The 139,784-nt window shown below is 47.7% G+C and overlaps 5 protein-coding genes across 19 annotated transcripts; 2 read left to right on the top strand and 3 right to left on the bottom strand.

Moving 5' to 3' along the window:
• Positions 1-8,973: 8,973 nt before the first annotated feature.
• MXRA7 (matrix remodeling associated 7) lies at positions 8,974-39,168 on the bottom strand. Of its 3 annotated transcripts, XM_053568754.1 has the most exons (5): positions 38,794-39,167; positions 21,490-21,553; positions 17,567-17,657; positions 16,536-16,616; positions 12,452-13,767 (listed from the first exon to the last, which is right to left on the bottom strand). In XM_053568754.1, the coding sequence occupies exons 1-4, from the start codon at positions 39,109-39,111 to the stop codon at positions 16,583-16,585; spliced, it is 507 nt and encodes a 168-aa protein (XP_053424729.1). In that variant the 5' UTR covers positions 39,112-39,167; the 3' UTR covers positions 12,452-13,767; positions 16,536-16,582. The 3 variants fall into 3 exon arrangements, with proteins under 3 accessions (XP_053424728.1, XP_053424729.1, XP_053424730.1); XM_053568753.1 differs by lacking the exons at positions 12,452-13,767; positions 16,536-16,616 and adding an exon at positions 8,974-9,980 and having other exon boundaries at positions 38,794-39,168; XM_053568755.1 differs by lacking the exon at positions 16,536-16,616.
• A 2,108-nt stretch (positions 39,169-41,276) lies between these two features.
• On the bottom strand, positions 41,277-52,853 carry JMJD6 (jumonji domain containing 6, arginine demethylase and lysine hydroxylase). 3 transcript variants are annotated; one of them, XM_053568761.1, is made up of 7 exons: positions 52,417-52,853; positions 51,523-51,911; positions 50,764-51,050; positions 49,422-49,557; positions 48,066-48,204; positions 47,095-47,222; positions 41,277-46,502 (listed from the first exon to the last, which is right to left on the bottom strand). In XM_053568761.1, the coding sequence occupies exons 1-7, from the start codon at positions 52,543-52,545 to the stop codon at positions 46,472-46,474; spliced, it is 1,239 nt and encodes a 412-aa protein (XP_053424736.1). In that variant the 5' UTR covers positions 52,546-52,853; the 3' UTR covers positions 41,277-46,471. The 3 variants fall into 3 exon arrangements, 2 of the variants coding, with proteins under 2 accessions (XP_053424736.1, XP_053424737.1); XR_008375511.1 differs by lacking the exon at positions 41,277-46,502 and adding an exon at positions 48,946-49,039; XM_053568762.1 differs by lacking the exon at positions 41,277-46,502 and having other exon boundaries at positions 46,816-47,222.
• A 60-nt stretch (positions 52,854-52,913) lies between these two features.
• Positions 52,914-59,510, top strand: METTL23 (methyltransferase like 23). Of its 3 annotated transcripts, none has more exons than XM_053568767.1 (5): positions 52,914-53,216; positions 55,166-55,270; positions 57,614-57,851; positions 57,932-58,016; positions 58,170-59,510. In XM_053568767.1, exons 2-5 carry the CDS (start codon positions 55,187-55,189, stop codon positions 58,333-58,335), a joined length of 573 nt encoding a protein of 190 aa, XP_053424742.1. In that variant the 5' UTR covers positions 52,914-53,216; positions 55,166-55,186; the 3' UTR covers positions 58,336-59,510. The 3 variants fall into 3 exon arrangements, with proteins under 3 accessions (XP_053424742.1, XP_053424741.1, XP_053424743.1); XM_053568766.1 differs by lacking the exon at positions 52,914-53,216 and adding an exon at positions 53,380-54,705; XM_053568768.1 differs by lacking the exon at positions 52,914-53,216 and having other exon boundaries at positions 55,182-55,253.
• On the bottom strand, positions 58,758-61,924 carry SRSF2 (serine and arginine rich splicing factor 2). Of its 5 annotated transcripts, XR_008375514.1 has the most exons (4): positions 61,393-61,924; positions 60,452-61,144; positions 59,710-59,809; positions 58,758-59,205 (listed from the first exon to the last, which is right to left on the bottom strand). XR_008375514.1 is itself a non-coding variant. In XM_053568765.1 (3 exons), the coding sequence occupies exons 1-2, from the start codon at positions 61,752-61,754 to the stop codon at positions 60,841-60,843; spliced, it is 666 nt and encodes a 221-aa protein (XP_053424740.1). In that variant the 5' UTR covers positions 61,755-61,924; the 3' UTR covers positions 58,758-59,809; positions 60,834-60,840. The 5 variants fall into 5 exon arrangements, 2 of the variants coding, with proteins under 2 accessions (XP_053424740.1, XP_053424738.1); XR_008375512.1 differs by having other exon boundaries at positions 58,758-59,809; XR_008375513.1 differs by having other exon boundaries at positions 59,710-61,144.
• On the top strand, positions 61,548-90,171 carry MFSD11 (major facilitator superfamily domain containing 11). 5 transcript variants are annotated; one of them, XM_053568756.1, is made up of 14 exons: positions 61,548-61,685; positions 62,861-63,031; positions 63,509-63,564; positions 65,220-65,327; positions 66,191-66,270; positions 66,398-66,494; positions 68,801-68,859; positions 69,404-69,548; positions 76,340-76,380; positions 78,703-78,768; positions 80,531-80,656; positions 86,516-86,690; positions 87,670-87,805; positions 89,640-90,171. In XM_053568756.1, exons 2-14 carry the CDS (start codon positions 62,936-62,938, stop codon positions 89,802-89,804), a joined length of 1,350 nt encoding a protein of 449 aa, XP_053424731.1. In that variant the 5' UTR covers positions 61,548-61,685; positions 62,861-62,935; the 3' UTR covers positions 89,805-90,171. The 5 variants fall into 5 exon arrangements, with proteins under 5 accessions (XP_053424731.1, XP_053424733.1, XP_053424732.1 ...); XM_053568758.1 differs by lacking the exon at positions 61,548-61,685 and adding an exon at positions 62,456-62,589; XM_053568757.1 differs by lacking the exon at positions 61,548-61,685 and adding an exon at positions 62,592-62,755.
• Positions 90,172-139,784: the final 49,613 nt, after the last annotated feature.

Below are 139,784 nucleotides of genomic sequence, written 5' to 3' on the forward strand. Positions count from 1 at the left end.
GCAGATCTGGGCCAGATTCAAACCTGCCAGCTCTGGTGTACTTGGCTGGTGCCTTAGCTGCTTGAGCTACAGGTGCCACCCCACTGCAGCTTTGAACTCCTGGCCTCTAGTGATCTTCTTGTCACAGCCTCCCCAGTAGCTAGGACTACAGGTGCCTGCCACTGTACCTGACTTTATTTATTTATTTATTTTTGTAGCGATGTGGTCTCACTATTTTGCCTCAGCTGGTCTTGAATTCCTGGCCTCAAAGGATATTTCCCCCTTGGCCTCCCAGACTGCTGGGATTATAGGTATGAGCCACCTCATATGAATGAAAAATTATATATATACACACACATACATATATAGCTATATGTATAGGTGTGGTATGTGTGTGTATATATGTATGTACATATATACACACTTACTCATAGGGTCCAACAATTAAGTTCAAGAACTTGTCCTAGGCTTGGCACCTGTAGCTCAGTGTTAAGGTGCTGGCCATATACACCCAGGCTGGCAGGTTCGAACTTGGCCCAGGCCTGCTAAACAACTATTGAGCAAGGTTTTCAGATTCCTCTGGTGCCCTCTCTGGGCTAAGTCTAGATTTGTCTCCAGTAAAGGAGAATTTATTAAAAAAAAAAGGAGAATTTATATCCTGCCTATAGGCAAAAAAGGGGGGACAAGGGGAGGCTAGAGAGCCCACCTCACCTGCCCCGTTTGGTGCTTCTTCTCTGCAGTTCAGAAACATTTTTATAGGCTCAGTACCCGTAGGACAGTGGTTACGGTGCCAGCCACATGCACTGAGGCTGGCGGGTTCGAACCCAGCCCGGGGCCAGCTAAAACAACAATGACAACGGCAACAAAAAAACAGCCAGATGTTGTGGCAGGCACCTGTAGTCCCAACTACTCAGGAGGCTGAGGCAAAAGAATCGCTTAAGCCCAAGAGTTTGAGGTTGCTGCCACAGCACTCTACTGAGGGTGACATACTGAGACTCTGTCTCAAAAAATAAAACCAAAACATTTTTATGCCAAAGCAGCATATTTTGGGATGGCATATTCTGGTCTCTAAACTTATGAGTGTAGTTCCTGAATGCACGTCCCAATAAACCCCTGTACACCAATCTCCATCTCAGGGTCCATGAGCTCACGGAGCTCAGGCTAAGGCTCATGCTAAGGTGCTTGGTACCAGGAGTGGAGCTAAGCAGCAGACGCTAAAGAGGAAATGGAAGCAGGATTGCCTTATTCTAGGTAGGGCACTGATAACCCAAACTTGTCAAAACTTTCACTGGTGTGATTTGAACGGGATGATGGTGGAACAGAATCCACTGGCTCCAGCAGCCTCCAACAGGAGGGTCATTTTCATACCCTACCTGTGGGCCAGTGTAGAGCAGAAAAGGAGAGAGGACACTTGAAATTTGTTTAATGACTTAAGAATTATATTCTCATAGTAAAAAATTCAAACATTAGAGATAAAGCCAAAGTCTTTCTTTTCTTTCTCTCTCTCTTTTTTTTTTTTGAGACAGACTGTCACTCTGTCACCCTCAGTAAAGTTGCATGGTGTCATAAGCTCACAACAAACTCAAACTCTTGGGCTCAGGCAATCCTCTTGCCTCAGCCTCCCAAGTATCTGGGTCTACAGGGCCTGCCACAACAGCCAGATAATTCTCTATTTTTAGTAGAGATGGAATCTCTTGCTCAGGCTGGTCTCTAACTCCTGAACTCAAGCAATCTACCTGCCTAGGCCTTAGAGTGCTAAGATGACAGGCGTGAGCCACCGCGCCCATCCTCTTTAGCTTATTTAAAAATAGAGCTATTGGGCAGCGGCTGTGGCTCAGTGAGTAGGGCGCTGGTCCCATATACCAAGGGTGGTGGGTTCGAACCCAGCCCCAGCCAAACTGCAACAAAAAATAGTCGGGGTAGAGTACTGTGGTGTCACAGCTCACAGCAACCTCAAACTCTTGGGCTTAAGTGATTCTTTTGCCTCAGCCTCCCGAGTAGCTAGCACTACAGACGCCCACCACAACATCGGGCTGTTTTTTTGGTTGGAGTTGTCATTGTTGTTTAGCTGGGCTGGGCCAGGCTCGAACCCGCCAGCCCCGGTGTATGTGGCCGGCGCCCTACTCAAGGTAAAACTTTTAATAGAGGGGAAAAGCAGAATGGAGACTGACCAGGTGTCAGTTCAACCCCGTTACAGTTGCAAAAGGCTTTTATTAGCTCCATCAGCCAAGCTGGAACCGGGAAGTAAGTCCTGAGTATCACTCAGGGCTAGACCTGGCTAGGGCATGGGTAGGGTGTTTCTAGAAACTCTGCCCTTGAGGCCCTCCAGGAATCTGGGGAGGGGACTGCTGGTTTTCTAAAATGGCTGCACTCTTGCTAAGGTTATGAGAATTCCTTTTCCACAAGTACAGTGCTCTGCATTGAAAATGCACTCCAAAAAGTTAGCAATCCTCATGTCACCTTGCCTGAAAGTAGAAAGCAAGTCTATTTCATTCTGATTACATCATCTACCATAGAGTACTTTATATGGAGACAGGCTCAATAGATGTCTGAAGGCATAAATGGGGCCAATTCACCCCATCCAATATTCAAATTTTAAGATTAAGTGCTCTGCCTCCTTTCTCACACTTCTTTCATTGAACCTTTTCTCCCTGGAACAATATTCTTAATTTTATTCCCCTTGCCAGCTGCCTCCTCTCCTGAAATTTAACTCGTGGTATCATTGAAGCTGGCTACAAAAGAACCAAAGAACATCTCAGGTGAATATGTTCAATCACTTGTCAGTAAGACCTGTCCCCTTTTGGAGCACTCCACAAAAAGTAATTAAAGCATTAATACTTAACGTAGATAAAGGAGATTGGCAAAAACCCTCATGGCAGACTATTTAACAAAGTTCAGCAACCCTGGTCGTCTGAGAGTTTCACTAGTGGAGGACCCAGGCCACCATCCGCACCAAAGATTCCAGGTGGGTGGGGCCACCCAGGGGTGTGGAGCCTCCAGGAGGCCAGACCTGGGTGGGGAAATGAAAACAACGGTTTCACACCTACTCAGAGCCACTCGGGCAAACTCCACCCAGCTGGAGTGCCTGGGGCATAACGCGAAAGGACCAGCACAGGTAAGGGAAGGTGTGTTCTTTTTGCACCTTCTCCAAGGTCAGCCCAACTCCAAAGACACCCAGGTGAGAAAATGGGTGTGTGCGATCTACTGGGTTTTACCTGAGGCCTGGGAAAAACAAAAGAGTGTGTTTCGGCTTTCCTGCAGAACGGTGGTTTGAGAGCTCAGGCCACCCTAAATCGGCTCCAGGTCAGTCCTGGGGCCGGGGCCGGGGGAGTTAGGAGAAGGAAGGTGGGGACAGCGGTGTCCTGGAGGGTGAATTCCAGGACTCTAATTCATTTCGCATGCCAGCGCCCAAGTACGGTGACCTGTGGAGTTCATGAAATGCTCTGGAGGAGCAGACCCTCCTTGTGAATGCGGGACCCCCGAGCCCTGTCCGAGGACCGACACCAAGAGCCGGCCTCGTGCAAGGACGGGCATCGCTGCGGTGGCGAATTTCTCGACTTGAGCTGAAGAGTGGCGGCTGCAGCCTATCCACTCGGGCTCGGCTCCACTCAGGCTCCGCGGCAGCCCGGAGAACTACCCAGGCCAGAACCCAGTGAGAACCTAATACAACGTTGGTAGCCTCAGACTCAGCGTGGCCACAGAAGGTCGACGCCAGGCGCGCGTCTGAGCCGACTGCGCTCTATTGGACAACCGCCTTGTCAATCACTGGGGGGGTGGGGAATGGGCAGCACAAGACATCCGGGACTTTCCACCCTCGGGGTGAGACTGCCTCAAGCGGTGATGGAAAGACGTAATACCCAATGGCAATCAAGCTTTTCCTTCCGCGGCAGATTGGCGGGTGCGGCAATCACTGATGCGCTACGGGGGGTGGGATGGGGAAAAAATACGTGTACCATGGCAGTGATTGGTCAAATTCTCTGGTGGGTCAGCCCTAGGCGTGGTTTAGTGTAAGAAATGGGCGGTGAGAGGCCAGGCCTGGGTGGCTCACGCCTGTAATCCCAGCGTTCTAGGAGGCCGAGGCGTCTGGGTTGCCTGAGGTCACAGGTTCTAGACCAGCTTGAGCAAGAGCGGGACTTCGTCTCTTAAAAAAAAAAAGGAAGAAATGATGGGCGGTGGCTTGACTTGTCTGTGTACCTGCGCTGCAGGTGAAGACGTAGGAATTTTTCAAAGTTAGTACTTAGAGCTTTCATTAAAGCTCCTGATTTTAGTAGGCTTTCCTGGAATTACCCAGGTTCTCCGGACTCCTGAGTTAAGGCTTCCCCGCTCCGTGCCGGATCGAGGTTGCAGAATGACGGCGCTGACTCCAGATTACCTCCTGAGTCTCAGAAATGTGCGCTACTCAGTGAACCGAGCTAATGGTAGATGATGGTAGTTCACGGAAAACCGGACATGAACAGACAGTGAACAGGACGGAAACATTTTTTGAGACAGAGTTTCACTTTGTCGTCCTGGATGGCGTCACAGCTCACAGCAACCTCCAAATCCTGGGCTTCAGGCAATTGTCTCAGCCTCCCGAGTAGCTGGGACTACAGGCGCCCACCACAACACCTGGCTATTTTATTATTGCAGTTGGGCCAAGGCCGGCTTTGATCCCGCCACCCTTGGTATATAGGGCCGGCACCCTACCCACTGAGCCACAGGCGCTGCCCTATTTTTTTTGTTGTTGTTTTTGCAGTTGTCATTGTTGTTTAGCAGGCCCGGGCTGAACCTGCCACCCTTTGTGTATGTGTAAGACATCCTGCTGACTGAGCTATGGGCACCCCCAGGCGATGGTCTTCTTATATTGTGAATAAATAACTAAAACCAGTTCAGCACCAGTTGTATAGTGGCTTCAAACCCGGCCTGGGCTGCTAAACAAAGGCAAATGCTACAGGGCGCTGTGAACAAATAAGAGTTTCTTCTTGGTTTCAGGTTACAGAGTAGAAATGTTTATCATACAGTTTTGTGCTAAATTGTTGCCATTGACTCCAAGAACCTTTTAAGAATAGGTTCTGGCTGGGTCCCAACACTTTGGGAGGCTGAGGAGAGTGGATTGCCAGTGCTCACCAGTTCAAGACCAGCCTGAGCAAGAGCAAGACTTGATCTCTAAAAATAGCTGGATGTTGTGGTGGGCACCTGTAGTCCCAGCTACTTAGGAGGCTGAGGCAAGCCTCACTTGAGCCCAAGAGTTTGAGGTTGCTGTGAGCTATGACGCTACAACGCTCTACTGAGGGCAACTAAGTGAGACTCTGTCTCAAAAATAAAAAATAGGTTCTGAATCTGGAGATAGGTTCTTTGGAAGGCGCTTTGATTTTCCTGATCCATAATAATGGTGAGATCTGGGTGCCATAGACATGTCAGTTTTTTTTTTTTTTTTGGAGACAGTCTCGCTAGGTCTCCCTTGGTAGAGTGCTATGGCATCACAGCTCACAGCAACCTCTAACTCTTGGGCTTAATCCATTCTCTTTCCTCAGCCTCCCAAGTAGCTGGGACTATAGGTGCCAGCCACAACGCCCAGCTATTTTTTGGTTGAAGTTGTCATTGTTTGGCAGGCCTGGGCCGGGTTCGAACCCACCAGCCCCAGTGTATGTTTCTGGCGCCCTAACTGCTGAGCTATGGGCACCAAGCCAGACATGTCAATTTGAAATAGGCATTTTTCCATTTTTATTTTTTGTAGGCAGGGTCTCACTCTGTTGTCTAGGCTAGAGTCCAGTGATGTCATCATAGCTGCAACCTCAAACTCCTAGACTCAGGGAACTTCCTGGCTTAGCCTCCCAAGTAGCTAGGGCTACAGGCATGTGCCATCATGCCTGGCTAATTTTTAATTTTTTTGTAGAGACAGAGCCTAGCTATGTAGCTCAGTTTTAAGAGGCGTCTTCCAGGCCAGGTGTGGTGGCTCATTTCTGTAATTCTAGCGCACTGGGAGGCTGAAGTGGGTAGATTGCTTGAGCTCACAGGTTCAAGACCAGTCTGAGCAAGAGCAAAACCTCATCTCCAAAAATAGCTGGGCATTGTGGCGGGCACCTGTAGTCCCAGCTACTTGGGAGGCTGAGGCAAGAGAATCACTTGAGCCTAAGAGTTTGAGGTTGCTGTGAGCTGTGACGCCATGGCACTCTACCAAGGGTGACAAAGTGAGACTGTCTCAAAAACAAAAACCAAGGGTGGTGCTTGTGGCTCAGTGAGTAGGGCGCCAGCCCCATATACCAAGGGTGGCAGGTTCAAACCCGGCCTCGGCCAAACTGCAACCAAAAAATAGCTGGGCATTGTGGCGGGCACCTGTAGTCCCAGCTGCTCGGGAGGCTGAGGCAGGAGAATCCGTAAGCCCAAAAGCTGGAGGTTGCTGTGAGCCGTGTGACATCATGGCACTCTACCGAGGGCGGAAAAGTGAGACTCTGTCTCTACAAAAAACAAAAACAAAACAGGACTCTTCCAGCCCCAAATGGAGTGAGGCATTTGCTTACAGGAGGAAGAATGTCATTCACAGAACCAAAACAAATCTAATATCACAGGTGAGCTGATGCAATCTCAAGCAAGGCAGCAGAAATGGTATAAACAGAAGCCAGCACTTACTGAGAAGAGAAAAGAGCTGCCCAACAGTCACAGCAAGCCAATAGTGTTCCCACAGCGCATCCAGGGCCTGGAGTGCGGCCTGGGCAGCAGGCCTTCACCACAGAGGAGGATGCTGGGTACTCCAGTCCCTGGCTTCTGAGATCCCCCAGACGCCCTCCTGGAGCTCACAGTGCACTCATGGACAATGCAGGTGTCTCCCAACACCCATCCCTGTGCCCTTATCACGGAGCCCTGATGAGCTTCCATCCTTCCAGTGGCTGTGTGTTCAGGGGGATGCTAGACCCAGCATCAGGCCCCAGGGGTCTAAGGCCAATCATGGGAAGCCCATCTCCTTGTCCATGATTGGTTGAAGCATAATACATGACATATTTCAGCCAACTGGGACCTGAAGGGGAGTGGGATGGGGACATCTGGACCAATCCCCTCCCTCATAGACACAAACAAGAGATGGCCCTTTTCCTGCTTCTGTGTGTGGTACCTGAACTCTGCAGCTATCTTGCTATCACAAGGAGACCAGGTCTGCAGCAAAAGCCAGCAACTCAAGGGAGACTGATCTAAAAGAAGGGCAGCTTGAGCCCTGAGCATTCTGGGCCTGGTGCCATTCTGCCTTTGGATTGCTCAGGTGAGACAGCCTCTCCTTGCCTAAGCCAGTGAAGTTGGAGTTTTCTGATCCTTGCAGCAGGAACATCTTAGCTGCTGATACAAGTATGCAAAAGTTCCTCCAGTTTGCTTTCCCCACAGCCATGGGATTTGACTCAAGTACACAAGTCATTCCTGTTTTATATAATCAGAAGGAACGGGAAGCGGAAAGGGAGATAAAGCAAGCGGCAGAGCAATAGGAGTTTTGCTGCACAGCCTTTGGGGGCATAAGAAAACCCAAGCATTAACGTGCATTTAGGGAACAGGGAGATAGGACGAGGTAAGGGGTCCCTGTGACCTGAGCAAGAGAACAAATAATTCTTCAATCATAACGTTTTTAAATGCTTTTGACAAAACAGATAAAAACAATTTTTAAAAAGGAAAAAAAAAATGTTGACAACAAAAATAAAGATAATTGAAAAAAGCAAAAAGCACTGGCATTTGGATAAGGCAACAGACAAGATTGTGAGCAAAGAAGCCAAAGGATTACATAACAAATGAAGGGGTTCCTAGTAAGCCATGTGACAGGAAGTTAACTGCACTCCCCAAAATTACTCATGGGAGGGGGAAGATGCCACTGCCTTTTAAAATTTAATGGGTCGATTAGGTTTTATATCAAGAAATAAGAAATCTCTAAGAACTTTCATAGGTTCTCTCTTTAGCATGCCCTCCCTAACCCAGTTTGCTCAGAACTGTGAATTTTCCTGCCAGTGGGTTCAGCAGAAACAGGCCGTGCAGGCTTGCAGGATAACTTATCCCATCATTGTGTTCAAGTGCTCACAAAAACAGGTGCATCCCTCTGGGGTTCCAAACACTGCCCTCTAAGATCACTGTGGAATTGTACCGAGTGCTTTCTGGTGAGGTGATCCAGCCCTGCACCTGTGGTAGGGACTAGGTCACGAATTTTATTTCTTCTGTCTACAGCAGGCGTCATCAAACTTTTTATTTTTTATTTTATTTTATTTTTTTTTTTTTGTAGAGACAGAGTCTCACCTTACCGCCCTCGGGTAGAGTGCCGTGGCGTCACACGGCTAACAGCAACCTCTAACTCTTGGGCTTACGCGATTCTCTTGCCTCAGCCTCCCGAGCAGCTGGGACTACAGGCGCCCGCCACAAGGCCCGGCTATTTTTTTTTGTTTGTTTGTTTGTTTGGGGTTTTTTTGTTGCAGTTTGGCCGGGGCTGGGTTTGAACCCGCCACCTTCGGCATATGGGGCTGGCGCCCTACTCACTGAGCCACAGGCACCGTCCATCAAACTTTTTAAACAGGGAGCCAGTTCACTGTCCCTCAGACTGTTGGAGGGCCGGACTACAGTTTAAAAAAAACTATGAACAAATTCCTATGCACACTGCACATATCTTATTTCGAAGTAAAAAAACAAAATGGGAACAAATACAATCACACCGCCTTATGTGGCCCATGGGCCACAGTTTGAGGACCCCTGGCAGTGTCTAGCATAGTTCTAGGTACACAGAAGTACTCAAATTAAGTCTCGCTTAGTGATATTTAAGGTAAGTCTTCTGCTTAAATGAGAGAAACTCTTGAAGGATCTTATCTCTGATACCATGATTTTATGCTAGGAGGGGAGGTGAGTCTTTCTTTTTTTGAGACAGGGTCTCACTCCGTTGTCCTGGGTGGTGTGCAGTGGTGTCATAGCTCACTGCAACCTCAGTTCCTGGGCTCAAGCAATCCTTCTGCCTCACTCTCCTGAATAGCTGGGACTACAGGTGCATGCTACCAGGCTTGATTAATTTTTTTTTTTTGAGACAGGGTCTCAGTCACCCTGGGTAGAGTGCTATGGTGTCATCATAGCTCACAGCAACCTCAAACTCTTGGGCTCAAGCAATTCTCTTGCCTCAGTAACTGGGACTATAGGCACCCATGACAACACCCCGTTAATTTTTCTATTTTTAAGAGATGGGGTCTTTTTCTTGCTCAGGCTGATCTTAAACTCCTGAGCTCAGGTGATCCACCCTCCTCGGCCTCTTGAAGTGCTAGGATTACAGGCATGAGCCACCATGCCCAGCCAATTTTTGTATTCTTTTTTGTAGAGGTGGGATCTCATTGTCCAGGCTGGTCTAGAACTCCTGGTCTCAAGTGATCCTCCCGTCTCAGCCTCCCAAAGTGCTGGGATTATAGGCATGAACCACTGGCGCCCAGCCAAGTTAGACTTTTTGCTAAAAGAATGCTCCCTTACTGCTTGCTTCCCTACAGTTACAGAAGCCTCCAGAAATCCTTCTAAGGCAGAATGAGACACTCGGGCAGCAGGCACTGATCCTAGGGTTCCCCACAGCACCCCTGAATCCTTTCCACATCACCAGCTGGGTGCCAAGCCCTCCTGCACCACTGCCTGCCTGGGTCTCTGCAAAAGGCTGACTTTGGATCTGGCTAAAACCTCAGGACCTCCCCTGACAGCAGATCCAACCTCAGCAGTGAGCAGAAGCCAAAGCGGTCAGGGACTTCCCCTGTGAAGAGAATACTCCTAATGCCTGTAAATAGAGAATGTGTGCCTGCATCTATGACAAAATGACGCCTACAGATGTCTGCAAATCAAGTGCGCAGATCAAGGGTCGGGACAGAGTTGAGGCACGGCAGCCGCGGGGTCTTGTGGGGTCTCCAGGGGCCTCGTGGGCGACGGGCTACATGTCGTAGAGCCGGAGCTGCTCCTGCACATCGCCGTCGGACATCTCGCCGAACGTTTCCTTGTTGTCTTTCATGAGCTTGAAGATGGCAGCCAGCTGTTCCTTCTGAACTCTGTCAGGAAGAAAGGACAAAGGAAGAAGGTGCTCCTCGCCCACAGGGGAGAGCGCCTGTGCAGCCAGCCGAGTGGGGACCCTCCTCTCTCATTTGCAACTGCTTCTGCTTTTTTTAGAATAAGAAAATGAAAATAACCCCCACTTACAACATAGGAGCTGTTCGGTCTAACATACTTAAGGGTTCTAAAAACTGGATTCTGAGTTTTAGGTTTACTAGGGAAGGTTGAAGACCCAAGTATCCAAGTATCACATAGGTTCTCGTGCCTTAGTTTCCCCTTGGCCCTCACAAGCCATAGTGAAACAGTGAGGAAGAAGAAAGTTCCATTAAATAGCTTGAGATCCTATGAAAAACTACCTAGGTTAGAAACAGCCTTAGTTTAGAGCCAAAGGTGCAGGAAGAAAACATTGTTATTGGCTGGGAAACGGGGAGCCTGCAGATGTGGGAGGATACCGAAGGGGTCAGCTGAGACCCAGCCTGGTCTCACTGCCCAGAGAAAGGGGATGCCTTTTTCTTTTTCTTCTTTTTTTCCGAGACAGAGTCTTACTTTGTCACCCTTGGCGTCATAGCTCACAGCAACCTCAAACTCTTGGGGTCGAGGGATTCTCTTGCCTCAGCCTCCCAAGTAGCTGGGACTACAGGCACTCGACTATGTTTTAGACATGGGGTCTAGACATGGGGTCTCGCTCTTGCTTAGGCTAGCCATTTTTCTAATTTGCCCAAACACACCCTGTGGCAGTTGGTGGCCCTGACCCTTTGCCGGAACGGGTGTGGATGAAGATTGGCCTTGGTGTCTACTGCACAACTCTTTTGTGGCTGGAAGCAATGTCCTATTATCTTTATGAGGCTCAGCCACACCATCTGGCCAGCACAGGCACAAACACAAAAGGGCAGGGCACAACTTTGCAGCAGAAGGGAACCATATAGGTTTGTTTGTTCCGCTCTGGTGCCCTGTGCTTGTCAGCGTGGCTGGGCACTGCCTCTGGCTCCATCTCGCTATTCCAGTTTCTTGCTTCTGCAGTCCCTGCCCTCTAACGCCACACCACACCACTGTCTTGGTACCCTCCGAGACTGTAAACCAGTCCAGGTCCACCATACACAAGACTTTGTTTAGCAGAGTGTCGGCTGCCAGCACCCCCAGCACTGCCCAGAAGGGTGGTCTCAATGTGGCTCCTATACATTTCCTACCATATTCCGTCTGCTCCAGCCTACCCTCCCCAGCTTCCTATCACCCATTTAGGAAATGGTTTTCTGTCTAGTGCAGCATCTAGAAGCTGAAATACTGAAGTCCCAATTCCAGCCTCCTTTGCCCCCCCAGGAAAGTTACAGCTACAGTTTCCCTCTGGAGATGAAGGAGCCTGTGACTCGTACTTCGTAACCGACTGCAGGAGGTAAGGGACACCATGAACAGAAAGCATGTGTGCTGAGCTCCTTGGATGGAATCACATCCTGATGTATGCATGGGCATCTCCCTGAGTGAACATAAATTATTTCATGTTTTTTATTTTTATTTTTATTTTTATTTTTTGAGACAGAGTCTCACTTTGTTGCCCTTGGTAGAGTGCCGTTGTGTCATAGCTCACAGCAATCTCAAACTCTTGGGCTCCAGAGATTGCCTCAGCTTCCCAAGTAATTGGGACCTCAGGCGCCCTCCATAATAACTGGCTATTTTTTTTTTTTTTTTTTAATTTGGCTGGGGCTGGGTTTGAACCCACCACCTCCGGCATATGGGACCGGCGCCCTACCCGCTGAGCCACAGGCGCCGCCCAATAACTGGCTATTTTTTAGAGACAGGGCCTCGCTCAGGCTGGTCTCGAACTCCTGAGCTCTAGCAATCTACCCACCTCCAGGTCTCCCAGAGTGCTAGGATTACAGGCATAAGCCCCCGTACCAGTCTTAGTTCATGTGGTTTAGAGGGCTGTGATGTTTGTATACATACATATATATAGTGTGTGTGCGTAGTTATTGGCTAGAGCTGGGTTTGAACCCGCTCCCTCCAGTATATGGGGCCAGGCCCCACTCCTTTGAGCCACAGGCGCCACCCATGTTTGTATATATATATATATATATTTTTTTTTTTGTAGAGACAGAGTCTCACTGTACTGCCCTCGGGTAGAGTGCCATGGTGTCACATGGCTCACAGAAACCTCTAACTCTTGGGCTTACGCGATTCTCTTGCCTCAGCCTCCTGAGCAGCTGGGACTACAGGCGCCCGCCATAACGCCCGGCTATTTTTTTGTTGCAGTTTGGCCAGGGCTGGGTTTGAACCCGCCACCCTTGGCATATGGCGCTGGTGTCCTACTCGCTGAGCCACAGGCGCTGCCTGTATATTTTTTTATACAAACCATAGGACCTATGACTTCCTATTCTAATGGAGTGTGAGGCATCAACATGAAAATGGGCTCAAATTTAAATGGATTCAAAAGAGGTTATTTTTTAAAAACAAAGCAAACTGAAAAAACACACAGTAATCGAGATCATCTACTTAAAGTTTATTGGACTGAACAAAGGCTGATTACAGAGCTCTAAACCATCAGGAGTATAGGAAGCCTCAATGATCAGAAAGTTTCCAGATAAACCTAGGTAATTACACTTGGAGGGAGTCACCACTCATTGTAACAATAAGATCCTAGCCTGGATAGGCTATCACGATTGCTGTTTGGGTACACAAGAGTACATTCTCTCTTCATCACGTGGTTCTATGTAGCAGGCATTTACTACGTGGCTGTTCTTTCATTGTCTGTTCTGCTCTAAGCCCTGAACCTAAGGTATCAGACCCAAAAGAGAAGGCCACTGGAAATGCACGCCCTAAGAGTGGACATTGGACATTTCCCAGCCTTCCATTAAATGAAAAAAATGTCTATAAACTTACTGCTTTTAAAAAAGACTTAATAAACAAATTTAAACAAATTAATTTGATATAGTATAAATATTGTCAAATATAAAATTCCAAGAAACCAGTCTGGTACTGCCTGATTACGTAAGTGAAGTTCTTAATAATCTATGAAACCCTCTAGGAAGAGGTATAGTCAGAGCTATTTTAAGCTAACATTATTATTGCTTCTGCCAAAGCAAAGGTGGAGATTTGGCTAAGCTGATAAGCTCAGTGAAGAAAAGACTGGATCCAAACCTCCTCTAGATGGAAAATCAGGACAATGACCAAGTCAGTTCCTAGCACTGCTTCTCTGCTGCCCAGTAATCAATATGGTGTCTTCACACCCCCTACTGAGCCAGCCAGAAAGAGGGATGGCGCCCCCCAGGGGAAGAGGCACAGCCCTGATAGAGCTGGTCAGCTCAGGTAGCTCAGGTCAGCTCAGGTGAGCGCAGGTGAACTCTGCCTCATTTGTCTGTCCGACCTCAAGGTCTTTCATGGTCTGGCTTCAGTGAGGGCCGGAATGAACCCATACTCTGGTTTTAAGTAGAAGCTGCTGGAACTGGTGGGAACTAAGGTTTGAAGGGTGTGTGGGGAGCAAATCTGAATGGTAAGAAAAATCAAAGACCAGGGGCTGAGCTCAAATTCTTAAAACCCTTCAGCTTAACAAAGCAACCCACATACATGGGGACGAATGACTCTGAACAAGGCAGAGTCAAAGGCAGTCCCTGGACCCTGCTAGACAAGGGGAAAGTCCTGACTGGGGGTCTTGCTCAGCAGATCCATGGAGGCGGGAGGCACCCCGGAGCTGCCTGGGCACCTTTCTGGGGCTTTCCATTTAATCTCAAGCTTTTAAGATGCCAAAAGGAAAGGCCTTTAGGAGGAGGCTAAGGATAACTCCGTTATTCTTCAGTTCTGTAGAGAGAAATAGGGAGAAAAAGGTAATTTACTCATCTCATCTTTCATGTACCACGGGAGAGGAAAAGGGGAAACTGGGATGAGGAAGGAGAATGTTTGGAATTGCAGAAGTCAAGGTTTCTCAACCGCCTGGCAGTTTGTTTCTCTTGCAGCAAGATAGTCTGTGCCGCAAAGCGGGCGGGTCCTGCTTGGAGCCCTGCAGCCCCGACCTGCGCTCAGCCTCTTCGAGGTATTTTAGGGACGGGGGCACGTGAGTCGCGGGGTTGTGCTGTGTGGTTGTGCTGGCGACATTCCTGTCACCCTAGGCAATCTCCCGTTCCGGCTGGCTGGGTCTTGTCGCCTCTGGGGTTGCTGGCTCCTTAGCGCGCAGTTTCCCAGGGCTCAGGGCATGCGGTGTCTGCGGAGCGCAGCGGCTGCCGGGCCCGTCCCTGCGGCGCCCTCTCGCGGCCGCGGGGCCGATGCGCGCCTGCGGCTGGCTTTATCACATCAGATTCAGGAACCAGAGACCTGTCCCCCAGCTGTGCTTCCTCGGCCTCCCCTAGCCCATGCGATGCCAAATACTTTCCTCTACAACCGAGTCCATTTCCAGAAGCTCCAGGATGGCCCTGCAGACCTTCCAAGGGAGGGGTGTGGGCCCTGGGGTCTGACCTGCCAGAGCCAAGCCAGGCTACAACCTGGGGCCAGAAGGTGGGAGAAATGGTGGGCAGGAGCCCACAGCCACGCTTCTTCCTGCCAAGCTGCACACAGCCAAGCCCTTGCCAGCTTCACTAGCCTCTTTCTTAGGCAGCTGTCACCAGCCTGCAAGCTGACTGTCCCAGCCACACTCTGAAGCTGGAGGTGACACTCCCAGAAATGCTGCAGAGAGCCCAGGGCCTTCCCCAGAGGCAGAGCCAATGCTGATGAAGAGTGTGAACCTCAGTGAGGAAAGACCGGAGGAAGTGGGCTGACAGCCACAAGCAGGGCCTTAAGCAGCATCTACCTCTGGATTTACAGACCTGACCATTGTTTGCACCCCACCCCCCTCAATCCCCTGCAGAAGGAATCTAATCTGTGAGCAGTGCTGGGGACAAGGATGGTCCCATCAGGCATGTGGGAGAACCAATGTCATGCCCTGAAAGCTATAATCAGAGGCTTCTGGGGAGCCCTGGGACAGGTAACCACTGACAATTTAGGCTCAGGATTTAGATCTGCTGGTGAGCCAATACAATGTGAGGACGTGAGGACGTGCAGCACTTATCTGCTAACTAGCTCACAACTTGACTAGGAACCTTGAATGCCAGGAAAGGGATCAGAAAGTGGCACAGAGCTGGGCCAGAGAGAATATAGTAGGCAGAGAAGAGTGGACCCTGCCTCTGGCCTGGAGTTTTAGTGGTTTGCCAATAACATGCAGGTTATTTTCTGTACTGATCAGTCTAGGGCAGCTCCCTGCACTCAGCTGGGACTAGAAGTGTCTAACAGCCATTAGCCCTCCCAGCCTCTGTGGGACTATCGTGCTGAAGATGAAAGACAAAGCCAAACTCACCAGCCTCTGCAACCCCAAGCACCACCATGTGAGTGACAGAAGTGACGTGGCTCCAAGGGGCCCTACGTGGTGCCACACAGGGTCTGACCACAGCAGGGCAGGGCAGGGGGCAGGGCAGGAGAGCGTGCAGGGGTCACAGCATGCTGGAAAGCCAAGGGGAGCATGCAGGCCAGGGCGGTAATGGAAATGAACATGAACTCTGGCCCCACCCCATGAATTCCACCAGCCCCTCCTTCTCAACTCAGCACAAAGTGACAGCTGCGTGTGCAGAACGAGTCGAGGACTCCCCTCATCCACAGTGAGGGCACAGTCTTCATCCCACAGAATAGCCGAGTGTGAACTGGTGGTCTAGAGACCCCCAAAGATCCAGAGGCAAAAGGCCCCTTTGGGCAATGGAGCACCTGCTCTCTGAAAATAACAGAAAAAGGTCCCAGCTCTGAATACGGGGTGGCGGTGGCAGTCTGATGCCAAGCCTGAGGTCTTTCCTATTTTAATAGTCCCTCCAGACCCATGATTTCCATCAACTTGCATGGGCAGGGACAGGCCAAGTTCCCCAGGGGCCTCTGAGGGCTGGCAGGTATGTCAAGTTCTCTCTGTCCAGGGGCTGCAAACTTTTTCTGTAAAGGGCCAGAGACTAGTTTAGGATTTGTGGGCTGTGTGGTCTCTGTTGCAGTGACTCACCTCCGTCACTGTAGTGCATGCGAGATGGCCCAGACCACAGGTAAATGAATGGGCACAGCTATGTCCCAGTCACACTAGATCAACACAGACAGCAAGCCAGATGTGGCCCCTGCTGTGATCTGCCAGCCCTCGCCCTGATCATAAAACCCTGCCTGTCCCACAACTCAGGGTGTCTGCTGTGCACCATCCAATCAACTGCCTCACCTTTGGGGCCCTAGCAAGGCTACAAGGTGATAACATCTGCTTTCTTGCAGGTCCTGAGGTCCAGGATGGCCCTCAGGGATGACAGTGCCCTCAGCCTCCTAGTGGGTACTGGCCCCCAGCCAGCTAGCCCTTTAGGCTCACCAGGGACTTAACTCAGCCTCCAAGAACCTCTGCCCCAGAAAGGGGCCTTCTCTGTCAGTGATTCCTCGTGCTTGAGAAAGAGAAGGGCTCGGTGGGAAATGCATTAATCGGTTATGAAGGCGATGGGGGGAGGTCCAGACCACGTCAGTTGTTTTGGGGACACATTAGCAGACAGTGTGAGGGAAGCACTACTAGTCTAAAGAATCAGGGTCCTTACCAAAAGGATTTGCAAGAATATTTGTGGCTCAGGACCTAAGGAACTTGCTACAGGGAAGTGAGGTCAGAGGTCAGCTCAATCCTGAAATATAAAGGCAGCAAACCCAGTCATGCCAAGAGGCAGCGTTTTCAGCGCCCGAGGAGTTGGGGGCTCCCACCAGTGTCTTCATCATGGCTGTGCTTACATAGCAACCTCCACTCACCCCAGGGGGAATAGCTGAGCTTTGGAGGGGCTGGAAGAGCTAATGCCAGCACCCGGGAGGGGGGACAGGGCTCTCATGGCCAGAGTGTTGAAGAGGGCTGACTGAAGAGAGCTTGGTGGGCAGCCTGGAAGTGGCCACCAAGTTCTGCATCACCCAATACTAAACCCTAAACTGCTACCTTCCAGTCGGGAGGAGGGCCAAGCCCCACAAGCCCTCTGGGTTGGCAGGTTCAGAAAATGGTGCAGCTGCTGTTTAGACTTTGGTTTAACCAGAGGACCCCTGGCCACGCGGTACCCAGAGCCCAGTGCAACCCTCTGTGCCTCCCCTGTCCTCTGCCCCTCCTTCAACCCTGGAGCTGAGAGAAAATGGGGGGAGGGGACAGGGTGTGTCCAGATGTGTGGGGAAGAAGCTGCAGCTGCAGTGCCTGGGAGCTCCCTGGATAGAAGATAGCCTGGGCGCAGGGTGGGGAGGGAGGAGGCTGTGGAAGGGACGAGCACTGAGAAGCCCAGGAGCCGTTCTGCCACTGTGATAAACTGGTTTTGTCGTGGACTCCACGCATTACTGAACAGCTGGGTCTGCTCCTGGCTTTCCTGGCATCTCATTGTTTTTAGGTTGTGGGAGGGAGAGGGGTGGGCAGAAATGGACTCTGTGCCCATCACCGGTCACATCACGGCAGCCTCCTCCCAGCCTGTGCCTCAGGGGACTATCTCCAGGGGTGCAAAAGGCTGCCTGGCTATTACCAGGGCTTGGAGAAGGCCTGCCCCCTTTCTCCGCCCTTCCATGGAGGGGCAGGGCATTCGGGGCAGCTGGGTGCAAGGGAGCTGCCTACCTCTGTTCCTCCTCCAGCTCTTCTTTGGTCATCATCTTCTTATACTGGTTCCCCCTCAGTTTCCCAGGGCTGTATTTAAAGAAGGTCTCTCCTGCAGAGAGGGGACAAGGTCAGGCTGACCACACACTCCCCCGTCCTCTTCCCTTTGTTAGCTTTTAAAGGAACACCTGGTGAGAGAGGCCGGGCCTTGGAGACCGCACCTCACCTTGTTCCACACCTTCCCATTAAATCCTCGCCAGAGGAAACTACCCCTGGAAATCCCTGGCTCTGTCCTGGATGTCCCCTCCCATCCCTCTCCACAGCCTCATCTGGACACTCTCCTCCCTCACCCCCAGGCCCACCCATTGCTGCTGGACACTTGCTGCACCAGAGAGGGAGGCCCTGAACCCAGGAGTGTTCTGGCTCCCCCCCAGTTATTAGAAATCTGAAGAAGACGTAGCCAGCCCACACTGGGCCATGTGAGTGACACAGGACTCATCCCAGCAGTCCTAGCACAGCATTATTGCTGAATAGGCATGACAGAAGTTGCTGGTTCCTGAGCGCAGACCCCACGCCACCTAGGAACAGCCAAAGGAAAGCTGTCCAGGCCTGCAATGGCCCTCTGGGGCTGGACAGAGGGGAGGCAGGAACCACAGTGCTGGAGCATAGGCCAGGGGAGGCGAGGATTGAAGGGCAAGACAGAAAAGCTGAACATGCTTCTGGGAGAAGCCTCAGAGCCTGGCCAGCCCCGGGGACAGAGGCTGGCCGGCCTGTCCCTTCTAACTGCCATTAACTCCAGGGACCAAGTGAGGGAGACGTGAGACCAGCAAATGTCTCCTTTCTCAGTTGCTATTCTAGGAGCAGCTGTCCCTCCACGGTCAGGCGGCTCAGACACAGCACCCTGTCTGGCAGCAGGAAGAGCCAGGCTCCTGTGCCCCTCCAGCTTGTCACACCATCTCCATGGGACAGGCAGGCATGGGCTCAGGGACAGAAAAAGTCCTTCCATATTAGAGTTCTCTTGGGGTGAGAGGAAGAAGGTTCTGGATGTAAGTTCAGAACCCAAATGGTGTGTTGCGGGTGCTGTGTTTTTCCCTTATCACAACCTTACCTAGAAAGAGAAATCTGGTCCTCCTCCTGGGCTAAAACTTTTCCTTCGGAAGCAGTGACAGCATGTGCATGAGGATTACTTTGCTTGTCATTCAATCCACAAATATTTAGTGAGCGCAATTCTAGGAGGATGTAATGGTGAATAAAACATCCAGCAAGCATTGAAAGTAATTAAAAATGCAGTTTGCAGTTGGTCCTGAGCGCTCCAAACAGACAAGGCCTGCAGAGGTGGGAAGGGTTGTTGGGAAGGTGACGGCAGGTGGCGGGGAAGAGCCTTACTGCTGGTGCTGTCACAGAAGTTGAGTGGGTTCAAGCCCTGCCATGTTTGGGAGGACAGACCCATCAAAGGGCCTAGCCGAGCCTTCCTGGTCTGCGAGGTGCAGGGTGGCAGTGAGCCAGGGGACAGTATGGTGAGAGGGGACCCCAGGGGCCTGGGACAGAGACAAGGATCATCCTTTGTCTCTCCTCAATGGAAACCTCCTCCAGCTCAGCCCGGGCTGAAGTGCAGAGACCCAGAAAGTTCCATTTTTCTGGGCCCTGGGACTCAGGGGCTGTTAATAGCACAGACACCGATGAGGCCAGGGCCTGGGGAGCTATTTTGAACAATCTGGGCTGCTGTCTGGAGCTCATCCTAAAGGCGTAAGGGTTAGGTCCTGGTTGCCAAGGAAGCCCAAGTGTCCATCACAGCCCCTGCTCACACCCAGCACCTGCTTTTGGACCTGAAATAGGAGACTGACAAAGAAAACCCAGGAGGCTGCTTGAGACAGAGGGACACACACACACACACACACACACACAAAAAAAAAAAAAAAAAAAAGAAAAGAAAAAGGAAGGAAGGAAGGAAGAGAAAACCAACTAATCTCAACGTTAGGGTCATTGCATTGCTGTGTTTTAGAAAATTAAAACATAAAATTTTTTTTCCCAGCCTGGTAGTGACTAGGTTTCAATTTATGGGGCAAGTCTGATTAGCTTTATGCTTTCTGAGTCAGATAGGACAAATGCCTTTAACTTAATCACAGGCGGTGAACCAGTGATACACAGATGCATCCAATTTTGCTAGACCAGGAGGGTTCCATGTAAGAGCCCCCTGGGGAAGGGGCGGGATTCCTCTTCCAGTCTCCTGTCACTTAGGGAAGTCATTTTAGCGACACTAATCAATTAGCCTCGGAAGCTGAACTGCTCTCTGCAGAGGGGTTGAGGATATGCATGCCTTCTCCAGACAGCTGGAGCCAGAAGCCTTTCCCCCTTCTGCCTTGGTGGAAAGGGCAGGAGGCGGCTGGGGGTGGGGATGTCCAGGGCAGAGGCTCACATAAGGAGGGAGGGCTCAGTGAAGGTACTGGGTTGGGTGGGACTGTGCCCTTGGGCTGTGCATCTGAGTGACAGGAATGTCCTGGAAAGGGGTCTGCTGAGGCTCTCTTGTCCTTGCTCAGGAGCCTCCAGCCTTGGCTCTGGCCTGCCTTCGGCATCCCCAAGTCGCTAGCACGATCCTGGCGTCTAGACAGCCATCTCAGGCCACCTGGCAGGGGTAGATCCCAGGGCCACAGTTGCTGTGAGTCCCTTCCTTGGAGAAGACCTGGGAGAACCAGCAGCAGGAAACAAGGGTCCTCCCTGGGGGGAGGCTGGCATGCCGAGCCAGCCCCTCCTCCTCCTCAGAGGCCATGTGGATGGATGGGAAGGACAGCCCTGGAGCACCAGCCCACAGGGCACCTCCCTGCATTCCTGAAATCCTCTCTTTCCATAGCTCCTGCCAGCAGCCGACTTAAAGTCACAGCAACAGTCTTGCTTTGTAAAAAGCATGAACTATTTGAAACATACACAAAAATGCAGAAAGCAGTAAGCCCTCCGGGTGCTGGCTGTACAGATGTGACAAATGCTAACATTTTGTTGTATCTGCCTCAGTTTTAAAGCAAGAAACCAGGACAGGTCCAGGGCAAGCGTGCTGCCTTCCCTGCCAGGTGGGACTCCCAGCAGTGTCCTTGTGGCTCTCATTCCCCCCCCCACCCCCCGAAGCTTCTGGCAGCCTGGTGGCCAGCAGAGGTCTGGGAGTTGGCTGGGGCTGCTCAGAAATCAGGTGTTCTCTCCTGGGGCCTTTATTCTGAGGAAGGTGGGGTAGCAGCCTTGTGAGCAGCTTTTGCCTCAATAAACTAGGTCTGTGGCTCCGTGAGGTGGCTCACTCCTGTAATCTTAGCACACCGGGAGGCTGAGGTGGGTAGATTGCTTGAGCTCAGGAGTTTGGAACCAGCCTAAAAAGCACAACCACGTCTCTACCAAAAACAGAAAAACTAGCTGGGTGTTGTGGGCGCCTGTAGTCCCAGCTACTCAGGAGGCTGAGGCAAGAGGATTGCTTCAGCCCAAGAGTTTGAAGTTGCTGTGAGCTATGATGATGCCATGGAACTCTACCAAGGGGGACAGAGAGAGAGACTGTCTCAACCCCCACCCTTCACAAAAAACAAACTACATCAGAGATGTTTGGAGAGAAATGTGAAATGCAGGATGTGGTCCCAAGAGGGTAGTTAAAAGGACAGACGTCAGGGTGCTCAGCATCCTCACGGGATGGCCCACGTCTGGAGAGGACTTCACTTTACAGATGGAAAGGCTAAGACTGAAAGTGGTGGTGGCGGGGTGGGGGGGGGACTGCAGGCAGGATGGGAATCTGACGGGGCAGGGCATTGGCTGGACATCCCCCGACCAGACCAAACCTCTCAGCACCCCCTCAGGCCACTGCCCCACCCAGCCCACTCCCCTTGTCCAGCACTCCAGTTCTGGGGACCCCTGGCAGGTCATGGGCACCCCAGACACAGTCAAACCCCCTCAGTGAGCGTGGAGGTCCCACTCACCATTCTCTTCTTCGGGCTCTGCTTGGGGTGGGCCCTTCTCGGTGTCCGAGTCCTCTTCCTCTTCCTGTAAGACAAGGTCAGGGTTAGCGCCCTCTGCAAAGAGTGGGTTTTGGCTAATTCTTGGGCCTCAGATGTTTGAAGGCTCAGTAGGAACAAACTGACACCTGGGTCCCCTCTTGGGATAGATGTGAGCCTGAGGGTGGGGGCCAGGTGGGAGATAGGGAAGTGGCAGATGGGCAGAAGGTAGAGGACGAGGTGGGGAGGCCTTGAGAGTCCAGCCTGTTCTTCCCTAAAGTAGCACCTGCTCCCCCGTGACAGCCAACCCGCCAGCAGGGGCTGTGATGGCAGCACAAACATCAGTGGGCCAAGGTGGGAGGCTCTGGGTTAAGGAACCCTATTCCTTCATCTGTGCACCTTGCGCTGTGACCTTGACCTTCCCCAGGGAGGGAAGCATTTGGACACCTTCTTGCTAAGGGAGCCTGGGACTGCCCCCCATTGCAGGGAGTAGACAAAGGGCCCAGGAGACATGCGGGCTGGATTATCAGGGACTAGGCCAGTGACTGCAGGCTCCTTCTCTGCTTCCTCCTACGTTGTTTTCCATCCCTAACGATCTCAGTGTCCACTTTCCCAAAACTGCAGCTCCACCTCTGCCGCCTCAGTTCTCTCCCACGCACAGACACGATAAACAGATGGCTGGGGGACGCCCGGACGGTCTTAGTGGAAGGAAGGGGGAGTGACTTCAACTCGCAGGAATGTTAGGGCATGACGGGGATGTGCCAATGGGCTCCAGCTCTGTGGGACAGAAGAACAGGGGGAGGGGACATGGGACCCCAGCGTCTGACACCTGGAAGCCCAGCGGGCAAGTTGCCTGGCCATGAATAAGGAGCCACAGGACAGGCTGAGCCCACGGGGTCCAACAGTGGCTGGGCAGTTAGGGCAGAGGCTCCTGAATGAAGCAGCGAGCTGAGCTGGGAAGCAAAGTTTCCATAAGCCCCAGGGCGGGTCAGAATTGGCAAACCGGAGTAGCCTTGAGCTCCTCAGAGTGCCTTTCCCCAGGCCGGGCACTAGATGCCGGCTGGGACGGCTCTTCCCCAATTAGGAGTTTACACTCACTGCTGTCTACAAGGTAAACAAGACTGCCTGGGCTTGGGTGTCCCAACATCTCCCAAATTTTGTATAGCAATGAAAGTACTTTTGTGGCTGATGGGGGGTAGGCAGGAAACAGAGAACCCACATTCACGCAGCAAACCCGCTTCGAGGGATCTGCTCCAGACGGGAAAAATGTCGACTGGGACTTTTACACAATGACTCTGATTGTGTGCAGCAGAAAACAGGACAGAACTGGAAATAACCAAATGTTTATCTGTAGAGTTAAACATCTGATAGCTACATCTATTTGATTAACACGTGTACCAACATTTTAACCAGTTAAATACATCACAGAGCACATACACCATGCGACGCTGAGTTTAAAAAGGAGGTGTTGACACAAACTGGTGTGAAAAGTGCAAGGCAGGGCCAGCCGCAGTCACTCACATCTGTAATCCTAACAGTCTGGGGGGCAGAGGCGGGTAGATCACCTGAGCTCAGGAGTTCAAGACCAGCCTGAACAAGAGGGAGACCCCATCTCTACTAACAATAGAAAAACTAGCTGGGTGTTGTGGTCCATGCCTGTAGTTCCAGTTAACTTGGGAGGCTAAGGCAGGATGATCGCTTGAGCCCAGGAGTTTGAGGTTGCCGTGAACTAGGCTATGCCATGGCATCCTACCCAGGGTAACAGAGCGAGACTCAGTCTGAAAAAAAAGGTCAGGTGAGTGGTTCATGCTTGTAATCCCAGCATTCTGGGAGGCTGAGGTGGGTGGACTGCTTAAGCTCAGGAGTTGGAGACCAGCCTGAGCAAGAGCAAGACCCTGTCTCTACTAAAAACAGAAAAAGTAGCTAAAGATGCACCATGGCTGAGGCAAGAGGATTGCAAAAGCCCAAGACTTTGAGGTTGCAGTGAGTTATGACACCACGACACTCTACCCAGGGAGCAAAAGAGTGAGACTCTGTCTCAAAAAAAGAAAGAAAATGAAAAGAGGATTACCTTTTGTTTAAAACTAAAACACCACTGTTTTTTGCATTTTGCCCTTATTTTGTAAAAATATATATATAATAGACATCAGAGGGTGCCCTTGAGACAGATGGAAACCCCTTTGCAAGTGGTGGCTCTTAAGCCTCAGTCCAAGGCTCTCTGCCTCAGGGTGGTCAGTGGTGTGTGTGTGATGTACAAAATATAAGCACTGCATTGTCTCAGAAAATGTCCAAAAGAGAGCCAGCACTCTGCAGGTCCCCGCGTACCTTTCCAACTGCACGTCCCATCTTTCTTCCTGCCCTGGCACATGCAGTTTGGCAGCTCAGTGTGCAGTGGGGCCTGGAGGAAAGGGAGTCCCCTGCGTCTGAGGGGGGCAGGGCAGGCCCTAGAGGGGACGGGAGAATGCCACTCAGGTCTGCGGCAGGTTTGCTAGGCTGTGTGGAGGGACGGGCTCTCATGGCAGGGAGCACAGCCCAGGGAGAGGCAGAAGGCACAGGGAATTGAGGCTTTCCCAGATGTGATTGCAGGTTGAGCGGCAGTAAGGGATGGTCGGAACTGGGGAGTGGGCAGAAACCCAGGTCTGCACCACTGAGACCTCGCACAGGGCTCGGAAGAGCTTAGGTTTCATCCTCCAGGAAGTGAGGAGCCAGCAGACACTTTTATTTCTTTAAATTTTTTTTTTAAATCATCTGTAGGCGCGGTGCCTGTGGCTCAAGCGGCTATGGCGCCAGACACATACACCTGAGCTGGTGGGTTCGAATCCAGCTCGGATCCGCCAAACAACAAGGATGGCTGCAACCGAAAAATAGCCAGGCATTGTGGTGGGCGCCTGTAGAACACAGCTACTTTGGAGGTGGAGGCAGGAGACTCGCTTGAGCCCAGGAGTTGGAGGTTGCTGTGAGCTGTGACGCCACAGCACTCTACCCAGGGCGACAGCTTGAAGCTCTGTCTCAAAAAAAAAAAAAAAATCATCTGTAACACATAATTTTTTAAATTTTTAATTGTGGTTTACAACAGAAGCTTTTAAACAGGGAGAAACAGGAGAAGAGCTGCAGGGAGTGGGAATGCACTAGGTGGGCGTGGATGAGAGGCAGGAGGAGCTCTGGGAAGAAGGTCCAAAGCTTGGGGGCAAGACCACAGGGCCTTGAGCTGTGAGGCTCTAAGGTGTCCGGCCATAAGTTCAAGGTCTGCTGAGTCAACAAAGGAGTGGCTGCAGCAGCCGAAGGCAGTCTCGGGGGTCTCAGGGTCTCCGTCCCTCCAACTCTAGGGCCACTGTGAACCATTCCTGGAGGTAATACAGACCCAAGAGAGCACCCGGCTGCCATGAAGGTTCATTGTGGGGTCTTTTTTTTTTTTGAAACAGAGCCTCAAGCTGTCGTCCTGGGTAGAGTGCTGTGGTGTCACAGCTCACAGCAACCTCAAACTCTTGGGCTTAAGCGATTCTCTTGCCTCAGCTTCCCAAGTAGCTGAGGGAACTACAGGCACCTGCCACAACACCCGGCTATTTTTTTGTTGTAGTTGTCACTGTTGTTTAGCAGGCCTGGGCTGGGTTTGAACCGGCCAGGCCTGGTGTATGTGGCTGGTGCCCTAACCACTCCAGCTATGGGCACCGAGCCCATTGTGGTGTCTTAAAGAGAAAACCAGAGCTGCCAGAGTGCTCCCTGCAGAGGTCTTCACTGTGGATATCCTGGGGATGCCCTTGGCTGACAAGTGTTGCATGGTACCATGTGTTAAGGGCTGAATTGTGCACACCCCTCCTTTGTTTATTTTTTGAGACAGAGTCTCACTTTGTTGCCCTTGCTAGAATGCCATGGTGTCACAGCTCACAGCAACCTCAAACTCTTGGGTTCAAGCGATTCTCTTGTCTCAGCCTCCCAAGTAGCTGGGACTTAGGTGCCCACCACAATGCCTGGCTATTTTTGGAGATGAGGCCTGGTTCTGGCTCAGGCTGGTCTCGAACTCCTGAGCTCAGGCAACCCACTCGCCTCAGCCTCCTAGATTGCTAGGATTTCAGGTGTGAGCCACTGTGCCTTTGAGCAATCCACTTGCCTCAGCCTCCCAGGTAGCTGGGACTACAGGCACCTGCCATGGTGTCCCGCTAGTTTTTCTATTTTTAATAGAGATGGGGTATCACTTTTGCTCAGGTTGGTCTCAAACTCCTAAGCTCAAGCGATCCATTGCCTCGGCCTCCCAGAGTGCTAGGATTACAGGCGCAAGCCACCACACCTGGCCATCTGCTAAAGTGTTAACCCAAGTACCTCAACCTGACTATTTGGAAACAGAGCCTTTAAAGAAGTGATTAAGTTAAAATGAAGCTGTTAGGGTAGGACCTACTCCAAGGACTGCTGTCCTTATGAGAAGAAATTTAGACACACAAAGATGTCAGATGCACGAGTGTGCAGAGGACGCAAGGAGAAGGTGGCCACCCACAAGCTGAGGAGAAACCAACACCATGAATTTGGACTTCTGGGAAATGGATGTCTGTTGTTTAAGCCGCCAAGTCTGTGGTGTTTTGTTACAGCAGCTCTGGCAAATTCATACATCGTGCTTCTAATGAAAAGAAATAAATTTCATGGACCTTGTGAATTGGTGACACCCTCAGAGATAGACAGCTGATGTCACCCTAACTGGTTCCCAGGGCAGGCCAGGACTGGGCTCAATCCCAGTCACCTCACTGACCAGAGTCTCAGCAGTTTATGACTGAATAGGGACCAAGTTTGATTTCCCAAATTCTGGGATAATTTTCAAATTCAGCTTTTTCCTCCAGTGGCAGGGGTGGAGATGGGAGGAGTAACATGAAGGGGAAATGCCTCCTGACAGCCTCTCTGGTGTCAGGAGCCCATGACTAAGGTCCCCAAAGGCCAGAGCAGATGGGAGTGGCAGAGGGGACAGACAGGCTGCTATAGCCTCAGAGAGACTCACCCTGCAATTGACACCCTGCAGGTGGCACAGTGCCATCTCTGGCTGCCCTGCTGATTCAAGCGTGATGCAAAGTGCTGAAGTTCAGAGAGACACATAGAGAAAGAGAGAGAGCTACCTAGCTGTCTGCTTGTCTGCTGCCTGAGGAGAGGGTTCTGCCTTGTGTCCTGCAAGCAGGATCTGTGGGGGCCCTGTGGCCACTAGAACTGCCTCCTCCTGTGTCTGCACAAACCCACTGATTAATGCAGATATCAGAGGACAGCAGCTCCACCCGGCAGGTGACAACAGAGATAACAGAAAGGCAACAGGGGTCTGCCTGATTTCACGTCCACTTCTTAGCAGCTTGGGTTTCTGAGATGGACACCTCTGAGCATGGGCCGCCCTGTCTGACAGAGCCGTCAGAGCCTTCCAGAAAGACCCCATTAGCCAATCAGTTCATCTTTTGCAGTGACAAGGGCAACAGGGTGAGCAGCAAAGCCGAGCTGGCGCCAGCTCCTGGGCGCAGTGCCGGTGGGGAGACCAGGCTGGAGCGGAGGTCACTGCCGTTCTTTCCCTTCTCTAAATTCATATTTGCGGGCAGCACCTGTGGCTCAAAGGAGTAGGGCGCCAGCCCCATATGCCAGAGGTGGCAGGTTCAAACCCAGCCCTGGCCAAAAACTGCAAAAAAAAAAAAAAAATCATATTTGCAACGGGACAAGGCATGTCCCACATGACAAGGAGCTTCTGTCCAGAACCTAATAACCTGTCTTGTCTCAAACTGGCCCCTCTCATGCCCCCAGTTTTGCTGGCAGCCACAGCATCTCTGATGTGACGTGAATTCCAGTTTGAGTCTTCCTGCCCATTCTGACTTGTAAACCCTCCCCCTTCTCCAGGTGTCTGGGCATCACTCCTTATTCTCCACTCTCCTGCTACCACAACTTGGTACCTTACTGTGGCACTGTGGCCACCTCCTCCAATTTATCTTGCTTTGAGAATATCTTAAAATGCCAACTTAATGATCTCTTCCTGCTCCAAAGCCCATGCTGCCTGCCTGAATGGCCTACTGTGTTCAATTCCAGCAACCCCTGGCTCTCCAAGTTCTCCCACGCCCAGATCCTCCTGCTCCCCAACTCTGTGACATCTGTCTTCTCAGTGCTGGCTATGAACTGCTCTTGTCTCCCACCTGCTTGGGGCGCCATTGGCCTGGGACAGTGGGCTAGGACTTAGGGTGCTCCTTTGAACCCCAGCCTCAGGCGAGTGGTCTGCCCTTCCCCATTCGCCTCTGGGTACCTCTGACCTCATTCTGGGTAGGGGTCCCTCCAGGTCCTTTAGCTCAGAGTTTTTATTCTGTCCCAGGTTTTCAGGGACTGCTACAAGAGGGAGAAGGTTCCAGGTAAGACTGAATAGGCAAAATGTTATCCGGCACTTTGGAAACAAACAAAAAAAAAAAAACACTGATCTTGGGTGGCTTCCACCCAAGGCAAATGCTTACTGATAAAACTTCTGATGACCTGCTAGTATCTAGTCTCTGGATGCACCTAGCACTGAGAGCCCACTGCCTTACAGAGCAATCTCGCCCTCTGAGGCATAACACGCAGCCCTGGAGGCCTGGGTAAGGGAAAACTAAGATGCCTTCCTGCCACTCAGGGCATATAGACAAGGAGACAGACTTGCCTTTGGGCAGAGCTGACAGTAATTTCTTTTCCTTCTTTTTGTGGTTACTGTGGCTTATTCATTCAACAAGTGCTTATTAGGTGCCTACCAGGTGCCGGGCTCATTGTAGGAGCCGTGGCCATGTCAGTGAACGTGGCGGGCAAGGGCCCTGCTCTCAAGAGCAAATGTTGCACTGCGGCAGACAATGCACACTAAAATAAAGATGACCTCAGACAGGATTAAGTGCCATCAAGAAAGCCAAATAGGTCTGTGCTGGGGGAGGGAGGGAGAGGAAGGAAGGAGTGACTTTATATCTGCTCACGTGGGCAAGGACATGCAGAGAAGAGGTGAGGAGGAGCAGTCCTGTGACTATCCAGGCCAGAGGGGTGCAGCAGGCAGAATGACCAGGCACCCCAGGGCTCAGATGTGGGCACAGGCCCTGGGGTGGGGGTGGTCTGAGCACTGGCAAGGCAGCTGCGGCCGCAGGGCGGGAGGAGGGGGCAGAAGTAGGGAAGGAGGCCACGTGGGCCTTAGGGCCCCATCAGAGTCTGGAATTTGCACACAGCGGGAGGCAGGAGGGCTACAGGCCTGGCTGGGGTGTGCTTTCTGTCTAGGAGGGTCATGCTGGGTGCCGGGGGAGCCTGTGTGTGTTGGGGGTGAGGTGGGGGGGGAGTGGATGGAGCAGGGAAACCAGTGAGAAGGTCAGTGAACAGCCAGGGACTGAAGCAGAAAGAAGTGAGCAGTGTGGCACTGGGGGCTGGGGACTGAGGGTGAGAGGGAGGAAGAGAACTCAGGGACATGCCTGTCTGGCCTGAGCAACTGAAGGAGGGATAGTAGAAGCCGGAATGAGACGAGGAATGCTGGGTGGGAAGGGAGCAGAAATCAGAACTCTTGTACAATGTGTTGGACATGCTCACTAGACAATGTCCAGCAGACAGATGCTGGGTGAGATGGAGCTGGGGGCATATAGAGGTGGGTGCTATCGACTGTTGACTAGGAGGAGGGTGGCAGCTGTGTGTCCTGAAAGACAGCCATGGCGTCCAGGTCCAGAAGTCCTGCGGTTGACACTATTGATGTGAGCTTTTCCAGCAGGGCAAAGAGCAGAGAAAGATCTCCGGGTAAGCCACTGACACAGGAGGTTGGAAGGTGGGGGGAGACTGCCCCACCCAGGCCAGATCCCACCGGGTTCTAATATTCAGACCAAAAGCACCATCCTGGGTTCAGCCTCATGTCCCAGTCAAGGGCACATTCACAAGCCCTAAACAAACTCTCACACACAGACGAATGGAGCATGCCAGATTCAATCCTATCCGATTAACGGTTTTTGGCAACCTTCCTACAAAGAGGATTTAGAAGACAGTGAAAGCTTCATTTAAAAAAAAAAGAAAAAAGAAAGAAATAGAAACAAACAACAACAACAACAAAATACCCTCGAGCACAAATCCCCAACCACTACCAGTGAATAGTAGGTTGAATTCTATTCTTACACTTTTTTTGTTGTTGGGGATTCATTGAAGTCTCTAGATTTTGAGAGAGAAGGTGCGGTCAGGGATGAAAACTAAGACATGGACAAAATCAGACAGAAAAAGGTTGGAGACAACAACAAAATTTTGTTGGAGAAAGTCAGGCTGAACAATCACTGTGAGTAACTTTAAATATAATAGAAGATGTGGGCGGCGTCTGTGGCTCAGTCGGTAGGGCGCAGGCCCCATATGCCCAGGGTGGCGGGTTGGGGCCCGGCCCCGGCCAAACTGCAACCAGAAAATAGCCGGGCATTGTGGTGGGTGCCTGTAGTCCCAGCTACTCGGGAGGCTGAGGCAAGAGAATCGCCTTAAGCCCAGGAGTTGGAGGTTGCTGTGAGCTGTGTGAGGCCACGGCACTCTACCGAGGGCCATAAAGTGAGACTCTGTCTCTACAAAAAAAAAAAATAAATAAATAATAGAAGATGTGTGGCCAGCTTTTAAAATCTCTTGAGGTAGCCTCACCATAGAAAGAGCCTCCAGTTTCAGATGAGGGACTAAAGGCAAGGCTGGCTTGACCCTGGAGTAGGAGTCACAGCTGATTTGCAGTAGAACACCAGTGAGCTGGAAGAACTTTCTTATCTTGGAATTTATCTCAGACCCTGTGTCCTCAGCACATAAAACTCTGGCCAGGAGAAAAATGATTAATACTAAGCCCTTGTTTCGAATATGTCTCAACCGGAGGTCAGGTTGGCCAAAGGGTTATAAATGTGTGCAAGGAGTTCTTACTTGAAAATATCAAACACAGGCTTGGCACCTATCACTCAGTGGTTAGGGCAGTGGCCACATACACTGGGGCTAGGGGGTTAGAACCCGGCCGGGGCCTGCTAAACAATGACAACAACAACAAAATAGCTGGGTGTTGTGGCAGGCACCTGTAGTCCCAGCTATTTGGGAGGCTGAGGAAAGAGAATGGCTTAAGCCCAAGAGTTTGAAGTTGCTGTGAGCTGTGATGCTATAACACTCTACCAAGGGTGACATAGTGAGACTCTGCCTGCAAAAAAAAAAAAAAAAAAAAAAACAGAAAAGAAAATATCAAACACAAAAATAGCAGAAAAAGGTGGCCACCCCCATTTTCTTTCATGGACACAGGCCACAGAGCTAGAGCTGATGCCTGGAAAGTAGTCATCATGGCTTGTTCCAACTCCAAGGGTCAGTGACTTCTTCAAGTCCAAATTCAGAGTCAAAGTTTTTAGAGAAACAAATTCCATGAAATCCTGTAATGAGCCTCCTTGGGGCCATATAATCTCATGTAACTATTCCTTGGCCCCTGTGGTCCAGTGGCTAGAAAATGGCCTAGGCCTCTATCTCTCTGCAGAGGAGAAGGAGTGACTGCGGTGGCCCCTGGAATGACCAGCTACATCAAAAAGCTGAAAAGCAGTCCGGGTACAATGCCTCATACCTGTAATCCTTGTAGTCTGGGAGGCTGAGGTGGGAGGATCAGCTTGGGAGTTTGAGACCAGGCTGAGCAAGAGTGAGACCCTATCTCAAAAAAAAAGAAAAGAAAAGAAAAGAAAGCAAGAAAGAAAAGAGGGGTGAGGGGCGGCGCCTGTGGCTCAGTCGGTAAGGCACCGGTCCCACATACTGAGGGTGGCCGGTTCAAACCCGGCCCCGGCCAAACTGCAACCAAAAAAAAAAAAAAAAAAATAGCTGGGCGTTGTGGTGGGCGCCTGTAGTCCCAGCTATTCGGGAGGCTGAGGCAAGAGAATCGCTTAAGCCCAGGAGTTGGAGGTTGCTGTGAGCTGTGTGAGGCCATGGCACTCTACCGAGGGCCATAAAGTGAGACTCTGTTTCTACAAAAAAAAAAAAAAGAAAGAAAAGAAAAGAGAGGTGGGTGCCCTTTTCAGCTTTTTGGTGCAGCAGCAAGCACTAAGCAAACTGGAAGACAGTTCTCCAGTAGCCCTGCCCAGGAGACAGCTCCTGAACCTGATCCATACAGCCTGTCCCATACATCTGTCCTTGACAGTGGCCACCCCCGTGTGGCCAGACGTAAGCTGTTCCAGAAGCACTCTGGCCACCAGGGGTCTGAGATTTCACGGGAATAATGTCCAGCAAAGGCCTAAGCCCACATTCTGGTTTGGACTGTTTGGGAAAGAGTGGGGCTATAAAAAAGAAACTGTCTAAAACTGAACATGCTCAACATTTTATTTTATTTTACTCCTTTTTAGAGACAGGGTCTTGCTCTGCTGCCCAGGCAAGAGTGTGTGCAGGGCACCATCATGGCCCACAGTAACTTCAAACTCCTGGGCTCAGGTGATCCTTCCACTTGCCAAGTAGGTGGGACAACAGGCACATGCTACCATGCCTGGCCCATATCTAACTCTCCAAAGCTAGGTGGCTTTTTTTTTTTTCAAGATGCGTTCTTTAAAAATTTATTATTTTTCACTCTGTAAAAAATTCTGATAGCTAAATTTTCGGTGTGTGACCAAAATTCTTTCTCTTTGCAATGAAGAACAAAGCTATTGGGAAAGCTCCCAGATTTCTTTCTTATATGAAAAAAGGAGTTAAATTATGAGCTTAAAAACTTTACAGAAATACTCTCTTGAACTGCCAAACATGAGGCCCCACTACAGCACCACAGCTGCTGTGCATCCGTGTAATTGCCGTGAACACACTTTACTATTTTATGTTCTGCATTTCTCCTTATTTCATACCAATTTACTAATTAATCTAATGTCCTAATTAATGAACATCTGGATTATTTCTAGTTTTTCTCCCAGTAAGTCAGTAGATCTGTCGTGATCTACAAGTTTCTGTCCCCTTCAAATTGTATGTTGCAAACCTAACCCCTCACGTGATGGTATTTGGAGATGGGGGCCTTAGGGAGGTGATTAAGTTTATTTTTTAAAGTTTTTAAGAATTTATTATTATTATTTATTTTTTGAGACAGAGTGTCATTGTCGCTCTTGGTAGAGTGCCATCACATCACAGCTCACAGCAATCTCCAACTTTTGGGCTTAAGCGATTCTCTTGCCTCAGCCTTCCAAGTAGCTGGGACCACAGGTGCCCGCCACAACACCTGGCTATTTTTTTGTTGTCGTTAACAGTCCTGGGCCGGGTTTGAACCTGCCAGCCCCTGTGTATGTGACCAATGCCCTAACCACTGAGCTACAGGAGCTGAGCCATATTTATTATTATTTTTTAACTTTTTTTTTTTGAGACAGAATCTCACTCTGTCACCCTGTGTAGAGTGCCCTGGCGTCATAGCTCACAGCAACCTCACACCCTTGGGCAGCAATCTTCTTGCCTCAGCCTCCCAAGTAGCTGGCTATAAGTGTCTGCCACTGAGTCTGGCTAGTTTTTCTATTTTTAGTAGAGACGAGGTCTCACTCTTGCTGGGGCTAGTTTTGAACTTCTGAGCTCAGGCAATCTACTTGCCTCGGCCTCTCAGAGTGCTAAGATTATAGGCATAAGTGGGCGGCGCCTGTGGCTCAGTCAGTAAGGCGCCAGCCCCATATGCCGAGGGTGGCGGGTTCAAACCCAGCCCCGGCCAAACTGCAACCAAAAAAAAATAGCCGGGCGTTGTGGCAGGCGCCTGTAGTCCCAGCTGCTCGGGAGGCTGAGGCAAGAGAATCGCGTAAGCCCAGGAGTTAGAGGTTGCTGTGAGCCGTGTGACGCCACGGCACTCTACCTGAGGGCGGTACAGTGAGACTCTGTCTCTACAAAAAAAAAAAAAAAAAAAAAGATTATAGGCATAAGCCACTGTGCTGTTTTGTTTTTTGAAATAGTCTCACTCTGTCATCCTGAATAGAGTGGTGTAACATTATAGCTCACAGTAACTCCAAACTCTTGGACTCAAGAAATCCTCATGCCTCAGCTTCCCGAGTAGCTGGGACTATAGGCACCTGCTACAATACCCTGGGTAATTTTTCTATTTTTAGTAGAGATGGGGGAGGGTCTCGCTCTTGCTCAGGCTGGTCTTTAACTCCTGAGCTCAAGTGATCCACATACCTCAGCCTCCCAGGTGTGAACCACTGTGCCCAGTCCTCAAGTGATGAGACAAGGATTTGAGGGTGGAGCCCCCATGAGATTAGTGTTCTTATAAGAAGATGAGACACCTCTCTCTCTGCCATGTAAGGATACAGCAAGCAGGTGCCCCTATGCATGCCAGCAAGAGAGCCCTCACCAAAAAATGAATTACCAACACCTTGATTTTGGATTTCTCAGCCTCTAAAACCATAAGTAATAAATCTGTTATTTAAGCCACCCAGTCTATGCTATTTTGTTATAATATCAACTCAATCTGACTAAAGACAAGAGCCCCAATCCAGCCCTCACACTTTTGGTAAAAGACAGGACCACATTGGCATTGGGAAGGCCAGGGCAGGTGATGGGGAAGGGGTTCACCTTACTCCTCGGTCACTCTGGAAAGGCCGAGGTCTCTGTGGCTTCCAGAGGACACACTTGTGGCAATAAGGCTGGTGAGGGCAGGGGACACGAGGTAGACCTAACAGCAGGATAACTAGGAGAACTGGGGCCAAGGACAGACAGATGGAGGCTATGCCACCCACTCAGACCAACACCACCAAAGGGTCTGACAAACCAACCCCTTTCCTCAGAAATTTCCTACTGGGTTTCTTTTTTCCAATATTATATTTTGAAAAATTCTATCATACAGAAAAGTCAACAGAATAATATGACAGATACCCATATACCCTTTACCCAGATTTACCAATTGTTAACACTTTGCCAGCTTGGAGTTCTCTCCCCACACCCACGTGTGTGCGTGCTTGCGCACATGTAACGATTTGAATCATGACCTGTCATCCCTAAATATATCAGCACGCATCTTCCAAAGGACATTTTTACATAAGCTATAATGCTGGTATTGCACACAAGAAATTCAGTGTTGATTCAATAATATAATCTAACACACCATTCATTTAAAAAGAAAAAAAGAAAGCCCCAGGTCAGGGCACAGTGGCTCATGGCTGAAATCCCAGCACTCTGGGAGACAAAGGCCAGTGAGTCACCTGAGACCGGGAGTTCAAGAGCAATCTGAGCAAGAGTGAGACCCCATCTCTACTAAAAATAAAAAAAACTAGGCAGGCATGGTGGTACATGCCTGTAGTTCCAGCTACTGGGGAGGCTGAGTCAAGAGGATCCCTTGAATCCAGGAGTTTGGGATTGCTGTGAAGTATGATGATACCACAGCACTCTTAGCTGGGCAAAAGAGTGAGACTCCACCTCAAAAACAACAAAATAAATAAATAATAGCCCCAGTTGGGTCCAAAAATGCCCTTCATAGTATAGTTCTACCTCCACCCTGATCCAGACTCCAACTCGGGATCAAGATTGCATTTACTTGTCATGTTGCTTTAGTTTCCTAAATCTCAGTTAAACCTAGAAGAGTCTCCCTACTTGGTGTTGTGGTTCATTACACTGAGTAGGGGAGAAGTCTCTCCTCTGCTTCTGAGTGGAGCTAGGACCCCAGCAGTGAGCTGAGTCCTGACACACACAGGGCAAATTAACTCTAGTGCTCTTCAAATGACCCTTGACCTTTTGCCCACAGCCACTGTTTAGAATCCTGTCATGCAGTCACAGCTTTGCTGGAATCCACATCTCCCTTAGGTAAGAGGCTCAACTACAAAGAAGCCTGGAGACAGCCCTGCTTCCCAGTTTTATTTATTTATTTATTTATTTTTTTGAGACAGAGTCTCACTTTGTTGCCCTTAATAGAGTGCTGTGGTGTCACAGCTCACAGTAACCTCAAACTCTTGGGCTCAAGTGGTCCTCTCGCCTCAGCCTCCCAAGTAGCTGGGACTACAGGCTCCCACCACAACACTGGCTATTTTTAGAGACAGGGTCTTGCTCTTGTTCATGATGGTCTCGAACTCGTGAACTCAGGCGATCCATCAACCTCGGCTTCCCTGTAATCCTCGTGAGTGTTAGGATTATAGGTGTGAGCCACCTCGCTCAGCCTCTCTTCTCAGGTTTTATTTTTTATTTTTATTATTTTTTTATTTTTTTGAGACAGAGCCTCAAGCTGTCACCCTAGGTAGAGTGCTGTAGCATCACAGGTCATAGCAACCTCCAATTCCTGGGCTCAAGTGAGTCTCCTGCCTCCGCCTCCCAAGTAGCTGGGACTATAGGTGCCCGCCACAATGTCTGGCTATTTTTTGGTTGCAGCCATCATTGTTGTTTGAAGGGCCCGGGTTGGATTTGAACCTGCCACCTCAGGTGTAGGTAGCCTCAGGTGTATGTGGATGGCACCTTAGCTGTTTGAGCCACAGGCGCCAAGCCAGGTTTTATTTATTTTTTGAGACAGAGTCTCAAGCTGTCACCCTGGGTAGAGTCCTATGGCATCACAGCTCACAGCAACCTCAAACTCAGGCTCAAGTGATCCTCTTGCTTTAGTTTTCTATTTTTTAGTAGAGATGGGGGGGGGGCATCTCACTTTTGCTCAGGCTGGTCTTGAACTTGTGAGCTCAAGCAATCCACCCACTTCGGCTTCCCAGAGTGCTGGGAGGATTACAGGCCTGAGCCACTGCACCCGGCCTGCTTCCTGGTTTTAAAAGGGAGCAGCCCTTGTTCTTGATTGTCTGCTCATCATTCCTTGAGGGAGTGGGGCGTTCCTGAGAGGTTTCCTCTGTGGCCCACCCCTCACCCATCCCTAGGAGAACGGTGAAAAGGTCCTAACTATCTCATTCTGCCACCGACCTCAATCAGTCTCATCCTGGTTTTCTCCATCTGCTCTCAGGGCCTCTGTCCATAAATGGACCCTCCCCACCACTTTGTCCTTGGCCACCAAGAGCGCCCAGCACCTCTGGGATGCTTCCTCAGTGATCCCCAGCAGCAGCTGAGGGCTGCTTCCCCGGAGTCAGATCCTTCTCAATAATCAGCTTTGTGAGTCGGAGGCGGCAGCTGCCCTAGCTGGCCCAGGTCTTGCTGGGAGAGAGGAGGATTGGATTAGGAGGGAAGCAGTTAATGGAAAACAAAGAGGGAGGTGAGAGGTGAGTGAAGCACAGCCCAGCTGGTGCTGGGGCAGTGACTCCCACTTATAGCAGGTGGAATTGTCCTCCCTCCCGGAGTACAATGAAGGAGGCTGGCAGGGGGCTTCACCCCAGCCTCCCAAACCCAACTTGAGCTACATTCCCCAGGGGCCTTCTTGCCAGCTGTCCTCCAGGCTCAGGCAGAGTGACCAGCAGCACTGAAAGCTCTTGGAAACGCCAGAATCGACTTCAAAGCAATTTCTAAGCAGCTTCTTTGGTGAATTCCATCATTGGTGGGGGTGGGGAGAAGACACTATGGCATCTGTGTCCCCCACAGCACCTGACTTAATATTTGCATGCAGGAGTTGAGGAAGGGCTGGCCAGCTCAGGAAGGGCTGAGGACCTGAGCTCCAAAGAAAGAGACTGATTTAAACTGAATTCTCCGGTTGGGTGGATTCTCTCAGGACAGAGCGCTGCTGGAGGGGAGAAGACACAAGTCTCAAGTCATCCTCTCCGGCAGCATCGTCAGGGTTGCCTGGCACGTGAACTCCTCATAATGTGCCTTGTCCTTCAAAACACCCGTTCACTTCAGAGGATGTGAATTTACCCAGACAGGCAAATCAATTTGAGGGCCTCCCCCATTATTTCGGATATCACATGGGGGAGCACACCCAAAAGCCCTATAGAGAGTTCTTTACTGTTGCACCCCAGAGGATCAAGCTAGGACTGGTTACCACAGTCTGAGCTTCAATCTAGAACCTGCTGCTGGGGGATAAAGGGCCAACATGCAAACTGATTAAGAGCAGCAGAGGCCTGAGAGTAGTCCCTGCACCAGTTCCCATGAGCCGCCAGGCAGGCAGGAATCCCAAATATGGGAGCAAACATAACACATCAGCACATGTCCAAACCCCACCTGCCATCAACCCGGGAGGTCAGCAAGCCTCCCCACAAAAGAACAGCAGGCTCAGGGTTCCCCTGTAGCCAAGTTCAGCTTCCTGTTAAAGGGGAGAACCTACTCCAATGACAATTAGTCACCCACTTGTTAAGCAAAGCACCTGCTCACAGGAGGTCTGGCACACTTAGCCAAGAGAAATGTATCTGAGCCCAGCCTGCCTGCGTCCCCTTCCCCACCCAAAGGGCTTCTCCCCAGGGTAACCCATTGTGTCCAGCACAGGACAGAGTGGACATCCACAGACACTGACACCTTGGCCAAAGCAGCATCTCACAGTTCTCACTTCCTGGGTCTCCTCCCTTCCAGGAGGAGCTCAGAAGTAACAACAAGGCGTTATTATCTGACTTGAGACTTGAGGTGCTGGCCTGGATTAGCCAAGGGACATGGGCAAGCAGGTGTCCAATCTAACGGAATGCAGCAGAAAGAGTGTATGGGGTGGAGGGATGGAGGGATGAAGGGACGAAGGACATCCTGAAGCCAGACAGTATGGCCAGGGCAGAGCTGCCAGAGAGCTGAGGGTAGGCCTGGGGCAGGGGCAGGGAGGGCGGGGTTGGGGGGTGTCCAGCTGGCTCCTAGAGGGCTTTGTCCTGCATCCTTTAGGCCTGGTAGGCCCAGGCCTATCTGCAACCCAGGGGTGGGGGTGGGTAGCAGGAGATGTGCCAAAGCCATGTGCAGCTTGAACACTACAGTAACAATGATGGCCACATCTAGTGCCTTTTCTTTCAGTCCCATTCTGTGGCTTCACAAAATTCCACAATATCGACTCTGGAATCTGTCTTTCAAACTGGCTTGGAAATAAAAGGCAGCTTTCCTTCTTCCTTTCTTCCATTCCTCAAAGTACCATTTTCCCAATATCAAGACAACTCTCAATGCAGACCTTGAAATAAGCCACATGCACGTGGATTTGGGGACCGGCGGGCGGGAGGGGTTGCGGAGGGTGTGGAGCAGAATTCCAAGCCCTAGTCTTGAGGCCTGGAAGCCACGACGCTGCGGAGCCGCCCTGGGCGAGGAGCGGAGGGAAAGGGGAACATCGCCAAACAAACTCCAACAGGCCCCTCCCTCGGCTTCACTTTTTAGGGGACGAAGGCGAGTTCGCCGGCTGAGACTTAACAAGCTAGGACCTTCATTTCCTGCCGGCTGCAGGCTCTGTCGGGCAGCTCGTCTTGGAGGCTCGGCCCGTGCTCCCCGGCTCTGCGGAGAAGACGCGGCGGCCGAAGCCACGCAGCGAGCCGGACCCCCGGGGAGGGGAGGGCGCGGGAGGACCCCGGTGCATACCTGCCTCGCCTCCGCCGCCCGCTCCTCCGCCTCGACTGGAGCAGCTGTGGGCTCCCCCGGCCCCTCGGGCTCTCCCGGCTCCGCGGGCTCCTCAGGCTCCCCAGGCCCTGCCGGCGCGGCCGCCGGCTCCGGGGCGCAGGGGCTGGGCGGCGCGGGGGCCCTGCTGGCCTCGGCCGGGGGCGCGGGCTCCGGGGGCGCGCGGGAGGGACCCAGGCTCGCGGTGGTCGCCCCTCGGCGCACCAGCAGCCAGGCGATCAGTAGCGCCAGCACGGTGGCCAGCGCAGGCAGCGCGGCCAGCAGCTCCGCCGGCGCCTCCATCGCGCCTTGGCCGCTCGAGTGCCGGCCTGCGGGGACCCCGAGGGAGCCCTCCGCGCCCCGCCCTGGGGCGGAGCCCCCGCTGCTCTCCGCCCCGGCACGTTCCAGCCCCCGGTGGGGAGGGTGACTCACAGGCCGGCGTGATGGACAAGGTCTCCGACCCCTCCGGAAGCGCAGGAGGCCGACCCCTGCAGGCCTGACGCTTTGGGACACAATTTAAGCTTAGACTTGGTTTGAAAACGAGTTTGGAACATGAATTACTCAGGTGCCCGTAGGTTGCCCTCTCTCAGCACCATTTTAGCTCTATACACAGTTGTTCATCTTAGTGCGTTTTGGAAAAATAAGCTCTAGTTGGGGGATGCTGAGAGACACAGCCGCAGGTCCACTGAAGCCAACAACGACAACCAGGCAGCCCGGTTAGGCTCAGCCACTGCCGTTTTTACAAACAGGTCAAGAGCCTTTATTCCTGACGGTCGCCTGGCTGCTATGCGCAGGGGACACCCCCAGAACCCGGTGAATGCCCGCTTCCGGCCAGAGGCCAGCAGCTTTCAACTAAAGCCTCACCTTTCTCTGGCTGCCTCCACTCCCCCAAAACTGTTTCTGGAGTTCAGCTCAGGGTCCTTTGGGTCAGCACTATTTCCCCGACCGGCTTTCCCTTTCTTTTGCACAATTATGGAATGTATGCAGGGTGGGAGGGTCGGAGGAGGGAAACCGGCTACTGCTGTTTTCTGTTTCTCCAGGGTTCTGCTGCTGAACCCCGTAAGGCTGAGACAAAGGTGTTGTAACCAAAAGCATATTCCCTACCACTCCCCACCCACTTCCTTAGTTATTTTATTATTTTATTTTTTGAGACAGTCTCACTCGGTGCTCTGGGTTGAGTGAGGTGGCCTCGGCTCAAGCGATCCTCTAGCCTCGCCTTCTCAAGTAGCTGGGACTATGGGCATGCGCTACAACAGCCGGCTAATTTTTGTTTTTAGTAGAGATGGGGTCTTACTCTTACTCAGGCTGGTCTCAAACTCCTGAGCTCAAGCAATCCACCTGCCTCAGCCTCCCAGAGTGCTGGCAGGCATGAACCACCGCACCTAGCCTTTAAAGAATTAGTTATTTTAGGCTCAGCGCCCGTGACTCAAGCGGCTAAGGGGCCAGCCACATACACCTGAGCTGGCAGGTTTGAATCCAGCCCCGGCCCACCAAACAACCACGGCTGCAACCAAAAAATGGCAGGCGCTTGTGGTCCCAGCTACTTGGGAGGTGGAGGCAGGAGACTCGCTTGAGCCCAGGAGTTGGAGGTTGCTGTGAGCTGTGATGCCAAAGCACTCTACCCAGGGGGACAGCTTGAGGCTGTCTAAAAAAAAAAAAAAAAAGTTATTTTAAATAGATATGGGGTGGGCAAAGTTTGGTAGGTACCATAGCATAGCCCTATTGTAAAAATAAAAAGAGGTTCCAGTTTTTGCTTAGGATGCACTTATTACATTTTTGGGGGAGAATTAGAGAGCCAGGGCCAATCTCTGATGCAAACCAAGACACCAGCTGGGAGCGCTTATCTTTTTTTTTTGTAGAGACAGAGTTTCACTTTCTCGGTAGAGTGCCGTGGCGTCACACAGCTCACAGCAACCTCCAACTCCTGGGCTTAGGCAATTCTCCTGCCTCAGCCTCCCAAGTAGCTGGGACTACAGGCGCCCGCCACAACGCCCGGCTATTTTTTTCCTTGCAGTTTGGCTGGGGCTGGGTTTGAACCCGCCACCCTCGGCATATGGGGCCGGCGCCCTGCTCACTGAGCCACAGGCGCCACCCTGGGAGCGCTTATCTTTATCTGGCAGTTAGACCCAGGCTCTGGGCTTCCCAATTGCTGCTGCGTCCTACATTCAGGGCTCCCAGCAGCAGGGGGCGCTCAGTACCGCGGCTTCACATAGTCAGGGAGGACCTACCTTTCCTTGTGGTGGCGTTTGATGAAAAGGGGCCTCGAACTAGAACATGTGTATTAAGGTTTATCTATAGGCTGCGGCTGTTAACCAGTGTGGAACTTTCCACCAACGTTTGGGCCTTATTTCTGTCTCCTGGCCCCACTGCTTTAAAGCAAATTTGTAAAAGGTCTTGTTCTGCTAACAAAATATATTCTACCAACTTTCCATTGAGAAACAAGAACAAAATGATGTGAGAAACACAACTCCAAATCCAGTTGCTTTATTTAAAATGAACAAGTTTCATCCAAGTGAAAGTTAAAAATACCAATCCCATGGCAGACCCACCCCATAGCTAGACGGACGCAGAAAAAACGGAGAACTAGAAGACTGCTCAGAGTTCTATTTGACGACCACGGGAGGTGCGAATGCTCAGAGGACGGTCCTGGTTCTTCTGTAGTGTCCAGTCACTGTGGAGACAACAGGCCAGGCAAGTTCTCCCCCAGGGAGATCCAGAAGAGGCTACCCGAGCCCAGTTTTTCAACTAACAAGGAGACAAAGTCGAGAGCCACCACCTTGGGACACTCCTAGTTCACCTAGTGTTGCTGTATACAAGGTAACATCAGTGTTAACATATGGACAAAGGCACGGAGTGGAGGAATACAGAAGAAACCAGACTGTACTGTGAGCCCGCTAGCATTGTCAGCACACAAGTCAGAAACAACTTATTTGCAGAAATACTGCACATAACCTAGTCCTTAAACGCCAACCTCCTAGACAACAATTTTTACAATACTTACTGCACACTGCACAACTCCTGTTTCATCTCGTACTCGTCTAAAGTCCTAAACTAAGGCTGAGACTCTAGTTAAACTAGTTTGTAAAGCATGTGCACCAGCAGCATCCCAGATCTTTACAAAAAAGTCATGAACTAATTATACAGCTATGTTAATTATGTTCTTTCATGAAGCTCTAATAAAACTGCATTTAGTAAGGTCTGTATTTCCTTTTCTGGTGGAAATGCACATCCCTGTTTACAATGGCTGTTCCCTCTTCCCAGTACTACTTACAACTACAGAGGCACCTGTGTGCAGCACTCAATTCTTCAGCTGATGGTGATGCCTCATTCCCAAAGACTCAGGGCTCTCCTGATGTCCTGGGTCCCCCAGTCATGTCTGTCTTTCTCCTATCAGAAGTTTCTGATCGGGCGGCGCCTGTGGCTCAAGGAGTAGGGCGCGGGTCCCATATGCCAGAGGTGGTGGGTTCAAACCTAGCCCCGGCCAAAAACCACAAAAAAAAAAAGAAGTTTCTAAGACCCTCCTCCCAAGACCCAGCGCTTTGGTTTTAAAGATTCGCTGTTATCTTGGAGAATAAACTCCGAAAAGTTTGATGTTGTAACCCTCACTTGACCACTATTGACACCATTCAAAGGAGTAGCTCACGCCAGGCAGGAATAGGAGTTACTGCTGAAGAGGTGGGCCTACCCTATCCAATCACCTGGCCACTATCCACTCCTTTCCTACACAAGGTTTCCCCACCTCCTTTCTGCTCGCTTCCATACAGGAGTGCTTGGCCAGCCCACAGTGTGTGTGGGGTGTTGGAAGCCTGGCCTAACTAGAACAGATAGGGCACTGTTAACTTATGGGGTTGCAGGAGCCAAACAGATACTTTCAAGAGAGAGGACTCTGGGGCCTGTCAGATGGGGTAGGTTTCTTATTTCTGGATACTGTTCAGCAATCAGGAATGTTTAGCATCTGGAGAAAGAAAACTGGGTGGCTAATCTTCAAAATTCAAACTTCTCCTCCACCACCCAGGCCACTGACAATGATCTCATTACGCCCCCTGGTGGCAATCAACCTTTCTTGGGTAGCTTTTTATTCTAAATTCAAGTAGTGGTTGGTATGCAATTGAGAGGACGATAAGGTCAAGGGTGACAGCCCAGTAGCAGTAGTGGGAAAAAGAAAAAAGCTTTTGAAGACTGCAAGAAGTCTTTTAACAGGAGGAACACCACTCAGATAGTACTACCCAGAGATCATACTTTACTCAGATTCAAACACATACTGGGCCCTGTAGGGAGGAGGGAGAGCAGCACCCCCCCTCCTCAGCAGGTGGAGTGAGGGGCACCGCTGGAGAAAGGCTGTGGAAGTTCTCCCACCAGCCCAGCCACGGGTCGGCATTTCAGAATAGAGAAAACTGAACAAAGACAAAACGGACAAGCTGCCATCTAGAGTAAAGCACATGACCCAGTGCCAGGAAATGACAATTTGCCTGCTAGTAAGGTAACGCTGGGCAGAGGCCTGGATTCCCTGGTCTCACCTGTTTTCAGTGGTATTTGAGAGGCATCACTAATCCTGACTCACCCACATGTGCTGCTCTCTTCCTCTGCAACGCTACCATGACAGGTTCCTTCTCCTACCTGGCTTCTAAGCCCTTTATTCACACTCCATCCCAAGATGTTACTTCTGTGTGGGCATGGCTCTTGACAACCTCGCTCTTATTTTTTATTTAAATTTAGTTGAATTTAGGGACAGATTAAGGCAAGCAGGTGAACGAAGAGTACAAGAGATGTAATCTGCTGGTCAATCCCCAAATATTCACACTAGTTATTTAGAAGTTATCATCAGACCCCAAACACTATAAATCCCACCTGTGAATTTATCTCTTGCATGTAACACTTAATGTCTGCAGGTCAGACAAGCAGGAAACGCCCATCTGTTAGAACTTGGCCCTAGAGATCAGAAATAAAGGTCAAAAACTTAAAAAAAAAAAAAAAAAAAAAGAACTTGGCCCTATTCACAATTTAAGTTCTGTGGTAGGAACACATTCTCTGTAGGTAAACAAAAACCCCAAATGTGTCACCCCTCCAGTTCCCCCAGCAAAATAAGCCACACAAAAATAACCCTGCCATTTCACAATCTCTCTGTGGAGAAAGGGGAAGAACCCTGAGACAGGGCTAAGCAGTGGGTGATGGTGGTAGGTCACTGCCCCCAAATGAGTTTTGGGACTGATCGTGACACACCAGAGGGTGGCACTTACAGTACTTCTGACATGTCGTAGGCTCACACAGATCAAAGTCTCCCCTCGCCACTCTCAGAGTCTCTGCTTGCACAAGGACGGCCACCTCTGTGAAAGGTAGGAGCTCCTTCCTTAACTTGGGCAAGTAATGTATACACGGTGCTAAAAGGATCACGCCCTCCAGCCTTGTGGCCCACCAGGGTGGTTTTCAAGGAGACAGCATAGACCTTTCTTACCCGACGTAACTGTTAGCATTAGTGTTTGACTGAGCTGCCAGGCTTTTACACTTCTTGGTATCTATTCTTAGCAGTAAAAATAGCATTTGGCTGAGATAGGAACTTGAACCAGAGAAGGAACATCCAAATGCAAAGGCAGAGGAGAAGGTTGGGCAGCAGAAGACATGAGAACTGAGTTGGGTGGCTGCCACGCCACCCGCTTACACTGAAGCCATCTCAGGCGAGTCTTCTTTATTTGCTCAGCGTGGCCTCCACAAGTGTCCCTTATCCTGCCACGGAAGTCTAACTGCCGTACTCAGCACGTAGACAGCACAGCTGGGTGCAGAGCTGGATGGTAATGTTAAAAACAGGATCCTGGGCGGCGCCTGTGGCTCAGCGGGTAGGGCGCCGGCCCCACATACTGAGGGTGGCGGGTTCAAACCCGGCCCCGGCCAAACTGCAACAAAAAATAGCCGGGCATTGTGGCGGGCGCCTGTAGTCCCAGCTACTCAAGAGGCTGAGGCAAGAGAATCGCTTAAGCCCAAGAGCTGGAGGTTGCTGTGAGCTGTGAGGCCATGGCACCCTACCGAGGGTGACAAAGTGAGACTGTCTCTAAAAAAAAAAAAAAAACAGGATCCCATGTGAAGTAATGGCAGGGCTTTTTCTAAAACATTTTTCTTACACATGACTGACACATCAAGTATAGATCTAGGTCTGTAATAAGAGAAACAACTTAAAGGGCAAGGAGCGAACTCTACGTATGGCTGTGAAGAGGACAACCAGGCCTGAGAAGTGCACCTTCTGGTCTGATCAATTCACTTGAATAAGACATCTAATTTCCCTGCGAAGTTCCAGCTTGACCACAGAGGACAGAAAGGAACGTGGGTCCTGAACTTTCCTAATGCATTTTCTTAAACACTTACTACTCACAGATGGATCAGAACAGGAACATCAGGCAGCAAAGACTGCAGGTAGTCACAGGCCTACCAACTTCAGTCTGTCACTATCCTCCTCCCACCTCTCAACACTTCAGCCAGCACATCCAATAGGGACCTCTGGCACTTAAAGACCCTAGATGCATGTGGACAGTAAACAAACTTCACCATGAGCCTGATAGGTGCCCAGGAAGAGGGCAGGTCCTTGTAAACAGATTATCTTATTGATTTTTGTTTTGATTAACTGGATGGATTGGCTTGCGCAGATTCAGTCAAGGCATCCACGAAATACAACATCTACGCTTGATTGCTGGCTCGATTTCTTGTTGGGTCACTTTACAAATTTGCTTCTTCACTGGCAGCCTTGAGCTTTTTCCTCTTGATGGGAGTTTTTGAAATTCCTATTTCAGTATCTGAATCAGCAATAGTTCTGAGGTTGTCCTTCCCAGACTGACAGTCTCTGAGTGTCTGGTCTCCTTTGCTTTTTCTACTTTCCATAGTTTTGGGAACTTTGCTAGGCCAAGTTTATTATGGGTAACCGGTGAACAATTAAGTGTGAGAAGAGTGCCATGCATGGTGAGTGACTTTTGTTCAGTTTGGAGAGAAGTCTGAATTTCACGGCCAGCTTTTGGAAGCTTTGTAGCACATGGGAGGCTTTGGGCAATGAACCCCTTCATTGTCAAGTAGGGTGTCCTTTCAGAAAAAGTGGTAATCATCTTGAACTGAGAAATGAATGCTGTTCCAGTCTTCCCGATTACGGGGTTACTTTGTAGTTCAGAAAGCGCTGGGATGACAAGGTGGCCAATGCCCTGTGTAGTGTGATCTCTGAGAACAAAGGCTGATCAACGTTAACAGAGGACAGTGGAACTCCAGGCTTCACAGTTGCAACTGAATTTCTTTGTGATGAGGACCATGGGGATGCAGCTGTATATTGGTTTCCTGATGATATAGAAAACAAGTCTCAAAGCAACCTTCAGTGTTCTGCACTTCTGTTCAGGTGTAAATGCCTCAGCATCTGCAGCCCAAGGGACTGCTTGGCCGTGGGAGGACGGACCGGCATCCCAGTCTGGCCAAGTGAACTTCTGGAATTTTGGCACCATCTTGTGTGAGATCGGGAATGCTGCCAGAAGCACTGCAGCAGGCACTGGCTCCGGGGCCTCTTGTGGCACGGTTTTCAGGGCTGCTCCACTAAGCATCAAGGCACGTGTTGCTGCAGCCAGTCCCACAGGTGGCACAGCACTCTCGTCCTTCAGCACTGCCATCTTCAAGACTGGGAGACATTATTGTGCCCGGATTTTTAAGTTTTAACTTCTTTAGATTGACTCTTCCTTCAAAAAATAAAAGCAAAACATGGAGGCTTGATTTGAGATTTTATAAAAGTGTGGAGATCTTTGCTATTGCCTGATTTGGCCTGAGCATTCAAAGCAGCAATGGCAAACAGAGAAAGAGCCAGAGGCCACACCTTGGGTTCTTCAGAAGGCGCTGGGGGATGTTTCTATTAGACCCCCTGTGCTGCTCTAACAACCAGGCCACTGTCGTGGATGTGCACCAGGAGTCACTGCTTTCCCCCAAGGCTACCACACAGAGCAGCGCAACAAGGGAGGTTCTGGTATTCTCAAAGGAAGAACATTTCCAAGATATAAAATGGATTCAATTTTTATTAAATAATGTAAGGGTTTTCTTGGCACCATTCACATACTCTTGCCTTTATGCATAAAACAAACCAGGTCTATCTGCACTGGTAGCAAAGAAAGCTACTGTAGCAAACGCTAAGTGAATAGATTCAGGGTCCCAGGGCGTCCTCATTCTCTGGCTTTTGTCAGCCCTCCTGTTTGCAGGAGCAGACAGGCTGCCCTCAGTGGGCCCTGCCCCTCGCTGGAAGCATGTCCTCCTACACAGACAACAGCCGTGCTTGGTCACCTGGAGGAGCTGCGCTCTTTGCTCACACAGTCGTCCTGGGAGGTGGTGTCCCCGTTGCCCACCATGCTGCACGTCCTCCTCTTCTTCCTGCGGTGCACGGTCCCGTCACCTTCAGACCCTGACTCACACTGGATGTGGGGAGACAAAGCGAGAATTCAGCCATGATGCAACCCATTTCCTCATTAAACAAACCTCTGACCTTACAAGATAGCAGACGCACCGTTCACTTTCTCCCAGAAGCACAGCCATCATTTACGACAGCTCCACATGCAGTCTAACATCCACCTCCTCAGGCGCTTTTGGCTTCCTAAGAATTTTAGCCTTCCCTCAGACGTCAAGCGTCCCTCCATTATTCTCTAATGGAAAGGTTATTTGTTTGAAACCAAGACACCCACTATAAAAATATTTTATAGTTAGCATCCTAAAATTGCATTATGAAATTTCACTCTACCAGCACAGAGCTTGGTATGCAAGTGTAGATAAAACTCCTCTCTCACACGAGAGAACACTTAATGAAGATATTATGAGAAGTTAAGAGAAATTTCATCTGTGAGAGATATAGGACCCTCTTTCCTGATATTAATGCTATACCTTTAAGCAGGTCACTGGATTTGCTGAGTTTCTAGGCTTATAGTTTACCATGCACAGAGAAAATTCCTTGTGAGAACTCTGAGGTCAGAGGACTGAGAGTTTGGATCCTAACCCTGCTGTTTGCTAGGTGTGACCTGGGGCTATTCACTTCACCAAATCCTCAAATGCCCTCTGAAACCGCTTAAGGTTACTGTAACAATTTTCATAATGTGTAAAGCTGTAAAATGGGCAAAATTTGCCATTCAGCAGAAACAGTGGCAGCTGTGGTCTTTGGCAACAAGTTACATCCTCTTTCCTGGATGGAGAGGAAGAGCCATGACTAGCTGTGGGTGAAATGCACTCTGGAGGACCCATGGAGGAGCAGACAAGCAGGGCCCCACCTCTGAGTCGGAGTCTGATGAGCTGGAGCTGGAGGAGCTGGAGGAGTCACTGGAGCTGTCAGAGGCGATCCCTGTGGACTCCTGAAGGTCGACTGAGTCTGCCAGAACTGCCAATTCAGGGTGCTCTTGCTTCAAGATCCTGGGAGGCAAGAAATCTTCTTAGTGAAGTAACAGGCAGCAAGACCCACACAGGAGGACTCACACACCAAAGCTGAGACCTATATCTCTGAGAAACACCTAGAAATACCAGGTGTATCAGTTCAGAATGGGTACTATGTAATGGTGAGGACACATAAAAACTCTGAGCCTGGGAACAAAACCCCCTACTATGCTGCATGTGTTTTCCGCAAAGAAAACAACACAATAGCTACACTTGTGATTACTACCACCTGCATAAATGAGCCAGCCATACCATTACCTTGAGTTAGGCTTAGTCTTTTTCCCTTGGGAGAAATAGTTCCTTTTCCTAGTTTCTTTCTTAGCTGATTAAAAAAGAAAAACAAAAACTTTTCCTTTCCACAGCACATAATTGGAGTTGGGGTTGGCAAGATTCTAACTATAGGAGTAGAAACAATCAGGTTTGTAAGAAATAAGAGGTGTCAAATAATAGACAGCCCCTCTTCACTTGGAAGGTAAAACTGAACTGGACTTCAAGAGCAGCCCTCCCCTTCAGGAACTTAACCTGGCATCTGTCATAACCAGTGACAAAAGACCTGGTATGATGAGGCCTTTGGAGTGACCATATCAGCACGCAGTATCTACGGGGCCAGGTAAGTGGGCCTCAGATGCCCGAGAGTTCAGGGAGAACAGAAGCCACCACCCTTGCTGGCCCTCTCAGCAGGGAGGCTGAGCACTGAACAAGCCAGAATCCCTCTCTTACCCCGAGAGCTGGTCCCTCCAGGTCAGGGTTGGGACACAGTGGCACGGGGTGGCTGAGGGTGGCTTGCACTGCCGCTGCCCGTGCTGTATCTGTTCTGTGGATAAACAGAGGAGCTAAGTCTCCAGGGCAGTCACCTCACTCACAAGAACTGAAGGTAGTAAGTTCAAATGGGAATACTTCTGAGTAAGAAAAATAACCAAATGAAACAAAATAAGAAACAATCCCAATGATGACCATGTTTTGACTGAGTGGCTGTGATCACACATGCAGAGTCTTACCCTTCCACCTTGAGGCTGGCAACATCCTGAGATCTAGCCCTGACCTCAGACCATTTTCCTCTACCCATTAGGTTTGGCAGGTTTTCCCAGATCTCTCTAAAATCAGCACACAGCATTACAGTGGCAGACTCTTTCAATTTTATCTCTGGGGTAGGAATTGGAACAAAGCAAAAATAAGAAAAATCAGAAGCCTCTCACCTATACCATTTCCTTGATAACTTTGGTCTCCCTCTTACCGTCTTGTGCCATACAACAGGGAAGTTGGTGCTGCTGGCAAAATTCTGGGTGATGGCAATAGTAGTGTCAAGATTGAGGACAACATGCCACCAGCCTCCTGAAATCCAACAAGCAAACATTTAAACAGAGTTTGGTCCTTGTATAATCATTCTGTAACACAAACTTCAGAAACTGGGACTTCCTGTCTACATATAAGGGTAAGCCTTGGGGATTTGATACAGAGTTTACGTAAACCTATCTCTTGACCCAAGGATTGCAAATGATTTATTTGTGTAAATAAAGTTTTACTGGAGCACAGCCTTGCCTGTCCACTTACATATAATCTAGGGCTGCTTTCTTGCTACAAGGACAGAGTTAAGTATGTTATGACAGATACAGTCCGGTTCGTAGTGCCTAAAATACTCTCTGGCCCTTCATGGAAAATGTTTGCTGATCCCTGTTAATCCAAAGCGGTGACCAAAACCTTCAAGGCAAATACTTTTTTTAGCTTCTAAGAGGAGGGTACGTTATTATTATTATTTTTCAGTCTCACTTTGTTACCCTTGGTAAAGTGCCATAGTGTCACAGTTCACAGCAATCTTAAACTCTTGGGCTCAAGTGATTCTCTTGCCTTAGCCTGCTGAATAGCTAGGAGCATAAGAGCCTGCCACAATACCCAGCTATTTTTATTTTGTTTTTGTTTTACAGTTTTTGGCCAGGGCTGGGTTTGAACCCACTACCTCCGGTATACGGGGCCAGCGCTCTGCCCCTTGAGCCACGAGTCTTGCTCTTGCTCAAACTGGTCTTGAACCTATGAGCTCAAGGCAATCCACCCACTTTGGCCTGCAGAATGCTAGGATTCCAGGCGTGGACCCACTGCACCCGGCCTGAGTGTACCTACTTTAAATAACCCCACATCCATACGCTTAACCTACCAAGCATGGTTGTCTGGTAGGATACCATCTCCTATCCCTAAATCATTATTTCCCCTCTCACCCCATCAGTGCTACACTGTATCAGAAACCCAATTTATAGACACCCACACACACTATTCTATGCAAAGACACTAAGTAACTAGCAAGGACAAAGATAAGTAGGATCTTCACATAAGCAAAGCTTGTCAATAGTTTTAGTTATATGAAATATTAACAGCTCCCCAGCAGTTGAAGACACAGCTACTATATTGTCAGAGGTGGGTACCAGTTAGTTCATTTGCCAGGCAGCATGCAAAGGAATTTTTTTGACTCACTCTATAAATAATGCTCTGCTCCAAAAGAAAAAATACTGAATCCAAAAAATATACTCTCTTTCTGATCATCTGTACCTGGTACAAAGACAGTCTCTCCTGGTTTCTGCAGGATTTCCAGGGGTTTGAATTCAGGTGGCCAGGTTGGAAGCTGTGTCCGGGGATAAATCACGTTAAACCAGGTAATAGCTTCATCCTGCTGGTTCCCTCCTTCTTCACGTGTCACCTTGATGAGCTCCCTGGGAGTGCTCGTTGGGAACAGGCACCAGCGCTTGTGGCCCTGAACTAAGGCATTCCAGGCACTGGTTCCCAGTGGGTCAATGTGAATCCCAGTTCCAGAGCGTGGTGGCCCCATTACAAACCACCTACAGGACAGAAACACCCAAGATGTAAAGTTTAATTTAATTATGCATACACGTACAACACAAAATAGTAAGTTTTTAGTTTTACGTATCATATCATCTTTATTTCAGTGACTATACAAACTATGGTATACACAAACCCTGAGTGAATTGTGTATGAACTAATCACTAACAGAATAAAAAAATCCGCCGATGTGATTTATTGCTGGACTTTCCTTATAGATCAGTGGTCCAACTTTAGTTGCATAATCCAATCCCCTGCAGAACTTTCAGGGATTCTGACACCCAGACCAGTTAAATCACGGTCTTTCCCATCAAGACCTAGGCAGGCATCAGAAGCCCCCTAGGGGGAATTCAATGTGTATGTAGCCAAGGGAGAACACTCACCGTTTTGAAATAAGGACAGTGTACTGAACTCAGCTAACAAATACCTTCAAGGTAAGATTTTTAACCACTAGGCTGCAGCATACTTTACCTGTAAGGGGGCCTCCGCTTCTCCCCTGCATATTGGAAAAGGTCATCAGTGAAAAACTTGGGCACCTTGTAGTCTTCCAAAAGTTTCCTTCTTTTGGGGTGTTCACCATAGCTGCTATCAAAGATGTAAAGGGGGCTGTCATCTCGCGTACTCTCCATGTACTCAATGTAGTATTTCATCTTCATCTTCACCGAGTAGCCATCATTATCCTCACCACACTTAAACTTCTGGTTCCGGTATTTCCTTTTCAGGCGTTCCAGAGTCCACTTCTCCTGTGCAGACCAGCCCTCTTGGGCATTGAGCAGAACTACGGGCTTGTAAGGCCTTTCATATCGCTCCACAAACTCTTCCACAGACAGCTGTAAAGCATCTGCCCTTTCCACGTTATCCTGAGGGAATCAGAAAAGACCACTCCAGTTTAAAAAAAAAAGAAGTCCAGTGGCAGACAGGTTGTCCCGCTAGGTCAATTACCAGTAGCATACCTAAGGAGCCAGATTCTAGTTCTGGCTCCTCCAGGGGTGGGGGTGGGGTACAGGAAGGCCCTTGCGCGTCTGTGGGCATTTCGCACCCTGAGCCACCCTATCAGGCCAGGGAACTTTGCATCTCCCACTCGTGGGCCTTGACTGCCAGTACTCTACGGTCTGGCCACCTGAAAGGCTCAGGGGCGATCAACCTTCTATCCGAGAACAAGAGACAGGAAGGAGTCACCCAAGCAGGTGGCGGCTGCGGCAAGGGAAGAAGGGGACCCACCCTGGAATCCGCGCCTCGGAGACCCGGAGCTCCGCGGGGTGCAGCTGAGCCTCGCTCGGAGCAGGAAGGCAGCCCCCTGGGCAAGGCGCGCAGGAGCTGGAGGTGCCCGTGCCCGCCCCGCGACCCCAACCCGGCCCCGCTCACCACCACGGCCGCCGGGTTCAGCGAGAAGCTCTCGTAATAGTTGTGCCGCGTCCAGTCCAGAGAATCCTTGAGCTCCGGCCGCGCACTCCGCTTGGCCTCGCGGATCCGCTTCTTACTCTTGTGGTTCATCCTGCCGGTCACCAGCTGGTTCCGCAGCAACCTCGGCGTAGCTCGCTTCCTGCCACTAACGCGCCCCCTCCCAGGCCCAGGCGGCGGCGACACCAAAACGCCCTTCGCTCCGGCCTGGCGCCTTTAAAGTCGCCTTCCAGAAAATTCACTCCTCAGCCACCTCCCGAGCCCCGGGTTGGGCATGCGGCTGTCGTCTTCCCCGCCCCCGCGCCTCTCGCGGTTTGCCATTGGTCTGGGCGCGTCCAGGGCCCGCCCTCACTCACGCCCGGCCGCCGCCATGTTGGGAAGGTCACGCCTGCGGCCGCCCCGCCCCGCCTCACGCGCTTCCGGCTTGCCCCCCACTTCCGGCTGCGCGCTGAGCCTTCGGCCGTGTTGGTGTGCTGCCTGGTTTGTGCTGCTTGCGGCGTTTCTGCAGGGTGCTCTGCTGCCCGAGGCGGCCTTTTCCCTTCTTGGCGCCGGAAGACGGCGGCCCCCAGCCCGCCCGAGAGTTCCGTGCGCGCAGCCTGGCAGCTCGGAATCCTCCGCGGCCGTCTGCCCTGACGGAGCTCACAGACGCCCCTGCAGGCGAACGTGGTCTCCGAGGGCATGCGGCCGCGGCCCAGAGCTTTCGGTTCTCAGAGGAGCCGGGACCTGGAGCCGAGGCTGCCGTGCTGGAGGTCCACGTCCCGCAGGTGCGTGCAGCTGCACCCGCCGGGACGTGCTCTTCCTGTCCCCAAGTGGAGAGGTCCCTTAGTGCAGGAGTCCACCTAGCTGGTGTAGAGATAGGGGTGGAGGGACACAGCTGCGCGGCTTCCCTTTCTGCCACCCTCCGCCCCCCGGTTTCGGAAGGTCCCCGGAGCAAACGGGTTTGGTGTGGAGCCCTTTGCCAGATTAAATGTCTTGCAGTAAGAAATTTGGGGGTCCTTCTGCCAGGAATGTAGGTTTCTTGACACCTAATACGTCGTATTTCCTTTTATCTTGTCGAAGGGCTTCTTAATTCTTTATCTTTCCCTTTTGTGTGAGTTGTAGGACTAGACATTCCATCCTGACAGCCCAAATAAGTTTCTTGGTTCGCCTCTTGCTTCTTCCTTTTGAGCTCACAGTTGCCAGAAAACTCTCGATGATTGTACCTTGCATGCTTTCGGTTTTTCAAAGCACTTTCACGTTGCCGTGTTTCTTTGATTTTAACAGCAGCCTGTGAAGTAGGCATTAGTATTTCCATGCTAAAGATGAAAAAATAGTTTGAAAGAAGTTTAAAGGCTGGAGTGGAACCCATTTCTGATCGCCTCCACATAGTTTCATGTTAAAATACTCTATTGGATTGTTGCCTAAAATTAGGAGGTGAAGATACTTGCTGCGAGAATACAGGCCCCTTTATACCCAGATCTGCGCAGTTGTATCTCCTGTCGGAAATCCTTCATTGGCTCACTTTTGTACTCTTGGGGGGAAGATCCACCAGGTTGGGTGTTTTGAGTGAATTAAGTGATTGAGTTTAGATCCCAAGTTCGTTTATCTTTCGCCTCCTTTTCTACCACCTCTCCAGAGGCATCCTTTGCTCCTCAGGGAAAAAAAACGTGCACTTTTGCAGTTTGTTACTTCGGTGCTGTGTATCTGGCACTACTAAGTTGTTTGCCTTGAATTTTCCTAATCCTATTGAGACAGTATTTTGCAGTTGAGGAAACTGAAGCACTTAGGTTAAATAACTTGTATAAAGCTGCACAGCTAGTAGGCCTAGAAGTTTGAAACCCTGCAAGCTCATTCCAGAAGCATGAGTTAGTCTGCCTAGCTTCCCTAAAATATTATACTGTCATTATTCCAATCTATTCCAAGGGCTTGGTATGCTTCCTGCCTTTCTAACTCAGGATTCAGCTCCACTCACATGTCTAGGATGTCTTCCTAGGACCACACTGCTTCATATTAGTGTAACAAGGCATGCTTGTGCTTGAAATCCTCTAATAATCTTATTGCATTTAGAATAAAATCTACTTTTTGTGGTCGGGTCCCCTGCCTTACCTGACCTCCACTTGAACTGCAAAAGGATGCCTCCAGCTCCCCTGCCTACTTCTTCTTCGCCCCTACCCCATCCCATGCTCTGCTCTGTCATTTGCTTGTCCCTCTGCAGTAGGGCATATGTTCCTTGAGAGCTACATCCCGAGTCTAAGAATGGTTCCTGATGCTCAGGTACTGGACAAATGCTTATTGAATGAGTTCTGTGAAGAGCACTTACCACATAGCATTGCAGTTTTATATTCCCAGAGATTGTGAACTGGAGAGCAGGATTGTCAGTCAGTGCCTGATACTCAGTAATAGTTGTATAAATAAATATTCCCGGCTGGGTGCCTGTATGTAGCTCAGTGGCTAGGGCACCAACCACATACACCAGAGCCGGTGGGTTCAAACCCAGCCTGGGCCTGCCGAACAACAATGACAACTACAACAAAAAAAATAGCCGGGCGTTGTGGCGGTGCCTGTAGTCCAACTTGGGAGGCTGAGGCAAGAGAATTGCTTAAGCCCAAGAGTTTGAGTTTGCTGTGAGCTGTGATGCCATGGCACTCTACCCAGGGTGAAATAGACTGTCTCAAAAACAAATAAATATTCCCACTTCCAAGAGATTTATGGCATAGAAAAAAATTCTTTTCAGGTCCTGCATCTCCAGTATGGAATGTATGTTTGGCCCTGTGCTGTGGTCCTGGCCCAGTACCTGTGGTTCCACAGAAGATCTCTGCTGGGCAAGGCTGTCTTAGAGGTACCAATGTCCTTGAAGTTTCTAAATTTTCACGTGTTAAATCTACATGCTTTTAAGTTCTGTGAGTTCAAAATACTTTTTCGACTCATAAAGTGTTTTTTAAAAAGTGATGCCAGGCTAGGCGCAGTGGTTCACACTTGTAATCCTAGCACTCTGGGAGGCCAAGATGGGTGGATTCCTTGAGTTCAGGAGTTTGAAACCAACCTGAGCAATAATGAGACCCCCATCTCTAAAAATATCCAGGTGTTGTTGTGGGTATCAATAGTCCCAGCTGCTTGGGACACTGAGCAAAGATTGTTTGAGCCCAAGAGTTTGAGTTTGCTATGAGCTATGATGCCATCGCACTCTACCCAGGGCAACAGAGTGAGAGTCTAAAAAAAAAAAAATGTCAGGCACTGTGGCTCACACTTATCTATAATCCTAGCCCTCTGGGTGTGTGTGTGTTGGGGGGGAAGAAGGCAGGATGATTTGTTTGAGACCAAGAGTTTTGAGACCATCCAGGCAATAGTGAGACCCTGTCTCTATGAACTTAAAAAAAAAATTAACCAGGTGTAGTGGCACTCCTGCTTCTAGTCCCAAGTATTAGGGAAGCTGAGGCAAGAGAGTCATTTGAGCCTGGGAGTTTGAGGTTACAGTTAACTATGATGTTATACTTTAGCCCAGGCAACAAAGTGAGACCGTCTCAAAAAAAAAAGCATGAAAAACTGAAGATGGCCACAAAGCCCCAAATATTTACTCTGGTCCTTTATCATTTGCTGATCTCTATTCTAAGACGGTCTTGCTTTTGCTCAGGCCAGAGTGCAGTGCTGCCATCATAGCTCAATGCCATCTCTTAACTCCTGGGCTCAGGAGATGATTTTCCCACCTCAACCTCCAGAGTAGCTGGAACGAACCAACTCTCAGATTTGAGATCTGGTTAGTTTGCTTAGGGTGGTCTTTAACTTCTGGACATGAGTGATCCTCCCACTTCAGCCTCCCTCCCAAACCTTTAGGATCACAGGTCTGAGACACCACACCCAAACTCCAGGACCTCTTTATAAGGGCACTATCTCATTGTGATGCAGCTACCCTGCTAATCCAAAGGCCCTCCCATCACATTTTACATTTGTCTATTTAGGAACTTTGGATGGACGCAAACATTCAGACCATATCATAGCCCTGTTTTTAGAAATTACTTTAAAAATGTATTTCATTTTTAAACTTTCGCGCCACTCCCCCTAGCTTAAGACCGAAGGCTTGCAGAAATGCTCTTGCTATGCTTAAGTCCAAGGGCTGAACAGAAAAATCAGAAGTTTAAGAATATTAACTACCAGTATAGGCATGGTGTTTCATGCCTATAATCCTAGTACTCTGGAAAGCTGAGGATCCCTTGAATTTGGGTGTTTGAGACCAGCCTGAACAAGAGCAAGACCCAGTCTCTACTTAAAATAGAAAAATTTAGTCAGGCATTGTGGTTAGCATCTATAATCCCAGCTACTTGGGAGGCTGAGGCAGAAGGATGCCATGAAGTTTGAACCCAGGAGTTTGAGGTTGCTGTGAGCTATGACACTATAATACTCTAGCCTGGGCAAGAGACTGTCTCCAAAAAAAAAAAAAATTAACTTTTGCAAAGCCATGTAAATGATGTATGATGTAAATTGAAGGTAGAATTTGGCATACACTTTTGGCATAAGATAGTCATAATTGCCTGTTCAGAAAATATCTGTTCCCAGCCCCCAGCTGAATGGGAGAACTATTTTTATCAATATGCACATTAATAGGCATAAAGGTACTTTTTTTTTTACTTATGGAATAAGTTTTATTTTTTTTATTGTTAACTAATAACTGTGTACATTAGTGCAATCAAGGGGTACAATGTGCTGGTTTCATATACTTTGGTTATTATTTCTTGCAGCATGTTTGCATGCTTGCTTTCAAGGCCCAACTGGGAAGAATCTCCCTTAAATAGACACATACTCAGTTTTAGCTATACAAAAAAAAAGCAATTACAGATCATGCTAATAGAGAACTGAAAATTATGGCAGTTAGTGTCCAAAACTTGCTTTTGCATAGCAATGAAACTGCCTTAGGTATAATGCGGCAGTAGGAAGCAGTGTTTTAAGTCATATCCAAGGCATAGAACCCTTTAATATTGAAATGAGCTTACCTGGTACAACTTGTTAAAATCTACCCTTTGTCACAGTAATCAGGTTATCACAAGAATTCACTTGTGATAAGCTTAAGCTTTCTACAGGTGATGTTTGTGTTGTTTTACAAACCCAGAAGTGTTAGTGCAAGGATGAAATGCAATATTCTCTTTACAGTATTAAACATAATTTTGAAATATCTTTTTAAATTTACTAGATTGGAGCTGGAGTCAGTCTCCCAGGAATTTTGGCTGCAAAATGTGGTGCAGAAGTAACACTGTCAGACAGCTCAGAGCTGCCCCACTGTCTGGAAATCTGTCGGCAAAGCTGCCTAATGAATAACCTGCCACAGGTGCATGTGGTAGGACTAACGTGGGGCCACATATCTTGCAATCTTTTGACTTTACCACCACAAGATATTATTCTTGCATCTGATGTGTTCTTTGAACCAGAAGGTAAAACTTTTGGGGTTCAATAGTAAGCTTGGTCAGAGATGCATTGTAGAAAAGTCTATTAAGAAGCTCTTCCCCCCCAGATTTTGAAGATATCTTAACTACAGTGTACTTTCTGATGCAGAAGAACCCCAAGGTCCAACTGTGGTCTACTTACCAGGTTAGAAGGTAAGTGAATAATTGGGCTTTACTCTCAATCTTATTGAAAAGGTAACTTAAGTTTTACATGCAATACCTAATTTAAGAATAAAATTAGTTTATCTGAAGCAAAACAGAAAAGGCATTATTTAAAAAAAAAAAAAAACAATTTATTTTTTTAAGTGCTGACTGGTCACTTGAAGCTTTGCTCTACAAGTGGGATATGAAATGTGTCCATATTCCTCTGGAGTCTTTTGATGCAGATAAGGAAGACATAGCAGAATCTGCCCTTCCAGGAAGACACACTGTTGAAATGCTGGTCATCTCCTTTGCAAAGGACAGTCTCTGAATTATACCTACAAGCTGTTCTGGGATAATGTCAATACTGATTAGCAATCTGGCACACTTCAGATTTCTTGAGAAAATTCTGTGCTTGAAGATAGTCAAATCTGTTGGCCTTAAGATTGTAATGTCACCTAGATAACATTGCAGGTAACATAACTGAAAAAAATTAAAACATCTACAAAGAAAAAGGACTTGGATTGTTCTTTAGTCATTCAAATAGGACATAAATTAGGTTGAGAAGGGAGTACTCAACCTTAAGAAAGTGCTACATCTTAAAGCATTGATTTTTAGGTTCTGAACTGGCATTTCCACTTTTTAACTTAGGAAAAGTTAGGTACTAAACATTTCACTTTCATACTATACAGTAACATTCACAAAATTGCATAGGTCTTTCAAATAATTGAGGGGAAAAAAGACCAAGACATATTCTGAGAAAAGCTAACACCAAGAAAACATTTTAATTAAACTATAGAAACAATGGTTATAGTACAGAATATTCATAATAAGCAAAAAGATACACCATGTTATATGTACTTACAAAGTTACAGACCATTTGCTTCCTTAACATTTTCCGTAAGTTCATACATGTAAATATGATCAGAGTTTACCATTTGGGAGGGAAGGGGGGAAAAAAGGTGTATTTATCATCAGCTAGATGTGCTCACTGTATGCTCCGTTATTTATATGCAAGGCCCGGGTGACTGGAAGTGCAGTTGTCAGGCATTTAATAAACTGGACAGCCATTTGTTTCTGCACGACAAGGCATCTTTACACAGGAGCAATCAGGAGAAAACAGGAAACAGCCAAGCACTCTGCACTGCAACACGCCACCTTAACAGCTAACCAGCATTACTCAACTGCTACACAACTGCGCCTAGTGCACAAAAATACATAAGAGAAGAGATTAGAATTGTGTTTGATAAACAATCCTCAAAAAAAAATCAAGTCTTTTCACCTGAAAAGTCTTTATACAAATTTGGGTTCAGATTTACCATTTAGATCTGAAAGTAAATAACATATACAAACAAATTTACACCAACTTTTGTAGGTTTTTAATTTTAAGGATTGAAGGCAATGTTGAGTCAATCTCTTGACAGCTTTAGGCTGTGTGTAATGGCTGCACGTTTCCTTAAAAGTCAGGAGGCCACAAATAAGGTTACCAATCTGTTTAATTTCAAACAAAAAAAGTCAGCACTATATAACAAAAACGAAATTTTACCTCAAATATCCAAATCCAATAATGAAATCTGAAGTCGTTCACCTCACTAAATTACAAGAAATTTGAATAACAGCAACAAAATGGCACATAAAATGAAGTTTGCCACCTGAGGCAAAGCTTAAAACAAGTTAAAAAGTTAGACAAATGTTACAAAATAACCTTTTCAATAGCCAGTTGCTTGTTCCAAGGACTCTTCTTAGATGGACTGAGTATGTGGTCCTTTTCCCCCAAGTCGCCATTAAGTTGCTTGCCGATACATCTAGGTTTGAAAAAAAACAAGTTCAGTTTACCTTCCAGTACTAGGAAGATACCAAAGTGCACATGGTTTCAGTTTCAGGCATGTACTTACTAAGGCTCTGGTGAAAGGAGAAGGGTACAATAAGGTTCCACCAGCCTTTATCAGGTTTTTTTTTTTAAAGGCCCAATTAGGAAATTTTCACAAATGCTACCACCAACATATACAAGTTTGAATTTATGTATTCTTGGCCAAATAACCAAGGTGAAAAAGGCAAGGTAAAGGGGAGAAAAAAAGAAAAAGGAAAAAAAAAAAGGGCTGTGTCCAAACAAAACAACTTGAAATTGGAATTAGCTTGTTTTTTAAAATTATTTCAAATGAAATATTTGGCAATTGAGAATAACTAATGCTTTAATATCTGTGCTACTTAGGGCTCTTTCCTTTTAAAAAATAGGACCAAACAATTTGAGAGTTAAAGACACACTATCCTTTCCCCACCCAGTGCAATACCTGTTAGCTTTCTTTTGGGGTTCCAAAAGTTCAGTGCTTCTTATTGCAATTCGTTTGCCACATCCATTAGAATATGAAGTCCCAGTCAGTACAACAATAGTTGAACTGATTGTTTTTCTCTAAGAGGATAGTGCATCTTTAACATTAAAGACAAACCTGCTCCAATACACGCCCACAGAAACTGGTCCCTGGAGGATCAGCCAAATCAGTTAAAATCTGCAATACTGGCCAATATTCTTTTATCAAACAGGAGACCGCAGCTTTAAAGGGGGAAAATGCAGACGTTGGATAAAAACAGCAAGAAATAGTCATTTTCAATAATAGGTCTCAAACAGTTCATGAAACAGCCATTATTATCTAGCTTCACACACATCCTCTCTGCAGACCCCTCTCTTCAGTATTACTCCCAAAGCTGAGCAACCTCAGGCAGCGCTCCTAACGTTAGGAGCCACTTCCATATTAGCACGGCTCAAAGAAACCTACTCCAAACCCCATTTACGAGTCAGGGTCCTGTGTCTCGGATCCCCATAGACATTACCATGTTCTTAAGAGGACACGGCTCCTTCCTCTTCGGGTGACTTGGGGGGGCTCTTGGATCGCGACCTGGACTTGGATTCCCTCTTGGACACCGGGGGAGGGCTCCTGGACCGAGACCGGGACCTGGACCGCGAGCGGGATCTGGACACCGACGAAGACTTGGACTTGGACCTCCGCGCGGATCTGGACTTGGAGGTCGAGCGGGACCGAGAGCGAGTGCGGGACCGGGACTTCGAGCGGCTGTAGCGCGACCGGCTCCGGGACCGGGAGCGGCTCCGACTCCGGGATCGGCTGCGGCGACGCCGCCTGGGGCTGCGGGCGGGACGGGCGGCGCGTCAGGGCCGAGTCCCGGAGGCCGGGCCGGCCCCGCCCGCGCCGCCATTATCTCGCCGCCAGACGCCATTTCCCTCGCCGGGCGCAGGGTCCCCGCCCCGCCCGCCCCCGCCGCCGCCGCCGCCGGGGAGCCGAGCGCCGGGGCCGCAGCTCGAGCCCCGCCCCGCCACGTGCTCCGCCCGCCGCCCTTTGTGAGGCCGCCCGGCCCGCGCCCCCGCCCCGCTTACCTGCGGCTCCGGCGTCCGTAGCCGCCGCCCCCGTACCTGCGGGGTGGGGGTCCCCGGCGGCTGTGGTGCGAGTCCGGGGGGCGGCCGTAGCGCGCCATCTGCACCCGGAGCTCGCGGCCGTCCAGCACGGCCCCGTCCATGGCGTCCATGGCGTCCTCGGCGTCGCGCTTGTCGTGGAAGCGCACGAAGGCGAAGCCGCGGGACTCCTTAGTGTAGCGGTCCCGCGGGATGTACACGTCGCCGACGCGCCCGTACTTCTCGAAGACGCGCCTGAGCGTGTCGGGCGAGGTGCGGTAGGTCAGGTTGTCCACCTTGAGGGAGGTCATGCCCTCCACATCGGGCGGGGGGCGGCCGTAACTCATGGCTGGGAGAGGCGGCCCGGAGCCCGCGAAGCGGCGCCGGCTTCCTCAGCTCTGGGCGGTGCGGCGCCGCGCCTCGTCTCTGGCGGTTGCCTTCCGCGTGGGAACGCTAGGGCAGGCCAGGCGAAAAAGAGGGCGCGCAAGCTCCGGAGCCCGGCGCACCTGAGCAACAATTGAGCGGGCGGCTGGCTCACGGCGCCGGTTTATAGTGCTCCTCACAAAATGGCGCCCGCGCCACCCGGAAATGAATCCTCTGATTGGCTCGCCGCGCCCCGCTTCCTAACGTCGCAGCCGCGCGCCCCGCCCTTGCCCCCCGCGCCTGCGCAGAGCCGGGCGGGCGGGCCGAAAAGAGCGGAGTCACCGCTGGCGGGAGGGGGAGCGGAATTTGCGGGCAGTTGGAAAGCCCGCGAAATGTTCTTTCCGCCTGCGAAGCAGGGAGAGAGAGCGCTCTGGCTGGAGGAAGAGGAGGCGCTCTCCGTCTGGGCCCCGCCTTCTTTTCGGGCCCTTGTCCCAGTTTCACGCAGCTTTTCGGCTCGGCCCTCAGCCCGGTCTCTTTCAGAACGGTGTCCCTCCCCCGTTGCCCTTTCGGTGTCCTCGGCCTTGTCAGACCCCGCTTGGTCGTCTCCAGGCCCCCTCCGGTAGTCCCCGACTGCCCTTCTGCAGGCTCCACTCCCCAGCCCCGTTCGCCCGAGCTCGCGGGTCGGGCCCGCTCCCCTTCCCGAGGGGCTGGAGCCCTCGCCACGAGCGGCTCGGCCCGGGGCGCCCGGGACTACAGCTCCCGGCGGGCCGAGCGCCCGGCCCCGCGGCGGCGGTCAGGTGGCCTGTCGCCTGACCCGCGGTGAGTCAGGGCCCGGAGGCGGGGCCGCGCGGGCAGCTGAGCTCGCCCTTGGCTCCTTAATCCCCCTCGCGGGCCCCTCAACCTGGAGCATCTGCGTTGCTGGAGCTTCTCCGAGCGTTGGGCTCTTCTCTTCTCGGACCGCATCGTAGGAATGTCCTAACTGCGGGTGGGGAGAGCTTCGCACTAAGCCCGGATTCTGATCCAAGAACTGGAAGCTCTGCTTCCTCGCTCCTGCATCTGCCTTCTCTCACCATCTCATTTTCTTTCCCAGGATTGTCAGTGGGTTCGCCCCGAGGAGAGCTGACTGCCCTGGGCTGCTGCTGACCTCCGGCAGAGCTGAGCCAAAATGTCCCCGGAATCTAAAAAGCTTTTCAACATCATTATTTTAGGAGTTGCCTTTATGTTTATGTTCACCGCCTTTCAAACTTGTGGAAATGTGGCGGTGAGTTGGAATCTGTTCTCCCTCCTTTGAAGTGCGTATCATGATTCCAAAAATGATAATAAACGTTAATTATATCTAATAGCGCGCTTAAATTGTATCTTTTATTTTCCCACCTAGTCTTCTTCGTTTCTTATGAGAATGTCTTGTGTCAGACATTTCTCCTGTATGAGGTGTTAAACGTTGCCATTGATTTCTACGATTTGATCCTGGGTTTGGGGCATTGACCTAGTTATTTTATTTCTTGTCTGTACTAAGCTATCTTTGGATAGCTAAGGAAATAAAACTTAAGGGATACTTAACAGCTGTCCCTGTTTTCTGTCATTGGTTTGCCTTCTCCAGTTCTGTCCTTTTTCTTTTCTCATAGTAGACTTGCAGTGTTAAGCCTTGTGAATTTTCACTTTAGTCTTCTTCTGGGTACTTGGAATCAAAAGGGAGATTGCAAAACGTTTTCTTTGATTAGTTTTGTCTTCCACACAGCAAACTGTCATCAGGAGTCTAAATAGCACAGATTTTCACGGCAGTGGATATACCAGGTATTGTACTGTTATGATTGATACTACCTAACATTTAACAGTAGTTGGTTAAAACCCATCAGAATCACCAGCAATAAAATATTGTGATTGAATTAGTGGTGATTTCTTTCTTTTCTTCCCTTATCTAGACTATTTGGGAGAACATAATAAAGTTTTGAGTTTAGGTTTTAGACGCCCTACCGTGGCCTTCCTATAGTGGAATTACACTGGCTTTGAAGTCCTGGCTTTACAACTTCATTGCTTTGTTATCTTAGGCAAGTTATTTCCATTAGCCCATTTTCTTTGCTCAGACAATCCATGTAAAGCCCTTGGCACAGTGCATGACATTGAATAAGCACTCAAGTATTGGCACAATCACATCTTCCAATCCTGACCAGATGTTTTATTTGATTCTTGAAACATTTGGTCTTCCTATTTTTATAATTTCATAACAGTTAACTTGCTTTTATCAGAAGCCTTTAGATTTTTGTTAGTCCCAGTTTTACAGATGGGGAAAATGAAAAGCCCTTCCCAAGACACTAGCATCTTGTGATTGGAGCTGGGAATGTATAATAATACATGCATATAAACACAAATAGGTTTCTCTTAAATTTATTTTTTAATTGACAAAAATTGCACGTATTTATTTTGTATAGCATGTTGTTTTGAAGTTATTCTATGTTGTTGAAAGGTTAAATTGAACTAGAAGAGGCTTCTTAATTTCTGTATAGTTAGATACTGGCTCATGGGACCTTTCACCCCACAACTTTTATTTTTTATTACCCGTCTTAAGCCTTGTATGTTTGAGAACAAAGAGACATTAATGTGCAGTTTCCTAAGCGGTTAATAATAATACCACAGCTTTTTGTAGTGCTTTGTTTTCATGTATATCCTGAAGAAGAAAAGAAAAAACATTCGATATTTGAGAGATTTGTTGAAGTCAGAAAAAGGAATTTAGTTTAGATTTATGAATAGAGGCTAATAAATGAATTCAGGACCCATGAAATTATTTTAGTCACACTTCGTACAAGTTGTACATATACACACAGAGGTACTAGGGTAGGGTCAGTAGTAAATGAATAATGTTTAAGTGAAACCATTAGGTTGAGTTAAATAAATTCTGGCTTAAGCAAGTTATAACTGTGCTTGTTATTAATAGCGGAGCAATGTTCTGCAGTTGCCAAGAGTCATAACCTAAGCTTGTGAACAGACTGATAGAGTAGGGCCTCTAAAGTCATGGGGTCCTGGCTTGATATTCACCATCTACAAAGTGGACTTGTGGCAAGTTACTTAAACCCACTCTATTTCAGTTTTCTTTTCTCTACATTGATGATAATAATAGTACCTCTTCCTGGAAGCTGTTAGGATTGAAAGTACTTAGAGTACTTGGCCCAGTGCCTGCTGTATGTTAGCTGTTACTATGATTTACCAGTACATTAAAAATGAATCGTCTGTCATAGGCAAACTGATTCAAAGACACATTTCATGGGACTTCAGTTTTGTACAAATGAAAACTTTAATATAGTATTCAGTTTAACGATATAAATTGTGACAAAAGAATATGAATGTTTAATGCAAAATCTGTAGACTCTAAGTAGATTTTAAACAAGTAAACTTTTGAGACTGCCTAAGGGTTTTGTTCTTTTTTTTTTTTCATTTGTGTGTTACATGTGCAGCATGGCAATTATTTATGGAGTATTCTCTGCTTCAAATTTGATTACGCCGTCAGTGGTTGCCATTGTAGGACCTCAACTGTCTATGTTTGCCAGTGGTTTATTTTACAGGTGAGAAGTGTAATCTTTCACTTATTTAATTAGAACACTTTCAGCATTTTTCAAGCACACGGCAAATTTGCAGTCTAGGACTGAATAAAAGATAGCAGGCTCTCTACTTGTTGCTCTCAGATTGCTCTAATGTGATGGAAGGTGTGTACCCTGTTTCCCCGAAAATAAGACATCCTCCGAAAATAAGACCTACTTACAGGAAAGATAAGACGTCCCCTGAAAACAAGACCTAGCGCATCTTTGGGAGCACACCTTAAAATAAGACACTGTCTTACTTTCGGGGAAACGGTATGTCTACTTATATTTTACTACTAAAAAATAGTATTGATCTCTTTCCACAAGGGTTGAAAAGAACATCCCATGAAATCTTACTTTCTATCACGTTGCCTAATGGAGACTCAAATAAAATAAACGTTTCTCTGGGTTCTAGAACTGCAGTTCCATTGTATGCTAAAATTTGGCAAGGGCTATTGCAAACCTGTCAAATGTCTGGTTTTACAAATTTGAAGTAGTAAATGAAGAAGCAAGTAGGTGGGCGAGGCACTCAGGCCTGTAATCCCAGGACTCTGGGAGGCCAAGGTGGGAGGATCCCTTGAGCTCAGGAGTTCCAGACTAGTCTGAGCAAGAGCAAGATCCTGTTTTTACTAAAAATAGAAAAATTAGCCAGGCATTGTGGTGGGTGCTGGTACTTGGAAGGCTGAGGCAGGACTTCAACCAGGAGTTTGATGTTGTGGTGAGCTAGGCTGAGAAAGATTCTGTCTCAAAAAAAGAAGAGAACCCTCAGAACTGATTCCTAGAAGGCATAATTGGCATTATATATTAGGTATTGTTTGACTGTAATACATTGACCTGTTATATTTTAGCATGTACATTGCCGTTTTTATCCAGCCTTTCCCATGGTCCTTCTACACAGCCTCTGTTTTCATTGGCATTGCAGCTGCTGGTAAGGATTTTTATTTTTATCTTCCCTATTTTCCTTTCCGAATCCTATCTAAGTATATCATTCATATGTTTAGCATGTAAAACTAAGTGACTTCATTTCCTTGACAAACTTATGGTTTGGATTTTAGTGCTTTGGACAGCACAGGGAAACTGCTTGACAATAAATTCAGATGAGCACACGATTGGGAGAAACAGTGGAATTTTCTGGGCACTCCTACAGTCTAGGTAATAATTCCTTTTGAAGCTCTATCTTTCCTTTGTTTTTTTTTTTTTTTTGTTACTCATATTTTAGGTTTGTTTTGTTGAAAATTCAGATCTTCTGGGCAGCGCATGTGGCTCAGTGGGTAGGGCACGCCCCCATATACCGAGGGTGGCGGGTTCGAACCCAGCCCTGGCCAAACTGCAATAAAAAAATAGCCGGGCATTGTGGCGGGTGCCTGTAGTCCCAGCTACTCAGGAGGCTGAGGCAAGAGAATAGCTTACGCCCAGGAGTTGGAGGTTGCTGTGCGCTGTGACCCCATGGCACTCTACTAAGGGTAACTTAGTGAGACTGTCAACAAAAAAAAAAAAAAAAAGGAAAGAAAATTCAGATCTTCCATGTTACATGACTTACGTTCTAGCTGAATGTGAAACAGATTCAAAATTTTTTTCTTTTTTCTTTATTTTTTTTTAGAGACAGAGTATCACTCCATCACCCTCAGGTGGAGTGCTGTGGCGTCACAGCTCACAGCAACCTCCAGCTTAGGCTATTCTCTTGCCTCAGTCTCCCAAGTAGCTGGGAGTATAGGTGCCTGCCCCAATACCCAGCTATTTTTTGTTGCAGTTTAGCAGGGACCAGGTTTGAACCCACCACCCTCAATATATGGGGCCAGCACCCTACTGACTGAGCCACAGGCACCACCCAACAGATTCAGAATTTTATAGAATTACTTGTAATGTATGGACCTACCTCATTGGAACTTTTGAATAATAAATAGAAAAGAACATTAACCTTCATGTATTTAGCATTTGCTATATTTTAGGGACTGTTCTTAATTTTATAATACATAATCCTCATACAACCTCATTGAGATGAAAAGCATTATTTTCATTCTACACATAAGAAAACAGACTCGATATATGACATTGTTATCTGGGCTTCAAAGGCCATATCCTTCCCACTGAACTCTACTACTTCCTAGCTTTTAATAGGTATCCTAATTCAGAAGTGAGACTAGGCTTGGTGTCTGTAGCTCAGCAGTTAGGGCGCCAGCCACATAGAACAGAGCTGGCAGGTTCAAATCCAGTTCAGGCCTACCAAACAACGAGAACTACAACCTGGGTGTTGTGGCGGATGCCTGTAGTCCCAGCTACTTGGGAGGCTGAGGTAAGAGAATTGCTTAAGCCAAAGATTTGGAGGTTGCTGTAAGCCAGAGTTGGAGGGTGTTGTGAGCTGTGACATCTTGGCACTCTACCGATGAGACTATAATTACACTAATACTGAACCATAGAGCAAATTACATACTTCTTAAGAAAGAAGCAAAAGCAGGGCGGCGCCTGTGGCTCAGTGAGTAGGGTGCCGGCCCCATATGCTGAGGGTGGCGGGTTCAAACCCAGCCCCGGCCAAACTGCAACAAAAAAATAGCCGGGTGTTGTGGCGGGTGCCTGTAGTCCCAGCTGCTTGGGAGGCTGAGGCAAGAGAATCGCGTAAGCCCAAGAGTTAGAGGTTGCTGTGAGCCGTGTGACGTCATGGCACTCTACCTGAGGGCGGTACAGTGAGACTCTGTCTCTACAAAAAAAAAAAAAAAAAAAAGAAGCAAAAACAGTCATTCTGCTTATGACTGTTGGATTTCAGAATCTTTCCTGGGGAGTTACCCAAATGAATGCTGCCTAAAATCGTCTTCACAGGGCTAAACAAATGTCTAGCTTTAAAGGTTATGTAATAAGAAACCGTATAAATGAATGATTTCTTCTCTAGGAAAGTATGTTAAAGTATCTGATTAGTTGCAGAGAACTAAGTCATGGATTTTTTCATAGATTTTTTTTTTATTATTTTATTTATTTATTTTTTTTTGAGACAGAGTCTCAAGCTGTCACCCTGGGTAGAGTGCCGCGGCATCACAGCAACCTCAGACTCTTGGGCTTCTGCGATTCTCTTGCTTCCATAGATTTTTCTTTTTAATTTAGAATTTTTCTCCAAAGCATTTGACCTTGTCTCTCAATAATCCTAAATTGAGATTTTTTTTGTTTTTGAAGTAGCATAAATTTGTTCCAGAGTTATGTTTAAATCACATGTTTCAATGTGAGTCAAGTCTTTTCTGAAGTGAATTTCTGAATCAGGTTACTGTCACATGGAAGGTGACTGAATTTCATCTGGGTCAGTTAAGTTTTCAGAGTCAGGGTGGAGTTGATACTTTTTGATGACTTGGGGCAGGTAGATACTTTAAAAATTATGTACGTTTCTTTTAACTAATAATGAGAATAATTATTTTTTAAAAACCATAAATATTAAAATGATATCCCAACATCTTCTTTTCCCTTTTCTCCCCCAGTTTGTTCTTTGGAAATCTGTACATATATTTTGCCTGGCAAGGGAAAACTCAAATATCAGGTTTGTTTTATTCGCTTTGCTTTATTTGGATATGTTGGCAGAGCATATTAGCAGTTCTATAGAAATATCCATTATTGCTTTATTCAAACATGGTTCGAATGAACCTTGGTACCTCACATCCTCTTAGATTTTAGTTTGCAGTAAGCCTTTTCCTTGGATCGTTATTACTACATATTAAACTGCGATTATAGTTTATGCCTATGCTCCAAGTGGTGTCTCAAGGTATACGAGAGGTTATGCTCTGTGTGAGCATGCTGGTCAATCATCAGAAGACTTCTGAATGCTTGGTTATTTTTTCTGTACACTTCTTGGGTTGAGAGAATGTGAATAAGCTCTTATGCTATTTTTCTTTTGGCTTATTAGTATTTCTTTAACTGAAAGACAAAGGTAGAGGTATCCTATTTATCTCCTCATCCTGAATTTTTACTGATACATTAAAGTAAAAATGAGGAAGCAGTTTGATGATTATAAGTAACCCTGGGTATAATACTAATTCTGGAATTATTTGGCCAGTGTTAGCTAGTTTCTTCTTTTTTCTCCTTAGAGAGTGACCGAAGAACAGTGTTTATTGCCCTAACGGTGATTAGCCTTGTGGGGACAGTTCTGTTCTTTCTTATTCGGAAACCAGATTCTGAAAATCTCCTAGGAGAAGATGAATCTTCTGATGACCGGGACCTGGAAGTCAATGAGTAAGATGTTGGGAACATTCCTTTTTATTTTAAAATAGGTTTTGAGTAGATTTAGAGATTACCAATATGTTTGGCCCTGCCTGATATCTGATACTCTTCATAGGTTGCTAGGGGCTGACCTGAAGGGAAAGTTTTAAGCAAATGAGAAAAGGAATATGATACATGGGATGCTGTGAGGGGGGCAAGAAAGAAAAGGCCCACTGAGCAATGGAGGTGGGAAAAAGATGTGCAGGGGATTCCAGCGTATTCCCAGTTTTGCCACTGATGAGTGTAGGCCCTTCATGTCTCTGGCTTCAGTTTTCTTATTCAATTTAGCAGACGTCTTACGTGCACAAGGATATGGGCTTCCACTGTGAAACAGAAAACAGTCTTTGCCTTAGGTACTTTTTGTGATCCAGCTCTAATGTTGTCCAATTCTGTGGTGTGACTGAGTGGCAAGGCCATCAGTTGTCACAGATGAACCTTGGTTGCAACCAAGCTCTGGCTTACAGTACCTGGCTCTTACAGTAACCTGTGCAAGCTGTTGAAACGGGGAAGAGAGTATACAGCCCTACTTTTTTGTAAAAATTGTGTAATAGATTACCTGAGCACATCTCTAAGGCATTTTCTCTGTAGTATCATCTAGATTTGGGGAAGGGGAAATGAGAAATTAATCTTTGCCACCCTCATTTTGCTTTATTTCTGAATCGATAAATTGTGACAGTTGCCTTATAGCATTTTATGTATCACTAAAACTTTTTCCTTGAGCATTCTGTGCTGCCTTTTTTAAATTCAAAAAAGGGTATAAAACTTTGCAGTCATTAGAGCATTACATGTTCAGAGCTTGCCCTAAGTCTGTTGAAGGTCTGTGGTAGTTTGGTTTGGATGCACCAGCACATCTCGTTTCATTGCTTTTCACTCTGTCGTGGGGTGCAGGTATTGTGCTTTTTGCAAATGAAAGGCTGTGGAACCCTTGCCTGCATCAGGCAGGTTTATCAGTGCCATCTTTTCAGTAACGTGTGCTCACTTTGTGTCTCACATTTTGGTAATTCTCACAGTACTTTAAACTTTCTCATTGTTATAGCAGGGTGATCTGTGATGAGCAGTCTTGGATGTAACTGTTGTAATTGTTTTGCATGGTGTCCACAAGATGGTGAACATAATTGATAAATGTTGTGTGTGTTCTGACCACCCCACTAACTGTTCTGTCCCCGTTCTCTGAGACACAACCATATGGAAAATAGGCCAATTAATAACCCCACAGGGATCTCTGAGTGTTCAAGTGAAAGGAAGAGTTACATGTCTCTAATGCTAAATCAAAAGTTAGAAATGAGCTGGGCTTGGTGGCTCACGCCTATAATCCTAGCAGTCTGGAAGGACAAGGCAGGTAGATTGTTTGAACTCAGGAGTTGGAGAACAGCCTGAGCAACAGAGAGACCTTGTCTCTACTAAAAATAGAAACAGACTGGGTGGTGCCTGTGGCTCAAAGAAGTAAGGCATCAGCCCCATATGCTGGAGGTGGTGGGTTCAAACCCAGCCCCAGCCAAAAAAAAAAAATAGAAACAAACTAGCTGAGTGTTGTGATGGGTGTCTGTAGTCCCAGCTACTGGGGAGGCTGAGGCATGAGTATTGCTTGAGTCAAAGAGGTTGAGGTTGCTGTGAGCTATGATGATGCCGTGGCACTGTACCCAGGGCAACAGAGTGAGACTGTCTCAACAAAACAAGACCAAACAAAATTTAGAAATGATTAAGCTTAGTGAGGAAGGCATGTTGAAAGCGGAGACAGGCTGAGAGCGAGGCCTCTTGGGCCACACATCAGCCGCGTTGTGAACGCAAAGGGAACTAAAAGTCCTTCCCCAGGGAGCGTGTGAATGAGAAGTAAGTGAAACAGCTTTATTGCTGATGTGGAGAAAGTTTGACTGATCTGGAGAGATCAAACCAGTCTCAATAGTCCCTTAAGCCAAAGCCTAATCAGAGCAAGGTCCTGACTTTCTTTAATTCTATGAAGGCTGAGAGAGATGAAGAAACTGCAGAAAAGTTTGAAACTGGCAGAGGTTGCGTGAGGTATAAGGAAGGAAGCCGTTTCCATAACTCGAAAGTGGAAGGAGGAGCAGCAAGTGCTGATGTAGAAGCTGCAGCAGGTCCTCCAGAAGGCCTGTGTCCCTCCGTGAAGGCACCATCTGGGACTTCATAGACGGAGAGGAAATGTCAGCGCTTGACTTCAGAGCTTCAAAGGACAGGCTGACTCTCTTAGTAGGGGGCTAATTGTAGCTGGTTTAAGTTGAAGCCATTCTTCATATTCCACTTTGAAAAATCCTAGGGCCCGGCTCAGCGCCTGTAGCACAGTGTTTACGGCGCCAGCCACATACACTGAGGCTGGTGGGTTTGAACCCAGCTCCAGCCTGCTAAACAATGACAACGGCAACAAAAAAAATAGCCGAGTGTTGTGGTGGGCACCTGTAGTCCCAGCTATTTGGGAGGCTGAGGCAAAAGAATCGCTTAAGCCCAAGAGTTTGAAATTGCTGTGAACTGTGACACCACAGCACTCCACTGAGGGCGACATAGTGAGACTCTGTCTCAAAAAAAAAAAAAAGAAAAGAAAATCCTAGGGCCCTTAATAATTATGCTAAATCTACTTTGCCTATGCTCTATAAATGGAATGACCAGTCCTGGATGACAGCACATGTGTTCACAACACAATTTACTCAATAGTTTAAATTCAGTGTTGAGTCCTACTGCTCAGAAAAAGATTCCTTTCAAAATGTTACTACTCATTGACAATGCACCTAGTCACCAAGAGTTCTTTTTTTTTGGTTGCGCTTGGTGGAGGGCCGAAGCATCATATCTCACAGCAACTTTAAACTCTTGGGCTCAAGCAGTTCTCTTGCCTCAGCTCCCAAGTAGCAGGGACTACAGGTACCTGCTTGTTTTTTAGAGACAGGGGCCCACTCTTGCTCAGGCTGGTCTCAAACTCATAAGCTCAGGCAATCCACCTGCCTCGGCCTCCCAGAGTGCTAGGATTATAGGCGTGAGCCACCACTCTCAGCCTAAAGAGGATTTCTTTTTTTTTTTTTGGCCAGGGCTGGGTTTGAACCCGCCACCTCCGGCATATGGGACCGGCGCCCTACTCCTTGAGCCACAGGCGCCGCCCCTAAAGAGGATTTCTTAAAATCTACTCCTGGTGAAGAACCTGTGAACATTGTTGAAATGACAACAAAAGATTTAGAATATTATATATACTTAGTTGATAAAACAACAGTAGAATTTGAGAGGACTGACTCCAGTTTTGAAAGAAGTTCTTAGGGTGGCGCCTGTGGCTCAGTGAGTAGGGTGCTGGCCGCATGTACTGAGGGTGGCGGGTTCAAACCCAGCCCCGGCCAAACTGCAACAGAAAAATAGCCGGGCGTTGTGGTGGGCGCCTGTAGTCCCAGCTACTTGGGAGGCTGAGGCAAGAGAATCGCTTGAGCCCAAGAGTTGGAGGTCACTGTGAGCTGTGATGCCATGGCATTCTACCGAGGGTGATAAAGTGAGACTCTGTCTCTATTTAAAAAAAAAAATAAGTTCTACTGTGTGTGAAATGCTATCAAACAGTGTTGTATGCTATAGAGAAATCTTACATATTAGGTTATTAAGTATGAAATGTCTGATTTCCTTAAGTGCTAAGTTTGACAGTTGATATCTATGACATTTCACTTTGACACTTCTTGTATTATTTTTATTGTGAAGGCACATCTTCATTCTTTCAAACACATTTGTCTTGTGATTATCTTTCACATTTTTTTTTAGAGCAACTTTTGTGAAACCAAGGATAAGTCAAACTTTCATATTATTTTCCAATATGAATTCTGTTATGGAACTAATACAGCACAGACAGCTTGAAATATCGATGAAGTGTTTGGGAGGGATATGGCTAATGAATGTGCATTGATGGCTTAAGAAGTTCTGTTCCGGGGATTTTAATCTTGAAAATGGGCCACGTGGGTGACCTGAGACCAAGGTGTATAATGATGAGCTGAAAGCTGTAGTGGAAGCAAATCCATCTCAACCTATGTGTGAACTAGCAGCAAGGTGTGGTGTTACTACTCCAACAATAGTGGAGCATTTGAAACAAAGCAGCGAGGTAAAGAAGCTGAATAGATGTGTTCCACATGAATTAAATCAGAAGAGAAGTCATCTCAACTTGCCTTTCTCTGCTGTCATGACAATAAGGCGAACTATTTCTTTTTTTTTTTGTGTGTGTGTAGAGACAGGGTCTCACTTTATGACCCTCGGTAGAGTGCCATGGCCTCACACAGCTCACAGCAACCTCCAACTCCTGGGCTTAAGCGATTCTCTTGCCTCAGCCTCCCGAGTAGCTGGGGCTACAGGTGCCCGCCACAACGCCTGGCTATTTTTTGGTTGCAGTTCGGCCGGAGCCGGGTTTGAACCTGTCACCCTCGGTATATGGGGCCGGCGCCTTACCGACTGAGCCACAGGTGCCGCCCTAAGGCAAACTATTTCTATACCATACTGTCAGTGATGAAAAATGGATACCTTTTACATTGTAAGTGTCTGGCGTATGGCTGGATAAAGGTGAAGTGCTAAAAGACAGTCCAAAATCAGATACTCATCAAAAAAAGGCTAGTGGTGACTACTGGTCCAGCACTCATATTATCCACTACAGCCTCATGAAACCTGGTCAGTTGATGACAGCAGATGTCTACTGCAGTCAAGTGGATGACTTTACACAAACAATGCTGCTTGAACTACAGAACTGGACTTGGAAACTCTGTCATCCATGGTATTCACCAGACCTTGCACCAACTGACTGCTGCTGCTTCCAGGCTTTGGGCCACTTCTTGCAACAAACTGTGGAAAACGTCTTTCACAATTTCATCACTATTCACTCTAGGCCTTTTTTTTTTGATATAGAGTCTCAAGCTGTCACCCTGGGTAGAGTGCTGTGGCGTCACAGTTCATAGCAACCTCAAACTCTTGGGCTTAAGCGATTCTCTTACCTCAGCCTCCCAAGCGCCCACCACAATGCCCGGCTATTTTTTGGTTGTAGTTGTCATTGTTGTTTGGCAGGCCGGGGCTGGATTCGAACCTGCCAGCTCTGGTGTATGTGGCTGGTGCCCTATCCACTGAGCTACGGGCACGGACCCCACTCCAGGCCTTTTAGGTGCTGGCATAGACAAGCTACCCATTAAGATAGCAAAACTAGGGGTGGCGCCTATGGCTCAGTGAGTAGGGCGCTGGCCCTATATACTGAGGGTGGCAGGTTCAAACCCAGCCCTGGCCAAGTTGCACCAAAAAATAGCTGGGTATTGTGGTGGGCGCCTGTAGTCCCAGCTATTTGGGAGGCTGAGGCAAGAAAATCACCTAAGCCCAGGAACTGGAGGTTGCTGTGAACTGTGTGATGCCACCGCACTCTACCGAGGGCGATAAAGTAAGACTCTGTCTCTACAAAACAAAACAAAACAAAAAGAAAAAAAGAGCAAAACTATGTTAATAGTTTAAGTGTTTACTTTGATTAATTGTACTTCTGCTTCTTTTTTTGGTGGGGGCAGACAGGATCTCACTCTGTTGCCCAGGCTAGAGTGCCATGGCATAGTCTAGTTCACTGTAGCCTCAAACTCCTGGGGTCAAGCAATCCTCTTGCCTTAGCCTCCACAGTAACTGGGACTACAGGTGCCTACCACAACACCTGGCTACTTTTTCTATTAGTAGAGATGGGGGTATCAGTTTTGCTCAGGCTGGTCTTGCACTCTTGAGCTCAAGGGATCCTCTTGCCTTAGCCTTCCAGAGTGCTAGGGTTACAGGCATGAGCCACCACTCCCAGCCTTTGTATTTTTATTTTGACATTAACAAAAGATATAGGAGAAATTGACTTGGCTAGTAGCATAAGAAAACTTTCTCACTGTAATTTTATTAACAGTTACACTGGGAATAATAGTATCTCATTTAATTCCTGTAGGTAAGTGGTAATGTCCCTATTTTACAAATGAGGAAATGGAATGTAGAGAAATAAAGCCACTTGTCTAAAGGCACATGACTAGTAAGTGGCAAACCCAGGACCATGACTCCAGAGCCTGGGTGTGTAACCAGTAGATGCTTCCTCATCCTAGCCATGTCACAGAGGGTATTAATGGTTTTGAGGAGTTTTAAGAACTTGCCTTTTTTGTATTAGGGCTGGTACAAAATCAAGTACTCACAGGTTATTTTTACAGTTTGAAAATAGCAGAATAGAGGGCATTTCTTGTCTGAAGTGTCATTTATGAAAAAGATGTGTGGCACGGCTCCTGTAGCACAGTGGTTAGGGTACCAGCCTCATACACTGAGGGCGGTGGGTTCGAAACCAGCTTGGGCCAGCTGAAAATAAAATAAAAAAGTAAAAAGATGTGTATGAATGCAAGAATGTGCAGTGAGTTTACTATGAAAGACGTTGAGAATAAAGAGGGACCCAGGTGGTTCTTTAAACATTTTACCTGCAGCAACAGACGTGGGCCATGAAGGGACACCGTGGAGCAGGGAACAGGGAACACTGAGGGGCATTGGAAATATTTGCCAGACCGCCTAGAGCAGTGGTCCACACCTTTTTGGCCCTGGGGCCCAGTTTCATGGAAGACATTTTTCCACAGACTGGGCTGGGGAATTCTGTGCTCCGCTCCTACGAGGCCCCGCAGGCAGGTCTGGGGTCTGGGCGTTGAGAGATTGCCGATGCAGATAAAGAGGGACAGGGTTTTTACAAACTTCAGTGAAAATGTGATAGGATTTTTGTTCTCTTTTTAATTTTCAAGGGAAAAACTTGTTTTTTCATTTTATTTTCTCAGGTCTGCCCAGAACAACATGACAAAGGCAGTAGATGCATTTAGTGAGTATTTTCTATACCTGAAATGTGAGAACTGTTCAGAACAGAGTTAGCATTTGCTTTTCCCCTTTTCCTGAAATTGGGCTTGACGACCTCCAGGTTTGCATTTTTCCAGGAAGACTGCCCTGAAATACATTATCCTCTTCACAGACATCTCCCTAACACGGGGAGCTGTGAGGGATGGATAATAAGAGACTCCCTCTCTGAGCAGGTGTATGAGGGAGGAGGGAGGAGTCTGCAGACTCAGGTTCTCTGTGGAGTTGGGAATCCGCTGGGAATTTTCCCCAGGAAGTGAGAACAGATTGTTGGCCACTCCTCAGAGCAGGACGGCAGCCCAGGGGCTCAGTGGCTGGTCAGAGCAGCTGAGCCTCATCCGTGAAGTGTTCTTCCTGGCCAGGATCTCTCTCCACTCTTGGTTTTACTTCATGGCATTCTCACCACCATCCTATGAGTATTCTATAATCTGCTATTACTGTATTACGTCAAATACACAGAAGAGAAAACTGAGGCTTAGAGAAATAATTTACCCAAGGTCAACCAGCTAGTAGGAGACTGATCTGGGACTCGAGCCAGTGAGTCTCAGTCTGGATATCTGTGGTTCCCTCAGAAACAGGCCACAGTGGTTCGTGGTCCCAGCCAGTCCCCATTGCTTCTGCCTGGACTCTTGTAGTTGCTCTGTTTCCGCAGAGAGGGAATCTGCCTGAAGCAGTTACTCTCCCATAGGGAGCAGCTTTTGGGGGCCACATCCTTCGAGTAAGTCTGGTAGGCCACTGGGCCTTCATGATGTAGTGGCCCTTAAGTACTTACAATTAGCTTTGGGTTGGAGGGTACTTTTTTTTTTTTTTCCCAGACAGAATCTTACTCTGTCACCTCAAGGTAGAGTTCTGTGGTGTTATAGCTCACAGCAACCTCAAACTCTTGGGCTCAAATGATCCTCTTGCCTCAGCCTCCTGAGTAGCTGGGACTACAGGCACCCTCCCTCCACAACACCTCGCTATTTTTAGAGATGGGGTCTTCCTCTTGTTCTGGCTGGTCTTGAACTCCTGAGCTCAGGCAATCTGCCTGCCTCGGCCTCCCAGAGTGCGAGGATTACAGGTGTGAGCCACCATGCCTGGCCCTGGAGTGCAAATTCTTGATCTAATCTGCTGTGACCTGGCCTGGATCTAACCCCATCTCTAAAAATAGCCAGGTGTGTGGCAGGCGCCTGTAGTCCCAGCTACTTACAAGGCTGAGGTAAGAGGATCCGTTGAGCCCAAGAGTTTGATGTTGTTGTGAGCTATATACAAAGCATGCCAATTCTTGGCCTGGAATTCCTATAGCCTCTTTTTTTTAGAAAGGGCCTATGGATGTGGCACTTTGAGTCTTGCATACATAGTGTGTTTTCAGGAATATGTTCATAGGGCGGCGCCTGTGGCTCAGTGGGTAGGGCACCGGCCCCATGTACCAAGGGTGGCGGGTTCAAACCCGGCCCCAGCCAAACTGCAACAAAAAAATAGCCGGGCATTATGGCGGGCGACTGTAGTCCCAGCTATTCGGGAGGCTAAGGAGAATTGCCTAGGCTCAAGAGCTGGAGGCTGCTGTGAGCTGTGACTTCACAGCACTCTACTGAGGGAAATAAAATGAGACTATTAAAAAAAAAAGGAATACATTCATAATTATAAATAGGGCTACAGCCTTGACTCCTCTAGCGAGAGGGGATGTTACTAGTGTCAAAGGTATCTGGCTTTTAACTCTGCAGGTGTAGAAACCTGTCAGAAGACCCATTATTTATCATGGAGGCCGGAGGGGAAAAGGACTCAAGCAAAACTCATAGGAATTGCGATTTAACAGTTTATGATGGTGCTTAATATCTTTAACGAGCCCTTTCAAGGATACGCCCTTTTTGTTATCACAGTCTGGAAAGCCATACTGGCTTAGTTGGTGAGCTTGGTGAGCACAGGAAGAAAGGAAGAATGGAAGAGCTGTAAGGAACTTGTCTAGGACTGATTTAATTCATACCCTGTGCATTTTTTTTTTTTGAGACAGAGTCTCAAGCTGTAGCCCTGGGTAGAGTGCTGTGGCATCACAGCTCACAGCAACCTTCAACTCTTGGGCTTAAGCGATTCTCTTGCCTCAGCCTCCCAAGTAGCTGGGACTACAGGTGCCCTCCACAATGCCTGGCTTTTTTTTTTTTTTTTTGGTTATAGTTGTCATTCCTGTTTGGCAGGCCCAGGCTGGATTTGAACCTGCCAGCTCTGGTGTATGTGGCTGGAGCCTTAGCCACTTGAGCTACAGGCACTGAGTCTACCCTGTGCAGTTTTAATCTGAAACTTTTTTTCTTTACAGAAAAATCTTTTAAGTTGTGCACCACCAAGGAGATGCTCCTTCTTAGTATTACAACTGCTTACACAGGTAATGCCTGATTTAGTTTTCTGTTGCTGCGTAACAGCAGTAAGGGCTGAAAACAATAGTCATGTTATTATTTCTCACAGTTGTGTGCATTGACTGGCCTCAGCTAGATGGGTTTTTTTTAATTTGTAGAAATGTTTGTGGTACAAGTGCAGATTTGCTACGTGTAAGGGCTTCATGGTAGTCCAGTCAGCACTTTGCAAGTATCCATCACCCAAGTAACATAGATTATACCCGTTAGGTAATTTTTCATCGTTTACCCCTTCCCTGGATGGTTTTTCTGATGAAATCACTTGGGGTCTCTTGTGGCTTCTGTCAGAGGGTAGCTGGGGCTGGAACTTCCAAGACAGTTTCATTCACATGTCCACTACCTTGACCACGGTCAGATAAAGGTCTCAGTCTCTGCATGTGGGCTCCGGGCCTCTGTCCATCTACATGACCCCTTCGACGAGATCTCCTTGTGACCCAGCAGTATAACCAGACCTCTGTGTTAACTGCTAAAGGCTCCATGAAGGGTGACTGGAAAAACTACCAGACCGTCTTAAAGCTTGGCCTGGATCTCACCCAGCATCACTTGTACTGCATTTTCTTGGTGACAGCAAGTCATAGGGCCAACCCAAATCCACTGCGGGAAGAAAACCAGGACAGGTGGCTTATCAGGACCCATGAGTTTACAGAAACACACAATCGTGTGTTTGATAAGATAACAGGTGGAGCATCTTAGGTGTTGAGAATCATAAGGAAATTCATTTCCTTTTAAATAATGCTGTAATATGCCAGTTACTACTTCTGCATTTATTTGCCACATAAGTACAAACTCTTCTTTTTAGGAGAAATAGAATAAACATTAAACGTCTTTAAAATTCACAGTTAAAATTTTGTGGCATTAAGGAATCAAGGGCCTCTACGTAGATTTGCCCTAATTTTTTATTCTACTCTTAGTAATTTTCTTTCCCCAGGAAGCAGGGTTTAATTAAAGCGTTCTGTGCCTCTGAGTCACTGTGGGTAGCATATACTGCACAGACTGGTTTGCCAGCACAGCAAGAGCACAGTCCGGCAGGAATAGGAATGTTCCTCACTCCTTGAAAGCTACTTATGAGGATAACGAGTACTTGGAGTGCTCTGCTGGAAAGTGCTGTTCATTTTGTCCTCTGCCCATCTCCTGCTGGTGTGCAGAGTGACCGGTTTCCACATTAAGGATGTCTGTTGATTTGAGTTGTATACTTCAATCTGAAGTTCATGGCAAATGGCATCTTGGGGTGTCTTGGTTCTACCTGCTATAACAAATTGCCATAGACTCGGTGATGGAACAGACATTTAGAGTGTTGTTGTCGGGTTCTGGCGAGGGGTTCTTGGTTTGTAGACAGCTGCCTTCTTGCTGTGTCCTCATGTGGCCAAGGGAACAGCTGAGGGAACCACTCTCTGGTGTCACTTTTATCATCCAGCCTCATGACCTTTTCACCTCCCAAAAGCCTCATGTCCAGGTGCCCTCATGCTTTGGAGATGAAGGTTTCAACATATGGGCTAGGGGGGAGGGAGGAGAGGGCACAGGTATTCAGTCTGTAGCCCGTGGCTAGTTCGATTTCATCTGTTACATAGCATCACTTTGTGCTCGGCTTGGGGATGAATGTCTTGTTCTCTCTGAGTTTCATTTTCTCTGTGCTTTATGTGTATATACCTCAAATGCTACTAGACATGAAGAAAAATGAGGAAAAGGGAACTGTGAATGTATGGTTAAGTTAAATCTGATTTTTTTCTCCCAAAGGTCTGGAATTGACTTTCTTCTCTGGTGTATATGGAACCTGCATTGGTGCTACAAACAAGTTTGGAGCAGAAGAGAAGAGCCTTATCGGGCTTTCTGGCATCTTCATTGGCATTGGTGAAATTTTAGGTTGGTTTAAAAAAAAGGTATTTGCATTAAACATGGCAGTGTTTGTTGTAGTTAAAATAGAAATTTTAAGGTTATTTCACCTCTCTGTCCTTGAATTTCTGTTTTTTTCTACTTATTTTTACCCAAGTGGGTATGTTTCTGTTTTTGTATTGTTCCTACTCTAACTAAATTATAACCCATTTGTCAAATGATTTACAGATAAAAACCTTAAATAAGCAACATACGGTCTCGCCCAGCTTCTCCTCTTAAAATACTTAAGGGGCACACCTTACAATTCCTGTCTTTCTGGTTTTGTGGCACCAGCTAAGTGTCCAGCAGTCGGTCCTCTTCTGTTAGCATCAGGCTCCGTGGGTTGAAGGGTTCAGTCCTACAGGTTGCCCTCACTTCAGACTTTTTTAAAAAAGTAATTTCAAATTTATAAGAAGTTACAAAACCGCAAATTTATAAGAAATTTCAAAAATACAGATACTACAAAGAACATCTGAATATCCTTTAACAAGATTCTTCAACAGTTAACTTTTTTACCTTCTTTACTTTATCATTTGTTCTTTCTCTCATTGTCTTTCTCATATATGATTTTATTTTCTGAACTACATGAGGGTAGGTTTCACACATCATAGCCATTTACCCCCTTATGGTTCAGCGTGTATTTCCTACCCATAAGATGTTCTCTGGCACTGCACAGTACACAGTACATAGCTGAATTTTACGTTGATGTGATCATCTGCTGTCATCTAATAATGTCCTTTATACATCTTGTTCCTCTTCCAGTATGTGTTTTATTCTAGGGTCAGCAATTGCATTTAATTGTTGTGTCTTTCTGCTAATTTGGAATATCTCTATAGTTTTTCTTTTTGATACTCACATTTTTGTGACTACTACCTTTTGCAAAATAGTGTGTTCTACTGGGCTCGGTGGCTCACATCTGTAATCCCAGGTGGGAAGCTGAGGTGGGAGGATGGCTCAAGCCTGGGACTTTGAGGTTACAGTGAGCTGTGATTAGGCCACTGCACTCCTGTCTTCGTGACTGATTGAGGAGACTACGTGTCAAAGTGTGTTCTTCGTTTTGTGCATGTTTGACATGACTGAATGGAAGTTGTACATTCATCAGGAATGTTGCCATAGTGATGGATGGAGGGCCAATTTCAGGACGTCCCATGTGGGGACACACGGACTACATCTGTCTCACCGTGGTAAATTTTTTTTTTTTTGGCAATGTTCATTTTGATCACCTGGTCAAAGTGTTGCCCAGTTTCTCTGCTGTGTAATTCTGTGTTTTTATCTTCTCCCTTGCAACTGATAAGCATTCTGTGGGGAGTCACTTTGAGACAATGCAAATATCCCACTTCTCCTCAAAATGCCTTCCTAGATTTAACCTCCATTGATCTTTTTTATTTTTATTTAAAAAAATGTTTTTGAGACAGAGTATTACTCTGTTGTCCTGGATAGAGTGCTCACAACCACCTCAAACTCCTGGGTTCAAGTGATCCTGCCTCAGCCTCCCGAGTATCTGGGACTACAGGTGCCTGCCACCGTGCCCACTAGTTTTTCTATTTTTAGTAGAGGCAGGGTCTCAGTCTTGCTCAGGCTGATCTCAAACTCCAGAGCTCAAGTGAGCCACCTGCTTTGCCTCCCAGAGTGCTAGGATTAGAGGTGTGAGCCACCACACCTGGCCCATTGATGTTTCTTGCCTAACCAAGTCTTTGCTATGTGTCTTAGTCTGCTTTCTGCAGCTGTAACAGAACACCACAAACTGGGTAATTTATAAAGAGAAGAAGTTTATTTAGCTCATAGTCCTGGAAGCTGGGATGGTGCGGCATCTGGTGAGGGCCTTCTTGCTGTGTCACAGTATGCTCAGGGCAGAGGGCAGTAGAATAGGAGTGAGCACAGGTCTCTCTTCCTCTTCCTAACAAGCCATCAGTCCCATCATAGGGGCCCCACCTCCAATCAGCATATGAATTTGGGGATTATGTTTCCAACACATGAAATTTGGAGGGTACATTCAGACCACAATACATGATAGCTGCAAAAGTGATGACTCACCACCTCTAGTGCTCTGTGTGCAGGTGACCCTGGGCATTCTCCCTTCTCCCCCATTTATTTACTTTATTTACTTATTTTTTATTGATATAGGCCCACAAGTTTATTTTTCCCCCAGTGGTTCATTATTCATTACTGCACTTAATTATTTTGGTGCTCACATTGTCCCATTGTTCCTGCTTTGGCCTTTTCAAGCAGCCTTGTATGCTCTTGTGACATGCTTCCATTATTTTCTGAGCACTGCTTTACTTTCTGGCAAACAGGTTTTTCCTGGCTCACTTAATGCTTACCCTGCCTTGTCCTGGAATCAGCCATATTTTGTTCCTGTGCTCCTTGAAAGTCTTAATAGGGTAACATTCATCTGATCACAGTTAATCTAGAGTGAACTGACATCTTGATGATTCTGAGACATCTTTTTTTTTTTTTTTTTTTTGTAGAGACAGAGTCTCACTTTATCGCTCTCAGTAGAGTGCCGTGGCATCTCACAGCTCACAGCAATCTCCAACTCCTGAGCTTAGGCGATTCTCTTGCCTCAGCCTCCTGAGTAGCTGAGACCACAGGCACCCGCCACAGTGCCTGGCTATTTCTTTTTTGTTGTTGCAGTTTGGCAGGGGCTGGGTTTAAACCCGCCACCCTCCGTACATGGGGCCGACGCCCTACACACTGAGCCACAGGCACCGTCCAACTCTAAGATATCTTGACCGAGAACAAGGGCTGTCTTTCCATTTGTCTGTGTCCCCTTTTATGGTTTTGGGGAGTGTTTTGTGATTTTCTTTATATAGATTTTAAACATTTCATTTCCTTTTCAGCTTATTCTTAAATGATCTATTTTTTTTGGTATCTGTTGTAAATGGGGTTTTCTCCATTATATTTGCTAAGGGGTTATTATTTACATCTATGGAGGCTGTTGATTTTACATGTTGAATTTTATGTTATGGTACCTTATTGCTTTTAATAGATTTGTCTTTTTATCACTGGGTTTGAGGAATTTGATTATGATGTATCTTGGTAGAGTTTGCTTTATGTTTCTTGTGTTGCGTGTTCATTGAGCTGCTTTGCTGTTTGGATTTAGGTTTTTGTCAAATTTGGAAACATTTTGACCATTATTTCTTCTGTATTTTTCCTGTCCTGCCTCTTTTTCCTTCACATTTTCCGATTATAAGTTGAAATGGTCCCACAGCCCGCTGAGCTTTTGTTGATTTTTAAAATTCTCTTTTCTACCTTTGTTTCATTTTGGGTGGTTTGGATTACCGTTGATCCTTGAACAACTTGGATTTGTACTGCAAAGGTCCACTTATATGTGGATTCTTTTTCCACCACATGAGGATGGAAAATACAGTATTCATGGGATCTGAAACCTAAGTATATGGGGGGCTGTTCTGTTGTGTGGACTGTGGGAGGGACTCAAGTGTGTGCAGACTGGAGCGTATGTGGGGGTCCCTCCTGTACTCAGGGACAACTCTAGTTTACTGATCCTTTCTTCTACAATGTGACTCTGCTGTTAATCCTATCCAGGGTATCTGTTTTTCATTCCAGACATTGTGGTTTTCATTTCTACACATTCTTGGGTCCTTTTTGTATTTTTCATGTTTCTACTTTTTGAACATGTGGAATATAGTTATAGTAATCATCTTAATGTCTTGCTCATTCTAACATCTGTGATAGTCCTAGGGTAACTTCTTTCCTTCCTTTCCTTTTCTTTCTTTTTCTCCTTTCTTCCTTTCCTTTCTTTTTCTTTTCTTTTTTCTTTTCCCTTACAACAGGTTTATTGAGATAAAAACTCATACGTCCCTAAATTCACCCTTTTAAAGCGTACAGGTCAGTGCTCTTACTATATTCTCAGGGCTATGTGGCTGTCACCACAATCAATTTTAGAACATTTTCTCCTCTCAAAATAAACTTTGTACCCATTAGCAGTTGCTTCCCATTCCTTCTCTCTCTTGCCTAGGCCCAGGCAACCACTAATCTACTTTCCTTCTCTAAAGGTTTGGTTATTATGAACAAATCATACAATGTGTGGTCTTTTATGACTGTTTTTTTTGACTTAGTGTAATGCTCTCAAGTTCATTCCTCCTCTTGAGGAGGAAGAGGAGGAGGAGGAGTCTGGGGATACCAGGGTGGCCAGGGGAGGAGGGTGCCAAAAAATGTATGTACATTTTAAGAAAGGAAAAAAACTATATAAAATTATAACACTCAATATATACCCGTAACAAAAGATGCACAATAAGTCACATTGGGCACCTCTTGTAATTGCAGATGTCAAATGTTAATTGAGTATTATAATTTTAATACAGTTTTTTAATAAAGTATATAAAGTATATCTTTTTCTTTTTTTTGTTGTTGTTGGTATTTTTTTTTTTGTCGCCCTCAGTAGAGTGCCGTGGTGTCAGACCTAACAGCAACCTCCAGCTCTTGGGCTTAGGCAATTCCCTTGCCTTAGCCTCCCGAGTAGCTGGGACTATAGGCGCCCGCCACAACGCCCAGCTATTTTTTTGTTGTTGTTGTTGCAGTTTGGCCAGGGCTGGGTTTGAACCCACCACCCTTGGTGTATGGAACCGGCGCCCTACTCACTGAGCCACAGGCGCCATATGGAAAGATATACAGAGGGTTCATATGTGTGTGTGTGTGTGTGTGTGTATCTCCATGTCTTTTTTTTTTTTTTTTGAGACAAAGTCTCATTTTGTCATCCTTGGTAGAGTGCCATGGCATCTTAGATCATAACAACTTCAAACTCTTGGGTTCAAGCAATTCTCTTGCCTCAGCCTTCCAAGTAGCTGGGACTACAGGCTCTCGCGACAACGCCCGGCTATTTTTTAGAGATGGGGTCTTGCTCTTGCTCAGGCTGGTCAGGGAGTCCACCCGCTGCAGCCTCCCAAGTGCTGGGATTACAGGCGTGAGCCACCAAGCCCGGCCTTATGTCCCTGTCTTTTGCCCATTTTCTAGGTAGGTTTTTTCTTTTTCTTTTCTTTTTTTTTTTTTTCACTTTTTTGCAGTTTTTGGCTGGAGCTGGGTTTGAACCCGCCACCTCCGGCATATGGGTCCAGTGCCCTACTCCATTGAGCCACAGGTGCCGCCCAGGTAGGTTTTTTCTTAAGTGTTGCCCTTCACTTTTGATTTATAGGTTTGCCAGGATAGATTTCTAGGGTAAAAATCACTTAAGAATTGTAAAGGCAATGCCCCTTCATCTCCTACCTTTAGGTTAGGACTTCCTGTCAAGGAGATGCTCTAAGCTGTTCTGATTGCTGACCTTCCGTAAGCCTTTCTGCCCCTTCTTTGGAGCTCACACATAATTCTGAAATTCATAGTGATTGCCTTTTAGTGCATCACCTTGGTGCGTTCAGCTGTGATTACCACAAAACTTGGTAGTAGCAGGGCGGCGCCTGTGGCTCAAGGAGTAGGGCACCAGTCCCATATGCCAGAGGTGGCAGGTTCAAAACTAGCCCCAGCCCAAAAAATAAAAGCTCCTTTGTTTAAAAAAAAAAGAAACTTCAGTAGTGATAAGTTGTGTCCTTTTTATTATTTCTGATAGAAGCAACAGATCAAAGGGGATAGTTTTATGGATGTAATAATTCATCAAGAAGAAATTCAGAAGACTTACTGGATAGAAATGCAAGTAATTTTGGTACTTATTTTTTTTTGGTATGATAGTTAATGTTTGATCATTGTTGGTATTGTCTACAAGTGCTGAGATGTTGGATTTTTTTGAGATACAGAGCATTTGAGAATGTTCAGTTACAACTTGCCTTCTTTATTATAACTCACGAGTAGCTTGGTGATGTTTGGCAATCCTGGTGACGTTTCTGCCATCTTGATTTATAGGTGGAAGCCTCTTTGGCCTGCTGAGCAAGAATAATCGCTTTGGCAGAAACCCAGTTGTGCTGTTGGGCATCCTCGTGCACTTTATAGCCTTTTACTTAATATTTCTTAACATGCCCCAAGATGCTCCTATTGCTCCTGTGGAGGGAACTGACAACAGTGCTTACATCAAGCCCAGGTATAGTGACTGTCATTCCATAGTAATTTGAGGATGGGGGTGGGTGGGGGTGGTAACGTGTGTCTAGCTATTTAAAGTGGAACAGTTAGTCCTCCTCAAAGCCTGTTACCTTTGTAAGATCATCTGTTAGCCATTAGTAGAGTCAGAATGAATTTCAATAGGAATCTGTAGAGAATCTCAAGTTATTTTTATAATAGTTGGTTTTAACCTTTTGCCCCACTAAATCTTTTCCTTGATCCTTGGAGGAGTGCATAGTGTCTGATTTGAATTTTGTACTTCTGTGTTTTGAGCAGTGAAATACCCAGAAGGTTAGGGCTAAGAGGAAGAACAGGGGAGCAAGTGGGACTCTGGCTGCTGGGGAGTTCGTGCAGTGCTTTCAGAGAAGGTTGTATGAGCGGTGAGGATTACTGGTTTGTTGCACTAGTCTCTGAAGTTCATTGTAATGTAGATATTTCTGTCTAGATCCACAAATCCAAGGGAAGCCCAGTCCCCAAACCAATACAGGCTGAGCATTCCTAATCGGAAAGTCTGAAATCTGAAATGCTCCAAAATCTGGGGCTTTCTGAGTGCCAACAAGATGTTCAAAGGAGATGCTCATTGGAACATTTTGGATTTTAGATTTCTGGATTAGGGCTGCTTAACTGGTAAGTATAAAGCAGATATTCCAAAATCTGAAAAAATCCTAAATTTGGAAGACTTTCCGTCCCAAGCATCATTTTGGATAAGGGATATATGCAGCCTATATTTTCTCCCCAATTTGTTAATAGACCTGAGTTTGTTACAGTGTAAAGGTGTGTGCATTTGAGTATAAATTCTCAATTTATAAATTCTAGTATTCTTGTCTCATAGTATTTAAAACTTCTTAAAATGCTTCTTCTTAAAATGCTTTTGTTGGGTGGGCTGCATTTACATTTTAAATGGCTCTAGAAAATATTGTTAATACATGTACTCATACTACATTAATTTTTATTTTCTTTAGCAAAGAAATTGCCATTCTCTGCAGTTTTCTATTGGGTCTTGGGGACAGCTGCTTCAATACACAACTGCTTAGTATTTTAGGCTTTCTCTATTCTGAAGACAGTGCACCGGCTTTTGCCGTCTTCAAGTTCGTTCAGGTAACCTCTACAGATTGTGTTTAAAATAGGGTCCTTTTCCTTTGTGTGTTTGTTTTCTTTGGTTATTAGTATCGTGGGGTTTTTTGTGTTTTTTTTGTATTTTTTGAGACAGTCTCAAGCTGTCGCCCTGGGTGGAGGGCAATGGCATCACAGTTCACAGCAACCTCAAACTCTTGGGCTTAGGCGATTCTCTTGCCTCAGCCTCCCAAGTAACTGGGACACAGGTACCCGCTACAGTGACCGGCTATTTGTTGGTTTTTTTTGCAGTTGTCATTGTTGTTTAGCTGTCCCAGGCTACGTTTGAACTCACCAGCCTTGGTGTATGTGGCCAACACCCTACCCACTGAGCTATGGGCACTGCGTAGTATTGTGGGTATTTTTTGTTGTTGTTGTTGTTTTTGAGACAGAGCCTCAAGCTGTCACCCTGGGTAGAGGGCTGTGGCATCACAGTTCATAGCAACCTCCAACATCTGGGCTCAAGTGATTCTCCTGCCTCCGCCTCCCAAGTAGCTGGGACTACAGGCGCCCACCACAATGCCTGGCTGTTTTTTGGTTGTAGCCGTCCTTGTTGTTTGGTGGGCCCAGGCTGGATTCGAACCCACCAGCTCAGGTGTACGTGGCTGGTACCTTAGCCACTTGAGCCACAGGTGCCGAACCATTATTATTATTATTTTTTTTTGAGACAGAACCTCAAGTTATCACCCCGGGTAGAGTGCCATGGCATCACAGCTCACAGCAGCCTCCAGCTCCTGGGCTCAAGTGATTCTCCTGCCTCTGCCTCCCAAGTAGCTGGGATTATAGTTACCTGCTACAATGCCTGGCTATTTTTTGGTTGCAGCCATCATTGTTGTTTGGCGGGCCCGGGCTGGATTCGAACCGCCAGCTCAGGTGTATCTGGCTGACACCTTAGCTGCTTGAGCCACAGGCGCTGAGCCAGTATTGTGGTTTTTAAGTGAAAGTTGGCAATATCCTTTAAAAGGAATTATGAGTAGAATTAGGATGTAGTAGCTGGGCACCGTGGCTCACGCCTATAATCCTAGCACCCTAGGAGGCTCAGACAGGTAGATTGCTTGAGCTGAGGAGTTTGAGACCAGTCTGAGCAAGAGGATACTCTGTCTCTACTAAAAATAGAAAAAGTTAGCCAGGTATTGTGGCAGAGACCTATAGTCCTGGTTCCTCAAGAGGCTGAAGCAGGAGGATTGCCCAAGAGTTTGAGGTTGCTGTGAACTGTGATGATGCCACGGCACTCTACTCAGGGTGACAGAGTGATCCCTCCCCCACCCTACTTTTGTTAGAGATTTTATGTTCTGGTCTCTAAGGCTCCAGATAGGAGATTTCCTTTCTTTTTTTTTTTTTTTTTTTTTTGAGACAGTCTCATTTTGTTGCCCTCAGTAGAATGTTGTGCCATCATAGCTCACAGCATCCTCCAACTCTTGGGTTTAAGCAATTCCCTTGCCTCAGCCTCCCTCCCAGAGTGCTAGGATTACAGGCATGAGCATTTCACCTGGCCTGAGATTTCCTTCCTTAGATACCAGAATTCCATTCATTTATAGTACAGACAAGTATATTTCTCACTCTGTACATTATTTTATCACTCTAGTTTTCCATGAAATGCTATTTTAAATAGCAGAGATTGTAGCTTATTACCTGCCGTCCATGGGTATTGAAGGTGTGTGTTTGTGAGTTAGTGACCAAGGAAGTCGTATCTAGATGCAGAAAGGATGGAAAGTGCAGCTGGTCCCAGTGGTCCTCTGGGTTGGAGGGAAGTGGGGCCTGTTGTGGTGTCATTCAGCCCCACCGTGTGCACATTGTGATTTGTTTTGTTTGTTCTTAGTCTATTTGTGCAGCCGTGGCATTTTTCTACAGCAACTACCTTCTCCTCCACTGGCAACTCCTGGTAATGGTGATATTTGGGTTTTTTGGAACTATTTCCTTCTTCACTGTGGAGGGGGAAGCTGCCGCCATTGTTGCCCGGGGCTCGGACTACCGAAGTATCTGATGAGTTGCCAGTGAGGGCCATGCACATCTTCAGAAAACACGGCTGGCTGCAGAGTTTGGTGGAAGAAACCGTCTTTCATTTTCACAATATACCAGATCATGTTCAGTATGGAAAATCAAAGAATTAAGACTGTTAAGTCAGCTAGAGTGGTATCAAGTTTACAGATGTGAGCTATTTAAAACAAGTGAAATAAGGGAAAGCTCTTTGTCTATATGATTGTTCAAAGATACTGTTTTACACTTCATCTATCTCAAGTTCCTTACAATCATGATAGAATGCAGAGATTTTCTTGTCCTCCTGTTCTCATTGAAAAATCCTGCCTTGATTCAAAATACCTGGCAATAAGTTATGTAAAGATTTTTCCTGGGGATGGAGTCTGTTTTACTGTGTAACCGTTGAAGATATGTGCCATTCTCCATGTGTGGGGAGGGGATGACATTGTAATAAATAGCAAGATGCTGAAATGAAATCTTTGAGAAGATTTCTTCCTCTTTAAATGTTTTGTTTGATCAGTTTTCTTACCTTATAGTTCATAGCAAGGAGTTGCCAATTAAGTATTATGAAATGAGGTAAAAATTGTCTTAAGTCTTAAAAACAGGAATCTAACATCTGTAAACAAAAACACTTCTGAAAAGACAAACACCTTTACTAGGGGAGAGGACTTTTGCTATAACTTTCCTGGAAGATATAATACAATAACTCCCCTAAAAAACAAACCAAACTGGGAGTGAGATCTGAGCCATGGTAGCAGGCCATGGTCACGTCATTTATGTGGGAGCATATGCCAGTCCACTGTTACATGCAAAAATTATATACAAATGATTGGAATCATTTGGGAAGATGTTTAAATGGATGAGTTAGCTTGCCTTCATAAGAACTCACTTACATTTTTCTTTCTTTTTTTTTAGAGACAGAGTCTTACTTTGTCACCCTCGGTAGAGTACCATGGCATCACAGCTCACAGCAACCTCCAGCTCTTGGGTTTAGGCCATTCTCCTGCCTCAGCCTCCCGAGTAGTTGGGACTACAGGCACCCGCCACAATGCCCAGCTATTTTTTGTTGTAGTTTGGCTGGGGCCAGGTTTGAACCCTACCACCCTCAGTATATGGGGCTGGTGCTCTACTCACTGAGCCACAGGTGTCAGCCGAGCTCACTTAAATTTTTAATTGAAATAAAATTTAGGGCCAGGTGCAGTGGCTCACGCTTGTAATCCTAGGACTGTGAGAGGTCGAGGTGAGTGGATTGCTTGAGGTCAGGAATTTGAGACCCTGTTTTTACTAAAAGTAGAAAAATGAAGGCAAGAGAATTACTTGAGCCCAAAAGCTTGAGGTTGCTGTGAGCTATGATGCCAAAAAAATAAAAAATAAAATATAAAAATCATGCAATTCACCATTTTAAAATATATATTCAAAAGATTGTATACCATTACCATCATTTAATTCTAAAATACTTTTATCACCCACAAGCAACTGCCTGCCTGTTAGTAGTCACACTCCCTCTGTGCATGGCAACCCTGAATTTTCTTTCTGTCTCTATAGATTTGCCTCTTCTGGACATTTCATAAAACAAGAGAACTTACCTTTAAATGTGATGTTTAACTGTTTTTTGCAAAGTAAATTGAGCCAAGAGGACAGAATTGTTCATTATTTGTTTTAAAACTTTACTAGAGGCTCGGCGCCAGCCACATGTACCTGAGCTGGCAGGTTCAAATCCAGCCTAGGCCTGATAAACAAAAATGACAACTGCAACCGAAAAATAGCTGGGCGTTGTGGCAGGCACCTGTAATCCCAGCTACTTGGGAGGTGGAGGCGGGAGAATCGCTTGAGCCCAGGAGTTGGAGGTTGCTGTGAGCTGTGATGCCATGGCACTCTACCCAGGGTGACAGCTTGAGGCTCTGTCTCAAAAAAAAAAAAAACTTTACTAGAAATTTTATAGTTGACTTGAAAATCTGAAGAAATACAGTATAGCATGATTTCAGATATCAGATAACAAGTGCAAGGAGTCAGAGAACCCTGTCGTTAACTGGAATCTGTAGAGAAAGTTTTCCCGGTTGAAGCACTAAACTCTACTGTCCTAGGTGGGGAATATTTGGCCTTTTTTTTTTTTTTTTTTTGAGACAGTGTCTCACTTTGTCACCCTTGGTAGAGTGCCATGGCATCACAACTCACAGCAACCTCAAACTCTGGGGCTTAAGCAGTTCTCTTGCCTCAGCCCCCCAAGTAGCTGGGACTACAGGTGCCCGCCACAACACCTGACTATTTTTTGTTGCAGTTGCCATTGTTGTTTAGCAGGCCTGGGCTGGGTTCAAACCTGCCAGCCTTGGTGCACGGGGCTGGCCCTGTAACCACTGTGCTATGGGCACTGAGCCCAAGTTTTGGCTTTCTTTCTTTCTTTTTTTTTTTTTTTTTGAGACAGAGTCTCACTCTGTTGCCCTGGGTAGAATGCTGTGACATCACAGCTCACAGCAACCTCCAACTCCTGGGCTTAAGCAATTCTCTTGCCTCAGCCTCCCAAGAAGCTGGGACTACAGGCGCCCACCACAACGCCTGGCTATTTTTTGGTTGCGGTTGTCATTGTTTTGGCAGACCCAAGCTGGATTTGAACCTGCCAGCTCTGAGTTATGTGGCTGGTGCCTTAGTCGCTTGAGCTACAGGCACCAAGCTGACGTTTTGGCTTTCTATCTTGAAGTTGAGATCACCATCCTCAGTTTAGTTGGCCCTATATAAATAATTTGTAAATGCTGTTTCAGGCTTAACACAAATTATTTTTAAATCTCTTTAAGCATTTTATTATCTACTGAGATGTATTAATTTTCTAATATGGCATAAAAAATTACCCAAAACACAGCTGCTTAGAATAACACGTAGCTATTATGTCAGTCTCTGTGGGTGGCTGTGCTAGGTCCTGGAAGCAGGGTCTCACAAGGCTGTGGTCAAGGTGGGCTCTCCTGGGGGAGGACCTGCTTCTCAGCCCACTTATTCTGACTCATTGGCAGGAGTCAGTTCTTCATAGGCTGTTGAGCTAAGGGTCTTAGTTTCTTTCCTTTTTTTTTTTTTTTTTTTTTTTGAGATAGTCTCACTCTGTCACCCTGGCTAGAGTACTATAGCATCACAGCTTATAGCAACCTCAAACTCCTGGGCTCAAGCAATCCCTCCTGCCTCAGCCTCCCAAGTAACTGGGACTATAGGTGTGCACCACCACACCCGGCTAATTTTTCTATTTTTAGTAAAGATGGGGTCTTGCTCTTGCTCAGGCTTGCACTCCCAGCCTCAAGAACTCCTCCCATCTTGGTCTCCCAGAGTGCTGGGATTATAGGCGTGAGCCACCACTCCCCACCAAGGGTCTTAGTTTCTTATGGCTGTTGGCCAAAGACCAACCTTTGTTGTCCCATGGAACTATCTTCAGGGCAGCTCACAACATGGCAGCTCAAAAGCCAAAGAGAGCGAGACCAAGACAGAACTCACCATCTAATGTCATCTCAAAAGGGACATCCCATCACCTTGCCTACATTCTTCTTACTAGACACAAGTCACTAGTTCCAGCCTCCCTTGGGGAAAGGGTTACCCAGGGTGAGAGTACCAGGAGGGGGTCGTTGGGGACCAACTTACAAGGCTGCTGTCACACCTGGGCTTACATGGAAGGCGAGAGCTGGGCCCTGCATCCCCACGTCCTGAGCTCTTGCTCTGTATGCTCACAATAGACCTGCACATCGGGCTGGCAGAAGGGCCCTGAGTGTCCTTTGTTAGCGGCACTGAGTATTTTAACCCTAGGAAGCCGGGGCCTCTCATCACCACTGAAGATTCCTAGCCATCGCTGTCCAGGGGGAGTGAGAGGGAGTGGGGTTCTCTACTGAGAGCATCAGGGCCCAACTTCTGGGCTGCCTCCACTTGCATGCTATGTTGCCATTTTAAATTCTTTATTCACATTTTTTGAGGTGTTTTGCCTTGTTTTTACTCACTTTTTATGCCTACAATTCATCTCAGTGGGCTCCTTAATGACTGGATAACATTAAGGTCATCTTTTAAATTCTCAGCATTGAGTTAAAAATGAAATGTGGCAATGAAATAGAGAGTTTAATTTTGTGCTTATATGCTCTGTCTAAAAATTTTATCTAATACTTTAGCTAAGTAAGTGCCTTAGCTTGGTCTCATACGAGAGAGAGAGTGTGTGTGTGTGTGATGTATGGGTGTGCTGCTCTTTGACTGCAAATGTCATTATTTACACATTGAAATTTGACTTAGACGTTGAGCAAGCTTTATTGAACCACAGATATTTATCTCTACAAGTATGAAGGTGCTTCCCCCCCACCCTGAGTTTCCCCTTACTCAAAGACTGGGCTTTAGCTGTTCATAGAAGAGGATATTTGTTGACTAAAATACAGTAAATACCTTAGGCGTTTTTAAGTTCTCAAAGTACAAATAAATAAGTTCACATTAATAGTTAAAATAGGCTGGGCACAGTGGCTCACACCTATAATCCCAGCATTCCGGGAGGCCGATGTAGGGGGATCCCTTCAACATAGGAGTTCTAGACCAGCCTGAGCAAGACCCCATCTCTACTAAAAATAGAAAATTAGCTGGGCAGGCTGATGTTTGCCTGTAGTCCTAGCTACTCAGGAGGCTGAAGCAGGAGGATTGCTTGAGCCCAGGAGTATGAGGTTGCTGAAAGCTGATATCACTGCACTCTAGGCAGGCAACAGCACAAGACTTTGTCTCAGAAAAAAAAAAAAGAAGAAAAATAGTTAAAATATTTTTAGATCCTCACACCCATTGGGATGTGGAGAAATTGGAACCCTTGGTTCTGTTGATTGAAATGTAAAATTATACAGCCACTATGGAAAACAGTATGGCAGTTCCTCAAAAAACTAAAAATAGAATTCATATGATCCAATAATTCTACTTCTGGGTATATTTTCAAAAGAATTGAAAGGGTCTTGAAGAGATACATTTGTTTACCCACATTCATAGCATTATTCACAATAACCAAAAGGTGGAAACAATCCAAATGTCCATCATTGCTGAATGGATAAACAAATGTGGTGTGTCTATACAATGGAATACTGCTTAGCCTGTAATTTAAGGAAAGGAAATTCTGACGTGTACTGTGTCGTGAATGGACCTTGAGAGCATTATTCTGAGTGAAATAAGCCATTCATTCACAGACAGTTCTGTATGATTCCACTCAGAGGTATCCAGAGCAGTCAGTTTTTAGAGAAAGAAATTAGAAAGGTGGGCTGGGGTGGGGGGGCAAAGGAGAAGAGGAAAGGGGAGTTGGTGTTTAATGAGGATACAGATATGGAGACGGTGGTGAAGGATGGTGGCCTATGAATGTGTAATGCTTAACAAAACTCAACTGTACACTTAAAAATTGGGCCAAGTATGGTGGTTCACAACTGCATTCCTAGGGCTTTGTGAGACCCCATCTCTACAAAAATTTTAAAAACTTAGCTGGGCATGGTGGTGTGCACGGGTAGTCCTGGCTACTGGGGAGGCTGAGGCAGGAGGATTGATTGAGCCCAAGAGTTGGAGGTTGCTGTGAGCTCTGATGCCAGCACTGCACCACACTCTAGCTCAGGAAACAAGGGTGAGACCTGATCTCAAAAATAAGTGAAGAATAAGATTTTAGAAATAGTTAAGATGGTAAATTTTATGAGTATTTTATCATGATTAAAAGCGAAATGTTGTTGGTTTTTTTTTGAGACAGATAGTCTCACTGTGTTGCCCTCGGTAGAGTTCCGGGGCGTCACAGCAATCTCAAACTCTTGGGTTTGTCAGTAGCTTTTATATATGCCAACAATAGTGAAACTGAAAAAAACAATCAAGGACTCTTCCTTTTACAACAGTGCCAAAGAAGATGAAGTATCTGGGAATTTACCTAACAAAGGACGTGAAAGATCTCTATAAGGATGACTATGAAACTGTGAGAAAAGAAATAGCTGAAGATATTAACAAATGGAAAAACATACCATGCTCATGGCTGGGAAGAATCAACATTGTTAAAATGTCCATACTACCCAAAGCAATCTACCGATTTAATACAATCTCTATTAAAGCACCATTGTCATACTTTAAAGAACTTGAAAAAATAGTACTGCGTTTTAATGGAATCAGAGAAAACCTTGAATAGCAAATACATTACTCAAAAATAAGAACAAATCAGGAGGTATCACATTACCAGACTTCAGGCTATACTATAAATCTATAGTGATCAAAACAGCATGGTACTGGCACAAAAACAGAATGGTAGATTTATGGAACAGAGTAGAGAACCAAGAGATGAACCCAGCTACTTATTGCCATTTGCTCTTCAACAAGCCTATCAAAAATATTCAGTGGGGGAAAGACTCCCTATTTAACAAATGGTGCTGGGTGAACTGGCTGGTGACCTGTAGAAGACTGAAACTGGACCCCAACCTTCCACCATTAACAAAAATTGATTCTCGGCTCAGCGCCTGTGGCTCAAGCAGCTAAGGTGCCAGCCACATACACCTGAGCTGGCAGGTTCAAATCCAGCCCGCCAAACAACAATGACAGCTGCAACCAAAGAAAAATAGCCAGGCATTGTAGCAGGTGCCTGTAGTCCCAGCTACTTGGGAGGTGGAGGCAGGAGAATCGCTTGAGCCCAGGAGTTGGAGGTTGCTGTGAGCTATGATGCCACAACACTACCCAAGGGGACAGCTTGAGGCTCTGTCTCAAAAAAAAAAAAAAAATGATTCTTACCGGATAAAAGATTTAAACTTAAGACATGAAACTATAAAAAGAAGAGAGTGCAGGGAAAACACTTGAAGAAATCGGCCTGGGAGAATATTTTATGAGGAGGACCCCCCCCTGGGGCAATTAAAGCAACACCAAAAATATATTACTGGGATCTGATCAAACTAAAAAGCTTTTGCACAGCCAAGAGCACACAGTAAGTAAAGCAAACAGACAACCTTCAAAATGGGAGAAGATTTTTGCAGGTTATGCTTCTGACAAAGGTCTAATAACTAGAATCTACAGAGAACTCAAACTAATGAATAAGAAAAGAATAAATAACCCCATTTCTATGTGGGCAAGAGACTTGAACAGAAACTTCTTTGATGAAGACAGGAGCATGGCCTACAAACACATAAAAAAATGCTCATCATCCTTAATTATCAGAGAAATGCAAATCAAAACCACTTCGAGATATCATCTAACTCCAGTAAGATTATCAGCCCACATCACAAAATCCCAAAACTATAGATGTTGGTGTGGATGCGGAGAGAAGGGAACGCTTCTACACTGCTGGTGGGAATGCAAGCTAATACGACCTTTTTGGAAAGGAGTTTGGAGAACACTCATGGCATCATAGCTCACAGCAACCTCAAGCTCTAGGGCTTGAGCAACCCTCTTGTCTCAGCCTCCAGAGTGGCTGGGACTAATGGGTATATGCCACCACACCTGGCTAGTTTTTCTATTTTTAGTAGAGATGGGGTCTCACTCTTATTCAGGCTGGTCTCCAACTTGTGAGCTCAAGCCATCCACCCGCCTTGGTCTTCCAGAGTGCTAGGATTATAGGCATGAGCACCAGGCCATTAAATCTGGAAGATTTGCTGTTCTAATTGAGAATAGTTCTGCCCTACTTCTGTTTTAACTGAGACAGATAATTTAAAGCAAAAGTTGATTGCAGTTCAAGAGATGTCTAATCTGGAAGTGATTCATTTGAGCCTTTTTTATTTCATTTCAATTCACAGAACCTCTTTTCTTTCCTTAAAATGTCAGGTATTTCCAATTCTTCAGTCTTTATTGTTTATGTAGTCTGTTTGACTTTTTTTAAAAAAGTTGGTTTAGTTCTCTCAGTTTTACACTTTAAAAGGAATCTTGTGGGATAATTGTCAGTGAACTGAAAGCAAAGTCTTGCTGACTCATGTCCTAGTAGACAGTAGACACCATGAGAGAACATGCTGAGGGGAGAACAGATGTTTGTCTCTACCTTCTAGTGGTGCAGCCATTCAAATGACAGAGGAGCACAGCAGGGCGCTCGGTGCGCATGCTGGGGGTTCAGGGTGCTGAACGGGGCAGCTCCCCTCCTGCAGGTGGCTGCACCCAAAGCTACACTGTGCAAGCTCCATTCCACAGGGGATAATTTGTTCTGCAGCCAGAGTTTGCTTTAGACTGAAAGACTTCACCTTGGCACCAGCAAACCCTTTGATTTGGGAACCCTTCCGGCCTGTGCCATTATTCTGCAGGATGCAAGTGTCTTGTGTTGGTATACAGCTTGGTTTCTTTCCTGAAAGATCAGCAACTTCATTTTCTCTTTCTGGATCAGCATAATCATTGAAACTGGTGAGCAGGGGGTAGCCTGATGCAGGGTGTGATTATTACACTTAACTCCTGTTAAGTCCCTAAAATACTCATTGAGCTGGACACATTTCACACGATGCCACTGTGCCCTCCAAGCTCTGACTTTCCAAGGCTCGTTCTCACTGTCTAGACTTCACTGATATATGAGTGCTTAACTATACACCAGGCAGTAATTTAAGCACTTTACCGATAATTATAAGCTAGATACCATTATTATACCCATTTTATAGATGAGAAAACCAAGCACAGAGACCAAGTAACACGCCCAAGATGACCGAGCTGGTAGGTGATGGGCTGCAGGATACTGGGATTGTCTCAAAGGCAGTATGAAGCCGACTTGTTTTCTAGTTACCAGGGGGAGTATGGCAGGCTGAATCAGAATCCCCTAAATGTTTGCACGTTCTAATCAGTGGGGCCTGCGAATATGTTAGTTACATGGCAAGGGGGAATTAAGTCTACAGGTAGAATTAAGGCTGCTAATCAGATGACCTTGAGATGGGGAGATTATCCTGTATAGGCCCAGTGTAATCTCAAGGTCCTGATAAGTGAAAGATGGAGGCAGGAGGATGGGGGTCAGGGCCCAAGTAATGGGCAAGGGGGAAGCCTCAGTCTGCTGCTGCTAACTTTGGAGGTGGAGGGAGCGAAGCCAGGTGGCCCTGAGGAGGTGAGAAAAGCAGCAGACTCTCCCCTGTTCCCCTGGAGCCTCCCGAAGGAAAACAGCCCTGCTGACACCTTCATTTTGGCTCCATGAGATTCCTTTTGGAGTTCTGACCTCCAGAAGTGTAAGATAATAAATTTGTGTTGTTTTAAACTACTGAATGTGATAATTTGCTATAGCAGCCATAGGAAAGTAATATAATATTTTATATTTTCAATATAAAATAATGAAAATTATTTATTTATTTATTTATTTATTGCAGGTTTTTTTGGCTGGGGCTGGGTTTGAACCTGCCACCTCTGGCATATGGGGCTGATGCCCTACTCCTTTGAGCCACAGGCACCGCCTCAAGTTTTTATTTATTTATTTATTTATTTATTTATTTATTTTGAGACAGAGCCTCAAGCTGTCGCCCTGGATAGAGTGCTGTGCCATCACAGCTCACAGCAACCTCCAACTCCTGGGCTCAAGGAGTGACTCTTATCTGTGATTCTCCTGCCTCCACCTCCCAAGTAGCTGGTACTACAGGTGCCTGCCACAACGCCCAGCTATTTTTTTTGGTTGCAGCCGTCGTTGTTGTTTGGCAGGCCCAGGCTGGATTTGAACCCACCAGCTCAGGTGTATGTGGCTGTAGCCTTAGCTGCATGAGCCACAGGCGCCGAGCCCCGAGTTTTTATTTTTTATATTATCTTTGAGACAGACTCTGGCTCTGTTGCCCCAGGCTAGAGTGCCATGGTCTCAGCCTAACTCTCAGCAAGCTCAAACTCCTGGGTTCAAGTGATCGTCCTGCCTTAGCTTCTGAGTAGCAAAGACTACAGGCATAATGCCTGGCTAATTTTTCTATTTTTGCTAATTTTCCTTTTCTTTTTTTTTTTTCTTCTAGGTAGAGTGCTGAGGCATCATAGCTCACAGCAACCTCAAACTCTTGGGCTCAAGCCACCCTCTTGCTTCAGTTTTTCATTTTTATTTATTTATTTTTTTTGTAGAGACAGAGTCTCACTGTACCGCCCTCAGGTAGAGTGCCGTGGCGTCACACGGCTCACAGCAACCTCTAACTCTTGGGCTTATGCGATTCTCTTGCCTCAGCCTCCCGAGCAGCTGGGACTACAAGGCGCCCGCCACAATGCCCAGCCATTTTTTTTTGTTGTTGCAGTTTGGCTGGGGCTGGGTTTGAACCCGCCACCCTCGGCATATGGGGCCGGCGCCCTACTCACTGAACCACAGGCGCCACCCTCATTTTTATTTTTTCTTTCTTTCTTTCTTTTTTTTTTTTTTTTGCAGTTTTTGGCCAGGGCCAGGTTTGAACCCACCACCTCCAGTATATGGGGCCGGCACCCTACTCCTTGAGCCACAGGTACTGCCTGATAGGAGATTTTTTTTTTTTTCTTAGTTTTTGAGACAGAGTCTTAAATTCTTTTTTTTTTTTTTTTTTTTTTGGTTGCAGTTTGGCCGGGGCCAGGTTTGAACCCGCCACCCTTGGTATATGGGGCCGGCGCCTTACCGACTGAGCCACAGGCGCCGCCCTTTTATTTATTTCTTTTTTTTGGAGGCAGAGTCTCACTATGTTAGCCTTGGTAGAGTGCTGTGGTGTCACAACTTACAGCAATCTCAAGCTCTTGGGCTTAAGCGATTCTCTTGCCTCAGCCTCCCAAGTAGCTGGGACTACAGGCACCTGCCACAACGCCCAGCTGTTTTTGGGTTGTCATTGTTGTTTGGCAGGCCCAGGCTGGATTCGAACCTGCCAGGTCCAGTGTATGTGGCTGGCGTCCTGACTGCTGAGCTATAGGTGCTAAGCCTCAGTTTTTCATTTTTAGTAGAGACAGGGTCTCATTTTTGCTCAGGTTGTTCTTGAACTTGTGATATCAAGCAATCCACCTGCATCGGCCTCTCAGAATGCTAGGATTACAGGCATGACCCACTGTGCCCATGCCTGTTTTTGCTAATTTTTCTGTTTTCAGTAGAGATGAGGTCTCACTCTTGCTCAGGCCGATCTTTTTTCTTTTTTTCTTGTTTTTTTCTTTTTTGGGGGTGACAGTCTCACTGTGTCGCCCTCAGTAGCGTGTCGTGGCGTCACGGCTCACAGCAACCTCAAACTCTTGGGCTTAAGCGATTCTCTTGCCTCAGTCTCCCAAGTAGCTGGGACTACAGGCATCCGCCACAGTGCCAACTATTTTTAGAGATGAGGTGTTGTTCTGGCTCAGGCTAGTCTCAAACTCGTGGCTCAGGCAATCCACCGTCCTTGGCCTCCCAAAGTGCTGGGATTACTGGCATGAGCCACCGCATTTGGCCTACTCAGGCTGGTCTTGAACTCCTGAACTGAAGGGATCCTCTTGTGTCAGCCTTCCAGAGTGCTAGGATTATAGACTTGAACCACTGTGCCTAGGCCAAGAAATGAATTTTCAAAAATACTGATCTGGGCTTGGCTCCCGTAGCACAGCAATTATGGCACCAGCCACATACACCAAGGGTAGTGCGTTTGTATCCGGCCTGGGCCAGCTAAACCACAATGACAACTATAACAAAAAAAAATAGCCGGGCATTGTGGTGGGCACCTGTAGTCCCAGCTACTCAGGAGGCTGAGGCAAGAGAATCACTTAAGCCCAAGAGTTTGAGGTTGCTGTGAGCTGTGACACCCATCGCACTCTATTGAGGGCAACATAATGAGACTCTGTCTTAAAACAAAAAAACAAAAATACCGATCTGATGAGGGTGCGCTCTTAGCTACAGTTTGCTCTCCATATCTGTGAATTCCACACCCATGAATTCAAACAACCACGGATCAAAAATAGCCCCTATAGCTCAGTGGTTGGAGTGCTGGCCACATACACTGGGGCTGGTGGGTTTGAAGCCAGCCTGGGCCTGCTAAACAGCAATGACAGCTGCAACCAAAAAATAGCCGGGCATTGTGGTGGGCATCTGTAGTCCCAGATATTTGGGAGGCTGAGGCAAGAGAATCACTTAAGTCCAAGAGTTGGAGGTTACTGTGAGCTGTGACACCACAGTACTCTACCAAGAGTGACATAGTGAGACTCTGTCTCAAAAAAAAATTGCTTTTCAGAAAAAACCTTCATCTGTACTAATTGTGTACAGATTTTGTTCTTTGTCATCAGTCCCTAAACAATAGAGTTTACCAACTATTTACAAAGCATTTACACTGCATTAGGTATTATAAGGACTCAAGAAATGGGGTGGTGCCTGTCGCTCAGTGGGTAGGGTGCTGGCCCCATATACCGAGAATGGCGGGTTCAAACGCGGCCCCGGCCTGTTAAAACAGCAGTGACAACTGCAACCAAAAAATATCCGGGCGTTGTGGCGGGCACCTGTAGTCCCAGCTACTCGGGAGGCTGAGGCAGGAGAATTGCTTAAGCCCAAGAGCTTGAGGTTGCTGTGAGCTGTGACGCCATGGCACTCTACTGAGGGCGACAAAGTGAGACTCTGTCTCAAAAAAAAACAAAAGGACTCCAGAAATGATTGTAAGCGTACAGGAGGATGTGTGTAGCGTATATGAAAATACTGCATCATTTTATATCAGGGACTTGAGAATCCTTGGGTTTTGATATTTGAGGGAATCCTAGAGCCCCCTGCAACAGATACAAGGTTTGACTGTATGTATTCCATGATGGTTGACAATAGATGGAAGATGAAAGATGCTGTGATTTTTATTACATTTTTCTGTTCAGAAAATGTTGGTTGTTCCTAACTTCCTATCGGATCAAGCCCATACTTCTTAGCCTGAACGACTTCTTAGACATTGAACAAGTCCTAAAACTCAGTCCTACTTATTTTAACGCTGCAGAACCATGCCCGCTCTGCACAAAACCAGAATCTCAGGACTGCGAAACTATGCGAGCCTCCAAAACACGCCCTTCATACAGACAAGTTTGTTTTAATTTGGCTTCATGAATACAATCTACTTACTCCGGTGTCTCTGCCTTTGCTTGCACGGTATTTATTTGTGGAATGACTTCTCTTTTCCCTTTTCCCCCTTCCTTTTATCTAGACCCCATCTCTGAAGGCCTGGCACAGGTTCTGCTCCCTCCCCCCCAGCCTTTCCCAACCACAGCAGAGGCCTGACTCTGAGGAAGTTCTTCCAGTTGCATCACATCCGCACACACCCTCTGCACTGACCTCTGATGATCTTTTTGCCTCGAGTCTTCCAACAGTGTGTGGAGTTTCCCGCCCCCACACCAACCAATTGTCAACACTAGCTGGCTTACAACAGTTCAGTTCAGCTCTGGCGCTAACCACTCAAAGTTAGTGGAGACTTGGCAGGAGGTTAAGAAAGAGTTTAGTCCCACAAGGCTGCTCCACCTCAGGCCAGTCCTAAGTCCAGACCATCTATACTTCTGGCTGACCGGCTATCTAGTTGGGGGTGTTCCTCCCACCCCCACCTCACATGGGATAATTTGCTAGATTACTTTCTGTTACCCGTTTATTACAGGGATACAGTGAGAAGGAAAAGGTGCACAGGGCAAGGCTGGCGGGGGTGGGGTGGGGTGGGTTGGGGTGGGGACAGACCCGTCCTGGAGTGCCCTCTCTAGGTGAGCCGCCTTCCCAGCACCTCCATGTGGCCACCAACGTCGAAGCTTATCACATTTCCTTGTGCAAGGGTTTCTACACAGACTCATGTCCAGCCTCCTCCCCTCCCTTTCTAGGAGGTGAAGGTGCCAATCCCCTAAGCATGTGGCCTTTCTGGTGACTCCCCCAATCCAAGGGTATCTAGCTCCCTCCTTCTCCAGGTCGCCTCATTAGCATAAACGCAGGTGTGATCAAAGGTACTCAAAATAATAAAAGTTGCTGCTATCAATAAGGAAATTCCCAGGGTCATAGGAGCTCTAGGCCACCTGGGACAGAAGCCAACGACCAAATGTCTCATTTCTTAGAACATCACAGCTAGGATAGGCCTGAGCTTCCACGTGACTCTCTGTAAGGAGTTAACAACTCACAAGCTATTCTACAACAATTTGGTGGTGGTGGTTGTTTTTTTCTTGAGACAGAGTCTCACTCAGTAAGCCTGGCATCACAGCTCACAGCAACATCAAACTCTTGGGCTCAAGCGATCCTCTTGCCTCATAGCTCCCCCTTCCAAATAGCTGGGACTGCAGGTGTCCACCACAACGCTGGGCTATTTTTAGAGACGGGGTCTCACTCTTGCTCCAGCTGGTCTGCAATGATTTTGAAAATATGGGAATGTAATAGATTCAGATCAGCAGCACTGGTGGGTATGGTGGCTCACACCTATAATGCTAGCATCCTAGGAAGCTGAGGCAGGTGGATCTCTTGAGCTCAGGAGTTCAAGACCAGCCTGAGCAAGATTGAGACCCCATCTCTACTAAAAATAGCAAAACTAGCCAGATGTCTTGGCAGGCGCCTGTAGTCCCAGCTACTCGGGAGGCTCTGACAGAGGATGGCTTGAATCCAAGAGTTTGAGGTTGCTGTGAGTGAGGCTGCTGCCACAGCACTCTAGCCTGGGTGACAGAGTGAGACTCTGTCTCAAAACACACACACACACACACACACACACACACACACACAGCAGAACAACAGCCAGGAATCCCAAGGTGTAGATGTGGAAGGAACCTTGGAGAACATTTAAAACTTAGGTCACTCTTCCATAATGTTAAAGTTCTCATTCCTGGGCTTAAGCGATTCTCTTGCCTCAGCCTCCCGAGTAGCTGGGACTACAGGCGCCCACCACAACGCCCGGCTATTTTTTGGTTCCAATTTGGCCGGGGCCGGGTTTGAACCCGTCACCCTCGGTATATGGGGCTAGCGCCTTACCGACTGAGCCACAGGCGCCGCCCTCATTTTCTTAATTATAGCCAAGAGCCACAGCTCTAGCATTCCATTCTCCCACCTTCTCCCCAACCCCACCCCCACCCAGAGCTGAAAAGTCACCAACCCTTCTGCTGGGAACCAGTAGTCAGCGTGTTTTCCTTTCTGTCTTGACAGATGCCTCATCTCACATCCTTGTTCTTTCTTGCAGTTCCAGCCACTCCTATAGCCTCAAGTTTTATTCTTTTCTCTTTTTATTAAACATCTGCCTTGCAGGAGGTTAGAAAGTCCATCGCTGGCCTAAGAATTCACTTATTCTGCCACAGAGAAGGAAGAATCGCCTTTGTAATGGTCAGCTATGAAATTCTCTCCAATTAAACAGCCTTCTCTGCACGCCGGTCCCTCTGTGTTGGCTGGACCATCATCTGTGGGTAAAAGCCAACTTGAAATAGATTGTTGCTACTATTAATGTCTTGTTAAGAAAGAAAATGACACACATAACAACCTGTTTGACAAAGCCCCCAAGTGGTACATCATTATTTGTTTTCTGAACTGTGAGGGCAGCGTGCAGCTGTCTACATACTTCCTTACCTCTACGAACTGACCGACTGTCGCGAAATAACCCAGGTTTGTGTTTTTGTTTTGGTGTAGAAGGCCCCACTTAGAATTTCCTGTATTCATCTCTCTGTAAATACCATACTTGTTGCAAAGGTCTGATAGGTGGTAGGTATGGTGATGACTCCACAAAGAGCACCAAGTGTCCTCGGTTTGAATGTAGCAGTGAGCAAGAATAAATAAGTAAGCCTGGGTAACTAGATTAATGAAAGTTCGCCTCAAAAGGAGAAGGAAAGTTAAACACTTTAGGTAAAGTGGACAAATTCCTAGAAAGATACTGAAACTGACTCAAGAAGAAATAGGAGCTCTAAATAGACCTATAACAAGTAAAGACATTTAAATAGGAATTAAAAATAGTCCACCAAGAAAACTCCAGGCCCAGATGGTTTCACTGGCAAATTTTACCAAATTCTTGAAGAAAGAATAATAATTCTCCTTCACATCCTCCTTCATAAAACAGAGGAGGAAGGGAGCACTTTGCAGCTCATCACATGAGACCAGTGTGACCCTGACACCAGAGCCAAAGACATCACAAGAAAACTACAAATATACCAAAGTGTATTGAGGGCAAGGTATCAGCACACTGAACCCAGATAAAACAGTCATATAAAAGGGATTATATGCCGTGACTAAGTGAAACTTAACCCAGGAATGCAGATTGGCTAACAATCTAAAAATTAAGAGGGGCTTCTGTAGCTCAGTGGTCAGGGCACCGGCCACATGCACTGGGGTTAGTGGGTTCGAACCTGGCACAGGCCTAACAAAACAAAAAAATAGCCGGGCGGCGCCTGTGGCTCAGTGAGTAGGGCGCCGGCCCCATATGCCGAGGGTGGCGGGTTCAAACCCAGCCCCGGCCAAACTGCAACAAAAAAATAGCCAGGCGTTGTGGTGGGCACCTGTAGTCCCAGCTGCTCGGGAGGCTGAGGCAAGAGAATCTCGTGAGCCCAGGAGTTGGAGGTTGCTGTGAGCCGTGTGACGCCACGGCACTCTGCCGAGGGCGGTACAGTGAGACTCGGTCTCTACAAAAAAAAATAGCCAGGTGTTGTGGCAGGCATCTGCAGTCCCAGCTACTAGGGAGGCTGAAGCAAGAGAATTGCCTGAGCCCAAGAATTTGAGGTTGCTGTGAGCTATGACGGTACAGCACTCTACAGAGGATGACAAAGTGAGATTGTCTCAAAGAAAAAATTAATAAAGTTGCATCATTCTCCAATACCAATATTACCAATAATTCTTTTTTTCTTTTTTTTAAGATAGAGTCTCACTTTGTCACCCTGAGTAGAGTGCTGTGGCATCACAACTCACAGCAACCTCAAACTCTTGGGCTCAAGCAATCCTTTTGCCTCACCCTCCTGAGTAGCTGGGACTATAGGAGCCCGCCACAATGTCCATCCAGGTTTTCTATTTTTAGTAGAGACGGGATCTTGCTCAGGCTGGTCTCAAACTCCTGAGCTCAAGCAGTCCACTATTTCGGCCACTCAGAGTGCTAGGATTACAGGTGTGAGCCACTGTGCCCAGCCAATACCAATAATTCTCCATCACCAATTGGGTGTCCTCCAAATTTAATTCCAACGCTAACTACCCAGTGTAGCACAGACCCTGCAAGTTAAAAACTAAGAGCCACAAGACTGGCTCCCACTTCAGATGCCAGTGATAAGTCTGGCATTTTGGATAATTTGTTAGAACAACTCACAGAACTTGGAAAAGTGCTAGACTTAACTATGATTGAAACCACAAGGAGCGGTGGTGCCTGTGTCTCAGTGAGTAGGGCGCTGACCCATATAGCAAGGGTGGCGAGTACGAACCCGACCCCGGCCAAACTGCAACATAAAAATAGCCAGGCGTTGTGGTGGGCGCCTGTAGTCCAGCTACTAGGGAGGCTGAGGCAAGAAAATCCCCTAAACCCAAGAGCTGGAGGTTGCTGTGAGCTGTGATGCTATAGCACTTTACCGAAGGTGACAAAATGAGACTCTGTCTCTAAAAAAAAGAAAGAAAGCAACCACAAAGGGGTTTCAATGTAGAACCAATTGCTCATATCACAAAGATGCAGTTATTGAGATAATAGGATTGCCAGGGAAGAAAGGAATTTTTTAATGAGAAAGACATCTTGCTGGTGGTTAAGAGAAACTGCCTCAAATATGACAAATGGAGATAAGGGCTTTCAAAGGAGGAGCCTTGTGCCTTGGGGCAGGTGGTGGTGTAGCTCACATGGGGTTATAGGCCTTGGGACAGGTTGTGGGGGGTGGTAAATCATCAGGAAGTCTGTCCAGGGGCTTTTAGAATCTCAGTTCCTTTGTCTTGCAGAAAATCAACCATTTCTGGGAAACAACTCTAAAAGGTCAGGTAGTGAAGGGAGAGAATTTTGTAGGGGTCATTAAAATTTGTCCAGTGGAGGTTTGGTTACACCATAATAGGAATAGCCAAGAGGTAGAGATGCTTGGGTGAGGTCCAAGCGGGAGGGTGCGGAGCTTCCATGCCCTCCTGGGCAAACCACCCTCCTTGGAGTGATCCTCCCACACTACCCTGTCTCCCAAAGAGATTACAAGCAGGAAGCACTATAAATGAGAGCACATGGAGTGAGCGTAAGATAGAGTCAGCCAGGCCAGGGTTGGTCTGGTCAGTTTAGGTCGTAAATGACTTTTACCTCATGTCTCCCATTCTTGTTGTTTTAAAACTCAGCTTTAAACTAAAGCTCAAGTGTATAGCTTGAGTAGTTCAGTGCAATTGATTTAGGATTTTTTTTTTTTTTTGAGACAGTCTCAAGCTATCACCCTGGGTGGAGTGCAATGGTGTCATAACTCATAACAACCTCCAACTTGGGCTCAAGCGATCCTCTTGCCTCAGTTTTTCTATTTTTAGTAGAGATGGGATCTCGCTTTTGCTCAGGCTGATCTCGAACTTGTGAGCTCAGGCAATCCACCCACCTGGGCCTCCCAGAGTGCTAGGGTTACAGGTTTGAGCCACTGTGGCCCAGCCAGGAGATTAATTTTTGAGGGTTTTTTGTTTTGCTTTTGTTTTTGTTTTGTTTTATAGACAATCTCACTCTGTCACCCTCGGTTGAGAACTGTGGTGTCATAGCTCATAGCAACTTCAAACTCCTGGGCTCAAGCGATCCTCTTGCCTCAGCCGCCAGAGTAGCTGGGACTACAGGCACCCACCACAATGTCTGGCTAGTTTTTAGAAACAGGTTCTGGCTTTTTGCTAAGGCTGATCTTGAACTTCTGAGCTCAAGCAATCCACACATCTCGGCCTTCCAGAGTGCTAGGATTATAGGTGTGAGCACTGAGCCTGGCCTAGGAGATTAACTTTTGTTTTTTTTTTTTGAGACGGAGCCTCAAGCTGTCACCCTAGGTAGTTTGGTGTCACAGTTCACAGCACCCTCCAACTCCTGGGCTCAAGCGATTCTCTGGCCTCAGCCTCCCAAGTAGCTGGGACCACAGGCTCTCACCACAACGCTTGGACATTTTTTGGTTGTAGTTGTCATTGTTGTTTGGCAGGCCCAGGCTGGATTCGAACCCACCAGCTCTGGTGCATGTGGCTGGCACCCTACCTGCTTGAGCTACAGGTGCTGAGCCTAACTTTTTTTTTTTGTTCTTGTTTTTTTTTTTCTTTTCTTTTTTTAGAGACAGAGTCTCTCTTTATTGCCTTCCATAGAATGCTGTGGCGTCACAGCTCACAGCAACCTCTAACTCCTGGGCTTAAGCGATTCTCTTGCCTCAGCCTCCCAAGTAGCTGGGACTACAGGCATCCACCACAATGCCTGGCTATTTTTTTATTACAGTTTAGCTGGGGTTGGGTTCGAACCCTCCACCCTTGGTGTATGGGGCTGGCACCCTCCCCACTGAGCCACAGGCTCTGCCCGAGATTAACTTTTGAATTAGAAATGTTGTTTTGGGTCATGCGTTATGGCGATTACTATTGTTTAAGTGTTATTCTTTAAGGTAAAGGTTAGTACGATTCTTGCTTTTAACTTTTATGTATAAAACTGTGATTTTGGAAATGGAAGAACAGAACAGTCTTGGAGAAGCTACTCTCACTGTTCTCCATAATCATGGCCTTCTGACAAAGGTTGGTGGACCTATCCCCATCTCTGCGTATTGACTGACGGTGACAGACAGCAGGACGCTCTTCATCTGATAACAACTACATCCTGCCAAGGAACAGTATTTATAACAGCCAAAAGCTAGCAGCCATCAACATGCCATCAACATGGGAACGGATAAACAAAAGAGAAATGCTAGTCAGCAACGAGAAGAAAGAAACTGACGCGTGCTGCGACCTCAGAAAGTAAGGAAACCAGAAAGAAAAGACCCATCTATATAAAATACCCAGAAAAGGCAAATTTATATGGATAGAAAGCAGATTAATAGTTGCCCGGGAGTGGGAGCAGGGATTAACTCAAAAGGGTACAAGGGAAATTTGGGGGACTGATAAAACCATCTTTGAAATTGATTGTGGCGATGGTTGCACAACTCTTAGAGTCCACTAAGAAGTCACTGAACTATACACTTAAAGAGTAAATGGGACAGGGCAGCACCTGTGGCTCAGTCAGTAAGGCGCCGGCCCCATATACCGAGGGTGGCGGGTTCAAACCCAGCCCCGGCCAAACTGCAACCAAAAAATAGCCGGGCGTTGTGGTGGGCGCCTGTAGTCCCAGCTACTCGGGAGGCTGAGGCAGGAGAATCGCTTAAGCCCAGGAGTTGGAGGTTGCTGTGAGCTGTGTGAGGCCACGGCACTCTACCGAAGGGCCATAAAGTGAGACTCTGTCTCTACAAAAAAAAAAGAGTAAATGGGACATCAATTTCTTTCTTTCTTACTTTCTGTTTTTTTTTTTTTTTGAGACAGAGTCTCTCTACGCCGCCCAGGCTGGAGTGCAGTGGCGTTATTGCCGCCCAGCCAGGTTCATCTGCCCCTGGCCCCATGAGGACGCGGCTATCCAGAGACAGCAGGGTTCACAGTGGAGAACGGGTTTGTTCCACATGGTGCTAAGTGGGGAGACAGGAGGACTTTCTCAACTCCACCACCCCAAGAATTGGAGAGACAGGGTTTTTAAAGGCAGTTTGGTGGGTAGAAGGTTAGGCAATGTAGGTCTGCTAAACGGGTGGCTTTGGGGTGGAACCATCAGGCCTTTGGTACGGACTGCTGTGTGAGAGAGAGAGACCCTGCCTCAAAAAAAAAAGAAAGAAAGAAAGAAAGAAAAATACAGTTCCTCTGATGAGGGGGAGGCCAAGACCAGTTGAGTTAGTTTCTTGGTCTGAGTGGGTCCGTCATTCACTGGAATGCAGGACCTTGAAGGTATCTCAAAAACTAGTCCTAGGTTCTGAACAGATGATGTTATTTATAAGAAAAGTTAAGAATCTTTACAACTACCAGCTGTGCCCTCTGGAGTAGCAATTACAGAGAAGCAAGCAATGGGACAGTGACTAACTGTAACCAAGCAAATGCTGGGCTAATGGCTGATTATTATCATTACCTTAGCTATCCCTGTTTATTCACAGGGTTTGGGGGCCCTTACTCTTGCCCTGCACCCTCTCCATCAATTTGTAAGCGTGGTTTCAGCATCATGGTAGCTCACTGCAACCTGAAATTCCTGGCTCGAGCTATTGTGCCTCAGCTTCCCCAGTGGCTGGGACAACAGGTGTGAGCCACTACATCTGGTTAATTCCCTGTCCCCATTTTTAGTAGAGATGGGAGTCTCTTGCTATGTTGTTTAGGCTGATCTCCAACTCTTAAGATCTAATGATCCTACCCCCTCGGCCTCCCAAGGTGCTAGGTTATAGGTGTGAGCCAGCTGGTATAGCAATTTTTTAAACAGAACAGTAGTTAAATACATTAGATATTTTTATGACAGCCTCTGATAGATTGTTCTACACATCTGTCCCTTTTGTTAGAATGATTATAAGAAATGGAATTCTGGGCACCAAGAGGAGGTCTGTTCACAGAGCACAGTGGGAGTGAAGGAAAGAAGGAACACTGCTTCTGTATTGATGGAACTCTTGCTGGGCCATTAAGTGTTTATCTATGAATGCAAATGTGAGTTGTTTGCAAGATATTGGGCTCCCCTGCCTTTGCTTATATCTCCAGGCTTATTTTCCTTTCTTTGGTCATTTTAAACCCAGGCCTATAAACATGCTCCAATTCCCGTCCCAAAACAAAGTAACCCCTGGGAAAATTTGAGTTTCTTTTTTTTTTGAGACAGAGTCTCACTATGTCACCCTTGGTAGAGTGCTGTAGCATCACAGCTCATGGCAACCTCAAACTCCTGGGCTTAAGCGATTCTCTTGCCTCAGCCTCCCGAGTAGCTGGGATTACAGGCACCCACCACAACGCCCGGCTATTTTTTGGTGGCAATTGTCATTGTTGTTTAGCAGGCCTGAGCTGGGCTTAAACCCACCAGCTTCGGTGTATGTGTAGCTGGTGCCCTACTCACTGAGCTACTGGCGCTGAGCCGGAAAATTTGAGTTTCATCTGTGACTTTTTGTTCTGATATTGGTAATGAAGTGATATTAAGGCAGTACTTACATTTACAGTGTTTTTTTTTTTTCTTATTGTTAAATCATAGCTGTGTATATTAATGCGATCATGGGGCACCATACACTGGTTTTATAGATCGTTTGACACATTTTCATCACACTGGTTAACATAGCCTTCCTGGCATTTTCTTAGTTATTATATTAAGACATTTATATTCTACATTTACTAAGTTTCACATGTACCCTTGTAAGATGCACCTTTTTTTTTCTTGAGACAGAGTCTCACTTTGTTGCCCTGGGTTGAGTGCTATGGCGTCACAGCTCATAGCAACCTCAAACTCTTGGGCTTAAGCAATCCTCTTGCTTCAGCCTCCCAAGTAGCTGTTTTTTCTATTTTTAGTAGATATGTGGTCTCACTCTTGCTCAGGTTGGTGTCAAACTCCTGAGCTCATGCTATCAACCCGCTTTGGCCTCCCAGACTGCTGGGATTACAGACGTGAGCCACTGCACCCAGCCTACATTCACAGTGCTAGCATCACACACTCACAAGGAGAATAAGCAGGCCTTGGGTTTGGACTAGTTAAGATGGACGGGCTTCACTCTTGCTAAAACACCTTACACCAAATGCAAGAAGCAAGTCTTATCCCTTTATCAGGAGAAGAGATACCAAGAGGTTAAGTGATATACCCAAATCAAGAGTGAGTCAGAAAAACTGTAGTAAGGACTCAAGCCAGCTGATCAAGTTCAGGTTTGGGCTATATTCTTTCCTGGAATTCTGTTGGTCAGATGCTAAGGCCATTTTTGGTGCCTGTGCTTTTTGAGTGAAAATAATTCTCCTGTAGCCTTATCCTGTAGATTAAGACTTGATATTTATATAACCTGACTTTTCAGAGGCTTTTCAAGCATATACTTACTTGAGCCTCCTAAGTACTCAGCACAGAAGTTACTAGAAGGATTAATACCCTTATTAGGGCTCAGGAACAGCGCTCAGAGACATTTGACTTGCCTAAGGGGCCAGTAAGTGTTTTGGCTAACTCCAGAACATCTGTCTTTGTACAGCGCTTGGTCCAGCTGCTTCTTCACACAGTCTTTTTGCCTAGTTTCTCCCTAAATTGTCAGACTAGCTAGAATTTTAGAAGTTAGATTCAGGCCAGTTCATGCCTGTAATCCTAGCACTCTGCGAGGCCAAGGCAAAAGAATTGCTTGAACTCTGGAGTTCGAGATGAGACTGAATAAAAGTGAGACCCTGTCTCTACTAAAAATAGAAAAATTAGCCAGATGCAGTGGCACATGCTTGTAGTCCCAGCTACTTGGGAGGCTGAGGCAGGAGGATTGCTTGAACCCAGGAATTTGAGGCTGCTGTGAGCCAGGCCAATGCCTTGGCATTCTAGCCTGGGCAACAGAGTGAGACTCTCAAAAAAAAAACCAAAAAACAAAAACGGAATTCAGCGTATGGTATCCTTTTCTTCTGATCCAGCTCAAGATAATTTTGTCACTGAAGCACATTGATGGCCTGGCAGAGGCTTGTTGAAGCATTGCCCTTTCAGGCTGTGGGGAGGCCTGGTTTTGTTGAAGGTGCTGTATGGTTCGGGGTTCATATTAACCAAATGGAAAGAGTGGGTTAGGATGATTTTGGAAGCACTGAGTGAGGAGGAAGTAAATTGTTTAAATTTCCCAGGTGCACCCAAAATTAAAGCAAGGGTCTGAGACGTTGAGCAGGTACAGGTGGGCCTGCGGGGCCTGGCATTTGCTGACTCAGTCTCGTCAGTCTCTGTGTCCAAAATTATGCCTTTCTGTGCAGATTTTTTTTACCACTTGTCTCTCTGTGCTATTGAAAACTGCAAGGTATCTGCAGAAAAGCCAATTTAAACTCAGTCGCGCCTGCAAGCATTAACACTTACGCATGAAAATGGGAAAAATGACAGAGCCTGCCCAAGAAAGGCCTCAGTGCTCTCTTTACCAGCCATCGTCTGGGAGTGAAGAGGTGAAAAATGACCGTAGGGGCGCTGCAGCGTGAATTTAATTTCATGTAAAGAAAAACGAGATTAAAAATATTTCAAGGCTTTATCTTTAATAAAGCATTAGATATAGATATTTTTAAATTAAAAAAAATATATTTCAAGGCGGGGCAGCACCTGTGGTTCAAGGAGTAGGGTGCTGGCCAAATATACCGGAGGTGGTGGGTTCAAACCCAGCCCTAGCCCCCCAAAAAAAAAATATTTCAAGGCAACAAAGTACCTTCAAGTGGCTATACCGGGTAAATAAACCAGCAGTCACAAGTGCTGGGGGAGGTTGGATGGAGCAGGTGGGAAGCCCTGAACGGGGAACCCCCCAGCACTGGCCCTTCCCGGTCCTAGCTGCCTAAGAAGTGGTGATGTGGGAGTTGCAGAGAGATTCGGTATGTCTTCTGGGTCAGGGAGCTGCCTCTGGGAGTTGCTGTCCCTGTCACTGTGGTTCTCAGCCTGCTGGGTGATCTGAAGTACGTCTTTTTTATTCTGCAGGTGCAGTGGAACTTCCTGTCTCCTGGAGCCTTGCTTTGTGATACATCTGTCTCTTTCTAGATTCATTTCTTTTCTTTTTTTTTGAGACACAGTCTCACTCTGTCACCATGGGTAGAGTGCTATGGTATCCTAGCTCACAGCAACCTCAGACTCTTGGGCTTGAGCAGTTCTCTTGCCTCAGCCTCCTGAGAAGCTGGGACTACAGGCACCCACCACAACGCTTGGCTAGTTTTTCTATTTTTAGTAGAGATGGGGTCTTGCTCTTGCTCAGGCTGGTCTTGAACTCCTGAACTCAAGCACTCAGCCTACCTCAGCCTCCCAGAGTGGTAGGATTACAGGCATGAGTCACTCTGCCTGGCCTCCATCTCTAGATTCTAGAGCAGAGTTTCTCAGCTGGGCCCCTTTGGCATTTGGCGTTGATCATTCTTTGTGGTTGGTGAAGGAGCTCAGGAAATTTCGCCCCAAGATATGACCTTGGCATAAAGGGCATTTTGAATTAAAGGCCCTTAGAGATCAACATTACTGAACCTTCGAAGGGGCTTTCCCTCAATATAGTGCAGGAATAGGCCAGGTAGGCCTGGTGGCTCACACCTGTAATCGTAGTACTTCGGGAAGCCCAGTTGGGTGGATTGCTTGAGGTCCAGAGTTCCAGACTGGCCTGAGCAAGAGTAAGACTCCACATCTACTAAAAATAGAAAACCTAGCTGGGCATTGTGGTGAGTGATTATAGCCCCAGCTACTCGGGAGGCTGAGGCAAGAAGATCACTTGAGCCCAAGAGTTTGAGGTTGCTGTGAGCTATGACGCTACAGCACTCTACCCAGGGGGACAACAGTGAGACTCTGTCTCAAAAAAAAAAATATATATATATATATATACACACACATATATATAGCAGGAAAGAAGATTAAGATGCAACCAGACCTGGCCCAAACCATTTTATTTTATCTTATTTTTTTTGAGAGAATCTCATTTTGTCACCCTCAGTAGAGTACTATGGTGTTATAGCTCACAGCAACCTCCCAACTCTTGGGCTCAAGCAATTCTCTTGCCTCAGCCTTTGGAGTAGCTGGGAATACAGGCACCTGTCACAATGCCCAGTTATTTTTTACAGACAAGATCTTGCTCTTGCTTAGGCTGATCTTGCTCAGAGCAATCCACCCACTTCAGCCTCCCAGAGGGCTAGGATTACAGGCGTGAGCCACTGTGCCTGGCCTGGCCCAAACCATTTTAAACATAATACCTGTCTCTGGGGTTGTTTTTATTATTATTATTATTATTATTATTATTGTTATTATTATTTTTTGTAGAGACAGAGTCTCACTTTATGGCCCTCGGTAGAGTGCCATGGCATCACACAGCTCACAGCAACCTCCAACTCCTGGGCTTAAGCGATTCTCTTGCCTCAGTCTCCCGAGTAGCTGGGACTACAGGCGCCCGCCACAACGCCCAGTTATTTTTTGGTGCAGTTCAGCCAGGGCCGGGTTTGAACCCGCCACCCTCGGTATATGGGGCCGGCACCTTTACCTACTGAGCCACAGGCACCGCCCCCTTTATTATTTTTTTTTGAGACAGAGCCTCAAGCTGTCGCCCTGGGTAGAGTGCTGTGGCATCACAGCTCACAGCGACCCCCAACTCCTGGGCTCAAGGAGTGAATCTTATCTGTTGTTCTCCTGCCTCAGCCTCCCAAGTAGCTGGAACTACAGGTGCCCGCCACAACATCTGGCTATATTTTGGTTGCAGCCGTCATTGTTGTTTGGCGGGCCCGGGCTGGATTTGAACCCACCAGCTCAGGTATATGTGGCTGGCGCCTTAGCTGCTTGAGCCATAGGCACCAAGCCATCTGAGGTTGTTTTACAAGCTAATCTGTTTCCCCCATCCATCCATTCTACCAAGTATCCATTCACCCTTCCTAGCAATCTTTTATTGCCCCTAAACAGAAATACTTGTATTCCTCATCCCCTCCCCACCTCCAACCTTTAAAAGGAGAGTATAGACTGGGCGAGGTGGCTCACGCCTGTAATCCTAGCACTTGGAAGGCTGAGGCGGGTGGATTGCCTGTGCTCACAGTTTTGAGACCAGTCTGAGCCAGAGCGAGACCCCCGTCTCTAAAAATAGCCAGGTGTTGTGGCGGGCACCTGTAGTCCCAGCTACTCGGGAGGCTGAAGCAAGAGAATCGCTTGAGCCCAAGAGTTTGAGGTTGCTGTGAGCTATGACGGCACAGCACTCTACCAAGGGTGACAAAGTGAGACTCTGATTAAAAAAAAAGGAGGGTGTGAAAACTTCTAGACCTGATTGGGAACTTCGGTGATCATTCTGTGATTCTCCCTATAAGCACTGAGCAGCACCCCTGGCCTCCATCGATGTCAGGAGCACCCCCCTCAAGTTAAGACTATCAGAAATGTCTCTAGATACTGTTTAGCAAAATTGTCCCCTTCTTGTTGAGAACAGCAGTTCTAAGAGGTGTGAGGATGAGCTGAGTCTGCAGACTTCTTTGTGATTATAGGGACAAAGGTTCTCACCCCTGCTAAGGCTCACCGAAAAATCACTGACATGAAATGGATTGATTAATAGGAGAAAAAGACACACATTTATTTAAAGTGTATCTGGGGAGCCTTCAGAAGGAAGCCCCAACTCCTCAGCAGGGTCAGGGCTTACATGTGAAATGGTGATGGGAGAGAAAGAGGAATTCTGTTGGGGTGATAAAGGATTACCAGGAGAATGAATGGTTGAGGAGCACAGATTAACTAGCAAATATAGGAAGGAAAAGAAAAGGATAATTGTTCTCCTTGTATTAGGAAGATTATCTATCATCTTTTTTTGGTGAGTCCTAGTGGGGGCAAAGATCAGAGAGAATTTTCAGCTTTTTTAGTCAGTCCCATGTGCCAAAATGGCATATTTTGGGGTCTTGATTTCTGAGCCAACTTGAGGAAGACACTTGGGAATTGAAAGGGGGCGGGAGTAGTTTAACGTGGGCCAAGTTTATCTCTTTGAGTATAATTGTCGCCATGTAATTTAGCAGTTAATGGTTTGGTGGATACTATAAACAGGATAACAGGTGTCCAGAGATGTCCATATCCTAGAACCCAGAACCTGGGAGTATATTATCTTATATTTTGCAGCTGTGATTCAATTAAGAATTGTGAGAAGGAGCAATTATCTTGGACTTTGGGTTGGGGTGGGCCCAAGGTAATCACTTTGATAAGAGGGTGGGTCCTAGTAAGAGGGAGGCGGGAGGGTCAGAGTTAGAGAGGGACATGGGTGTCAGAAGCAGAGGTATGAGGGGAAGGAGGAAGGGGAGGGGAAGTTTTGCCTTCGCCCACACAGTCATAGGAAACTCATGCAGTGGCTGTTTGCTATTTTTCCTAAGCTTCTGAGAGTGGGGACAAGCAGTCTTTTTTTTTTTTTTTTAATCCCCTAATGCTTTCCTTTAGTAAGGGTAGCTTTGTCCTGACATAGGCAGTGATGTTCATGAACTCTGAGATAGAGGTATGTCCTCTTCTCTGGAGAGGTTCATCTAAAGCTGATGGGCTTGGACTTCTGAAGTGATCTCTAACTCACCAGGGCTCTGGTGGCTGTGCTAGGAGCCACGCTGGTGGGTGACGCCAGCCTTCTCGCCCGTGCCCTGTGGACCCCTGTTCTATACCTTCCCTCCTCCATGGTTCCTCAGCCTCACATATCCCTGAGCAAGTTTGTCCTGGGCCCCACTTGGATTTTTTCTGAGAGTTGACACTGCAGGGGGTCTGTCAAATGCATCTTGTACAGTATAAATTTGGGGGTCCTTTTCCCATTTACCATGGGAATTTGGTTGCACAAAAACTTACTGTTCATAAATCCAAGTTTCCCTTTGTCAAAAAGAAATTTAAGAGACTCTACTTTTTAGAGTAATTTTAGGTTCACATTGAAATTGAGCAAAACATATGGAGTGCCCAGGTACCCTCAGCCCCTCCTCCCTGACCCCCTGACTCCCCTACAAGTGGCATCCCCATCAGAGGGGTACGTATGTTAGAATCCATGTGCCTGCACTGATGCATCATCTCCACCCGAAGCCCCTGGTTTCTGAAGGGTTTACTCTTGGTGTTGTGCACTCTGTGGGTTTTGACAACTGCATATGACGTGTGTCTACCACTGTAGTAACATCCACAAGAGTTTCACTGACATTTTCCTTTGACTGCAGACTATAGCACAAGAAATCCTTTGCATGTTAGGATCAGCCCCCAAGTAGTTACCCAGTGTAATTCCCAAGTGGCTTTACCCAGCACCTACACCTGTAACTTTGGCCAGTTATCTATTCAGTGTGTAATATTTGTTACAGAAAGGAGTGGGCAAGAGTCGGTGTAAAATCATCCCAACTGTGTGGAAATATGTAAGGCATGCTCACTTACTGGGACCAATTCTGCAAAGCCCAAGCCCCTGCTGTGTGTTAGGGGGAAGGAAAGAGACAGGGAGTCTAAGTGGAGAGCTGCATCAGGGCGCTAGGCGGACGCGATGCTGTCTCCACCCGGAGGAAGCTGGGATTCACCTGGCTAACACAACAGGAATGAGCTGGGCTTGCAGGTCCTAGGGGAATCCTACATTAAACAAGGCCAGGCCAAACTCCAGGGCGCCAGACCCCTGGGCAGCCTTCTCTCCTGAGGTTTCTTTCTTCCTCTTGGGGTTGTTGCCCTTGCAGGAGTGTGAGGAAGGACAACGACAGAAAAACCCAAATTCTGGCCTCAATTGGGCATCTGTACACAGGGAGGGCATAGACTCTCTAGGACTGAATTCCCTCATTTGAAAATGAGGATTTGGCTCAGCACCCGTAGCACAGTGGTTACAGTGCCAGCCATATATACCGAGGCTGGTGGGTTCGAATCCGGCCTGGGCCAGCTGAACAACAATGACAACTGCAACAAAAAATAGCTGGGTGTTGTGGCAGGCACCTGTAGTCCCAGCTACTTGGGAGGCTGAGACAAGAGAATCGCTTAAGCCCAAGAGTTTGAGGTAGCTGGGAGCTGTGATGCCATGGTACTCTACCAAGGGTGAATAGTAAAACCTCACTCTACTAAAAATAGAACAACTCGCTGGCCTGGTGATGGGCGCCTATAGTCCCAGCTACTTTGGAGGGGGAGGCAAGAGGATCTCTTGAGCCCAAGAGTCTGAAGTTGCTGTGAGCTATGGTGCCATGGCATTCTACCCAGGGAGACAGAGTGACACTCTGAAAACAAAACAAAACAAATACAAAAAAAAAAAAAAAAAAAAAGAAAGGAAAAAAAAAATACAGTAGAGCCTCTGTAAGGTGACCGCCCATGGAACTGTAACAAGCTGATCAACATACGGAGGGGGTCATAAGGAACTCGGCCTGCTGTACTGATACGTACGTGTGGTGCATGTCCAGTCTGTGAAAGTCAGGGCAGCTTAAGGACGTGGTCAGTGAGGGGAGTGGTCAGCTATGGAGGTTCTACCTCTTACCCGGGGGGAGACCCTGCAGGACCCCTGCCCAGTGCTGTTTCTAGGTCCTTAGTCAAGCAAACACCACTGACCCTTAGCTAGTGGCTCGAGCAGAATCCCAAATGCCTGGGCAAAAATTTTAGCCATGTTCTCTGACCCTCTAGTCCTGCGTTGTTTGCAAAATTAATACGTTCCAGGTGGAACTGACTGCCTTCCAGGCGGGAGCGTGTGGTAATCACTGCCCTGTTTTAGAGCCTTGCTGGAGAGAAACCTTGGGGTGCAGAGACCAGGCTCACGTCCCTCTGCGCCCTGCAGAGGGCGACGCGCTCCTGCAGTCCGGTTCTCCTGTTAGGAGGCGGCTGCCCTGAATGTGCCTGCTTTTCCTGCCAGTGGAAGAGGAACTGAACCAGCGCAGTAAATTAAAACCAATTCAAACTTCCATTCTGCCTCTCAAAGGGAGCTGCAGCCGCACTGTCCTGACCCCCCACTCTGTTCTTCGCCCGGGGGATGGAGGTGTCTGATGTTCCCACTGAAACCCCTGAGGGCAGAGATGGTCCTTACCTTTCCTTTCCTCTTTAAAAGGCACTGAGAGCTCAATTTGTGGAAAATTGAAAACCTTTCCAGAGATTACTCTTTTGAAAGTGGTTTTGCCTAAAAACATAATGACAAGTAATTTCTAGTAAGAGGAAGTTCATCTGTGTCCTGTTTGTCCTTGACAGAAGAAAACACAAAATAGGAAGCCTGGAAAGTCACAGTTGAAACAAACATAAATTCATTTCGAACCAACAGTCTATTTTTCCCTTTTTCCCCTAGCAGAATTCTTACAGTATTTTTGGGTTTTTTTGAGTCAGAGTCTCACTTTGTCGGTAGAGTGCGGTAACTTCATAGCAACCTCAAACTCTTGGGCTCAAGCCATCCCCTTGCCTCAGCCTCCTGAGTAGCTGGAACTACAGGTGCCTGCCACAATGCCCAGCTAGTTTTTCTATTTTTAGTAGATATGGGGTATAGCTCTGGCTCAGGCCAGTCTTGAACTCATGAGCTCAGGCAATCCACTGGCCTTGGCCTGTCAGAGTGCTAGGATTACAGGTATGAGTCACTGTGCCCAGCCTTCTTACAGTATTTTTTATGCACACACACCCTTTACATTATACATTAAAACTGTTTAGGGCTGGGCAGCACTGGTGTCTCAAAGGAGTAGGGTGCTGGCCTCATATACCAGAGGTGGCGGGTTCAAACCTGGCCCCAGCCAAAAACTGTTTAGTGCTGCTGCAGGTGCTTAACAGAGCCTGGAGAGTTGGAAGTTGGTGCATAGGAGGGGCCTTAAACCATTGTTACCGGTGCCTCTGCAGCTGTCCTTATTCCTGGGGAGTCACACTTCTAGCAGTGATTCTGTGATGTTTTCCCCTAGCCCTTGGTGACCTCTGTGCTCCCCTTGCTTTTCTTTTTTTTTTTTTTTTTGTAGAGACAGAGTCTCACTTTATGGCCCTCGGTAGAGTGCCGTGGCATCACACAGCTCACAGCAACCTCCAACTCCTGGGCTTAAGCAATTCTCTTGCCTCAGCCTCCCGAGTAGCTGGGACTACAGGCGCCCGCCACAACGCCCAGCTGCTTTTCTATTATATATGAACACTGTATGGGGATCCTCAGGCTGGGCTAGCTCCAGGGGTCCTGTGTCCCTTGCCTGCGTCCCTCCTGCGTTCTTCCATCCTCAACACTTGGCACCAGAAAGATGTGGCTACCATCCATCCCAGGCTGCCTGAGCTGAACTTAGGTGAATTTTCCTGTTCTCTTTTCAGCACGCATCAATTGCCCTTCTGTAGTGGGTTGAATAGTGTCTCCCAGAAAGATATATCTAAGCCCTAACCATCAGTACCTGTGAAAGTGGCCTTATTTAGAAATAGGGTCTTTGAAGATATAATCTCACACCTCTAATCCCAGCACTTTTGGGAGGCCAAGGCAGGAGGATCATTTGAGGCCAGGAGATGGAGGCCAGCTTAGGCAACATAGCCAGACCCTATTAAAAATTTAAATAATTAGCTGGCCATGGTGGTTCACTTCCTTAGTCCCAGCTATTTGTTAGGATGAGCGAGGAGAATTGCTTGAGTCTAGCAGTTGGAGGTTGCAGTGAGCTATGATGACACCATTGCACTCTACCTTGGTGACAGAGCAAGATCTTATCTCAAAAAAAAAAAAAAGTTGGAGATTTTGAGATGAGATTATCCTTGATTAAGAGCATCTGCTAAATTCAATGATTAGAGTCCTTATCAGAGAAAAGAGAGAGGACTGGGCGTAATGGCTCATGCCTGTAACCCTAGCACTCTGAGAGGCCGAAGCAGGAGGATCCCTTGAGTTCACGAGTTCAAGACCAGCCTGAACAAGAGTGAGACTCCATCTCTACTAAAAATAGAAAAATTAGCCAGGCATTGTGGGGCATGCCTGTTCTTTCAGCTACTCAGGAGGCTGAAGCAGGAGGATTGCTTGAATTTGGGAGTTTGAGGTTGCTAAGAGCTATGAGGCACTGAACTCTAGCATGGGCAACAGAGTAAGATGCTCAAAAAAACAAAACAAAAAAGAGAGAGAGAGAGATTGGAGATATAGAGACACAGACACTCAGAGGGAAAGGTATTGTGACAATAAAGGCAGCGATTGTCAAGATGCAGCTACAGCCAAGAACCGCTGGGAGACCCCAGGGTCTGGGAGAGAGACCTGGCCCACATTCTCCCTGACAGCTCAGAGGGAGCCACCCCTGGTTTCAGACTTCTGGCCTTCAGCCCTTTGAGACAATAAATTCCTGTTGTTTGAAGCCAACCAGTTTGTGGCAATTCATTATAGTAGTCCTGGGAATTACAGGTATTAACATACCTTCTCTTAATGTCACACATTTGGCAAAGGTGTGAACTTATCTCTCTTATTTTGACTTTCAGTTAAACAATCCTACATTTTTGAATAATTTGTTTCCTAGGACTTCCATTCTTACACACATCCCTTCTGCACCCCTTTCTCTGTGCTACGGCAGACCTGCCGCACGAATTCCCTCCTCCCAGACTTCACCTCTCCCAGGCTTCGCCCTGTGACCACTGGTGGGGCAGAGGGCCCGCCGCTCTTGCACCTTCCCTGGGGTGGGCTATTTGTGTCCTGAGGTCTAATCACATTCATCAGGAGCTGGAAGGCATCCCAGAAGGCTAATGTTGTCTTCCACCCATTATCAGTTTGCTGTTGCTTTCCTGAAAATAGATCTTACCCTTTATTACATTCTCAGCTTGCTATGACTGCTTGGTCCGATGCTGTTGAGTAGATGGAGAGGTCAGGAGCTCAATGGCTGCTGTGAGGCCCTCCTGGGCGAGGGTTGGGAGGGAAGGCCGTTCCTGAGGACCCTGGAGTCTAATCCAGGTGGGCCCCACGCTGAAAGGACAGACTTTGAGCCCCTCTCCTCTGACCTGGGGCTGAGCTCTGAGTGGACAGGAGTCCCTTTTGCTCTGAGCTGCCGCCTCTGGGCAGGAAACACAGACCTGGAAGAGAAGGGACAAGGAAGACGCTGGCCAGCCCCGGCAGGAGCAGGAGGCCTTGGCAGCCTGGGGCTTCCTGTGCTGCCTGGATGGTTGCTGGAATCACTTACTCCCTTACAAGATCAACTTTCTCTCCTTAGGTTGGCAAAGCAGCAGGGGCAGCGTATAAGGGAGGTGACTTTGCAGTCTCAACTCTTTTCACCCAGAATCAAAGATGAGCCCTCCCCTTGCACAGGCTTTCTCTATTTCTAGCTTTGTAAGATTGGGATTTGATTCTATTAAGGTAGAGCAAGGGCAGGTCCTTGCCACCCAGGACCAGTGGGAACACAAAGGGAAGGAAATGAACACATGGGAACAGGCTGAGCCTTCAGCATGCTCAGGCCCATATGGCACTTGCCGTGGGGCTGCCTCTCCTGCAGAAACCACTCTGACCTTGACCTAGGGCTCCCTGCCAAGGGGGTTGCCATTCCTGGGGCATCTGCTGCTGCCTGGAGCAGTTGTCATGGAAGGAGTCAACAGGTGAGAGCCCCCCACCTCAGGTGCAGAAAGACACACGATGTGTGCCTGGTGCTGCCAAGATGGCAATCCTCTTCCTGTGCCACTGTGGTGGTAAAGGGGACTTGGGGACAGGAGAACCCAGGTTCACATTACATCCTTCCACCTCTTAGGTGTCATCCTGAACAAAAGGTTTAGCTTTTCCAGGCCACGGTTTCATCTGCAACACTCTGGAAATGGCTACTTTGTGAGGTTGTTGTGTCTGTCCCTGGGGAGGTTCTTCAACTGTCCTTCAGTGGAGCATAAATAAGACATGAGGCCACTTTGCATAAAGGAGAACCTCCACGAACTCGGTGAATTAGAAATAGTACACCCATCTCCTTGTCCCAGGAGGGGTATGTTGACCAGTGCCCAGCAGGATGGAAGTGTTGTGACCTTGCCACTGCATCCTGAGGTGGGGTTGGGGAGGGCTGGGGCAGGATGGGAAAGGTGGTGGGGTTTGGCCCTGCCTGAGGCTGCCCCCAAGCTCCAGCTCCAGCATTGTGAAGTGTGCCAGGCTCTGCTCTGCTACTGGCACCAGGCCTATTCTCTATCTCCGGGGACAGCTGGCCTCCACTCAGCATCACCTTACAGTGACATTCGACCCCCATCTCCCAGGCACTTCACTAGTGCACTGCCACACAACCTTCTGTTGGGGCCCCAAGGGATCTTTGAAGTCCTCTAGTTCAGCCTCCTCCTGTGCGGCTGAAAACATGGGTGCCTGGGCCAAGGTCACCTGTAAGAGCTGCCTGGCTGGGCCTGGGGTCTCTGAACGAGGCCGGTTCGGGGGAGATGGGTGTGGGGCTGCTGGGCTGTGCTCCCCCTTGGGCATGAGCCTGGGTGTCAGGAGGAGGTGGAAGGCAGAGGAGGCGGGTAATATGCATGTTCCCAGCTTTAAAGGCTTCCCCGGGGCATTTATATTTCAATCTAGTTGGTCTGATGAACTCTGAATACCATTTCCACCTGTAGCGCTCAGAGCTAGGAAAAGTGAGTTTTCATGAAAGAGGTGGTAGGAAGGACAGGGGTCGGAGTGACCAGACCCTGGAGGGGTCTTTTCTGGAGGAGCACCTGGGCTGCTGGTCTGAGTCAATTTCAGGGTCAAATATTCTCCATGCCTTTGGGTTGCCTAAAACAATCTGGGCGGCCTAAAGAGGCAGATATTTATTTTCTCCCAGTTCTGGAAGGCTGACGTCCAAAATCAAGGTGTCGGGGAGCTGCCTTCCCTCCAGTCCATCCTCACCTCTTGCCGCTTCTGATGGCTCCAGGCACTCTCCGGTGGTGGCCGCAGCACCACAGTCTCTGCCTCCAACTTCGCACGGACGCCTCTCCTCCCTGCCGGATCTCCCTCCGCCTTTCTCTTCTAGGGATACTCGTTGGATTTCAGCTCAATTGGATAATCCAGGCTCATTTGATCTCTTCTCCCTTAATTTAATTGTACCCGAGAAGAATCCTTTTCCAAATAAAGTCTCATTTATAGATTCTGGAATGTGGACATAGATTTTGGGGCTGCCATTCAGTCCACTGCAGAGGAGGCCAGTGAGCACTGGGGTGCAGCTGTGGCTGTGTCTGTCTGCCCCCCTGCCCGAGGCTCTCACTGGTGGGTAACCGGCTTCCTTTGGCAGCCCCCACCTCGTGTTGGCATCCTTCTCTGCCACCTTTTCCTCATCTTAAAAACCGCTTCCTATCCTGAACAAAAAACAAGCTAGAAACCAGTCGTTTATCTGATTTTCTGCAGCTCCCAGACTACCCAGAAAAGCAGCCCACAGCTCGTGTCTCACCACCACAGGCCCCCTCTTTACTCCCGGCCATTTGCGGCTTTTCTAAGAGCAGCCTTGGCCTCCAGGTTGCTCACGGAGCCTCTTTCCTTGGGCAACCTGTCTCCTCACTGTGCTCTGTGCAATGGCGCTTCCCTCCCTCTGCCTGGGGGAGCTTCCCAGGCCAGGAGTGCCCAGCCCATGAACAGACCTGAGGGCTCAATTCAGCCCCCACTAGCTGAGTGAAGGCTCTCAGCCAGGCCCCTCTCTGGCTGCTGCTGAGGTTAGCTGTGCCTTGCAGGGCATCACAGAACCTGGGAGCACTGCACAGGACCGAGCAGGGGCAGGTGCCTGTGGGCTGCAGGCGAGCACTGGGCAGAGGGGCCCTTTCTGTGTTGCCCCACTCAGGACTTGGTCCCAGTGAGTGTGTGTGTGACTCTTCCAGCAGCAAGGATGGGCTGCCCCCCAGTAGGATGGAGAGCGGGGCTTCCCTTCTCCCCTCTACTCTGCTTGGAGGCTGAGATGAGGCTTGAAGTGAGAAGCCCCTGGACTTCTTGCTGGGCACAGGTCTTGTGGTTTTGGTGTGGTCTGAGGTCCCTCCCTGTGAAGTCCGTTTCAGCAACTGCATTGGGGCCAGGCTGATAAATGCGGTAATGAGGCAGCCGGGCCTGCTGACCTCTGGCTGGAGTGATCATGCTTTTCTGCTGCTGAAATTCTACATTCATTAATTAAAAGTATTTCTCCTGAATTATGAACCAGCCTCCAGGAGGCCAAACAATCATTGCAGCGTCTTGCTGCAGGGGTGTCACCACCTTGCTTTGGTGGGGGTAGGGAAGGCCTGTTAGGAGGGCAGGGTTGGCCAGGAAGGAGCCCAACAGTTCCAGGGCTTTGAATCTCTGTGTTGGGGGAAGCCACAGGGGATGGAAATGCCTTTCATTGGGGAAGTCAGCCGCAAAAGCCTTTAGAAAGTTCTCTTACAGAGAAGCGGGAGCCTGGGTCTTCTTTTCCTTTCTGCCATGACAAGGGCCTGTGTTCTACAGGAGGTCTGGGAGGTGCAGCCCACCCTGCCCTATTCCCAGCAGTGACCTGTGTATGCCCTATGGCAGGCTGGGGGCCCACAGGGCGCCTCGGTGTTCTGGGGTTGTCGTGGGTTGTTCGGTGCGTCTGGCTGTGGGTTTTGTGTCTGCCTGTCCTGTATAAGGGTGTGTGGGTGCCTCTCTGCACTGCTCACCAGGGAGCCACCGTGAGGGGGCAGAGCAAGCCCCTCGCCAGTGATCCCATCTGGGTTTGGTCACTTGAGGTGGTGGGAAGGGCCAAGGGCCTGAGTCTCCAGGTTGACCCTTCAGTCTCTTCTCTACCAAGGGACCTCTTGGTCAGTCTCCTCAGACGGCTTTTCTTGTGGGACACTTTGACTGAGACCCTTGCTGCTGTGCCTGTGCCAGGTTACATCCACCCTGCCCCAGGCCCAGCGTTGTCTTCCTCACTCTCCCATCCCCTTGGGCCTGCATCCAAGAAGTCCCTGGGATTCCAGCTTAGCCAAGATGGGTCCAGTTACATCCATCTGCGCATGCACCTCCTTTCCTAGGGCATAGGGCTCTTTTGAAGACAGATTTTTCTTAAAAAAAAAAAAAGACTTTCAGGATGATAGACGCTCATTTGTATCCTGCAGAGAGAGGACGGGTCAGTAGAAAGCACCAAAGAAGAGAAGCTGACCTTTCAAGCCTGCAGGGCCTGGCACAGGGTGATCATGCTGGGTCTGGGCAGAGCCAATGAGTCCAAACTCCCTTCTCCATGTTGACACCTGCACCCTCTGGCAAGGGGAGGCAGGCAGTGAGCAGCACCATTTGGCTCCGATCTGAGTTTATTAAGGAGTTTGTTCCACAGGATTCTTTACATGCATTTAAGATATTCAAATTAAAATTATTCTTTTGGGCGGCGCCTGTGGCTCAAAGGGATAGGGCGCCAGTCCCATATGCTGGAGGTGGTGGGTTCAAACTCAGCCTCGGCCAAAAACCACAAAAGAAAAAAAAAATTCTTTTATTTATTTATTTATTTTTGAGACAGAGTGTCACTATGTCGCCCTTGGCAGAGTGCCATGGCATCACAACTCACAGCAACCTCAAACTCTTGGGCTTAAGTGATTCTCTTGCTTCAAGGTGCCTGCCACAAAGCCTGGCTATTTTTTGGTTGCAGTTGTCATTGTTGTTTGGCAGGCTCGGAATGGATTCGAACCCGCCAGCTCTGGTGTATGTGGCTGGCGCCCTAGCCGCTGAGCTATAGGCGCTGAGCCTCAAATGAAAATTATTCTTACTAAATTGAATTAGAAATAGACATAATGTCCCATAGCAAGCAGGGTAGATACCCCTTTGGTTGGCACTTAAAGTTCTTCCAGACGGGCGGATTTTATGTAGAAGAGGCAGAGAGTCATCACAGGTAAATCAGACAAGTCAAGCTTCTTAGCTTCAGAAACCTGAAAGCAAAAGTGATCTGTTCCCCTGCTCCCTTCCTCCTGCCTCAGGCTGGGTAGATTCCTCTGATTTTAGAAGAGTTTGGAAGGCTTGACTGGGAGACAACAATAATACAACAAGCAGCCCCGAAGGTTTGACGTAGAAATCTAGGCTCCTATGCTTTTGTGAAGTTCATCTTGTTTGTGACGATATATATAAGAATGGATGTGAGACCTGGTATTTGCCCATATCATATGCATATGTCTGTGTTAGTTAGTTAGCTATTGCTGGGTAACAAATTACCTCAAGACTTAGAGGCCTAGGACAACAAACATTTACCATCGTGTGGGTTCTATGGGTCAGGAATTCGGGCACAGTTCAGTTACATGCCTCTGCCTCAAGGCAGTTGGCTAGGGCTGTGTTCTCATCAGATGGCTCCACTCGGGAATGACCTGATTGTAAGTTGTCACACATGGTTGTTGGCAGATTCAGTTCTTCGCTGGTTCTTGGTCAGAGGTTGCCCTCCCTTTCCTGTCACAGCTCACAATGGGTGGCTCCAGAGGGCGCGAGAGGGGGAACCCATAGGTTTTGGGTAACCTAATCTTGGAAGTGACATCTCATCACTTTTGTGTATTGTGTTTGTTAAAAGCAGGTCCAGACCACAGTGGAGGGAAGGAAATACCCAAGGGCATGGACACCAGAAGGTGAGGACCATCTGGGAGGCTGCCTAATAGTCCTTCTCTGCCTATGGGAATGTGTGTGTATGTGTGTGTGTGTGTGGGGGGGTAATATGATTTTGGTTTTGCAGGAGCTATTAACACCGGAAGATTTATAGATTAGGAGCATTCTCTTTCAGGTAGCTGGAATGGAGGACCCCATTTAACGGTCCATTATTTTATTTGACTTGTATATTGTGCAAACAACTTGCTTCTGCCCATGATAGAGCATCCTTTGAACTCCATGGATTACAGATCCGTGAAGCAGCAGGCAGCATGTAACCTGAAAACACATGTTGTAATATGTTAGCAGGAAGAGACGTTCTTGCCAGTGGATGTAGGTTTGCAGATGGGGGTTCTGTCTGAAAAGGGGGCGGGACTTTATCCTCCCGGGCAGCTGGGCCAGATCTGCATTAATGAATCCACAGCTTGTGCTTGCCCTGGAGACATCAGGGTTTCTAAACAGAAGTTCTTCTTTTCCTCACTGATGAAAATGACTTGGCAAGTATCATCTGATCAGAGATAACCCCGCTGAGCAGGCAGGGCCAGCTCCTTAGCCACTGGACTGAGCTTTAGGGATGGGAAGGAGGGATCCGGCCACTCTATTTCTTTCCTGAACAAAAACACATTTTAAAGCAACTCAGAGTCCCAGGAATTTGTAGGACATGCTTTGGGCATGTTATCCTATTCCCTTTATTTTATTTTATTTTTATTTATTTATTTAGAGACAGAATCTCAAGCTGTCACCCTGGATAGAGTGCCATGCCATCATAGCTCACAGCAACATCCAACTCAGGCTCAAGCGATTCTCTTACCTCAGTTTTTCTATTTTGAGTAGAGATGGGAGTCTCACTTTTGCTCAGCTGGTCTCCAACTCATGAGCTCAAGCAAGCCACCCACCTGGGCTCCCAGAATGCTAGGATTACAGGCATGAGCCATCATGCCCGGCCCATCCTATTCCCTTTAACTAAAAGAGACAACCCAGGAAAGTCCACTTTGGGTCTGGGCCATCAGCCAGCCATTCTTTCTGCTTCTTGACCTCTTCTTTCGTAATCTTCTGCCCTTTTGGGGGGAGCTCCACTCAGCCTGGGGGGGTCTTCAGTTCTTCTAGGAGTGTGATGTGGTAAAAAGCACCTGGTTTCAGGACTGGACAGACCCTTTAGAATCCGGACCTCCTGACTTCCCAGCTGTGAGACTTCAGTTTTTCCATCTGTAAAGTGGGGATAATGCCACCAGTTTCATGAGATTGTATGAGAATTATATAATGTACATAGAAAAAGGGCCTGGCAGAATTATAGACATATCATGGTCACATGACCTATCAATTCTCTCCTTCCCCCTTCCCCCCCAAAAAAACTCACAAAACTTTTCTTCTCATATTGAATGCTGACTTTTCATGTGAAAGGGCATTCCTTTTAGTGTGGAATATGAGGAAAGTGGAAAGGGTGTGTGTGTATTTGCAGGGGCTGGGGGTGTGACTCAGCAGAGATAAAAGGAGACAGCACTGTTCTGTTTGGGGGGCTATGGACTGGCTGTTTGCATGCTGCCCAGATCCATATGGTGAAGCCTTAATCCCCCAATATGATGGTATTTGGAAATGGACCTTTGGGAGTGATTACAGTCAGATGAGTTCATGAGGGTGGGGCCCTCATCATGGGAGTAGTGCCCTTATAAGAAAGGGCACCAGAGAACTTGCTTCTGTTCTCTTTGCCACGTGAAGACATGGTGAGGAGGTGGCCATCTGCAAACCAGGAAGATAGATCTCACTAAGAACTAAATCTGACAACACTTTGACCTTGGACCTCCCAGCCTCTGCCAAGTCCATGGTATTTTGTTATGGTAGCTGGAGCTGACTAGGACTAAGAGGCTCCCAGATATCCCTCCTGAGACATCTGCCTTGCTGGTGGCACCTGCTGTCCAGTGTTGTTACAAGAAGTCTCCTCTTGTTGAATGCAGGGACCCAGAACCATAGCATGGAGGAGAAGGCACCCTCTCTAGGAACAGGTTGCTTGTCATTCAGTAGAGGAGGGGGGTTTCAGGGGGACAGTTATAGATTGGGTGGTATCCTCTGACACTGGGTGATCTGTCATAATTGACAGAAAGGCACGTGAGCAGGTGCTGAGCCGGGCAAGCCTAAGTAAATGCCTTTGAGCATCAATTACATCGTATCTTCTAATGGCCGGTCGCAAATTCTGTTCCTACAGAGACCAGGAGGTGCTCTTTGGGGGCCTCCCCCGTCTGGGAAGACTCTTAGTCACTGATACCTGCAGCTTTGGCAAGGATTCCAGTTGGCTGCTTTCAGGTCCCCCTGTGCAACTCAGATGGTCCCCGCCCCCAGCCTCTGTCATCCCAGGGGCTCCGTGGACTCAGGGGCCAGGAGACCCCAGCAGGCTGTGTCCTGGGGATGCTGCTCCCTCCCGCACAGAGCTGCATGACCCTTCAGTCTCTCCAAAAATGTTCCCTTTGTTGTTAAACTTATTTTTATCTTATCTCTGGAGCGTTTTGCTTATTTCCCTCTATGGCTTGTCTATGAGCAGGGACAGGGAAGAGGGACAAAAAAGGGGAAATGATTTGCTGTCATTGTATCCACAAAGTGCACATTTTCTTTGTACAGTTGAAATGTCTGCGTGTCTGAGAGCTTTGAAAGCTTGTCTGAAATGGTCTAATTGCCTGATCTCAATCCTGGCTTGCTGCCTTGCATCTGGTTGCTCACAGATTTGGATTGGGAGGGGCCCTTGGGGGGAGACTTTCCTAACTTAGGGATATTTTTAGCAAATCAAAGTTTGCTTTTCTGGGTCAACTCTGGCCTCTCTCATTGCCACCTCCCAACCTGCCTCTGATCTTGTCACTTGCCCTTGTGTCTGGGGGCTGGTACGAGGCCTGCCCCGTGCTGCTGAATTAGCGTCAAGACCAGCATGGTCCTGACTGTCCCTTGAGCACCCAGGCCAGGTGCACCTGCCTTGCTCTGTGGTGGGGGCGTCGTGTAAGTTAGCAGTACTCAAAAGTGTGGCCCTCTGAGGTTCAAGGGGTTTTCCTTTATATACTTCAATCAAAATATCACAACAGACCAAGTGAGGAGACAGACACGAGAACCCCACTGGCTTCTTCTATGATGCCAGACATTCAAGAGATTTGCACTAATGTAAAACAATGCCTAAGGAGGCAATTGATTCTCCTTAGCAATGCATTGTTTTAGAAAATACAGTGTTGGGCAGCACCTGTGGCTTAGTGGATAGGGCACTGGCCCCATATACCAAGGGTGGCGGGTTCGAACCTAGCCCCGGCCAGCTAAAACAGCAGTGCCAACTGAAACAAAAAATAGCCAAGCACTATGGCAGGCGCCTGAAGTCCCAGCTACTCAGGAGGCTGAGGCAAGAGAATCGCTTAAGCCTAAGTGTTGGAGTTTGCTGTGAGCTGTGATGTCACAGCACTCTACCAAGGGTGACAGAGCGAGATTCTGTCTCAAAAAAAAAAGCAGTGTTTTCAGGCCAACTTCAATGGCTCACCCCTGTCATCCCAGGATTCCGAGAGACCAAGGTAGGAGGATCCCTTTAGCTCACCAGTTCAAGACCAACCTGAGAAAGAGCAAGACCCCATCTCTACTAAAAATAGAGTTGGTCCGAAGGTTGTGGGTTATCATTATTGATTTTTTTTTTCTCTACTAAAAATAGAAAAACTGGCTAGGCATTGTGGTGGGCATCTGTAGTCCCAGCTTCTTGGTATGCAAGATTGCTTGAGCCCATGAGTTTGAGGTTGCTATGAGCTAGGCTGAGGCCATGGCACTTTAGTCTGAGTAACAGAGTGAGACATTGTTTAAAAAAGAAAATAGAGTTTTTTCATAAAAAGATGTGATTTATGTTAACATGTAGTTGCTATTTTTTAAGTGAGTTAAATAAAATTTCAACTTTCTCAGTTTTGAATTCTAATACAATAAATGTTAATAAGTAGAATGCATATAAACAAAAGTTTGAGTCTTTTGTTTTTGACTCCAAAAGTTGGAGTCTTTAATAATTTTTTGGGTTTTTTTTTTAGAGATGAGGTCTTGCTATGTTGCCCAGGCTGGAGTACAGTGGCTATTCACAGGCACGATTCCACTCCCGATCAGCATGGGAGTTTTGACCTGTTCCATTTCTGACCTTGGCCAGTTCACCCCTCCTTAGGCAAACTGGTGGTCCCCCACTCTCGGGAGGTCAACATATTGATGCCGAATTCAGTGCAGACACCCGATCGGCATAGCGAACTATATCCCAGAACTCCTGGACTCAAGTGGTCCTCCTGTCTCAGCCTCCCGAATAGCTGGGACTGTAGGTGTGCACCACCACGTCCGACTAAGTCTTTAATAATTTTTAAGAGAGTAAAGGGATTCTTGGAACAAAGAGTTAGAAAACCATGGATGTAAGTAACACCATTTAATTTTCCACCTTCTTTAATGGGAGGCAGTGTTATCTCCATTTCACAGATGGTGAAGTCCTTGAGGACTTATTTGTCTGTGGTCTCACACTAAGTGTCTGACTTGGGATTTGAAAAAAAAATACTTAAAAGACTGGGAAATGAAAAAAAATTAACCTATCCACAGGTCTGCCATTCAGTATTTTGGAATATTTGCTTTGTCCTCCTTTGTAATTATATAATTGGGTCATATGATCTTTGCAATTTTATATTCTGGAGCAGGATTTTATCCCAGGATTGGGATGTAGAGACAGGCAGAGCCCATGTCTCTCTGAGGCTGTGGAAGGCAGCTCCCCATGGGGAAGGGGCTTCTGACCTTATCTCCTGCTAGTTTGAAAATGTCTAGGAGGGCGGCGCCTGTGGCTCAGTCGGTAGGGGCGCCGGCCCCATATACTGAGGGTGGTGGGTTCAAACCCAGCCCCGGCTGAACTGCAACCAAAAAATAGCCGGGCGTTGTGGCGGGCGCCTGTAGTCCCAGCTACTCGGGAGGCTGAGGCAAGAGAATCACCTAAGCCCAGGAGTTGGAGGTTGCTGTGAGCTGTGTGAGGCCACGGCACTCTACTGAGGGCCATGAAGTGAGACTCTGTCTACAAAAAAAAAAAAGAAAGAAAATGTCTAGGAATGGGACATGTAGATGATATGTTATGGGCTGGTTTGTGCATCCTGCTTGCTTCCCATCAAAAATTCATGATGAAAGCTCAGCATGGTAGCACATACCTGCAGTTCCTGCTGATAGGGAGGCTGGGGTGGGAGGATCACTTGAGCTCAGAAGTTTCAGGCCAGCTTGGGCAACATAGTGAGACCCACTCTCATAAAAAAAAAAAAAAAAAAGATTAAAAAAATTCATGATGAAACTCTAACCCTCTGTACTTTCTTTTTCTTTTTCTTTTTTTTTTTTTTGAGACAGTCTCACTTTATCACCCTTAGTAGAGTGATGTGGCGTCATAGCTGACAGCAGCCTCAGACTCTTAGGTTCAAGAGATTCTCTTGCCTTAGCCTCCCAAGTAGCTGGGACTACAGGCTCCCACCACAATGCCTGGCTATTTTTAGAGACAACACCCATATCTATCAAAAATAGAAAAATTAGCTGAGTGTTGTGGTGGGCACCTGTTGTCCCAGCTGCTTGGGAGGCTGAGGCAGGAGGATCCCTCGAGCCCAGTTTGAGGTTGCTGTGAGCTAGGCTGAGGGCCTGGCACTCTGTGCAGGCAACAGAATGAGACTCTGTCTCAACAACAACAACAACAAAAAGCAAGTAAGTTAGAGTAAGCAGAGAGACAGCAAAGCATCACTTTTAAGTAATGTTGAAAGGAGGGAGCCTGGGGGAGGAGCAGGGTGTGCCCCTCTATGCTGACTCCCTGCCTGGGCTTCATCCTCTGGGCTCGGCCTCTCAGAGGACACCTTGAGGAGAGGTTCAGCCAGGCAGCTCAGTGGCGCCCAGGCCTAAAGGCTTTGGTCCTTCCTCCTATGTGATGTCACCTCCTGGTGACCACCCTCAGCCGATGCCTGTCTCTCCTCTGGAGTCTCCCTTCCTCCCCTCTGGCCCCTCCTCCACTGGCTCCCCCTGGCCTCAGGCTTCCCTGAGCTTGGCGAGGTCTCCAGTGAGTGACCTCCCCTCTCAGAGCTTTCCTGATTCCCAGTGGGTTCCTTGCTGACCTGACTGCTTGGTGCTGGCCTGTCCGTCCCAGCTCTGCTTTCTTTCTTTTTTTTTTAATGAGACAGAGTCTCATTTTGTCGCTGTCAGTAGAGTGCTGTGGTGTCACAGCTCACAGCAACCTCCAGCTCTTGGGCTTAGGTGATTCTCTTGCCTCAGCCTCCTGAGTGGCTGGGATTACAGGTGCCCGCCACAACGACCGGCTATTTTTTTGTTGCAGTTTGTCTGGGGCCAGGTTTAAACCTGCCACCCCCTGTGCATGGGGCCGGCACCCTACTCCCTGAGCCACAGGCGCCACCCTCTTCTTTCTCTAAATCAGTGGTTCTCCACCTTCCTAATGCCGTGGCCTTTTAATATAGTTCCTGTGGGTTCTGACCCACAGGTTGAGAACCACTGCTCTAAATGTTTGCCCAGCAGAGTAGCAATGATGAGGTGTTCTCTCTTCTCAGTAGCCAGAGCCACACCAGTGCGACCAGTGTGACTGAGGGAACGGAGATTTCCCTTTTGTTTCATTGAATTAATGTAAAGGAAAACAGCTTGCAGGGGCCTAGAAGGCTGTGAAACTCCCTCCCCCTCAATCTTCCCTGTAAGCCTTCCCTACGCCCAGAGGATGGCGCTCCACCTTTGCTCAGCCTCCCATTAGGAGTTAGATCTGATTCCTTCTTTCTCTTGCCCTGAGCCTGCCACCTGGGCTCTTCCTCCCACCTGAGCACAGCCCCACTGTGACACTTCCCTGCCACCTCCACTGCCTGGGAGGTGCACTCTGGGCCACTCTGGCCCACCCCACCCAGCAGCCAGAAGTGCCTCCCCCTCCAAGTCCAACTGCAACAGGAAGCTGCCCCATAGCCCCAGCTGCTGTGCAACCCTGCCACGCACCCCCACCCCCAGCTCACTGGACTCCAGCTGCTCCGGCCTCTCTGAGCCTCTCAGCCCGCAGCAGGAACTGACCCCCCATCTTTGCCTGGCATCTCCTCGCCCTCCAGCCTAAATTCAGTGCTGCTTCCTCAGGGAGGCCTTGCCCCTTCAGCAGAGGCTCAGCGCATTTTCTTCACAGAGAGCATGTGCCCTAAGATGAGGCCGCACCTCCCCACGTGGAACAGCAGCCCTCCAGGCGGAGCTGTCTTGCTCATCACTGTGTTCTGGGGAAATATTTTTGTTGGTCAGCCCTGGGTCAAGCGCTCCCTCCTTCTTCTCTTCCCCTCTTTCTCCTCTCCCTCTCCCTTCTCTCTCCTCTGTCTCCCTCCCTGGTCTCCCCTTCTCCCCATCTCCTCTGGCCCCTCTGTCTCCACCTCAGCCTCTCTCTGCCTGTCTGTCTGTGTAGGCCTGTTACCTCCACCCATAGATCAGCTCTCATTGCTCCGGGACACCCATTTTTTTCTCCCCTGAATTCCCTCTTTTGTGTGATAGGTAGAAGACCAGAGCTGGAATTTCTAAGCTAGAGAAGTCATCCTTGTCCCCAAGCCTAAGTCACTGGTTGCTCTTGCAGTAGCCTCTGGCCCAGGGCCTCTGAGGTGACCAAGCCAGGAGTCGGGGGAGGGGTCCTACTCTGCTCCTTAGCTGTCCCCACACCTCCACCGGAAGCATCCGTGGAAATAATTTCCTCTTAGACCCCGTGGGTCCGGTGCACCTGGATCAGTTCCTTGGTTCCCCCTCTTATAGTTTAGGGAGCAAATTAGGCTTTTACTGGGGGCAGGGGCCACACTCATCTGGTGGGGAAAAAGGGAAGTGGGCTTTGGCTGGGGGAACTGAGAGGCCTCAGGATGGTCTCATCTAGACCCAGGTCTATTCTGAGCCTATTGCTGAGTGTCTCGGCTGGAGTCAGCCCCTTTCCAGCAGCCACCTCCTCCCCTCATTACAGAGCCAGCAGCTACAACCAAACTTCCAGGGAGCATGGCGCAATCCCACCCTAATTACAAGGCAGGGGTGCTCCTGCTCTTTTCAGCCCCGACTTTAATTTCTCTAATTATAGGTGAGGCTCAAAGCAATACCTCCCCTTTAATCTGCTTAATGCAGACACACACTCACCACTCGCCACCCCCACCTCCCACCTCTGGCTTCTGCCTTTAACCCTTTTGCGGCTGGGGTGGCAGTTTTCTGAGTGGGTACCTGTTCAGACTGAATTGTATTCTTCTAGCCAAACTCATATGTTAAAGCTTCTAAATCCCCCAGAATGTGACTATTTGGGAATAGAGTCTTTAAAGTGGTAATTAAATAAAAAAGAGGTCCTCAGGTGGGCTCTAACCCAGTATGACAGGAAAGACCCTGAACGTCTTATAAGGCAACTTGGGAGGCCTCAGAAAAAATCCTGCCAACTCCTTGATCTTGAACTTCTAGACTTCAGAACTGTGAAAAAATAAATTTCTGTTGTTTAAGGCACCCGCTTTGTGTAGTTTGTTTTGTCCACCCAGGACGACTGATGCGGCACCCTCAGCAGGCAGTGGAGCAGTGCAGCTGCTGCCTGGGGGGCAGGATGGGGCCCACGCCCTCCAGGGGGCCCCCCAGGAGACCAGGACCCAGGGTGGGAGTCAGGTGGAGCTGGGCGCCTCTGCCGGCCTGATCTTGAGGGGTGGGAAAATCTGGGGATTATTCCAGAGATGGGGAATCCATTAGGCATCTTGGCTGGTCCACGCATGCAGGTGCGAGGTGAGCACAGGACAGCATGTCTGTGCACTTGTGTGTCTGTGGGTTTGTATGTGTTAAGCAGGAGAGATTAGGTTTTGCATTGAAGCTCAGCCCCCCACTACCCCACAGAGCACACAGCTGCCATTTTTACAAGGGAGCCAGAAAATCACTTGGTGTCCCAACAGGGCAGGAGCAGCCAAGTGGGACTTGTGTTTCCTTGAACATGACCGTCCCAGATTGTCTGTTCTGTGACAAGAGAAACAGAAGCAGAGCTAGTGCAGAGCTGACGGGCGACTCCCAGCACCCAGCAGGCCAAGCGCTCTCTGGGACTCTGAGTCATACTGTTGCCACGACCTCCACAGTCACAGCCTCGCTGCCAGACACTCTCATTGTGAAGACCTTCTGAAGGTCACTGCCAAATCCTGATGCCCTAAATGCATTGTGAGCCAAGACAAGAGCAAGGGAGGGTTCAGGACAGTACCCTCAGGAGGAATTGGGGTGACTAGATGAGGGAAGGGGAAGGATGGATGTGGAGACAAGTCACCAGGAAGACCTATAGCCTTGGAAAATGGTCACAGCATGGGCAGGGGAGGGTGTGGTCAGACTCCCCTTGTGGGCAGAATTTCTGGTCTGGGGTGCTCCTATCCTAACAGCAGAGGGTGGCTGGGGGCTGCAGCTGCAGACAGCATACCTACGCCTGACCCCTAGCCCGGGATGTGGGGCAGCTCCACCAGGGCTTGACACCCGGCAGTGCCCCTCTCTGGTCTCATTCTGCATTCTCCCGTTGTAGCCGTCACCTGGGCCAGCATCTTCCAGGCTTCTGTGACTGTTCAGCTGAGCCCGTAGGGTTCTACATTTTTGGACTATTTGTAACCACGGCAACCCACAGATATAGCACAAATTGATTCCTGATTCCAGAGATAGTTTGGGTTGGGTTGCCACTCAGTCTCCATCTTTCTTTTTGACTCTCCTGGGTTGTGGGGATCCCTAAGATGGTCCACACAGTGATTGACTAGGACTCATGGACTTGTGGGACTCAATGGGGTCTAGAGAAGTCTGTGCAAAGGTTTTGGATGCTTCTTCCCTCTCGTGAAGGGACATACACTGAAAAATGCAGCAACATGTGCATCACATCTGCTCTGGGCCACACACCGGGATTTAACCCTCAGGTTTTTACTGGAGGGTGGTCACCTAGCCAATTCATGCTGAGCAGCTATTAGAAAAACTCCCATAAGAAAAGTAGATGTTGGGTGGCACCTGTGGCTCAAAGGGGTAGGGTGCTGGCCCCATATGCCAGAGGTGGCAGGTTCAAACCCAGCCCCGGCCAAAAACTGCAAAAAAAAAAAAAAAAACCCAAACAGAAAAGCAGATGTTTTTCTTTCTTTCTTTTCTTTTTTCTTTTTTTTTTTTGAGACAGAGTCTCACGTTGTCACCCTCAGTAGAGTGCTATGGCATCAGAGCTCACAGCAACCTCAAATTCTTGGGCTTAAGTGATCCTCTTGCCTCAGCCTCCCAAGTAGCTGGGACTACAGGCACTCACCACAACGCCCAGCTGAAACAGGTATTTTTCATAAATCATATTGTGTGTACATAGTCTAGGCACAGTGAATCATCCTTATCAGCTAGGGAATGGAGGGATGGTTCAAGTGCCAAGTTCCCAGGAGCCAGCTAGGAGCCAGCCTCACAGGCCGACAGCTTGCTGTTACCCTGGGCAGAGTGCCATAGCGTCATCATTGCTCACAGCAACCTCTGACTCTTGGGCTCAGGCAAGCCTCTTGTCTCTGTTTTTCTATTTATTTTTATTTTTATTTTTTAGTAGAGAAGGAGTCTCCCTCTTGCTCGGGCTAGTCTTGAACTCCTGAGCTCAAGCAATCCACCTGCCTTGGCCTCCCAGAGTGCCAGGATTACAGGTGTGAGCCACCTCGCTTGGCCAGGCAGGTAGTTTTAAAGATAACCGCTCCAGGCCTCATGTTTCATGGGTCTTTTCTCAGCCAGGACCTAGCCAGGCTCTCTCAGGTAGCTGATCTCTCCTGTTCTAATCCCCCTTCCGTGTAAATCAACAAACCAACCACAGGCTGCTCACCCTGCTTTCCTCTCTACCAGTCAGGACCTTTGGCTCCCTTGTTCCTTGCTGTGGGGACCATCCATTGCATGTACTGAGACCCAGTGCTGAGTGGGGGCCTCTGTGCCTGGTTAAAGAGCCCCTCCCTCTGCCATTTATTCCTGCTGTCTTCACTGCTGACTTTCACACCAGCGTTCCTGCCATTTCCACCACACTGGGTACATTCTCCTGATGCCTCTGTCATGAGGGTCTGAACTTGAGGCTTGGAGTCTTGGAGGGGATTCTAGCCTGTGAGAGGGTGAACTCTTTCAACGGAGTACCCCCTGCAGTGCCGTCCCCAAACATCCCACTGACCCAGCAGTAAGTGCCTGTGTCACTGGTGTGCTTCTGCACCTGACAGAGCCACAGGAGGAAGGAGACACAGAAGCTGGTGTTGTGGGTTGTCTCCATGCGGGGGGACTGGGTGGC

Source organism: Nycticebus coucang, chromosome 18, assembly GCF_027406575.1.
Source record: "Nycticebus coucang isolate mNycCou1 chromosome 18, mNycCou1.pri, whole genome shotgun sequence".
NCBI classification, from domain to species: domain Eukaryota; kingdom Metazoa; phylum Chordata; class Mammalia; order Primates; family Lorisidae; genus Nycticebus; species Nycticebus coucang.

Coding starts and splice junctions, on each gene's coding strand:
- MXRA7 (XM_053568753.1), bottom strand. CDS start 39,111: ATGGAGGCGCCGGCGGAGCTGCTGGCCGCGCTGCCTGCGCTGGCCACC. Junction 17,658..21,489: donor AGAGCCCGAAGAAGAGAATG/GTGAGTGGGACC, acceptor CCCTCTCTGCAG/GAGAGACCTTCTTTAAATAC. Junction 9,981..17,566: donor GAGCTGGAGGAGGAACAGAG/GTAGGCAGCTCC, acceptor TCTTCCTGACAG/AGTTCAGAAGGAACAGCTGG.
- SRSF2 (XM_053568765.1), bottom strand. CDS start 61,754: ATGAGTTACGGCCGCCCCCCGCCCGATGTGGAGGGCATGACCTCCCTC. Junction 61,145..61,392: donor TACGGACGCCGGAGCCGCAG/GTAAGCGGGGCG, acceptor TCCCGCCCGCAG/CCCCAGGCGGCGTCGCCGCA.
- METTL23 (XM_053568766.1), top strand. CDS start 54,655: ATGTTCCTTGAGAGCTACATCCCGAGTCTAAGAATGGTTCCTGATGCT. Junction 54,706..55,165: donor GAATGGTTCCTGATGCTCAG/GTACTGGACAAA, acceptor AATTCTTTTCAG/GTCCTGCATCTCCAGTATGG. Junction 55,271..57,613: donor TGGGCAAGGCTGTCTTAGAG/GTACCAATGTCC, acceptor TAAATTTACTAG/ATTGGAGCTGGAGTCAGTCT.
- JMJD6 (XM_053568761.1), bottom strand. CDS start 52,545: ATGAACCACAAGAGTAAGAAGCGGATCCGCGAGGCCAAGCGGAGTGCG. Junction 49,558..50,763: donor AGAGACTGTCTTTGTACCAG/GTACAGATGATC, acceptor GTTGGATTTCAG/GAGGCTGGTGGCATGTTGTC. Junction 47,223..48,065: donor CATCAGACTCCGACTCAGAG/GTGGGGCCCTGC, acceptor CCCCACATCCAG/TGTGAGTCAGGGTCTGAAGG.
- MFSD11 (XM_053568756.1), top strand. CDS start 62,936: ATGTCCCCGGAATCTAAAAAGCTTTTCAACATCATTATTTTAGGAGTT. Junction 66,495..68,800: donor TGGGCACTCCTACAGTCTAG/GTAATAATTCCT, acceptor TTTCTCCCCCAG/TTTGTTCTTTGGAAATCTGT. Junction 80,657..86,515: donor TGGCATTGGTGAAATTTTAG/GTTGGTTTAAAA, acceptor CTTGATTTATAG/GTGGAAGCCTCTTTGGCCTG.